At 41.5% G+C, this 144179-nt stretch overlaps 2 protein-coding genes across 2 annotated transcripts; one reads left to right on the forward strand and one right to left on the reverse strand.

Annotated features, from left to right (window-relative positions):
* The first annotated feature begins 9569 nt into the window (after positions 1-9569).
* On the forward strand, positions 9570-106297 carry SRFBP1 (serum response factor binding protein 1). The gene is made up of 8 exons (XM_068422995.1): positions 9570-9640; positions 39376-39464; positions 40383-40455; positions 76313-76384; positions 99207-99288; positions 101159-101900; positions 102309-102346; positions 103077-106297. Exons 1-8 carry the CDS (start codon positions 9611-9613, stop codon positions 103262-103264), a joined length of 1314 nt encoding a protein of 437 aa, XP_068279096.1. The 5' UTR covers positions 9570-9610; the 3' UTR covers positions 103265-106297.
* Positions 106298-125250: 18953 nt separating this feature from the next.
* Positions 125251-133534, reverse strand: LOX (lysyl oxidase). The gene is made up of 6 exons (XM_068422879.1): positions 132543-133534; positions 131965-132073; positions 130538-130675; positions 128083-128239; positions 125528-125623; positions 125251-125370 (listed from the first exon to the last, which is right to left on the reverse strand). Exons 1-6 carry the CDS (start codon positions 133258-133260, stop codon positions 125251-125253), a joined length of 1338 nt encoding a protein of 445 aa, XP_068278980.1. The 5' UTR covers positions 133261-133534.
* Between the last annotated feature and the right edge of the window lie 10645 nt (positions 133535-144179).

The raw sequence follows: 144179 nt of genomic DNA on the forward strand, positions 1-144179 counted from the left end.
GTGTCAAAAGATTTACTGAAGTAAACAACCAGTGTTCACGTCGCCCATCAAGCTAGTCACCTCACTGTAGAGGCTATGAGGTTAGTCATATGTCATTTCCCCATTGTAAATCTATACTGACCATGCCCAATCAGCTGCTTGTCCCTCATATTTTTGTAAATAGTTTTCAGTATTATTTGCTCCGTTCACCACCTCAGCAACTGGGGAGAGGCTGCCTGGCCAACAGTACCCCTGATTTTCCATCTTGCCTTTCCTGAAGAGAGGACTGACACTTGCTGCTTCCCAGCTGTCAGGAATCTTCCCCCCACACCTGACCCAAGTTGGTCTCATCAGGACCTTTCAAAAATGACTGAGACTGCTGACAATGGCCAGCTTCCTCATCAACTATGGGTGCATTCCAACAGGACCCATGGAATTGTGTATGTCCACTTTGTTTAAATGTTCCCTGATCCTCCTCCACCAAGAGTAAGTCTTCCTCGTTCTGGACTTTCCCACTGGCTTCAGGGACCCAGGATTCCTCAAGGCTGCTCTTACCAGTAAAGACTGCAATGAAGAATGACTGATTACCTTGGTCTTTTAAATGTCCTTTATCAGAAATCTCCTGTCCACGCGTCAGTGGGCTCACATTTTCCCTAGTCTTCCTTTGGCTGCTGACATTCCTGTAGAAGCCCTTCATGTCCCTTGCCATGTTCAACTACAGGTGCACACGTAGATAGTGTCTCTAAGTTCCTCCCAGGCCATCTGCCTCTGTTTCCACCTTGTGTGCTTCCATTTGACATTTCAGTTGGTCATGAGTTCTTTATTCACCCTGCAGGCCTCCTGCTGCCTTTGCCTGACTTCCTTTGTGTTGGAACGGTTCATTCTTGGGATTGGAGGTGGTGATACCTGAAAAATCAGACTCTCCTGGACTTCCCTACAGGACTGTATCCCCATGGGATACTTCCAAGTAGCTGCCAGAGAAGGCCAACTTCGGCTCTCCTCAAGGCCAGGGTTGTGATCCCGCTTAATTTTTTTTGTTCCCTTCTCTCAGGATCCCAAATTCCACCATCTTGGGGTCACTGCAACCGATGCTGCTCCTGACCTTCATACTGGTGACTAGTTCTTCCTTCTTTGAATAGATCAGGTCCAACAAAGCATCTTCCATCATCGGCTCCTCAATCACTTGTGTTACAGAGTTATCATCAGCACTCTCCAAAAAATCTCCTGCACTGCTTGACAGCTACAGTTTATATCGCTGCAGCAGATAGTGGGGTGATGCAAGTCTGCAAGAGGCTGTGGACATGAGGCTTCTTTTAGCTGTCTGAAGGAGACCTCACCCCTACCCCCGGGAGGGTGTGCGTGGTCATGGGGGAAAGCTGGTGGTGTGGAAAGTGGGGCAGGGGTGGGGTGGGGCAGCATAGGTCAGCTCTGGCACCAGTGTGGCAGGGGACAGTGTGTGCAGCCACACTACCCTTAATGTGTCCAGCATCTCCACTCTTGTAAGCTAAGCAGGGCCGGCCCAGTTAGTACTGGGATGGCAGATTGCCTGGGGACACCCTTTTGCCTCTGCCCCTTTCCATTCTGGGTTTTCCCCCTTCCTCTCTTGCCCTGAATTTTGTTGTTCTCCTTCCAACGCCTCCTCGCACACAATGTGGAACTTGGCCAGCTGGGTGCTAACAGGTGTAGGGCCATCTCCCACCTCCTTTTTGACCTGCTGGCATCGCTGTCTGCAGCATCAGCACCTCTAGTGCTGGCCTGTAGGCTGGGAGATGCATCTTCCACCTCTGTAGGGTGGGGTGGGTGGAGGTCCTTCTCCCCAGCCAAGGTGATGGGGAGGGGACCCTTCTTCATCTCCTCTGAGCGGCCAGGGCAAGTCACCGCGCCTGCGTTGGATGGAGCGTGTGTGATGCAGCGCAGGGCATGCACACGCCGCTGTGGGCAGCCTTTGCATGGCGAGAGCTGTGTAATGTGGGGAAGTTGTGCTTTGCAGAAAGAATGGGGTGTGTGAAGTCAACTGGAATGGGGCCTTCAACTTTGTATCAGAAATAGTGTGGCCAGCAGGACTAGGGAAGTGATTGTCCCTCTGTACTTGGTACTGGTGAGGCCACACCTCGAATACTGTGTTCAGTTTTGGGCCCCTCACTACAAGAAAGACACTGAGGTGCTGGAGCGAGTCCAAAGAAGGGCAACAAAGCTGGTGAAGGGTCTGGAGAACGAGTCTTATGAGGAGCGGCTGAGGGAACTGGGGTTGTTTAGTCTGGAGAAAAGGAGGCTGAGGGGAGACCTTATTGCTCTCTACAGCTACCTGAAAGGAGGCTGTAGTGAGGTGTATGTCAGTCTCTTCTCCCAGGTAACAAATGATAGGACAAGAAGAAAGGGCCTCAAGTTGTGCCAGGGGAGGTTTAGATTGGGTATTGGGAAAAATTTCTTTGCCGAAGGGGCTGTCAAGCATTGGAACAGGCTGTCCATGGAAGCAGTGGAGTCACCATCCCTGGAGGTACTTAAAAGACATGACGATGTGGCACTTAGAGACATGGTTTAGTGGTGGACTTGGCAGTGTTATGTTTATGGTTGGACTTGATGATCCTACAAGCTCACACAGCTTCTGTTCATGGGATCTCTTTAGAGTGCTTCTGCAGCTTAATTTTCAAGTGATCCTCCTGCAAGGGATTGGAGAGATCTTGGTCTTTTGTACTTTTCTCCCCCTGAATCTTTGAGTAATTGTTTCTGCTATCACAAATTCAGCAGTCATGTCTGGACTGAAACATACAGATGTAGCTTTCTACTCCAAACTTGCCCATCAGTCAAACTCATGTTTCAGCCTGTCTTCCTGCTATCTTGTCAGGTCTAATCATCAACTAGGCTACGACACTAATTTTACCCTCTGGTCATTTCTCCCTTGTCCTTCCTGAATCGACAATGACAGCAGTGTCATCCTCTCAATAGACATATACTGGGCATCCGAGCCCATATCCTGAGCCTTGAATATTGAGAGAACTTCATTGTCTAAGGCATAATGATTTTGCCTCCAACATATGGTTTTTCCTGTCCATTCATGGAGCAGATACTCTCATCCAGGTTTCTGTTACCACTGTTGTATTATTGCCACATTGTAGTATGTGGCCTTCACTAATACAGTTCTGTGCCTTTGCATAGATCATCTTCCTAGAAAGTAATTTTCACCTTACCACCCTTCTCTTTGCAGCCTTCCTTATGCATTAAATACAAGCTTCTTATCTTCACTTTCAAGATCTTAGAATCATACAATCAATCAGAATCGTTTTGGTTGGAAAGCACCTTTAAGATCAAGTCCAACCATTAACCTAGCACTGCCAAGTCCACCACTAAACAATCTTCAGCCAGACACTACTGGAATCAACAGAAAACTGTGTATAGACAGTTATCATGGTGAGGTGAAGGAGCAAACAGTGTCAAACCTGAGGTCTGCCTCTCAGTGCTGCTCACTTATACAAGCAAATAACAGTGCCATAAAGGTCACATTCACATGGCTTCTGGACAACTCAGAGCAAAACAACCTTGAGTCTGCTTCAAATATGAGCAAACAGTATTTGAAACAGGAGAAGAGCACTTTCATGTCTGTTCCCAATGTATTATCTATTTACAAGGTAGTATGAAAAGAAGGACAAAGATACACTAAAACGGTATTAAACTAGGAAATGCAAGATGGCAATAATTCTTTGCAGAAAAGCAACTATTATATGTTCTTTCTTCTCTGTCAAATGTCAAACTACTTTTATACTTTGAAGAATCTTGATTTCTTTGTATTATTTGAAAAAGCATGCTTAATACATTTTGAAATAGGCTTTTTATTCTCTTAGAAACATTATTAAAACACTGGCTCCTTTCTCTCAAGAAGTTCTGCTCTATGCTTTTGTGATTACTGCCACTGTCCTGGGATACCTTTTAATAGCAGCTTCAGTCGGAGATATTGACAGAATCCACCGCTTCCAAAGCAGCTGCAAAAACTGCTATACCAGACAATGTTATGCTTCTGGTGGAGTGTTTCTAGACTCTCGTGTATTTAATATTTTAAATTTTTACAAAGTCTTAGCCCATCATATATATAAAAAAAAAATATTATGTTTAACATGTGAAATGCTTTCCATTTAAATTTCTTGTATTATATTCTCAACACACAGAATCTACTATGCCATATGTCTATGTATGAGCCCAGTTATAGCTGGATCTTATTCCAGTCAAGCCAACATGCCACAAAATGCTACTGTCACTATTTCTGTAAGGGTGTGTTTTGTGAATGCCATGTAGTTGCTATAATATGGATAATTTAGTGATATTAATTCACACCAAAAATCCAGTGAATATGCTTTTTAGAAAAAGATTAGTCAGAAAATGCAACCAACCTCGTTTTTAACACATGAACAAGCCATATATGAATATACAGTGAATTTGGTTAATAATTTAATTATCGTATTGAAATGTGAATTCCTATTTACGTAAGAAAAAGATTGAAAAATATATATTAAAAGATTCCTTAGTAGTCTATTGTGGAGGCTTGGTTAAGTGAGAAGGGGCATGATTTCATGCCACTGAGCAGTCTGAGCAATCCAGGCTCTGAGCAAGAGTTAGGCCCAGAGCGAGTCACCTTGGACTCTCCTTGAACACTGCAAAAATGCAACAAAACAAGAACTTGGCAGTTGTAACAAACAGATAAGAGAAACAGGAAAAGGGGAGGGGGTGCTCATCGCTCTGTGTATCTAAATATATAGACCAATCATATATGCTAATAGGACGCGTGGACAGTAAGGCTTTACCAATGGAAACGGGGGCTTTGGTGCGTGATCAGCGTGCCCTCTGCTTAGAGTCTATATATGTCCTGTACGTGTAATCATTAAACGGAGAACTTCCATACTCATATTGGGATTGTGTCGTTACTCCGGAACCGTCGCCCAGCACCCGGGAGCCGCGCCCTCGACTTTCCCCTTTTCTTCAGTCTATAAAATTTTTTTATGAAATTAGCTATTTTGACTTTTAGGACAGAATAGAAAAATTGGCTCTTGATATTGCAGACTTAATTTCCTTATTACTTTCTTCACTTCTAAAAGATTTTGTATCTTCATGCACACTTACCGGCTACTGCCCTTGTTATGTACACACTAGAACATGCCCCTCAGTGAAATTCAATGTATTTCAATCCTAAGTGATCACATCCTTCCTTTATTAAAGAAGCAGAATTAAATTTGAGATTGCTTCCTACTTAGAATCTGTTCAATGTTCAGCCACACTGTGAGCCCTTAAATTTCAAAAATATTTCTGAATTTAATTAATATTTTAATGTATATGAAAAACAGAGCCTGGGAAGATGACCTCGTGGTGAACTCCAACTCGGAACATAAAGTTTAAATGTGTAATGCACACTGTTTTCTTCTGCAATCCATCATAAATCGCTTAATAATTCCTATATCCCATATTTTCCTTTTATAAGAAGTAGTTGCAGTAGTTCATCTGGCTATTTCAGTTGCTTGTTGTGTGATGCTGAAATTTCTCTTACTACACATATGTACAGAGCTAAGCAAAAAAAAACATCCTAGTGTCAGCTAGATCCTTTAAGTTTTATTATAATTTCAAAAAAATAATATAATTTCCAATACAAGAAAGGGAGCAAGCCCAGAACAGATGCCTTGGTATGAGTAAAAAGATACTCCAGGAAAAAGTCAGAGCACAAGCTGCTACACAGGAAGCTACAAGTCGCAGAACACCTCCTGGTTTTGTGACTCGCAATGTCTAGTTAATATTATTGGCTATTTCATTCTGTGAAACTTCTTAAATTCTTAAATTTGGTTCACAAAACATGAACAATTCATTGAAATGGCTAAAACTTACTTATCATAATTTTCCATACAAAACACACTTAATGCATATTTCATTATGTCTGTACTGTGCATATGAGTGCAAGTGTCTGCAACAATCACAAATTTCAGTAAGTACTCCAAAAATATGACTTATAAGCATGGCCTCTGGGATCAAGGCCAGATGTAGCCACAAGATGGTCTGCACAGCTGCTACCACATAAGCCTGGAGAGTGCCAAGATAAAGGGGACCCAGTCAAAAGGGGACCCCACCCCCTTTTCCTTAAATAGCTTACCACTCCGACTCCCCTGTATTGTTCTGCAACATATACATGCTGCTCTGCCACCTGCACACACAGGCAGCTGTTCTCAAAGTAGAGAAGATGGTCCAGAAAAACGTGTTCGAACACTGAGAAACCATGCCAAAATATCTGAGCAAAATACTGACACAAAAGGAAGAGAGGTCGGAACAAAGCATCAAAGCATGGAAGTGTTATATGGGGCAATGCCTGAAAGCATCCTGACTGTGACAAGCTGACATGAAAATCTTGACTCAGAATGAATATAAGTCAAAAAATAGTATGACAAAGAGCCAATGAACCAGCTGTGAGGCACAGCGATTCTAAACTCTGGAAGGCCACTTTGGTTTAAAAAGATGAAAGCAATAAAAATACATATTTCCATCAGTGACTGACTGAGTAACAAGAAAACAAAATTGTTGGATGAAGAAGGGCCAGAAGTATGTCATCAGGGTCTATGAGAAATTCCAAAGCAAGTTATTTCTGTGTCCAGAGGAAATGGAAAGGAAAATTGAAGTTATAACCCAGTAGGCTACACAGACAGGGAACAGCTCTAACTGATGTGAGGCCAGGCTGGCACTGCTTGGAGTCACAGAACCATAGCTGGCTCCCTGGTCCCATGTTTGTCCTTCTCTTTGCTAAGGTGCACAACGGAATTTAAGACTGACATATTTGGGAATTAGTTTTGCATGAAAGATCAAGACAAAGGGAAGCATCTCTTTATTTTCCTTGGAAAATCTTTCCTTACTGAGTTTCTGATTCCAGTTTTATGTTCAGTGCACACAAATCCAATCTAGAGATGAGATCATATTCTTTAATTTTTAAAAATATATTGATGGCATTAAGTGCATGACATCCAAGGCTGCTTTATATGCAGACATAATCAAATGCAGCTACTTCTCACATAGACTGCTATAGCTTCTTGCCATCAGTGGTACTAAAAAGCAAAGAACACTATATGAAGGTTGGCCGACGTTAGGCAGGCTGGATGTAACTGCCCAAGTCAGAATTTTTCCAAAACAGCAGCTGTGGTAAATACCCCTCACCTGCAGTTCGATCCAAAGCATTCTCAGCAGCTCTATGTTTAACCTGAAATTCAGCTCTTATTGGAACAAAACACCTCTATTATATTATTAAGGGATTGGTTCAAAGTAGTTTCAGTTGGCTTTTTATTGATCCAAATGAAACCTAGACTGCTACCGAACAACCAGTACCACTTTCTGAAATCTCCTAAATGGAACTTGAAAGTTTTACTTTGAAGGACTAGCCTGGCCTGATCCCACTTGCATGTAAGACTTGATAAAAACCAGAGCCAAAGGTGATACAGCTGCATTTCACTTACAGGAGAGTCCTGAGCACCAGTTAGAAATCAAACATTAAAATATAACAAGATCTAAATGCTAGAACCTGCAGACAAAATGCATTACAGAGACAGCTGACAAGAGCTGTATTTATTTAAAAATTCAGACTTCAAAGCAGAAGAATTCCCCGCACAACAGTGCCATCCAGGGGCCAGCTAATTGCTGGTGAACGTCCAAAGAATTTCATGAAACTGATTTGATTAATATAAACAAAAAGGTTTTGTATTTAAAACAATTTCCCCAAATATTTTCAAATATGATCTCAGTTCTTTTGAACACTGCAACAGATAAACAGTAATGTGAAACAATAACTGATTCATTCTCTAGACATGCTCAGACTTGCTTACATTTAGGCATGAGCTGAGTAAAAGCCACATTTCAGTAAAACAGAAAAATATTTGTAACTATTTAAATCAACAATTCTTTCTAGCACAATAAACTGGAAATAATGAGGAAAAGTTCTGATGAAACTTTGCCAAGCTTTTCAGACTGAGATCTTGCAAAGTTAGAAACACACTCTCGGCCCCACTTCACTACAGCTACTTAAAATTAATTGTGTATAGAGAATTTTACAGAGCTAAAGCTTCATTTCTGTAAATCCATACACTTGCCTTCTGTACGAATGGAAAAATCAATCTGAAAAATTTAAAGCAGTTTGAAGATGTTTTTGTGTCATAAGGAAAAGGAGTGGGGGAGGGAGGATAAAGTAATGTTTTGAAATATGGCACTGTTCACCGTTCACACATGTAACCCTTTTTAGGCTAGTTCCGTAATGGCAGTATGGTGGTTTGGACTAGGACAGAAACAATTTTCCTTTCAGTGATTTTTCCTTTTAAGTTTCTTCTAAGTAACTGCACTTTCTGAAGCTAATTACATGTTTTTCAGACAGTGTCCACTTCTAGGATTGATAATGCTTGAAGTCCGTAGTATGATAGGTAGGAATATTAAGGTAAGTTTATATTAAGGTAACGGTAGGAATTGTATGCAGAAAGGCTCTTGCTTATACTTATTCCTAGAGAAACCAAGGTCACTGCTAAATTTCTTATGATTCACAAGTGAAAAGTTGTGAAAGAGTTGCACCTGTGGGGAAGAGTGGACAGGAGAGGTCACCCAAAATTGACCAACGCAGTATTCCATCCCAAACACATCATTCTCAGTTTAAAGCTGAGGGATCATGAGGGTCGCCCTCTCTTGGTCTATGGCCAGCGTCCGAAGAGGACTCTGTTAGTTTTTCTCCTGCCCTCGATCCCAATCCGTGCCTTCCTGAATCCAGCTCCCATCTGCCCTGAGTCCAGTCCAGCACTGCCCGGAGCTGCCCTGCAGCACCAGTGGTGATGTGACCGTCGTTGGGGGAGCTCCATCTTGGTTTTGTCTATATTTAATTATTTCCATTATTATTATTATACTCTTTTTCATAGTTATTGTTTATTAAAACTATTTTAACTTTCCAACCCGCAAGTCTCTCTCCCTTTTCTCTTTTCCTCCCCCCTTCTGGGGAAAGCAAGGGTTAATAGAGAGCATCTGCCATCCGTTTCATAGCCAGCCCAGCTTTAAACCGTGTCAGGCAGTAACAAGGCGAGAAAAGCAAGAATACCAGATTATTTCTAAGATTACAAATTATTCGGGGGGGCAGATGACTCTTTAGTTTCAGGTTTAACCTCGCGCGAGGCAAGCTCTTTCCAAAGAGCTGCCCCTGACGCGCCTCAGAGCAGCCCCGGGCTCCTCCCGCGCCGCTTATCACCCGCGAGAACCAGAACACAACCCTCTTTACCCCCATTTCTAAAGGAAACGGGACTACGAGCTGAGGGGGAGAAGGAGCCTGAGCGGTCGGAGCTGCTGGGACCCCCGGTACCCCCTGCACCAGCCCCCTCCGCCCCGCGCCCCGTGCAGGTCCGCCAAGCACGACGCGCACGCGCCACCCGGAAGCCGCGCGGCTAGGGCAGAGCTGGAGGACCAAGGCCTTCGAGAGCTGGCCTAGAGAGGCGCTACCCATAGAGCGTCAACCTGGAGCGGGCCTGCCGCGGCATGCGCGGCGCATGCGCGCAGTTTCGCTTCGCGCCGCCGGTGAAACGGCGTGGAGAGAGCTCGGAGGGGAGGCGGCGGCGGTGGTGGCGGAGGGGCTCGGCGGGGAGGGGCTGGCGCCATGGCCCCCGTGCTGAACCTTAACAACGAGGTTAGCTACCCGCGTCCGCTGGGGCGGCGTTTGGAGCAGGCCGGCACGGGCGGTTGGGGAGGCTTGGGACGTGGAGGGCGTGGTGGGGCAGGTGGAGGCAGTGGCCCTTGTAGAGGGCCGGGGCACCGGGAGGGGAGGGAAATGGCAGAGCTTGGGCGGCGGCGTGTCACCCTGCGAGCGAGCCGGGCTGGACCTGACCCTCCCTGGGGCCGGCGTGGCTGCATGCGGCGGTGGGGAAGGCCCCGGCGCGGTGGGGAATGCCCCGGGGCGGCCCCAGCCGCGGCTGTCGCCGTGTGGCCTCAGACGGCTGCCTCCATCGTCCTGGGAAGCGCTGCGCACGGTGCTGCACTGAGCCAAAGGCTGCGCAGTTGTCCACGTGTGCCTCCGTTCAGCGTCCTGTCATTGAGTGTCATTTCATCATCGTGTCATGTCGTGTCTTACTCTGTGTTTGCACTGAAGTTTTGCAGGTGATTCTAGCGGACCTACCGAAGTCTAAGGTGCCTCTGTCCTAAATAGCAAAGATAGGATGTTGCCCTATTTTCTTGGAGGTGGAGAGGCTGAGAACGGGAAATTAATGGGTTAGAGATAACTTTTTTCTCTTCTGTAAGAAGTATGGTGTTTCATATTTCTTGCAGATTTTTTTTTTCTGCTCTATAGTGTGAATTAAATTAGTTCGGTGTGTTTCACTTGTGATGGGGTTTGACTACACGTTTGCAAATAATTTTGTGTAATAAACCTGACAGAACTAAACCAGCCTCTTTAAACTGTTGCTGCATCACCTAAAGAGTAGCTGACAGTTCTGCTGAGCATGTGTTATATCACCTTCTGCAGGTGGCATTGTGCAGTTCCTGGATTCCTAGGTTATTAATAGTGTTGTAAAAGTTACTATTTGTCATCAGCAGGACCAAAATGACAGATTATACAAGCATTCTTAGATTATACTTGTATGTAAAGTTAAGTTTTATGTTCTAGGCATATAGTAGCTCTGAGAGAGGTTGATTTGCAAGTGAAGAATTTAGTGAGAGGTAACCTGTTTGTCAGAAAATATGTACTTGGATATTACATAAAATATAGATACTCGGGATTTATTACAAGCTTTGGGTCCTTGCTGTTACCAAATGTAAGGTCAAATGTGAGTGATTTCACATTGAAATATGCCAGTGAATGACCTAAGAAAGAAGAGAGTATTTCATTAATTGTTGAAGCAGGGATTTTTTTTATTGATCAAGTTCAGGTGGTGATTCATCGCCTTTCACCAAAGAGATATTTGTATAACAAGGGATTGAAAAAAGAAGCATTATTTGACTGAGGAATGACCAAACAGTTCTTCAGAAAAAGATAGAATACAATGTGTTTCTGTACAAAAGATTGAAAAATTTCATTAAGGACACTTGGGATGCCGTTCCTGCTTATAGTTCAAACATCACCCTATCCTAAGAGGAAACTGAAAGTAAGTTCCTAGATTTTCTGGAGGTGGGAACTTTCATCAGAGCTTGGACAAAAAGTAGGCACTCTCTAATAACAGGTCCATCCAAGATGTAAGGTTGTACAGAGACTGAAATCCTGGATTCCATCTCAGCAAGAGGGACAGAAGGTCAGGCTGGCTAAGAGTAGTACAGGGACCTCGTGTAAATAGGTTAAACAATTTTTTCCCTTTCTACACCCATGCCTTTTCATAAGGATCAGAGCTGTATTAATTACTGTGGTGATTACTCATAAAATCTGAAATATTTTCTTTACAAATATTTGGATATCCTCTGTGTATTTATTAAGCTTACTGAGATGCTCTTGTAAGAACGCTTTTTACTGGTAAGAATCAATCAATCAGTCAAGTTGGAAGAGACCTCTGGGATCATCGAGTCCCAACCATTGCCCTGACACCACCACATCAACTAGACCATGGCACTAAGTGCCATGTCCAGTCTTTTCTTAAACACATCCAGAGATGGTGACTCCACCACCTCCCTGGGCAGCCCGTTCCAATATCTAATGACCCTTTCTGAGAAGAAATGCTTCCTAATGTCCAACCTGAACCTCCCCTGGCGAAGCTTGAGGCTGTGTCCTCTTGTCCTATCGCTAGTTGCCTGGGAGAAGAGGCCAACTCCCACTCCGCTACAACCTCCCTTCAGGTAGTTGTAGACTGCAATAAGGTCACCTCTGAGCCTCCTCCAGGCTCCCTCAGCCGTTCCTCATAGGTCATACCCTCCAGACCCTTCATCAGCTTGGTCGCCCTCCTCTGGACTCGCTCCAACACCTCAACATCTTTCTTGAAGTGCAGGGCCCACAACTGGACACAGGATTCAAGGTGCAGCCTCACTAGTGCCGAGTACAGAGGGACGATCACTTCCCTAGACCGGCTGGCTACACTATTCTTAATAGAGGCCAAGATGCCATTGGCCTTCTTGACCACCTGGGCACACTGGTGGCTCATGTTTAGCCGGCTGTCGATCAGCAGCCCCAGGTCTCTTTCTGCCAGGCCACTTTCTAACCACTCTTCCCCCAGCCTGTAGCGCTGCATGGGGTTGTTGTGGCCGAAGTGTAAGACCTGACACTTGTTCTTGTTGAACTTCATGCCGTTGATCTTGGCCCATTTATCTAACCTGTCCAGATCCCTCTGTAGGGCCTTCCTACCCTCCAGCAGATCAACACTCCCACACAGCTTGGTGTCATCTGCAAATTTGCTGAGGGTGCACTCAATCCCTACATCTAGATCATCTATAAAGATATTGAACATCACCGGCCCCAAAACTGAGCCCTGGGGAACACCGCTAGTGACTGGCCGCCAGTTGGACTTTGCCCCATTCACCACCGCTCTCTGGGCTCGGCCATCCAGCCAGTTTTTAACCCATCAAAGAGTCCACCCATCCAAGCCCCGGGCAGCCAGTTTGTCTAGGAGGATGCGCTGGAAGACAGTGTCGAATGCCTTACTGAAGTCTAGATAGACTACATCCACAGCCCTGCCCTCATCTACTAAGCGGGTCACTTGGTCATAGAAGGAGACCAGGTTGGTCAAGCAGGACCTGCCTTTCATGAATCCATGTTGGCTGGCCCCGATGCCCCGATTGTCCTGCATGTGCCGTGTAATGGCATATTTATCTTCCTCTAATAAAGGTGAAATGGTGTAATTTGAGCATGAATAAAGTAAAGATTTTCAGAAGTCTAATGTTTTAAACAAACTATTGAATTTTTCTTGTGTAGTTCCAGTTTGCTAAGGGAAAGATTTATTGTTGTTACAAAGCAGCTTTATACCCATGCTAGGGATCATACAAATTTCTTCCCCCATTAGGCTATATCAAATAGGCATCATGGTAGTTGTTGCAGAAAGAGCTCTGTGACCCCCATATAGCTGATAAACCTGTTGGTCTTAGCTGGATTTACAGGAGTTCTGTGTAAGGCCTTGTAAATTCAGCTGTGTTATATTTACGTATTCCAGGTTTTAATTCTGGCAAAGGCAGACTTCTGCTATTAATTAATATCATAAACTGTCATGGCCTACTAGATGATGGAATCTTAAGAAATTCTAGGATGATAGGTTTCAAACTTTTTTTACCAATTCATGCTTTGTTTACAAGAAGAACAGTCTAAGAACAGTGTTTCTCAGTAACATAAATTGGCACCTTCCTTAATGTTAATTGACCTTTAGCTTCATTACTTTCTGTTATATGTTTGATAGTAGTAACTAACAAAACCAAATAGATATCAATGTCCAAAAAGTTCGTTGTTCTGGAGTGTGTACAGCATTCCTATAAACTGTATTGTCAAAGGTGAAAGTTGCAGAGCATCTGCTTTGTACAGATAAGATGTACTTGTTTAGCTTATTTCTGAATGGGAAGGATAATTACTTACCACATGAGTAGGTTGCTTCAGATCCATGTAACTCAATGGCAGGACTCCTGCTAGTATTACTGTCCTGGTAAAAACAAAAAAAACCCCTCACACTCTTAATGGAAAGTTTTGTTAGTCCAGTGTAAAAATCAAGCCTTTTGTTCCAATATTATAATGAAGTAAAGTGTATATGTTTTGAAATTAAAGGACATTTAATTGGGTGATGATTTAACTTCTTATGAACAAAGAAACTTGAAAATTGAGTATTATTATTATGGAAATCTGATCTTCCAAGGAAATGAGACAAATAAAGGATTGCGATGTGTGTCTTCTGACAGCTTTTGAATTCGTTGGCTAATTTCAGAGAATTTGGGAAGGACTAGAGACGTCAAAAGGTTGTTTGTTGTTTTTTTTAAAAAAAATTAGTGTTTCAGTAAATTATTGCCTCTGTGAAGCAACATGCTCCCAACTGTTCTGATCTAATAGGGAACAAAGAATGAATATGTCGTACTGTTCAGGTGGCTGTATGAATAGGATCTGAAGTTGCTATTCAGAGGTAAGGATCCTGGGTGAAAATAAGAGGGAATTGCCATTGTTGTGATGAGGTGAAATAAGACAGAAAAATATAAGAAATCAGTCATAATTATTCAGCTATTCACAGAATAATTATTTAGATACTCTGTTCATAATTTATTTTATTTTTTCATGTAAAGTTGTTTATATCAATGTAACAGCTTCAGAAACTCACATTATTTCCATGTTAAGATTGAGTATTGTGCCGAAAGTACATAAATGTTCTTTTTCTTTTTCTCTAATTACATATATACTTAGATAATCACAGCAAAAAGCGAGGTATTGGCAGAACCCACAGTTAGCAAGGTCCAGTGATTTTAAGAAGCCACCAGCTTGCTGCTGGCAAATAATGTGGTACAGCTTCAGTGTGATTGCATGACTGAAAAATTTAAGATTGAAAAGAGTTAAAAAACACAAATGTATTTGTAATTCAAACATCCCATTTCTTTATGGCATTATTGGGTTTTGATTTCTGTGGCCAAGGAAGAGTTGGAGGGAGGAAGTAAAGACTGCAGAAAGTTAGAAAAAAAGTGAAACAGTGAAGACTGGAGTTTTTGAGAAGGAAGAGGAAAATGCAGTATTTCTTACCATTTTTTACTCATCACGTTCTTTTGTACGAGGGAAAACATAACTTGTAGAACGAAAAGGTTCAGTTTTGCAGTTATTATGTATCGACTGCATATGATCATGCTTTTGCAGGGTTTGTCTGTATTAAGCCTAATTGTATTCTCATCTCATGTTTAATTTTATAGGCGTTCAGGCTGAAGGAATCTTTTTTAAAAACTACTGCTGTCTTGTATATGTTTGCTATTTTAAAAAGCTTTCTAAGAATTTTCAGGTGTCTTGTCACAGAATAGCTTCCAAAGTTAAACTTTTCTGGAAACATTTGCTAGATGGCAGCACATAATCATCAACTGCCACGGACTACGGCAAGTTTGAAGGGAGATAACTCATGTTTAATGTGAAAAATGATTGCTATTGATCAGCAATATACAAGAGTATGAAACTGAAGCTTTTGAATGGGAACCAACCCTGATTTGTGTTTTTTTCAGAACCTGTGATTCTTAAATTATGTTTTTCTGTTTTTACAGTTGTACTGTGCTACCAATATCATATGATTACAACAAATACAGTTATCTCTCTGCCCCCCTTTTTGCTTTTCTGGAATTAAATTCTGCTTACAACTACCTTAAGGAATTAAGCTGCAGAAAGCCCATGGAACTAATGCAAATGATGTCTGTAGGAATTGTTTTAAAAATATGTGTTCTAATGTGTATCTACACAAGTGATGTTATGGCTGAAGTTGAATATTAGTGAGGCATCATATTATGTAAAGTGAATTTGTGTCTTCTCGGAGTTCAGAGTTGTTTCTGTCCATGGGACATATGAAACAAATTTGCCAAACTTGTTTGAGTATGGAAACTTTGGTATCAGGTGAATATTTCTCTTAAATTTGTATTTAATAATCAATTGCATGCATCCAAAATAATTTCTTTCAGTGAAAATGTTATGAACCTCTTACTGAATTAGAAAAGTGTGAGTTTTATTTACAAAGCTGTGTTTTTTAGATAATAGAAGCTGATATCTACATAATGCTTGTCATCCATGATTGAAGTGTTCTTTTTTTTTCCTAAAAGGTAGAGTCAAGATAAAAGTATACCTTCAGAAGCAATACGTGTGCGCACACATTTTTCAGTCTGCTAAACGAATTCCAGGTTTAAAAAAATGTTATATAGGGAGCTTAGTAATGAAGCTCAAGGTGGTGGATTCCATTCAGTAGTGGTCTGGGTCTGAACACTTTGTATTGTGATACTCAACGTGGCAATACTCAGACCCTTTTACTCTTTAGACTTAGGACTGACGTCCTGACCTCTTGAGTTACCTGGGCTGCAATTTAGATGAATGACATGTTTAGAAAGCAATCTGGACATGTGGCTAAGGATTTAGACTGGTGTACAGCAAAATCAAAGATGGATAGCATGGCTGATTATGAAGAAAATCAGACAAAAAGCCATGGGAAAATACCTTAACTTATGAAGAAAGACTGACATACAGTCTATGAAAGTCTGTAACTGCAGTCTGAGTTGTATCTGCAATTCTGTGAAACTTGCATCTTTTATCACAGTGCAACTAGAAGTGAATGTGTGTTTGGAGATGCTTATATAAAGGCTGGGTTGGCCTGATGTAGCATGGATAAGTGTCGTGTTTGTCATTAGATGGTCAGACATAGCTAAGATAACAAACATAAACAGAAAATCAGTTACTGAAATTGCATTTATACTTGCCTTCACTGACAAATTGCTGAACTGCCAAGTACATGCTTTTGAAAGTAAATCATTTTTTGTGATCGGAGTTTCTGTATAGCAGTGAAAAAAACAGTCTGACTGGGATACCAGGTGGAATTATTAAAGCATGGGAATGGGGGAATTTGAGAGGGTCATGCATTCCTCCTGAAGCTGAATTGACTTGTATAGCCAGGAACTGCATCATGATTTTTGTGAGGTGTGTTAAATGTGAAAAACTTGGTTACTTATGCATGCTAGTCCTAGTGCATTATGTATTTCTGTTATTGATACAGTAGGTTCAGCATGCTTATATAAATGACAATTTTGGATTGATCTGAATTGAAGTTAACTTAAGGTTTTTTGTCATTGAATGATCACCATTTTTGAAGAGAAACATTCCATACGAAGTGAGTTTAAGACTTCTTCATGGTATTTATTTGCAGTTACCTATGATCTTATTTTCAGCCTTCTTCAGCATTATTGCCACATCACTCAGGTGTGATACACCTCTCTGTGTTTTCATTGACTTGAGATGACAATTTAGACCTATAATTCAAGATTTTATTAATGACTTCTTTTCCCCTCCCTGCATTTTAGACTGTACAAGGTGGGACAGTTTTTAACATTGAAAGCCCTTTCCTATAAGGCTTTTTGTGAAGAATTGCTTTGCTGTTCACAGTGTGTGGTGTCTCAGACGTGTGGTTTCACAGGCAGCTGGACTCACTGCTTCTGAAGGTGGGGCTTCTCACTCTCCTTCCTCCTCACCCATTCCAGCCCATTGGTCCTGCTCCTCTCTTCTGTGAGCAGGATACATTTTTTGCTAGGGTAGTTTTCTGCTACTGATTTAAGGTAGCAGGGTCTTAGAGGGAGTGAGAGCAGCAGGAACATGGGACCAGGGACATGTGGGAGGGGAGTGGAGGAGGGATGAAGATGAACTGTCCCCCTTCCACCACAGCAAGCTGTTCAGTTGGTTTGAGGGGCTGGTAGAACTGTGCTGTTCTTCATCTCAGTTAAGTGTTTATCTTTAGGCAGTGGCATTTCTGTGAAATAAGCATAAGATTTGAGGAAGGTGTTCAACCAGCAAAACGTAAAATAGTCAGGATGATTATATGATGTGCAGTTATGTTGTCTGGCAGGTGTTTATGTTAGGGAAGTTAGCTAGTGGTCAAGGCTATAAGGGCAGGAGAAGTAGCAGGTTCACAAAGGAAGCCAAAGGAGCCCTTATATTTGTCTGATCTTGATACTGTTACATAATGAGTTCATCGGACAGTACTTACAAACCAGCTTGAAAGAAGAAACTTACAATTTTGCTGTTATACTTAAATAAGTTTATATTTGGTTTTGGAAAATGTGACCAAGGGTTTAGCAAGGGGAAAAAAAAAACCCTGATCTCTTACCTGTTGAAAAAGAACTCTTAAAACAAGTTGCAGTCCAATAGTAAGTAAAGCAAAATATAATTTTCAAGAGTTGTATTTCCCACAGAAATCAGAGAAATGAACATTTAGGCCTTCTTTCTTGCTCTGATGTGAGCATTCAGTTTTTTAGTGTATTATATCCAAATGACTAGTGTTACCTAAGGAGTGTTGTAATACTTGTAAGTGCATTCCTGGAGCTTCTTTACCGGTGATAAAAGAGAATTCTAGATGTAAACTTTCAAAATAACAGTGACTGAGTACTGTAGGCATTATGGTGTTTAAAGCAGTCTGAAACACTGGGCAGCCAGCCCAGTGCGGTGTCCCAGGATTCTCTTTGAAATAAAGTAGCCGCGCCCAAAGATCTGTTTCGTGTGCAATCCCCTGGGCTATGTGGGAATCTAGGAGTTCCTTTAGGGCAATTTAATATTCCTGTGTGCTAACTTTATAGCTGTCTAGAGGGGAGGTGAGGCATGAGGTAAGGTCTCTGAGCAGTTATCCGGTATTGGACTGAGCTGTGAGATGACTTACTGCTCATAATTCAAAATGTCATGCCTTTTTTCAAGGCATGCCTCTGTCTGATGGGGGAAATGCTGCATTTTTTTGTTCAGTGGCTTAGTTGTTAGAAAACTTTCCAGTAGTTGAGAAAGCTGGTGTGTAAGTTCCCTCAGTCGGAGATGAGTTGAATCCTGTGATCTCAATGACCAGCAGAGTGCACTAATCACAAATACTAACAAATACTAATGCTGGGCTACTGTTGGGCAAAGAAGGTAGATTTTATGGGGTGAGGGGAGCCTAATCATGTATTTCACCAGTGGGGGCATTTCCATAGGAAAAGTCTTTGGCAATGCTCCAAAGGCTGCTTATCCAACAATTAACATAAAATACGTGAGCTCCCTCAAAGGAAATACTGGAATTCAGAACTCTCTGCTGCTGAGGAAATTCTTCTTGCTGGTTTACAGATGAGTACCCTTTTCCTATTTTGTCTCTGGCTATGAGCCTTCTTTGTTCCAGAACCTATCCAGCATTCTGGCCAAGCTACTCTCTTAAGTAGAAGCATTTGTCCTACACTCCCTCACACTGAAGAAGGTCTGTAATTTTAGGCTTTTCCGTTCTGGTAAGTGCCCCAACATCTAGACTGTTCTTCAGATGGTGGACACCACTTCTGGTGCTGTTCTGAGCTATCTGCCAGTATGGTTAAGCTATATCAGAGAGACTGTCTCTTGGGCAGCTTAAGTCAGCTTTAGGTTCATCTGTGACCAGTTCAAAATTATGCTTAAGGTAAAGTGGTTAGCACTTAGATACTTTTGAAAAAGTACAAGTGCCTAGGATGCTCTGTGGTCAAAACTGAAGCTGTGGCTGAATTCTGTCACTGCCAAGATCTGCATATCCCTGGCTTGCATGTGGTCTTAAATACTTCCGTGAAGCTGGACATACAGTCTCTTATATGTCACTGAAATCGGTCTAAAGTTTTGGAAATATATATAAACAAGTTATGAGAACTGAGGGAAAAAAAACTTCTACACAATTGAAAACCAAATAGCTAATCTATTCCATGAGTTTATTTCTCAGTATACTGGCAAATCCCTACTTTTTGCTGTAAATTACAAGTCTGTGCAAAGTTAGAAAGCAAACAGGACTTTCTCTTTAAACTCTGGAATACTTGGCAGCAGTTGTTTTAGCTCTATGGAAATACATGTAAAAATTCTTGCATTACTTGAGTTACTACTAAATAATTCTAAGCACAACAGTTTCTTGAAGGAGAAGAAAAATGTGCTAGTTTGGGCTTGAATTCTGCTTAAAACAGTTCAAGTGCTAAATTACTGACATTCCTTTACAGACCATGTAAATGTCCTAAGGCAAAGGTCTTTTGAAATCTTATGAAATTTCCAAACTTATACTCTGTGAGATAGAATTCTGAGGAATTGTGGCGGTTTTTTTTCCTAGGAACTGTTCCAGCAGCTGTTTCTAAAGTTTCTAGAGTTGCCACATCATCAGTTGTACTAATATTAACAGCAAATTCTGATCTGCTATTCACACAGATTTTGTTTCAGCAGATTACTGAAGCAATTAAACATGACAAACGATGCAGTTCTTTGCTTCTGAAAATAATGTATACAGCCGTTATCGAACTACTGTACTTCAGGACAGAAATGAAAACTTTTCCTTAGCTCAAGTGGTTTATATAAAGTGTGTGTGGTAGGCCACGTAGACTAGTAAGATGCTCTTATAAAACAAAACATCTGTGGTTCCTTGGTGTGGTAGTGTACAATAATGAAAAAAACATGCAAACATGGTCATGGGAAACTTTGTAACTTTTATTTTTAAGGAACTGTGAGATACTTGCAGTACACAGTATATCAGATGTAATTTGTGGGTACATATGCATGCATAAAACAGTTTAAAAAATGATTCTATTACAGTAAATGTGCTTAATTGCTTACTGCTGTCATTGCAGACGTCTTTATTCAACCTTTTCATTGCTGGGCCTGAAGCTTGCTGCCAAATGAAGAAGGAAGCAAGGCTGAAATGGGTGTAGAAGAGAAGGGGTGGTGTTGGATTTTTTCGTAATAGAATTTGGGGGCTTGGGGGTGGGGGTGTTCCTACAAGGAGAACAGTAATCAATTGCGAGTTCATTGCAAACTGGAAATTGGTAAGGCAGTGGTAAAATTCCTTTCAGTTTCTCTTATGCTCTGGAGGTCGGTAGTGAAGAGCAATTAAGGGAAAAGATTTTTAGTTAGAGTTTTCATCACAAAAGTAGCCAGCTACTAAATTCAGTGCCTTTTTTTGATTGTCCTTTAAGTCATATAAGAGAAAGGGATTTTAAATTCTTGTACTGATTTTATACGAAAAAAGAATATCATTACATTATTTCCATGGCAAAGATGGGTCACAATGATACATGTTTATTCATATGGTATTTAATACCAAATTAAGTCTGTGTGTGTATATATATATTCAAAACTAACTATTTGGAATGTAAATCAATTATCATTTTTTTAGAATGCAAGTATTCTGTTCATTTTTATTCCGGTGTATTTTCTGTTCTGTAGTCATGTGACTCAGACAGGCTTTTCTGTTCTGTAGTTTTTCTGTTGAGTAAACAGGTCAAAATAGGGTCTAGCAGAGTATTTGTGTGATGGCTCTTAGAGAACTTCCATTTAAATCATCAGTAAGCTTGATACTGAGATCTCCATGACACCAAAAATAAGCTAGGGGTTCTAATTCGCAAATTTAAATTTGAGTGTACTATCTAGAGATCTGGTTGGATTCATTCAGTTGTGTTGGAAGCTAGTTATCGTATGTTTGTAGACTTGTTGAAATTCTTTTTATCTGTCATCAAGCAAACATTGGATATAAAGTGTCAGCAGTTGAATTGGGCAATTGTCAATTTAAGATACTATTGTATAGCAACTTGATAGGTTGTGAAGTTAGATTGAAAGATCTTTAACATTGATACAGTGTGAAAGAGTTCAATCTCAAAAATTCGTTACCATGACTAGGAGCAGAAATGAGTAATATTCCAGTAGGAGCAGGAGCTCAGAGTGAGGAATAAAATGTGAGGGACTTTTTGTCTCCTGGTTTTAGTGAGTCAAATGTTGGGATTAGTGCTTGTCTTTCTCCTGAAAGATACTGTGTGTTAAGGTAAGGTGCAAATGTAAGCAGTGAGTCTGGAATAGCTCTTTGTTTGGAAGCTATTAGAAAAAGAGTGCCATCTTATGATTTGGCTTACTCAGTTTCTAAGTAACTATAATAATGAGAATAAGCCAGTTTCAAGCATGCTTTAAAATGGCTATGAAATTGTGTTTATTCCTTTCTTATTTCTGTTCTCTTTTTTTCATCTGCAGTTCAGGAGTTCTTAAGTCATTTCCCTAGATTTTGACCTTGATAATTTCAGTAGAGAATGAAAACTAGCCAGCAAAATAAAATTGCCCAATGGAAAATGAAACTTATTCCTCAGGGTATAACTCTTAGTACTTTTTAAACTAAAAATATTGAAATAACGTATATTTTGTCTTGAAAGAGGGTGTTCACAAGGAAGCCCACCCCTTTTAAAAAAAAAAAAAACCCAACAAATTATTTAAAGCAAATGATGGAGCAGGGCAAAGAGAAATGAGATTTTATAAGTGCAATACATACAGTGTATCACTGGCATAGAGCCACCAGTAAATGCTGAGTATGGATATCTGAATCTCTTAGGTGGTTAGGGGAATATTTTCCATTAAATTTGTAGGCATTATGATGTGTCTGGTAGATGGCATCTCAGAATTTTTTACTGTGATAACAGGCTATCTTCATTATTTTCAGAATCAGCTATACTCTTGGGATCCACCCAAGGGTACTGAGGGAGCTGGCAGAAGTGCCCACCAAGCCGCTTTCCATCATTTATCAGCAGTCTCAGCTAACCGGGGAGGTGTCAGTTGACTAGAAGTCAGCAAATGTGACACCCATCTACACGGAGGGCCGAAAGGAGGATCTGGGGAACTACAGGCCTGTCAGTCAGACCTCGGTGCCAGGAAAGGTTATGGAGCAGATCCAGCAGAGTGCTATCATGCACCATGTACAGGACAACCAGGCGATCAGGCCCAGTCAACATGGGTTTATGAAAGGCAGGTCCTGCTTGACTAACTTCATCTCCTTCTATGACAAGGTGTCCTGCTTAGTGGATGAGGGAAAGGCTGTGGATGTTGTTTACTCAGACTTTAGTAAAGCCTTTGACACAGTCTCCCCCAGCATTCTCCTGGAGAAACTGGCTGCCCATGGCTTGGATGGGCGTACGCTTCGCTGGGTAAAAAACTGGCTGGATGGCTGAGCCCAAAGAGTTGTGAATGGAGTTAACTCCAGTTGGCGGCTGGTCACAAGTGGTGTTCCCCAGGGCTCAGTGTTTGGCCCAGTTCTCTTTAATGTCTTTTATCAATCATCTGGACGAGGGGATCGAGTGCACCTTCAATAAGTTCGCAGGTGACACCAAGTTGAGCAGGAGTGTTGATCTGCTTGAGGCTAGGAAGGCTCTGCAGAGGGATCTGGACAGGCTGAATCAAAGGGCCAAGGCCAACTGTATGAGGTTCAACAAGGCCAAGTGTGGGGTCCTGCACTTGGGGCACAACAACCCCATGCAGCGCTACAGGCTTGGGGAAGAGTGGCTGGAAAGCTGCCTGGTGGAAAAGGACCTGGGGGTGTTGGTTAACAGCCAGCTGAATATGAGCCATCAGTGTCCCCCGGTGGCCAAGAAGGCCAACAGGATCCTGGTTTGTATCAGGAATAGTGTGGCCAGCAGGACTAGGGAAGTGATTGTCCCTCTGTACTCGGTACTGGTGAGGCCGCGCCTCGAATACTGCATTCAGTTTTGGGCCCCTCACTACAAGAAAGACACTGAGGTGCTGGAGCGAGTCCAAAGAAGGGCAACAAAGCTGGTGAAGGGTCTGGAGAACAAGTCTTATGAGGAGCGGCTGAGGGAACTGGGGTTGTTTAGTCTGGAGAAAAGGAGGCTGAGGGGAGACCTTATTGCTCTCTACAGCTACCTGAAAGGAGGCTGTAGCGAGGTGGATGTCAGTCTCAACACCCAGGTAACAAGTGATAGGACGAGAGGAAATGGTCTCAAGTTACACCAGGGGAGGTTGAGATTGGGTATCAGGAAATGTTTCTTCACAGAAAGGGTTGTTAAGCAGCTGCCCAGGGAAGTGGTGGAGTCACCATCCCTGGAGTTATTTAAAAGCTGTGGCACTAGGGGACATAGTTTAGTGGTGGACTTGGCAGTGCTAGGTTAACAGTTGGACTCAATGATCTTAAGGGTCTTTTCCAACCTGAATTATTCTATGATTCCTCTTCGCTGTTTTATGAGAGAGCACATTACAAAAAGTCTGAGGTCATGTGTAGATAGGCTAATATAGGAAGGGATGAGTGAATAGGGACTGGTTGCATGGAAGGCTGGTAAGAATTGTTTTGAATAGCAGCTGGTTCAAATGAATGAATAAGGGATTTCATCCAGAAGCAAAAATCACTGGGGGACTGCTGCAAAGGAAATGAGTAGCATAGGAGCAGGAGAGCATAACTTACACTTAGTTGCATGATAAAATAGGAATTCCAGGCGATATAAAGCAAGAGAACAGTTAAGAAATACAGTGGAGCAGTTTAGAAATAATGAGAATGATGAAGGGAAGAGAGAGATAGCTGGTAATTCTTTAAATATTGCAGCAGTCAAAAATGGTAGGTGGGTAATGAGGTGTGTTGGACAAGTGCGAATAGGATGAGGGATGAGTAGAGCTCATAAGGAAGGGAAACATGTTTGTTATGGAAAAGCTGGATACTTGAAGGAGAAATTAACAAGCTTCAGAAGAAGGGAATCCCTGAACAGAATGAGCACTTGGTGTGGAAGATGAGTTCTGAATGTCTGGACAGGAAACATACCATACGTAAAATAGATGGGTAATGTGACAGCACTTGTTCTATTCTAACGAAGAAGATTTTGCAGGAACCTTTGAGCACTGCTTTAAGTTATTAGCAACTAGTACTGAAATAGTTACACAACCTCTTGTAGATCTGGTGTCTAGGCAACTGTCTGACAGAGAGCTAATTGCTTGAAGGTATAGTTTTTAAACACAAGAATAGTGTATGTCAGATATCTGGCAGGGATATTTTAAGCTCTTTATTTCTTCTGCTTTTCATACTTGTCCTTTTCCCCACTTTTTATTTTACGTCATGCACAAACTTCCAGGAAGAATGCCGATTATTAGATTTTTCTATTTTTTTCTTTCAAACACTGACTTTCCCCTGTGTTTGTGTTCATGAAGAATTCTCATCATGAAATCAGTTGGGTTTTTTTAATACTGTTCTCAGGTGTTAAAGAACACTAACTGATCTAGCAAGGTAACTCTTCATTCCCACTAGAAAGAATTCTTCCTGTCCTTCCAAAAAGACTGAAAAGTAAGTTATATGGTAGTGCTGTTAAAATACTTCACTTAAGATTTTTTTTTTCTTTTTTTTTTTCCTAATCTATAACTGCTGTGTGAGAGAAAAGAGTTCCCACAAAAAAGATAAGTCTCAAAGGCACAATAGCAGAAGTCACCTTAACGGAAGAGCAGGTTTTTTGTGGTAAGTGGTATATTGTTTCAGAGTCTGGCAGGCCAATAATATTGAAGCATGTTTGAAGCCAAAAGAAGCTCACCTCATATTCTGGTGATTTTAGGTGTTCTTGACATAGGGAGAATATTCATCATGTGTGAAGTAAGTCAGAAAAATCTGTAATGCAAATCTGGATTTCCCTTATATCAGCGGTTATCAGAGTGTGGTCCCTGAGGCCATGGCTTTTGTCAGTCACCGGAGCACCCTAGGACTGAACAGGAGTTGTACTCATTGGATGTGTTGTGATATGTGTATTTTATATGCATGCTAGGGGCAGCATGGGGCACTTCAAGAGCCTTATGCTAGACTTTATAGTCCGTTAGTAGAAGTCTGAAATCTACTTTTGTTAGCATTTTTTAAATAAGGAGAAGACAGCTTTTGTAAGAAGGTGTACAAAGATACTAAGTATTTTGAAAGTGTAAAACTATATACACATTTTCTGTTCTTTCCCTGTTTTCTTGTTCTCTCTTTTCTTAATACAGGATTTCTTACTTTGAAAACATGAATGTTAAATCTTTATTATGTGTTTATCACCAAAGCTGTTTTTTCCAGGCATAAAAAAAAAGTGCTTATGATTTTTTTTCTCCCCCCCACCCCCTAAAACTTCACTCACTGTAACTTTTATTTGGTCATTTTATTGGACTAGACATCATTCCTTACTTTCCTTATGCTCCCCCTTCTATGACGTACCTCTCTATCTCATGTGTGATGGTTTTTGTTACGATATTGTGATGCTAGTGATAGACATCTTTTTTTTCTGTCTAAACTTTAGAAGTGTCATATTTGAGCATCAGACAAGAAAGTAGACACTCTCGGGAGTTAGAGATTAGAGAGAGGAGAAAATTTTATCATTAGTTTAAAGTATACTTGCACGACGGAAATTCCTTCAGCTTACGAGGCGAGTGTAGTACAGGGAGAGCTGCTTATTCCTCCAAAATGCATTGGTACTGATGATACTTACTAATATGATGAAAATTAGGTTTAACAGTTGCAACATTTAACTTGAGGTGTGGTTTGCTTCTGTCCAAAAGTAAATTAAACTTAATATTGAGTTTCACTTTAGCAGCAGGAGTTGATAGTTGATACCTTCCTCTTTTTTGATGGGAGTTTTCACATACCTAAAGAACCTTCCTGCCTTTTGGCTTCCTAGAATTTATTCCTCTTCTAACATGTAGTGACAAGGACAAACTTCACTGAGGAGGAGTTTGAAGAAAAGTGGTTTAGATTTTAAAACAAAAAGTTTCTTTTTCTTATCATAGTAAAATTAGTTACTTTTATTTTCAGTTTTCACAAAAACAGGTTTTACATATACTTTATAGACAATCTAAAAATTGTGGTATTAGTTCATTTTTTTATCCTTCAGATTTATAGAGAAATGGAGAAAAGATTCAATAGGTATTTCTCCAACTTGATCACTCCTCAGCTGATGCTGAGTTTTGTTTGGTTTGTTTAATAAACTTGAAATCATTTTTCCTTTAGGATTCCTTTATGCCCGCATAATAACAACTATATAGTGACATTGAAATAGAAATTTTGAAGTGGATGAGTTTTCGTAAAAAATGAGTGGTTGTGTTGAATGACAGATTCACAAAAATAATTAATGCACTTTCTGGTAATACTAAGATACGAATATTTGGCAAATGACGTGCTGTTATAACGTTGCACAGGCTTCTCATTCTTTTCCTGACTTCTCAGCATTTGATACTAGTGTAAGCTGAAGGTAATTGGAGTAACTATAAAAATGTCTCTTTTTACATGAAGCATCTCTCACAGAAGAACCTGTCTTCTATCCAGTTCAGCAGGCTATCAGTGTTCTAATTTCCCTTGAAACTTCCGTCACCAGATTAAAAACATCAGTCCGATGAATGTGGTAAGAATAAAACGTATTGTATATTCAAGTCGCAGAACCAATGATGCCTGGCATCTGACAGCTTTGAGTCCAATATTACTTAAAACTTCATACCAGTATCCTCAGTTACTCTTCTGTCTCTACAGCGTTTTAGTGTATTATCCCTGGAGTTGCTCTATTTGAGCGCTAATCAGTAACTGTAGTTATGGCCCATGTTTCCCACCTGTTTGGCCGATCAGATGTGACTGGTGTTCTGTGGCTGTTTCAGAGCCAGACATGCTGGCGAGTGATTATCCATGTACTAATTGCAGCCAAAATGGAGAAGATTATAATTCTGCTTATGTATTTCTTCCATGCTAGGCATGCTAATTTTAGTCCTTATGTCTTATTTCGCTACCAGTTTTCACAAAATCTGTAGGAGCCTTGGCCTGTGCTGATTTGTCAAACTTAATTTCTGTTTAGTAAGCTCGGAAGTTACTGGGGAGGAATGCTGACAGGCAAACAATGTGATGACAAAATTAATTTCCTCAGAAACCAGGTTAACAAATTTAATTCCAGAATATGCAAAGTTTTAATGTCCCACTCTCTCAGGATTGCTGAGAAAAGTTGTAATATATTGGCTTTCAGGACTCTGAGGTTTTTCTTTGGTGACTTGGGAGGCCAGTATCACCATCTCTTAGCAAAACTGATCATTAATTAAACTCAGTTGGAAATGCTGAGCATCAAACAAATTCTGAAAATCTAAATTTTGAAACAAAGTTGAGAAAGTGGGACTTTTAAGGTGACATGGACACAATATGTTTTAAATGTAGGATAGGATATATTTTCCTTCATTCTTTTGAGCATGTAAGTAAAGTAATTTATCATAACATCAGTGTTACATAAAGGTAGTTACACAAATTGATGTAATGTTTAAAGAACTTCAAGTCTAAATAAACTATTAAAAAGCAAAATTATGCATAGAAGAATCAGCTTGGCTGGCAGTCTTCAGAATTTCCATCTTAAGCTTTGAGTCAGCTCAGGCGCTGATTCTCTGCTTGCTTTTAAAGCCCGTTATAACCTGTGCCACCTTTCTGGATGCAAATAATTGCTTTCAGTGCATGTTGTCCAGAGCACTTGCAAAACAAATGAATACGTGAATAATAGGAGATCAGTTCTACCAGTGCAAAAAAGAAGGGACAGCGTGCATTCTTGTAGGGCTATTTGGCCATAGGATATTGGAGGCCTGTTGGTAAGGGATGGATGAGTCACAGATGACGAAGTCATGTAATTCCTTGAAAGTGAACTGTAGCATGCAAAGAACAACTGGTTGGCCAGAAGAATGGTATGAAGATTCTTGAAATGCACATTTAATCAAGTGCAATTTACTAGCCTGTTACTTTGAACCTCATGAGATTCAACAAGGCCAAGTGCAAGGTCCTGCACCGGTATTGGGGTAACCCCAGTATCAATATAGGCTGGGGGATGAAGGGATTAAGAGCAGCCCTGTGGAGAAGGACTTGGGGGTATTGGTGGATGGAAAGTGGGACATGAGCCAGCAATGTGTGCTCGCAGCCCAGAAAGCCAACTATATTCTGGGCTGCATCAAAAGAAGGGTGGCCAGCAGGTCGGGATGATGATTCTCCCCCTCTACTCTGCTATCCTGAGACCCCACCTGGAGTACTGCGTCCAGCTCCGGGGTCCCCAGTACAAGATGGACGTGGACCTGTTGGGTCAAGTCCAGAGGAGGGCCACAAAAATGATCAGAGGGATGGAACACCTCCTATGAGGACAGGCTGAGAGAGTTGGGGTTGTTCAGCCTGGAGAAGAGAAAGCTCCAGGGAGACCTTATTGTGGCCTTTCAGTACTTAAAGGGGGCTTATAAGAAAGATGGGGACAGACTTTTTAGTAGGGCCTATAGGGATAGGACAGGGGGTAATGGCTTTAGTCTAAAAGAGGGTAGATTCAGCCTAGATATGAGGAAGAAATTTTTTACAGTGAGGGTGGTGAGACACTGGAACAGGTTGCCCAGAGAGGTTGTAGATGCCCCATCCCTGGCAACATTCAAGGTCAGGTTGGATGGGGCTCTGAGCAACATGATCGAGTTGAAGGTGTCCCTGCTTAATGCAGGGGGGCTGGACTAGATGGGCTTTAACGGTCCCTTCCAACCCAAACTATTCTATGATTCTGTGAATATTCAGCAGTCAAGTGCTATGTGGAAGTAAAGCGGCATGTAAGTGAGGGAAGGTAGAGAAGGGAAACAGCGCTGCATTTACAGTTTGCCAAAGTTTATTCACTCTCTTACCATTCCCCTCTTGTAAACATTTCTACAGTGCACTTTTTCAAGTGACTAATACCCCATGACTGAGGCAATCAAACTGAGGTAGAATAAGGGAAAAGGATCTGATGCACTGGTTTGTCCTTTCAGCTGAGCTGCCAACTGGTTGTTCTGCTGCTGCTTTTCTTGCAGGATGGAGTGATATCTGTTCAGATGCTTGTTTTACATTCTGTTGCTAAGGTCTTGGTACTTAATAGACCTCTTGCTGGCTTATCTAGCAAGGAGTCATGCATCTCTTAGTTCTTCCAGACAAACCCATCCCTTGATGTTTTGGAGCTTCGACAGATGGACTGAATTTAACTTGCATTTAAAGCACTGGCTGATCTGGTACCATGAAGTTAGAAGAGAGAGTTCTAGCTCCTTGCTGGTGGTTAGGCTAATACTGTGATTTGTGAATTCTGGTAAGTGAAGGGGTGGCGAGTGCTCAACAGTACTACTCAGGCTCATTTTTAGATAAAGGGAGGTTAATCTTTAAAAGCTATACATTAACCTGAGTCGTGTTATATTTTTAAAATATCCTCAGAGCAGGGGCATAAGTTTGTAAACATCTTTTGACTGTCTCTTTTTTTTTTTTAAACAACTGTGCAATTTCTACAGAAAGGTGCCTATCTTATTTGAAGGGGAAGAAAGGGGAGTAGCAACATGACAGTGGATCTTCAAAGGAAAAAGAAGAGAATGACAATCCCAAGCCAAAGCAATCACACTACTTGCCCCCCCTAAATTAATATTGGAAACACTGTTTTTGCATTTCTGACTTTGTTTTGTGAAAGGTGTCATACCCAGTTTTGCCACAATTTTATTTTCATTGTAGTAGTTCGACTCTATAGGTTTGGATAATGTTTGCGATTTGTATAATTAATGCAAAAAATTACACGGATTGTTTGTGAGTCAGTATAGTCAAGGTATGGTGTTATGCTTCATATTATGCAAGTAATGTAGAGGTTCATAGTGTTGTCATGGGAGCAGTGCTCTCTTTTTCATCTGCGTTTAAAAAGTTCACCATTTGAAGAGAAGAAGGGAAAAAACCCTCACCGCTCATTATTTATTCACCTGTGTTCATCCTGATAATTCTTGTGTCACTATTGTAGCTTCTGCTATTACTGTCTTCATGACAAATCAAAGCATAAGGGGGTGTGAAATTCACATACGGCTTCTAGCTAGAGCTCTCGTCTAATTAAGAAATCCCAGATGTAGAAATCCATTGATTTGAGCTTGGCTATGTTGACTGCCTTGATCACATCCCCCTGCAACATTCCATGGAAATATTTTTAGCAGAGTGCTAGCTGGGCATTTTCAAACTCATGTCCAGCTGATCAATTAAATACAGGGTTAGAAATGGCCTTCAGGTAGTCCTCTGTTTTGAGGACTCATGTAATTTTTATTTGCATGTGGTGGCCTATGCGCTGATTTAATTAAACTAGCCCAACGATGCTTTATTATCACAGTTATTTCTTACCTGGACGTTTACAACTACTGCGGTTTTTTTAGGGTTTAGAAATGTGTCTAGCCAGCTCATGATCCTGGTTTGGACTTCAGAGCTCAAATGCTTTCTGAAGTACTACATAGAGCCTGACTCCATGCAGTAAGCTACCGACTTTGAAGCAGTAAATCCATTAAATTTTGGTCTTTGGCAACGAGCAAGTAATTCTAGACTAGCCTTACTCCTTCCCAACTATCTGAGATATTTGGAATTGCTTTTCAAAAACTTTAGATGAAAATTATCTTTGCTAGCAGTCCGAGTGCTCATTGTGGTTTCCACTTGGAGAAATTATGGTAGAAATGACAACTGTTACTCCGTGCAGGAGGAAATAGGGGCTATGTTGAAAAAAGAAACTCTCATTTCAGTGCTTCAGTTGAGAAAGTACAAAGAAAGCAGCATGGACAGACTGTAGAGGAAGAGTTTGATGGTAACTCACAGGGAGTGTGTATATGACTTTTCCCATGAGAAAGGTGGAAACGTGCCCAAGTGGGCAGTGTGCTTTTTCCCATTCATTTTTAGCAACCCTCCTTGGGAACTTGACAGGGTGAGCACCCAGAGGCCTAAGTGGCTGCAGATGTTTTGCTTTACGGGTGCCTCCGGCTGGTGATGGTGCTCCTGCCTGCTTTGGGAAGCAGGGTGCTATATTTTAATCCAGAAAAAGTTGCATCGCGTTTCACAAACTTGTCTACATTTTGTTAGATGTATTGTGATACAGTTCAGTCTACTTGGTTTGAACCTGTTTGCCACGTGGCTGAAGATGGCAGAGGCAAGATTAACGCTGCAGTGGTACAGCACAGACGCTAGATGAAGAAACTGTGTGTTCCTTAGCACTCTCTATGCTGGGATTTGATGTTATTTTAAATGAGGGGATAGCTCATTGATCATAGTCTGGTTTGTTGTAGCCTCCTATATGTTCTCATCTCACTTTGGTCTTTTGCTCTAGAACTAGCTAGTGCTCACGTGACCATGAGGGGAAACAGTTCAGGAAACCGATCTGGCTGAAAACTCACTTTGTATTGTCTTTAGTAGAGTTAGGATATGTGTTTTTTTCTTTTTTTTGTGGATATATGTTTGTGTAAAACTGTCCTGGAACTGAACAACTGAACCCTGATATGCCACAGGTGCATTTACGTTGCTCTTTCTGCCTGTACCTTCCTACTTATATATGTTTCTACAATGCAAATATATGAAGCTGTAATAAGTCTAAGACTGGCTATTTCCAGATATTTTGACATGTGTAAAATATATACTGTAATATAGTGATTCTTCTTCTAAAAAAGAAAAAAAAAAAGTAAACTTGGCAATTGCTAACTTTTCCTAAGAATCTAAAAATCGTTAGATCTTTCAAACTGACATTCCAGATAATAGAGAGAAATATTTGTAATGAAGTTCCAGAAACATTTTTTCACTTAAAAATTATTCACTCAAAAGATTATGTACTATTGTTAGTTCTGGCTAACATGTGATCCAGCTGCAGGTGTTTTGAATTTTAAAATACTCTGTTGCCAAATAGCACCAAAAATTAAGGTTTAGAATATTCTGTTGCCATGGTAATTTCTTGGTTAGAAGACTGCCAAGTAACTATAAAATGAAACTGGTGCTTTTGGTGTGCCCTTAAATGAGGAAAGGAAAGAAGATCAGTGAGAACTGAAACATTACTTAGTTCCATTTTTTTCTTGTAGGTATTGGAGAGACCTTGAATACTCAATTTAAATACATTTCACTTTATTTTTTTTTTAAGCGGAATTTCTTGCTTTAACCTTAGTTGATGCATAATTTAAGCAACATACACAACTGGTTTTGGTGTGTATTTAATTAATTTTTCACTTTCTACTTCATCAGTGCTGTTTAAACTTGATGTTTAGATGGTGTTTAGAAGCAAATTTCTTAATACAGTAAAATCAAGAAGCTATTGTATACCTTTTGGCACATGTAAATATTTTTTTCCTTTGAGCATTTTGATGTTATGGATCAGACTCTTATTTCAACCTGCTAGGATTCTCTTGGCATGGAAGGACTCCACTAGGACTGAGGTATAGCTTGCACCTACGATTTCCTTTATCGCTATCATTCATTCACTAGACCCAGTTTGTGCAGGTACGTGGTAATTTGTTGATACCAATATGATCAAGTATATTTAAAATAGATTTTTTCCTGAGGCAGAATTTACAAGGTAGATTCTTGATGTTTTCTTATTGTCATCCCACTCTCAGGTGTGACCTTCATGTCAGATAAAGCCTGTTAGCCTTGAGAGCACAAGAAGAAACTGAAGCAGAAAAGCAAACTCAGAACTGCCCTTTTTTTTTCAGGCATCAAGGGATAGAAAAGACAGAAGAGACCTTATATTGCAAAGTGGATTTGGACATGTCCGTGTAAAATTACAGAACATGGCTTAGGAGCAATATCTTCAAACAGTAAATGAAATTTTTTTGCAATTGTGTCTGAACCTTGAAGACAGTCTTCATATAGGAGAGACTTCACCATGCTGGGCGAGAGGAGGGAGGCCTCTGTTTAGTGGGTGTGTGTTTGTATAACATTATGGATATTTCAGAATGCTATAAACTCTTACAATGAGTCTTTTCACTGAATGAGGTTAGGTATAGTGTCCTTCCTTGAGGAGAACAGTGATTTGTCTTTTCTGGTTACTTGCAGAAGAACTAGGATTAGACTGTGTGCTGGCATAAAGCAAAAGTGGATGAAGAAACTCCAGTCTGTCTAGTGCTGGTTGTTTAAGGATTTAATAATTTGTTTAAGTGCATTATTGGGTCAGGACCAAAATGGTCAGCACCTCATGGGCTGAAGCCCAAGGGGAACAGTTGTATGTGCTTCAGGCTTCTCAGAGGAAAAAGACATGGCCATCAGTTTATTGGCTTTCATGCATTTTGGATAGCTGGGGCTGACTACATAAATAAACTTTTATTAGCTTTGAGTTAAGGCAATTGAAGACATTCTGGGTCTTTCACATATTTTCATATACAGTACTAGCTTTTTTACATGGTGACATGAAAAAAACACTTTTCATATTGTAAACCTACACAGTTGTTCTAGTATCTCAGTGTTTTTGAATAGAATATATTAAACAAGTCATGGGCAGAAATATTATTGGGTTTTTTTTCTCTTAATCCATTGGATTAATGTTTTTTGAAGAATGGTTTGGTTTTGGAGGTTTTTTTAGTCAAATATAGTTGATACTATAGTTCAGAGTAGACACATACCTTTCTTGATACATCTACAAATCTTTAGTCACACTTTATTTTTTTCTAATTGGCTGAACACTAGCTTGGTTTGGAGGCATGTTGCCTGTACAGGTCTCAAAACAAGTTTCGGAAGTGGCCAAGTGTAACATTGTATTCTAACGTAGTGTTCCTTTGAGAACTTTGCTGCTGTTGTCTTAAAAATGTGAAGGCAAATACCTGATTAGTCATCTGCATTTGGATGTAGTGTTGCGCTTATACTGTAGTTTTGTCCACATTGCTTGGTGTGGTTTTGTTGCCATCACCAATATGAGGACTGTTCCATAGTGATTCAGGTTTTTGGAACCTAAAACAGACATTTTTTTGGTTCTTTCAATCTAAAAATACCTTAGGTTTCTCTTCAAGACACTTGAAAATTTTCATAAAAGATTTTTTGCAACAGCTTAATTGTGTGGGAGTCTCTTAACTTTCTGTCTATTACACATGTGTTTTGTCTTGTATTATATACAATAACCATGTCCCATTAATTTAAAGGGGCTATTGTATGTCATCAGAAGCCCTTTCTAGTAAGTCAAACTGATTCAGGCACTGATCCAGCCCTTCCAAGATTTTTGTTAGTTGAAATTAAGTAATTTGTAACTATGACTGAAACGTCAGTATTCAAACCAAGCTATTTTCTTAGGGTGGGGAGCGGTGGGGAGAAACGTAGAATGAAACTTAGAGATCAGAGGTACAACTAAGCAATCCTGTGTCAGTTTCTCTACCTTTCTTCCTTGGGCATGAGAAAGTGCTTGGACATGCTGAGGATTGGGAAAGGCTTGATTGGACTGCCACACAAGAGAACAATCTCTGGGAATGGTAATTCACCCTTCAGAGGCAGGAGCAACCTGGAATAAGAGGCAAAGTGGCTGAAGCTGTTGATTTCTCCCTTCCTCAGCTATCAATTCTGAGTTAAATATAGTGGTTGAGATGCCTTTAAACACACACTTGTTAGATGCATTGTTTGCTGGAAATCACTCTCTTGGTTTGACATATACCCTCTGGTTCCTTTGTACCATGCCAAGTGTACCCATCCATCCAAATCAGGGCTACTCAGTGAGTACTGGGAGCTATCACATTAGTGTAGGTTGTGCTGAAGTCAGCAATTCCAGTTATAGTCTCCCTCAGTAATGTGTGCTCCTTGGGCAAAGGTAAGTTGCAGGAGAGGGTTTCTAGTTCTTGTCTGGCTAGTGATCTGCTGATCCTGTGCTGTGCTCTTTGTTTGCCCTTTCTCTCTTGAAGCAGCAGTAGCTACTGTCTGCCTATGGCTTAAAATGGCTTGTGTGCAGTTGTCTGGTACATGTCATGTTTTGTGGCTGTGCTTACTGTAGGTTGCAAGTTGTTGGGGTGATTGAAACCCCTCAGTGGAATACCTGCAGCCATGGAATTTTTTTGCATTTCATCTTTGGTTAGGATCTGTAGTAATATGAAGACTTATAGTATACTGTGGAAGGCAGTGCAGAATGGATGTGATTTTTATTGCTAACCAGAGTTTTGAAACATGCTCATGTGCTTTCAGGCTAGTATGTTTTACTACCTAGGCTTTAAAGTGAATATTTTTAAAGTGAGTTCATTTCCCCTATGATTTCTTGTAGATTTAATAATTTATATATTATCTATATCTATTCTTTTATATTATCTACTGTTACTTATGTATTATCTATTCTTACTTACTATTTAAGAATTGTAATTAATAAATATGTATTAATCATTAATAAACACAGATATTTGTTAGTATTAATAAATAGTAATGGCTTAATTGCCTTGTAGATAATGTTTTCCTACAGAATAAAGAAATGTCTTCAACAAAGGAAAGCATCTCATGTTCTTTGTTGCAAAGAATCCTTGGAGTGGTTATTTCCACTTAGAATTGCAGGCTTCCTGAATTTCCAGGAATCCTAGAATGTGTTCCTATTGACAGAAGAAATTGCTTGCTTTGAGATTTGCCTGTGGTTATAATTGTTCTTTTGCATTTACTGCCACCTCTAAGTAGATTAAAAATCGCTGTTGCCCCATCTTAAAGCATTGGTAAGTCTGACCCTGACTTATATTGCAGCCTTTCTGAATTTCAGTGCAAAGACTTCTTTTCTTCGTGTTTTTTCTTAACCTATTTGTAAAAAAATACTATCTTACTTATTATGAGTAGATGCTTGTTATTATTTTTCAAAATGCACTGGTTTTTGTGGGGGGTTTTTTGTTCTGGTTTTTTTTTTTTTTTTTTTTACTCAAGAGGAAGTTGCCAATCCCACTTTGTAACAGATAGTTCAGAGAGGCAGATAGTTCAGTGAGACCTAGGAGCCACCCTGGTGGTCTAAGTCCCATTGTTTCAGGCACACTGTAAAAGCAAAACTTTTTTGATTTCTGTCCCAAAGAGCTCACTGCTTTCTTCAGAACTTTATGAGTACTTCCAAGAACACAGTTGATGCATACTGCCCCATGTGAAAGAAGTGACTGTGGATTACATAAATTGATATTCCTAGTCTGTCAAAGAGCGGATACCTTCCCTCATTCCTGCTGTCATGTGTCTATACAGCCTTCATTGGCTGGCAGCGGGGGAGGCTGAGTTTTGGCTCTCGTAGGCCCCGGAAACGTGCTATGTCTGCATTAATATTTCTACTAAAAAATACATTACAAAGTACTTTTTGAGAAAAAGTTAAATATACTTTGTGTTTGGATACACAGTAACTAATATGTGAAGTATAAGTTATTTAAATTCAAATATGTTTGTAGCTTGTGGATGTTTTTAGAGGTTATTTTTAAAAAAAACAACAAAACCAAACCAAAACAAACAACCTCCCCTCCCCAAACTTTCTGAGAAGGCATACCCAGTTTGCATCTGAAGCGCCAAACTCTTTGAACCTACGTAGTAGCTAAGAGAGATTCAACCAGAAGATGCTTTATTTTCTTTCTTCCATTTAGAAGATGTAATATAGAGAGCTGTGATAATTCCATTCAATACCTTATAAAAAGATATGTTTACATACTCAAATGGCAAATGGTAATGTTAAGGATTTCTTCCTTAGCACATGGAGACTTGAGCAGTGCTGCTGTCTATCAGAGACTTGGTACACATGCTCTTTGGCACGTGGTTTCTGCTGTTAACTGAAGACAAATGCTTGTAGGTAGACACGTGTGCACAGTTGTTTTCAGTAGGGTAACCGAGGTAAGTACTGACCTTTGCTGTACAAATTTGAGAACAGAAGACCAATTTTAAGTCAGCCATTCTTGTCCCAAAAACCTTCTTTGCCGTTTCCCTTCTCTCTGTGCAAGTGTGGGTAACGCTGCCCTACTTTTTGGGGAAACGTGGCTCCACACGTTCCTCCTCTGCCCTGGCAGAGGTGGGGCCAGCAATCAGCATATGCCCCTCTCTAGAAATTGTTTTGCTCTGACCGATTCAGCCTTCAGTAGAGTCACTGCTGAGCACAGTTCAAGGCTTAACCGCTTGCGTGAGTCAGTAACCTAGCTACAAGCATAATCAGGTGTGCAAAATATGTGGGGGTTTGTTTGTTTGTTTTCAGTAAATTACATAGTCTCACCTTTATGGTCTCCGCAGAGGGGATATATACTAGCCAGGCTTCTCATCATAGGTGTGAAATGTTCCTCTTTGTGAGCTTTGAAGATTTTTTTTTTTTTCCTCTTTTTTGGTCAAGCATGATGCAGGTTTATCATACTAATATTCCTGATGGAACTGATTTGATGGTGCAATCACCATCAAGCAATCATTTTGATGTTTTCTCTGAGAAATTAGAAGATAAAATAGAAATCTGAGGTAAAGAACTTCCTTGAGAAAGAGGTGCCAACTTATTTTGAAACTTATCCCACTGGATAAATTTAGGAGAAATTTGGCTTTTTGTCAGGAAGACTGATTTTTTCATTTGTTATAATATTTCATGTTTTCTAAGTTTAGCTGTTAAATACAAAATCTTAATAGTGATAGTAAGATATATCTGAATAAATGAGGGGGTTTTTTGAGTTGTAAAAAAGCAGGTTTTAAGTTACTGTTGACTCCCTGTATCTCCAAAATGTGCATGATTGACAAGACAATGTCTAGGCCTAAGTTTTCCTGTGACTGAAGTTAACAGCAAAACATTCCAAAGACTTGTCTGTTTGTACCATCTGTCTAATAATAATTAGAATGCTGTTCCTTTTATTTTGGGGCGAGAAATAAGACCAAATTATCACTGTCAAGTGTTATGACCTGATCGCAACTAGTTCATAAATCCCTTGGAGTAAATGCAGGTGAAACGACACCAAATAACTGGTGTGAAATTAAGAACAATTTATTAATACAGGGAAAGTAGCATGGTTGTAAGTGTCTTGGGTTTGTAGAGGCACTGAAAAAAGAAAGAAAAGGGAAAGGAGAAAGAGGATAGAGAATATGAGAGAGAGGAAAAGAGATATCACCACCCTTGGATCCAGCGATGTAAGTTGTTTGTAGAGTTGGTAAATTGCTTGCAGAGTTGCTCCTCCGATAAATCGCTTGCAGGATCGGTCCTTAGGTGTCCAGCGGGAGCACGCACCAGCATCCCAAGCAAGAAGTTCTAAATACTTTAGGTCATTTGCATGTGAGACAGGAGAGGGTGGTAACATCCCGCTTGTCTCCCCCCTCCTCTCGCCTCTCATGCTAATTGGGACACCTGCGCATTTGTAGTCTTAGTTTGTTCTCGAAATGTGTGGGTGGTCTCCCAAGGGGTGTCTGGTGGTCATGATCACCCCCTAGTTGTGGTGTCCACTGTATGACCCCGCTTCTGCGCAAGCGTGGTTGATGCCTGCATGTTACAAAGATGTAGGTTGGTCCCAAGGAAAAGACACCATCCTGCCTCGGCAGGACTTATCTCTTCCTCCAGCCAGAGTTGTAAATCACATCAGTTAAGGCACAGCAAAGGTATTGTTCTGCTCCCAAGTCTTGACAGACTTGCAGGCCTCTGTAGCACCCATCCCCTCCTCCAGCCAGAGTTGTCAAACAAGTTGTTTAAGGCATACAAACTGTCACATCAAGTTTCCTTTAGTACTGTCTACTTTGAAATACATTTTGGGAACAGAATACTGTGTAGGATAGCAAGTTGAAAGAGACTGTGGTGGGTTGGAAATGACTTTGATTTTATTTTCAACAAAAATCAATTCAAATACATAAAAAGATTTTAATATCTCAAATTCTGCTCTATAATAAATTATGTTTAGTTTGGAAGTCTTTCCTTAATCTTTCAAAATATTTCGTAATGAAAATGCTTTTACATATGATGTACTAATGGAAAAGTACTGGTGCTGTTTGACCGGGACAAAAATAAACAAAGTGAAGGCAAAAGGTGAGTCTTTTCAAATCTCTAGCTCAGTCTAGCTCTAAGAATAATATTAAAGTATGGCTAGTTAGGAATGTCTTGTTTTATGTTTAGACCTCAGACACATTTTTAGACTGTTGGTTGTTCTTCCTCTGATGTTTATGGAAGCCATTTGATTTTAAATGAAATCTGAATTCATTCGAACTGGGATTTGGTTAGCAGGGGAATGCACTCTGTTTTCAAAAATGGTTCTTTTTGAAAGAACTAATTTCTAAACTTTAAGTCAATGTAAAGAATGTATTGTATATGGAAACTAATCAAGGAAAACAAGCTTTATAATGTCTTCCATCTTTCTGACAGGTTGTGAAGATGAGAAAAGATGTGAAGAAGGCCAGAGTCCTGACTATTCGCAGACTAACCAGACACATTGGGAAATTAAAGTTGAAAAAGTCAGTTTTAAATATCAGTGTTCTTGTTTGTGTGTTTATAAATGAGACAGTATCTTAATTGTTTTCCCAAGAATGGAGAAGTGGGAGAAACATGTATTACATTTAAAACTTAAGGCACTATGATGCATAAATTCTGTTTGTCTTATTTTTACGTCACTTTAGATAGACTAAAAATACTAACTAAAAAGCAGTTTCATAAAGCAGAATTGGGATAACATTTTTTTAAAGGGATTTAGTGTATTGGAAGCTAATCCAAATCACTTACAGAACCTTTTACAGCACTTTTAAAGGTGTCAGACTTTGTGTTTTAGGTTATTCTGCTGTTGAACGTAAGTTATGCAACATTTTCTCACTGCAGTTGTCTGCAAGGTTCTATAGCAAAAAATATTGTTCAGTTTGCAGAGATATACAGGTCATACTTGATTTTTAATAATTAGTATTAATTACTATTAAAGTAAATAGTTAAAACAACATTTTGTAGATGATATTTTTAAAGATAACTTACGATGTGTCATTGGAGACAGTATAAGGTACGTCTGTTACTGTATTCAAAGTGTAAATTGAGCGTACTCTTCTATCACAATTTTAGCAAATTGTGCAAAATAAGAAGCAAGCCCAATGGTCTTTCATATTTAAATATTACAGATCTTAAAATGTAATTATATGTGAGATATCAAGTGTCTCCTATGTATTGTTGATAGGAATTGTAGTTACTATTTTCTAATGAAGCAACATTTGTCTTTCTTATTAAGCACTAGATTATGTTCAACTCTGCTAAAACATTCATTTAACAAGGGAATGTATTTATGCTCACTCTTGTGATATTTTTATTTTGCTACTTAATATTAGCACTTCATTTTAGGGAAATAAAGTGAACAAAATCAGGTTTTTTTTAATAAAGACAGACTTCATTTGCAGGGGTTCGGAAGACTTGAAATTAAAGAACCAAAAGCGAGCTGAGAGATTAGTAGAAGAAATCCATGCCATGAAGGTAATACCATGTTTAGATATTTAAATATTAGAGGCAATTAATTTTAGTAACAAAAAGTTTTGTCTGTTTTCTGTGACTGCATTACTGAAACTTAACTGAAGTATTTCCAGAGTCAGCTTGGTCATTACTGTAACACAGATGGAAAAATATGAATATTTGCTTATTTCCATGTTTGTTTGCTGCATCTGTCAAGGTGTTGCACAATTTGAGTCTTAAGCTTGCCAGGCTAAACGTGAATTTGTTTAGAAATGCATGGTGCTTTAAGTTTTAACTGTGACAGTTAAAGCACAGAAATTAAAGTTCTTATGCCACTCAGGAGTATGGAAGGCGTGTGCCTGACAATACAGTGTCCTCATTGTCAGTTCTCTTAGCCTAAGTGTGATGCTACTTGCATTTTACTTTCAATTTCGAAGTTCTGTAGTCGCTTGAAATTTTAGCTGCAAGGGACTGGGAATGCTTGAGTCGGACCTTTTTTTATCTTCAGCCTTGTTGTCAATTGATACACTTTTTGTATCTTACACATTGTGACATATCAGCAAATGCTTCAGAAATTTTATAACTTCGTAATGTTTTGTACTAGTCATGTCTCAATTTTAACCAATACTGCTTGAAATTGCGTGTGTTGAAATCAGATACAAATTCCAGTCATAAAGCTTGAGCACAAGAGACCTGTATAGGCCAAGAAAACTGTTTTCACATAAAATGAGTGTTTTGTTTGTTTTTCCTTGATGACTGTAGTGATTAAATCACCCTTAACTTTTTTTTTTAACCTTTCTCTATCGGGTTTTTTTTTTGGTTTTTTTTTTTTTTTTTTTTTTTACCCTCACCTGATCCTTGCACAGATCTTGGTCATCAAAAAAGCTGGTAACTGGAAAGGCTTCATTGACCCATTTAGATGTGCTTTGTGCCAGGTACTTCAGGTGGAATCGCAGGGGTTTTTAGCACAATACTTAGAAAACAAGAGTCCTCACAAATCAGTAAAGGAGAAAAGAAAATAGGCACCACTGTATTAAAGGGTAAAGGACTGGCCAAGTAACATGACAGTCATATTGAGGCATTCTGCTTTTCTGGCATGCTATCAGTCTTAAAATTGGTCTTGTGGTTGTTGGGTTGGTTTTTTTTTTTGATGACACATTTATGTGTCTGTTGGAGCATGATGAAGGTTCTGGAAACATCTCTCAATTTGTAAGTGTATGTATCAAATGATGAGGTATGGTGTAGCCCTGAGCTCACACACCCATATTTTTTATAGAGCTTCTTTGAGAGTTTCATTGCAAGATCCATTCTGCACACATCTCCCAGAAGTGTTCGCTTTGTCCACAGGGTGCTTTTCCTTCCAGGATTGGCTCATGCAGACATCTTAAAACCTGCCTGCACTCAGGACTGTATTGGCCAAGTACATTCATGCTGTTTCTTCAGTTGATGTTAATGAGTGCAGGACTTGTAATTATTAACTTTAAGAGTGACTGTCAAGGGAGGGTAGATTTGTAACCTGGAGAGCTGAAGGCAAACAAATTTTGCTTTGAAATAGTTCATAGAAAGGGAGGAGTCTTCAAAGGGAGCAGCTAAGAAAGAGGAAAAGCTCTCGCACTTCTCAGGCAAATAGCTAATAAATGCACTCAGTTATCTGAAATTGTGCTGTAAGTGGTCTTTATTGTTAAAAGAAAATCACCCTTATATTAATAATATTTTTATAGCAAAAAGGTTGATTTTCTTGGGGTTTTTTAGTTTTTAAAAAATAAAAAATAGACACTTACTAGCTTTACAGTGTATTTGTTTCTTAGACGAAAGAAAAGTTCCTGTTTCTTATGAATCACAGCCCAAAAGGCTCTAGTTGTTTACATTTTTTTCGCCACTGTTGATTTCTAGACTAAGAGAGCTTTTTAGAGTTGGCATAGAAATATTCCTCATTCGGCGTGGAAGAGTAACAAGACAGCTTTCACAGAAATCATTCATGTTATTTGAGATAGTGGGAGATTTTATATTGGTGAAACATCACTCCCAGCAATCTCTGTCTTAAGTTACTGATGATAGGATTCCATAAAGAACGCTTTGCATAATCTGAATAGATACTTTAGAATTTTTAGGAAAGAATGGGTAGGATAGAAATGGTTAATAAGGTAAATTGTTAAGCGGTCTACAAAGTTGCAACTTAGAGCAGGCTTGTATTATCCAGACTATTCTAGCAGTTGCAGTGTGTGAGTCCCAAACACTTGTCAGAGGAGATGCAAATCCTTTCAAAACCAATGGACTGTCTGTGTGCAGAATATAGGAATCGGTCACTCTCCATATAACATGCAGAAATAGTCCATAAACTTCTACTTACAAGTTTTATGTAAGACAAAATGTCTGCCTGGACTCTTACTGAATGTTTAGGCTTGAGGACTATAGCAAGTTGCAAAGAGAAGTTCAGTTGAAAAGACAAAAATAAAAAATAATTACACCCCCTGAAGTGGTTTGGATCCAGAAAGTGGATGTTACAGCAGAGTCTGACAGCACGTGTATTTTCAGATTAAAAGATTTCTTAAGATGGCTACTTACAACTTCTAGAACTTCTTTATTGGTTGGACAAAGACACGAAGGTTTGCTGTAGATTGAAGAAAATACATCTTTAAAAGAAAAGGAAATTAATACAGTTTTTTTCTGAGTTTTTCCCAGTTGCTGAAGACAGCACACCTCTTTCTAAATACGCATTTTTCTTCCATCAGACCACCATCTTCCCAGACCACTTTCCCTTACCACATATCCAGGAAAAAAAAAACCCTTCTGGGGGCTGCTGGCATGAACAGGATGTTTTGTGAAGGACTTCATGTATCCTGATGACCTCAGAAGGCACGAGAGCAGGATACTATTTCATGGGGAATTTTTTGCAAGATCAGGGAAGAGAGACTGAAATTCTGAGACCTTGACACAGTTGTCTGTCTTACTGAAGTTTTTAATGCAGTGGCTAAGTTTCTCTTACTCAGAAAAAAAACCTGAGGGATTGAAATCTCAATAAGGTAGAATTCCGTGCCTTCTTAACAATTACATTTCTGCATTCAGCTGCCTGTAAACCCACAAATCTTTTTCACTAGTTCATTTACTTGGGGAAACTGTTTCTTGGTCAGCACAGTGTTTCAATATGGCTGCTGCCACTTCATGGAACAACTGTTATCTTTTATCCAGACTGTAACAAACAAACAAAAAAATCAATTGCTTGATGGTGCATCTGTTGTTAGAGGCTCGGCTGCCTGCAGCTCAGCAGGACTTGTAAGAGCTGCTGTTGTTCTGAATGAGAGAAACGTGAACTTTCAGTTACAAGATCTTCTCTTTTTAGTGTGGATCTTTAGTAATTACAACCTTATATTATACGAAGGAGAAAATGCTTGCTATTATTTGATAACTCTTCTCTTATCAGTAACTGTTGGGGATGCTTTTTTCCTGTCTTCAAGTATGCTCTAAATAGACACTGCTGACATAATTTCACTGTAAATATGCTGTTTCCTAGGAACAGGACGTAATGAGATGCTCACTTTTCAGGTTAAATACTGTGTCTGTGTCTACTTTTTTTAATAATCTATACATACTCACACATGCCGAGTTCTGCATATATTGAAAACCTAAGAAGTATTGGTGCTGGGCTATATTAAGCTTTTAGTTATTTGAATTTGCAAATAGCACATATTTTTGTGTTATTGTTGGAATGACATTTAAATATTGATTCTATATGTTTTCATTGTTAGAACTGGAGATTAAAAATAACTTAATTGGCAGATACAATTAGTAATGTCTCAAGCACAACAATCAGAAGTAAACATTGTGGGAAATGAGAGCAGTTAAAAATTCCAGCTATGTGGATGCAGGAACTGAGTTAATTGTTTGCGGGAGTTCTCAAAGCTGTTGGGATAGTACACTGGTTTTTGAGTTCTTCAGATTTTGTTTTGCCAAAACTATATAAAATATTTATTTAACAATTCATGAAAGATGGGAAAAAAGAACAGTGTGATCCTTTCTATTCCTTCTCCTATGATACAGATTTTTTAAAATATAAAATTGTATATACTTCCAGGAATTTTTTTACTAGTTTGTCAAGCTTGATGATACTGTCAAAAACAACTATCCATTGTAGAGTGCTTTTTAACCTCTTAGGAAGCTATGATATTTTAAAAAGTTTCTTTACACAAAAATGACTGATTGTCTAGTGATTTCTTAGCAACGTGTAGCTTATCTTGAATTGTTTAAATTTCTTGGCTGAAATTAGATCTTAATACAACTTCATATAGTTGCTTTACTGTGTATTTAGGAGTAGTTTTTGCCTTTATCTTACAATAAAAACCTTGGTGTTACAGCAGGTGTTGCTATAGAGTAGCGTGTTTGGAGGATGCCCATTAATGAGATATGGAAGAAAGGCTATTTGCAATGCTTGAAGGGAAAATGGCTTGTAGTTGCTAGGAATTAGCAGAGTTTGTTACAAGCATTATTACATGGCTTGGAAAGTTATGTTCTCTATCCTGAAAATTATCACTGGAGAAAGAGATAAGTCAATAAAATGTTTTTGGTTTAATACTCTTAAAACACTATTTATTGAAGAATAATGAGTATAGTGCAAGACATACAGAAAAAAAAATAATGCTTTACTCTAAATTAGAGAAAATTCTCTCAACTTTATATTTTAGCAAGCTATGAACAGAAATAGAGTTAGGTATGAACTCCAGTATCACTGTCAAGCTTTTGAAAGCCAAATAATTTTGTAAAGGTAGAGCTTCAGTCTGAAGGATGTTTTTACAGTCTTTGGCCTTGGAACAAAAATCATCCAGTTTCATGAAAGTAAGAGTGATATAGGTGAGAAAGGGCTTTTGCTGAGGACTGGGTAACTGATGATTTTAGGTCAGCCTAAGGAGCTTGATAGATCTTTCTTTTAGTAGGGTCCTTTTGCATAGAATTTTTGTATCCTGAAATACCGTTTTTTTTCCTAAAAGCCATATAATTTTCCTCTAGCAGTAGTGGGTTCGTTTTTGGTTAATACTTTCATCTTCTGTAGCCTTGGTTTCACTTAACATCTCGCTGTAGAATTGTCTTAAGTAAGAGTTAAGGACTAATGCACTTCTTTGCAGTTTTGTTTTTTCTTCTAGCATGTTTCCAACAACGATCTTGCGTATTTTTTTCATAATAGATAGCAGACTTTCACGTTAATGGTATAGAATATTTAACCTTGAAAGGTTTTTGAAATAGTAATGGGAAGCTCTTAAACTCTAGTGTAATCAGCTTAGGAAGGGTCCTTGGTGCTTCTCAACAAAAGGCAGAGGTGGTCCAGCTTTCACAACGGTATGAGCCAGGTACTACGTATAGAGCATTTCAGGGAAGGAAGAAGGGGTAGAACTTGAAGTCATTCAGCCCTCCTTCAATGAAGCAGTGCAGATCCTTGCTTTGGCAAGTGTCTGACTTATTATCCATTCATGATGCATTTGTCTGCAGTACTGCAGGAAACCTGGTGCTTTGAATGGTGGATAGATCCATGTGTGCATTACTCAGGCATACATGTGTAAGTAATTAATGTTCAGAAACACTGGATTTTGCTGCTTGTGTTCTCAACAGCACGTTCTACTTTGTCAGTGGCATTATGTGGCCCTTCTAGGTAACGTATGCCCTAGTAAGGCAGATGATCTTTGTTATACAAACTCTGAATATTCATTTAATGGACATCTCAAATTCTGTCAGGGCTGAAGTAGAAAGCTCTTCCAAGTAGGAAACACAATCTAAAGAGCACCTAATGTCACTCAGAAGAAGACGGCACAGCTAAACAGTGTGTTCCTGAGCCCAGGCACAAAAAGGAAGCCCACCAATGGTGGAAGCAAGAACAGACTACTGGGAGGAATGTAGAGACACTGCCTGAATGCACACAGTGTTAGAAAATACAAAACTCGGATGGATTTCCAACTAGTAAGGAATGTGAAGGTCTGTAGGAGTGGCTTCCATGAGTACACTGGGAGCAAAAGTAAAGCTAAAGGAAAATAAGGGTCCACAGCTCAGTGAGAGGATATGGAAAAGGGTGAGATATTCAGTGCTTTTTTTCCCCTGTTGGTTTTACTGGTCAGTTCTGCCCTTTGAATTCGCATTTTCCAGAGCCTACAAGCAGGGTCTGTGGGATTGACGTGTTACCCACAGCAGAAAGCAATACCGTTAAGGAATGCATAAGTCAATAGGGCATATACAAGTCCATGGGACCAGGTACCTTGTACTTGGGGTGCAGAAGGAGCTGACTGTCATGGTGGGGCTGCTGTCATTGGGTTTGAAAGGTCACAATAATAGAAAAAGGTTACTGACATTTGGAAATAGCCCAGCATCATGCTTAACTTCAAGAAGGAGGATCTGAGCAAACACAGGCTGGTCAGTCTCAATCTCTGAGAAGGTTGTGGAGCAAGTCTTTCTGGAATCTTCATTACAGGAACAGGAAGGACAGGAAGATGACTGGGAATAGCCAGAATGGATATACCAAGGGTGAATTGTGCCTGACTGACCCAATAACCTTCTCTGATGAGATGACTGTTTGTATGGACAAGAAGAAAGCAGCAGGTGTTGTATACCTTAAATTCAGCAAAACCTGTGACACAATCAACCATAATCTCCTTATAGCCAAACTAGGACCAGGAAGACAAGGAAGGGAGGATTGCCCTTTGTGTGAGAGAACAACATGAATTCATGGAACTCTGCCTTGGGATGGATAATGAGCCAGTTAAGAGCATAAAGGTCAGCACTACCAGACAGAACAACATGGGCAATATTATTGTATCTGCTACACGATGCCTGAGCAGAAACAGATAATAGAATCATAGAGTCATTTAGGTTGGAAAACACCTGTAGAATCAAGTCCAACTGTAAACATAACACTGCCAAGTCCACCACTAAACCATGTCCCTAAGCACCACATCATCATGTCTTTTAAGTACCTCCAGGGATGGTGACTCCACTGCTTCTGTGGGCAGCCTGTTCCAATGCTTGACAGCCCCTTTGGTGAAGAAATTTTTCCTGATACCCAATCTAAACCTCCCCTGGCACAACTTGAGGCCCTTTCCTCTCGTCCTATCATTTGTTACCTGGGAGAAGAGACTGACATACACCTCACTACAGCCTCCTTTCAGGTAGTTGTAGAGAGCAATAAGGTCTCCCCTCAGCCTCCTTTTCTCCAGACTAAACAACCCCAGTTCCCTCAGCCGCTCCTCATAAGACTCGTTCTCCAGACCCTTCACCAGCTTTGTTGCCTTTCTTTGGACTCGCTCCAGCACCTCAGTGTCTTTCTTGTAGTGAGGGGCCCAAAACTGAACACAGTATTCGAGGTGTGGCCTCACCAGTACCAAGTACAGAGGGACGATCACTTCCCTAGTCCTGCTGGCCACACTATTTCTGATACAAAGTTGAAGGCCCCATTCCAGTTGACTTCACACACCCCATTCTTTCTGCAAAGCACAACTTCCCCACATTACACAGCTCTCGCCATGCAAAGGCTGCCCACAGCGATGCGCGCATGCCCTGCGCTGCGGGTCAAAGCACCGTGGCATTCTGCCCTCTCAGGGTGCCGTGTACCAGCAAGGCCCAGCCTTGGTTAGTGTGTGATTTCCCTCATGCTCCCCACCTGCACCCAGAGCATTGGTGCTCTGCCATCAGTGCCCTGCCTGCCTCCTCCTGCCCTTGCCTCCCACCACTTCCCAGGACACCACACGCTCCATCCAACGCAGGCGCGGTGACTTGCCCTGGCCGCTCAGAGGAGATGAAGAAGGGTCCCCTCCCCATCACCTTGGCTGGGGAGAAGGACCTCCACCCACCCCACCCTACAGAGGTGGAAGATGCATCTCCCAGCCTACAGGCCAGCACTAGAGGTGCTGATGCTGCAGACAGCGATGCCAGCAGGTCAAAAAGGAGGTGGGAGATGGCCCTACACCTGTTAGCACCCAGCTGACCAAGTTCCACATTGTGTGCGAGGAGGCGTTGGAAGGAGAACAACAAAATCCAGGGCAAGAGAGGAAGGGGGAAAACCCGGAATGGAAAGGGGCAGAGGCAAAAGGGTGTCCCCAGGCAATCTGCCATCCCAGTACTAACTGGGCCGGCCCTGCTTAGCTTACAAGAGTGGAGATGCTGGACACATTAAGGGTAGCGTGGCTGCACACACTGTCCCCTGCCACACTGATGCCAGAGCTGACCTATGCTGCCCCACCCCACCCCTGCCCCACTTTCCACACCACCAGCTTTCCCCCATGACCACGCACACCCTCCCGGGGGTAGGGGTGAGGTCTTCTTCAGACAGCTAAAAGAAGCCTCATGTCCACAGCCTCTTGCAGACTTGCATCACCCCACTATCTGCTGCAGCGATATAAACTGTAGCTGTCAAGCAGTGCAGGAGATTTTTTGGAGAGTGCTGATGATAACTCTGTAACACAAGTGACTGAGGAGCCGATGATGGAAGATGCTTTGTTGGACCTGATCTATTCAAAGAAGGAAGAACTAGTCACCGGTATGAAGGTCAGGAGCAGCATCGGTTGCAGTGACCCCAAGATGGTGGAATTTGGGATCCTGAGAGAAGGGAACAAAAAAAATTAAGCGGGATCACAACCCTGGCCTTGAGGAGAGCCGAAGTTGGCCTTCTCTGGCAGCTACTTGGAAGTATCCCATGGGGATACAGTCCTGTAGGGAAGTCCAGGAGAGTCTGATTTTTCAGGTATCACCACCTCCAATCCCAAGAATGAACCGTTCCAACACAAAGGAAGTCAGGCAAAGGCAGCAGGAGGCCTGCAGGGTGAATAAAGAACTCATGACCAACTGAAATGTCAAATGGAAGCACACAAGGTGGAAACAGAGGCAGATGGCCTGGGAGGAACTTAGAGACACTATCTACGTGTGCACCTGTAGTTGAACATGGCAAGGGACATGAAGGGCTTCTACAGGAATGTCAGCAGCCAAAGGAAGACTAGGGAAAATGTGAGCCCACTGACGCGTGGACAGGAGATTTCTGATAAAGGACATTTAAAAGACCAAGGTAATCAGTCATTCTTCATTGCAGTCTTTACTGGTAAGAGCAGCCTTGAGGAATCCTGGGTCCCTGAAGCCAGTGGGAAAGTCCAGAACGAGGAAGACTTAACTCTTGGTGGAGGAGGATCAGGGAACATTTAAACAAAGTGGACATACACAATTCCATGGGTCCTGTTGGAATGCACCCATAGTTGATGAGGAAGCTGGCCATTGTCAGCAGTCTCAGTCATTTTTGAAAGGTCCTGATGAGACCAACTTGGGTCAGGTGTGGGGGGAAGATTCCTGACAGCTGGGAAGCAGCAAGTGTCAGTCCTCTCTTCAGGAAAGGCAAGATGGAAAATCAGGGGTACTGTTGGCCAGGCAGCCTCTCCCCAGTTGCTGAGGTGGTGAACGGAGCAAATAATACTGAAAACTATTTACAAAAATATGAGGGACAAGCAGCTGATTGGGCATGGTCAGTATAGATTTACAATGGGGAAATGACATATGACTAACCTCATAGCCTCTACAGTGAGGTGACTAGCTTGATGGGCGACGTGAACACTGGTTGTTTACTTCAGTAAATCTTTTGACACCACATCCCATAACATCCTCACAGAGAAACTGAAGTAGTTGGGACTAGGTAAAGGGACAGTGAAGTGGATTAAAAACTGGCTGGACTATTGAGCAAGAAGGGTTTTGATAACAGCACGAAGACCACCTAACTGGAGGCCAGTAGCTGGTGGTACACTGCAGAGTTCTGTACTGGGGTCAACAGTATTTAACGTCTTCCCTAAGAATAGGACTGAGCGTGTGCTGACCAAGTTTGCAGAAGATAGAAAGTTGGGAAGAGTACACCAGATAGTTGTACTGCCATTCAGGGGGATGTGGACAGGGTGGAGAAATGGACAGAGAGGAAACGTCATATGTCAAGTCCTGCCCTTGGTTAGCAGTAAACCCTTGCCCCCATCTGTGCTGGAGGCTGACAGGCTGGAAAGCAACTTTACAGGAAAGGACCTTGGTGTCCTGGTGGACACTGGCTGACCATGAGCAAGCAATGCACCCTCATGGCAAAGAAGGCCAGCACGCTCCTGGGTTGCATTAGGAAGACAGTACCAGTAGGTTGAGGGAGGTAATCCTTCCCCTCTACTCAGACGTGGTGAGAGACGTCTGAAGTGCTCGGTCCAGTTCTGGGCTCCCTAGTGCAAGAGTGATATGGAAATCCTGGATCAAGTCAAGTGAAGAGTCATGAGGCTGACTACGGGACGAGAGCATCAAGGAGCAGGTGAGAGAGCTGGGACTGTTCAGCCTTGAGAAGGCTCGGGGGATCTTATCATTGTGTGTAAAAACCTAATGGAAGTAGTGGTGCCCACTGATGGGACAGGAGGCAGTGGGCACAAACTGAAATACAAGAAACTCCGTTTAAACTTAAAGAGGAAACTTTTTCACTGTAAGGGTGATCAATCACTAGAACAGGTTGCCCAAAGAGTTTGTGAAGTCTGCATTCCTGGTAATACTCAAAACCTGTCTGGACTTAGCGCCAAGGAATGTTTTGTAGTTGACTTGCTTGAGCAGGAGGGTTGGACTAGAGATGCAAGCTTTAGCTGGAGTAGTACTCCAGAGGTTCCCTTCCAAGCTCTACAGTTCTGTGATTCGGTGGAGAGAGATGAAGGGGACAACTGGGCAATAAGAGTGCATTAAAAACTATCAGGTCTTTCAGGTTCAAAGGGTTATAATCAGTGGTAGAGCATCCAACTGGTTGCTGGTTACAAGTGGTGTCCCTTAGGGGTCTCGTACTAGTACCAGTCCTGTTTAGTGTGTTAGTAATGCCATAAATGATGATATGGGGTGCATTCTCTGCAGGTTTATGGATGATACAAAATGGGGCGACGTGGATCATATGCCTGAGTGCAGGGCTGCTCTTCAGAGTGTTTTATACAGAGTAGAAAAATGAGCTGAGAGCAACTACATGTAGTTCAAGAAAAGGAAATGCATAGTCTTCTATCTGGGATGGAGTAGCGCCATGCAACAGTCCAGGCTGGGGAACAGTTGTCTAGAAAGCAGCTTTCTGGAAAAGGGCCTGGGTGTCCTGGTGGACAAGACGTTGAACATAAGGCAAAAAAGTGCCCCTGTGGAAAGGAACACCAACTGTATTGTAGGCTGCATTAGTGTAGCTGGTAAGTCCAGTGGTCCTTCCCCTCTGATTGTGATAGGACTGCAAGCAGAGTGCTGTGTCCAAGGAAAGACATGGACATACTGGAGCAAGTTCAGCGGAGGGACACCAAGCTGGTTAGGGGCTGGCACATATGATGTACATGGTAAGAAAACTGTGTTTGTTCACTCTTAATAAAAAAAGGGCAGCAAACCTTATTACTGTCTGTAGCTACCTAGGATGACCTAGTAAGATGGAGCCATTCTTTCTTCAGAGTTGTCCAGTGGAAGGATGGTAGGCAATAGGCATGAGTTGTATCCTGGAGAACTCTGAATTGCTGTGTGGGGTGGAGGGGAGGAATTCACCATTGGGGTGACAAAATGCTACAACAGGTAGCAAAAAGAGGGTATGGGATCTCCATCCTTGGAGATGTTCAAATTTCAAAGGCCCTGAACAGCCTTCTCTGTCTAGAGCTGCTTTGGGCAGAAGGTTGCACTACATCTGGAGGTCTCTTCCAGCCTACGTGTCGATGTTTACACAATCGTAAGTAGGAGGGATTTTCACGTTAGGAATAGTAAAACTGTAGATGTACAATAAAATAATTTATCTTTAGTTAAGAATGAAAACCGTACTATTCAGTCCGTTGTTATTTTTTGTCTTTAAGAAATAGAAATAGCTTTGGGAATAAGTCATTAAGAGTTGTGTGCCTGGGTTTTGATAGACATTAATAACACAGAATCACAGAATGTTAGGGATTGGAAGGGACCTCGAAAGATCATCTAGTCCAATCCCCCTGCCGGGGCAGGATTGCCTAGACCATATCACACAGGAACGCGTCCAGGCGGATTTTGAATGTCTCCAGAGAAGGAGACTCCACAACCTCTCTGGGCAGCCTGTTCCAGTGTTCAGTCACCCTCACCGTAAAGAAGTTTTTCCTCAAATTTAAGTGGAACCTCCTGTGCTCCAGCTTGCAGCCATTGCCCCTTGTCCTGTCAAGGGATGTCACTGAGAAGAGCCTGGCTCCATCCTCTTGACACTTGCCCTTTACATATTTATAAACATTAATGAGGTCACCCCTCAGTCTCCTCTTCTCTAAGCTAAAGAGACCCAGCTCCCTCAGCCTCTCCTCATAAGGGAGATGTTCTACTCCCTTAATCATCTTCGTGGCTCTGCGCTGGACTCTCTCTAGCAGTTCCCTGTCCTTCTTGAACTGAGGGGCCCAGAACTGGACACAATACTCCAGATGCGGCCTCAGCAGGGCAGAGTAGAGGGGGAGGAGAACCTCTCTTGACCTGCTGACCACACCCCTTCTAATACACCCCAGGATGCCATTGGCCTTCTTGGTCACAAGGGCACACTGCTGGCTCATGGTCATCCTGTTGTCCACTAGGAGCCCCAGGTCCCTTTCCCCTACGCTGCTCTCCAACAGGTCTGCCCCCAACTTGTACTGGTACATGGGGTTGTTCTTGCCCAGATGCAGGACTCTACACTTGCCCTTGTTATATTTCATTAAATTTCTCCCCGCCCAACTCTCCAGCCTGTCCAGGTCTCTCTGAATGGCTGCGCAGCCTTCCGGCATCTCAGCCACTCCTCCCAGTTTTGTGTCATCAGCGAACTTGCTGACAGCGCACTCTAATCCCTCATCCAAGTCATTAATGAATATATTGAATAGAACTGGTCCCAGAACCGACCCTTGCGGGACTCCGCTAGACACAGACCTCCAACTGGACTCTGTCCCGCTGACCACTACTCTCTGGCTTCTTTCCTTCAGCCAGTTTACAATCCACCTCACTACCCGATCATCCAGACCACACTTCCCCAGTTTAGCTGCGAGGATGCTGTGGGAGACCGTGTCAAACGCTTTACTGATATCGAGATAGACCACATCCACAGCTTTACCATCATCTATCCACCAGGTAACATCCTCATAAAAGGCTATCAAGTTGGTTGAGCAAGACTTCCCGTTGGTGAAGCCATGCTGAGTGCCCCTAATGATCCCCCTATCCTTGATGTGCCTAGAGACAGCACCAAGAACAAGTTGCTCCATCACCTTTCCAGGGATGGAGGTGAGGCTGACTGGTCTATAGTTACCCGGGTCCTCCTTCCTGCCCTTTTTGAAGACTGGAGTGACATTCGCTTTCCTCCAGTCCTCAGGCACCTCTCCCGTTGCCCACGACTTAGCAAAGATGATGGAGAGTGGCCTAGCAATGACTTCCGCCAGCTCCCTCAGCACCCGCGGGTGCATCCCATCAGGGCCCATGGATTTATGGACGTCCAGGTTGCTTAATTGGTCCCTGACCCAGCCCTCATCAACCAAGACAGGTTCCTCCTCTATCCTGACTTCTTCTGAGGCCGCAGGGGTCCAGGGCTCCTCAGGACAGCCTCCAGCAGTATAGACTGAGGCAAAGAAGGCATTCAGTAACTCCGCCTTCTTTTTATCCTCTGTCTCCAGGGCCCCCACCTCATTCATCAGTGGGCCTACATTGCCTCTAGTGTTGGCTTTACCTGCAATGTATTTGAAGAAGCCCTTTCTGTTGTCCTTGACCTCTCTTGCAAGGTTTAATTCCAAGGAGGCCTTAGCTTTCCTAGTTGCCTCCCTACATCCTCTGACAACAGACTTATATTCCTCCCAAGTGGCCAGCCCCTCCTTCCACGATCTGTACACCTTCTTCTTCCACTTGAGTTTGCCCAGCAGTTCCCTGTTCAACCATGCAGGTCTCCTGGTACCCTTCCTTGACTTCCTACCTGTTGGGATGCTCTGATCTTGAGCTCGGAAGAAGCAGTCCTTGAACGCTAACCAACTATCTTGGGCCCCCTTACCTTCTAGTACCCTGTCCCATGGGATTTCCCCTAGCAATTGCTTGAAAAGGCCAAAGTTGGCCCTCCTGAAGTTCAGGGTTGTGATTCTGCTAGCTATTCTGTTCCTGCCACATGAGATCCTGAACTCTACCATCTCATGGTCGCTACAACCAAGGCTGCCCTCAACCTTCACCTCTTCAACCAGACCCTCCTTGTTAGTGAGGATCAGATCCAGCAGCGCTCCTCTCCTAGTTGGCTCATCCACCATTTGCATCAGAAAGTTATCATCAATGCACTGGAGGAACCTCCTGGACTGAGGATGGCTGGCTGAGTAGGCCTCCCAGCAAATATCAGGGTAGTTGAAATCCCCCACAACAACCAGACCCTGTAATTGCGAGACTGCTCTCAGCTGCCTGTAGAAGGCCTCATCACCCTCCTCATCCTGATCCGGTGGCCTGTAATAGACACCCACAACAGTATCACCCCTGCCAGCCTGCCCCTTAATTCGCACCCACAAACTCTCAACTCGCTCCTGATCTGCCTCTGGACAGAACTCAATACATTCTAGCTGCTCACTCACATAAAGAGCAACTCCACCACCTCTCCTTAGCGGCCTGTCTTTCCTGAACAGGACATAGCCATCCATGACCGCATTCCGGTCATGCGAGGTGTCCCACCAAGTCTCTGTAATTGCCACTAGATCATAGCCCCCCGACCGAACACGTATTTCTAACTCCTCCTGCTTATTCCCCATGCTGCGTGCATTGGTGTACAGGCATTTCAGGGAGCAAGCTGGGCACACCGATTTCATCCCAGATTCACCCCCTGATTTCACCCCAGGGGGATGGGGGGCCTCCTGGTCTACCTCAACACTAGAGCATTGCCCCAGTGGTGCAAGCCCAGCTACCACCCCATCCCCCTTCGAATCTAGTTTAAAGCTCTCCGAATGAGCCCTGCTAATTCCTGTCCCAGAACCCTTTTGCCCCTACGACATAAACCTTTCCCATGTATCACTGTCACGCCTGTTGTCTTATAAAACCAGCCATTATCAAAGAACCCAAAGCCCTGCCTGTAGCACCAGTCTCGTAGCCAGGCGTTAATAGAGAGAATCCTACTATTCCATCCCACGTCATCACCTGAAAACGGAAGAAGGGAGGAGAAAACAACTTGTGCCCCAGACTCTTTCACCAACCGTCCTAGGGCCTTGTAGTCTTTCTTCATCCCCCTCAGACTACGGGATGCAGCTTCTTCCCCACCTGTCTGGAAGATCAGCAGGGGGTAGTAGTCTGTGGCCTTCACCAGGTTGGGGAGTTGCCTGGTGATATCCCTGATTCAGGCTCCAGGCAGGCTGCAGACCTCCCTGTGATGGGGGTCAGCTCTGCATATTGGGCCCTCAGATCCCTTTAGGAAGGAGTCTCCAACCACTAAAACTCTTCTCCTCTTCCTTGTGGAGGAGGTAGCTATACGCCCGTCAGGTTTTTCTGACTGTGGTGGGACCTCTGATATAGGTTGCCTCTCCACCACATCCCCATTGGACCGGCTGTATTCCACTAGGGCTTCATATCTATTGCTCAGAGGCACCTGTGGAGGCAAGGTAGGCAAGGAGGACACTCGCCTTTTGCCACGGCCATAGACTTGTCTCCACTCACTCTTCTCCTCTAGGTTATTGTTTTCCACCTGAGAGGGGCAGAGTACAGGGGTCCCTCGATCCTGGGAGCTCTCCGGCAGGTGCTCCCATTTTTGTTGCAGGGAGGGCAGAGCCTGGCTCCACCAGTCTATCTCCATTTCAGCCTCCCGAATGCTCCTAAGCCTTTCTACTTCGGCTTGAAGCCTTTCAACCTGGCTTTGCAGCTGTGCCGCTCGGCCGAGCAGATCATCTACTTGCTCACAGCGCACACAGTCCCCTGACACCACAGAGACGCTGTAGCATTCCCTGCAGCCGGCAACCTGCACCATCGCCTCCTTCCGTGGGAGCTCTGTCTGGGTTCCCACATCCATTTTGGTCTTCTTCCACCGGGTAGATACCATTGTTCTTTCACTGAACTGGGAAATACCTGTTGGTGGCACCCCTGGTTCACAGCTCCTTGGCACCTTCCTCGCCTTGTGCACTGGGAGGGAGTCAGTGCCCTCCCCAAGGAGTTGCAAACAACTGCAGCCTCTCCTGCCCTGGGACACACCCAGTCACTGCTGACTCACCCAGGCACTGCTGAGTCTCTCCTCTCTGGCCAGGGACTAGTCCCTGCCCTCCAGGAGGCTCTTTATCAACGATAATAGGGGGTGGAGCATTTAAATCGCCCGCGGTGCCTCCGGCTACGCCCCCTCCTCTCCTGATTCGTTGCCGGGAACCTCCGGGTCCGGGTCCGGGGTCAGAGGGAAGCAGCTCGGGGCTGATGCTTGCGGGGGGCTCAGGGAGGGCCCAGAGTACGAAAAACCGCCCAGTTAAGCCCGATGTCGCCCTCGCCCCCGCACTAACCTCAAGTCGCTGCCGCCGCTTTCGCTGCTGCCGCCGCTTTCGCTGCTGCCGCCGCTTTTCGCTGCTGCCGCCGCTGTCCTAACTGTGCTATACTGTAGATTTACCTTCCAAAGAGTGTGTGGAAGAGCATCATAAATAGTATTAAATATAGGCAGCTAGATCAAGTGCTTGAGAATATATTGTGTGGAGTAGTACTATACTTCCACTTGTCTGGACAGTGGAATTTAATACTACTTTAATTGATAAACTTATGGATATTCTGTTCTATGCTAGTTTTTATTATTGAACTGGTACTACCAGTAAATAGACCTGTGTCACAGAAGACGTAAACAAGTGGCCCTTAGTATATTTTCCATGGAAAAATGGCATAGATATTTGTATGACAGTCAATATCTCATGACTAAAGGTGGGGAAGAAAGCATCATATATTTCTGTATTTAATTGTTTGCAGCATAGTGTTTTATCATCCTTTCCGTATGAATATTAAAGCATCTTGGGCATTGGATTAGAGGAGAAAAAGGGTTGGTTGCTGTAACTTCAAAGTCAGGGTTTTGTCTCTTTCACTTTTACAATATGCTCTCTCTCCAGCTCGTCTATCAGACTATCACAATAGGTGGCTGGATGTGCTCACTGATACCTTTCACTTTTTACTAATCATGAAGTTCCATGGAATTCCTCTTCTGTGATATCCTTGTAGGAGGTAATTCCTCAGTATTTCATGAGCATTTTTTTTCAGTATTATGACTTTTTGATACTGAACAAATTCTTACGTGAAAAAACTTCTTTCCTTCTGTTTCTGAAATTAAAACCACTACATTGAAGTAATGAGCAAGGACATAACATTTCCATAGAGAAGTAAGAGAGTCTGAACAAATATAAATTATTCCTGGAGCAAATGCTGGTGTATGTGATTGCTCTCCAGTCAAGACAGTAAGGATGTTGTTTCCAAATGGGATTTACTTCATGGAAATTTCACTTATGCTTGTCTACCAATATATATATGTGCACTTATCCTTAGAAGCGAATGATGGCACCTTTTTTTTATCAAAACACAAATATTTTGGTCTTTGTAGCTGAGGTAGAGTAGAAGTATACAGAGGAGGTGATAAGCTGAATGGATGTCTCTTGGGATGCCTTTCTCGGTGTTTATGAGGTCTGAGGCTTGGCTCTTTATATTCTTGATTAATAAGAATGAGGGAGGTATGTCTTGTCAGGAGACTACATAACTGTGTCTCCTCAGTGTACCCACTTTCCTGGAATATTCCTACATACCACCTTTTTCTGACGTGACATGGGCAATGGGCACAAGCTGAAACATGGGAAGTTCCATCTGAATATGAGGAAAAACTTCTTTACTTTGAGGGTGGCAGAGCACTGGAACAGGCTGCCCAGGGAGATTGAGGAATCTCCTTCTCTGGAGATATTCAAAACCTGCCTGGACGTGACCCTGTGCAACATGCTCTAGGTGAACCTGCTTTGGCAGGGGGTTGGACTAGATGATCTCCAGAGGTCCCTTCCAACCCTAACCATTCTGTGATTCTGTGACTCTTACAATAGTGAGAAGGCAGGTTGGTGTACTCACAGACTGAGTTCTGTTCTGTTCTTAATCTTCACAGCATTTCACATTGCTTTCGCTGATACTTTGCTTCCATTCATGTTTATGCTAAAATGAGAAACCCCATGGTTTTAATATAACCGTTTTCCCAAGTCAGTCTCCTATTTGCTCCTCTTGCGGGGTCAAAATATCTTAACTGAGCAAGCTTAACAATCTCAGCATGAGAAAGCTGGAGAATATGATACATTTTTTCAAGATAGCAAGCATAAAGGAATACTTAGAATTGTAAGGAAAACTGAGAGAAAAATGTGAGGGGGAAATCTTGTACTGTACAATCGTACTGGAATGAGAAAGCAACTGACAGCATTCCTACTGTTCTATTTCATTATGATAACAGAAGTAATGATTTTTTTTATACCAAATACTGCTTTGGATTGCATAAAAAAAGATGGGCTGCATTTATTAAATATAAAGGTCAGTAAAAATATCACCAGCTTCATTTTCAAGACTTCATTGTTGACAAGGTGCTTAAATAGAAGCAGTCATCATGTGCTTTTTTCTTACGCGCTACATTCTTAGTTACAAAGTGAAAACCGATCACAAAAGCAGCTTTTTGTTGGATTTGAGACGACTTAAGGAAAGTATTAAAGTAGGTTCTAAGTAAAGGTTGTCAACTATCTTAAAAATATGGCTTGCAGATGAAACGTTTTCCTCTTGAGTCTTGCATAAGAATTTTACTATCATTTTTTTGTAAGGATGCAAAATGAGCTATTTTCACTTTTTAAAAAAATATGGCTTGCAGATGAGACTTCATCTCCTTTCTGAATTCTGCATAAGTATTTTTATTGTTTATTTTAATAAAGAGGCAACCTTTGCAGTAGTACAAAAAACAAATTAATGCAACCCATATGCCTTAATTTGTTTGAAAATTGAGCAGTGACAGCAAACCAAAACACTTACTATTATTCAAAATAATGACAGAAGTGTCAGCATGTTTCTGCGCTCATTTTGAAAATATTTATGTATATTCCAAACAGATTTTTTTGTTGTTGTTGACTTCTTTCATCATCCCAGCATGTATTTCACTTTAGTCCATCAGCTTGGGTCTCTTCATTAACTTTCTCCATAATTCATCATCCCAGCATGTATTTCACTTTAGTCCATCAGCTTGGGTCTCTTCATTAACTTTCTCCATAATTCATCTGAACCTGAGATAGAAAAGAGTGTTTCTGTAAGCACTGCATACCTTTTCTTTACATTTTGGCCATCCCATTCTGAGGTATATTAATAGCTGCCAAATAAGATGGTCCTTGTGAGATCTCTGAGGCAGTTCTGGTTAATTTCCTGCTGTATACTAGCTGGTCTTTGTACTTAGTTTATTCTAGAGAAACAAAGAAGAATATCTCCACTAAATAGTGAATCTGCTTAGTATTGTGGATCAATATTAAACTGTCTCAATATCCTTAATCAACTGTTCTTTTTGGGACTCTTTCTTCTGAAGAAATTTCCCAACAGAAATTAAGTCTTTTGTTCTTCACAGCTGTAAAAGAAATTATTTTTTAATAATATAGTAAAGGTTTTATTCTTATTTCTTGTAATTGGAGGGGTTGGGGGGGGGAAGAAATTGGAGACCTACGGTAAATATCTTTATAGTCACTTGGAAACTAATTAATTCAGAATGGTGACTGCAGCTGCTATGACTCCTTATTGCAGTTGATGCTTTTGTGTGTAAAATCTTATTTCCCCCATGGTTGCCTCCTGCTTACAAAAAAAAATATATATAAAGTCTGTTCTGGGAATGTAATACTAATGTAAATATGACTTCAGTGCTGGACAGACTCATTGGCACTTTTATTAAAGAACGGATTTAGTGAACATGTGGATGAATGGGATGAGGCAGAATAATTGTACCTTTAGGAGATGAAAGTCATGCCTTGCAAATCAGTGGGAGTTCTTCGGAGGAATAAATACATACAGTGGATGTTGCTGATTGAGTCTGTATATTGTTTCAAATTATCAAAAAGCTGTTGTCCAGCTTTTACCAAAGCCTCTGGTATTTTTTTGTGCTTTTGGGTTGGTTTTTTTTAAAAAAAAAAAAAAAAAGCTGTTCATGGATATGAATTTTCTTCTTTTAGTCACAGAGTTAAACATCGTAAGTGGAAGAGAGGAATAGATGGTTAGCTTTCATAGTGTTGAAAAGGTAACTGTGGAGTTCTGTGGGGATCGGTGCTAGAAATGGTTCAGAAAAAGAGAGGGAATGATGTAGCTTTATGATCCAAAATTTCAGGATAGTGAAGATGCTAACACTAACACTGCGGAATATTACAAAACTGACTAACTAGGCCATAAAATGACTAAAGAAATTCAGTAGTGATAAATGCAAAGTAATACATGTGGTAGTGGTGAGAATTAAGTTTCCAGTGGTTTATTTTCACTGGATCAAAATTAGCTATTACGAGTGAGGAGGTAGATATTGGAGTTACCATAGATATCTGTGTGAAAATGCTATATTGCTATTTGGTGTCTTCAGACAGAAGACAGTCTGTTCCTATTTAAATTAATTGTTTTAGCATATACTGCATAAGTTGTCTTACTATATTTAAAAAAAAAAAGAAAACTAGTAAAAATATAAAGAAAAGAGTCAAGGATGATCAGAGACATGGCATAGCATCTGCAGAAGATGTAATAAAACTGGAGTTGGATTCCCCAGGGTACAAGGTAAACTACTGATGTTGGAGGTTTACACAATTCATGTATTTGTCCTGGGTAGTTCTTTTGTACTTTATATACCAATATTCTGCTCAGAAGCTTTTAGTAGCCAATTTGGAAATCTGCTAGTACTGAAAAAAATTGTATTTTTTGTGTTTTGTTGCCAGATATCTTCTTTCCACCTTTACCACTCACCTTGGCAAAAAGAAATGGCAGGTTTGTCTTGCACAAGTTTCAGGATCTCTAGGGAAGTAATTTATTTTCTTCCCCATGGCGCTTTAAGAAAAGACTGGAGGAGGACTTGCTGAATGAGGAGCGTAGTGCAGTGTCAGGGGATGAGGAATAGGCAGAGGTGCTCAATGCCTTCTTTGCCTCGGTCTTTAATGTCAAGACCGGTTGTCCTCAGGAGACTCGGCCCCCAGAGCCTGAAGTTAGGGACGGGGGGCTCTGTGAACCTCCCATGATCCAGGAGGAGACGGTTAGTGACCTGCTGTGCCAGTTGGACACCCACAAGGCTATGGGCCCGGATGGGATTCACCCCAGAGTAATGAAGGAACTGGCAAATGAACTTGCCAAACCACCCTCGATTATCTACCGGCAGTCCTGGTTAAGTGGAGAAGTTCCAGCTGACTGGAAATTAGCAAACGTAAAGCCCATCTACAAGAAGGGTCGGAAGGACGATCCAGGGAACTATAGGCCTGTCAGCCTGACCTTGGTGCCAGGCAAGGTGATGGAACAGATCATCCTGGGTGCCATTACATGGCACATGCAGGACAATCGGGGCATCGGGGCCAGCCAACATGGATTCATGAAAGGCAGGTCCTGCTTGACCAACCTGGTCTCCTTCTATGACCAAGTGACCCGCTTAGTAGATGAGGGCAGGGCTGTGGATGTTGTCTATCTAGACTTCAGTAAGGCATTCGACACTGTCTCCCACAGCATCCTCCTGGACAAACTGGCTGCCCGGGGCTTGGATGGGTGGACTCTTCGATGGGTTAAAAACTGGCTGGATGGCCGAGCCCAGAGAGTGGTGGTGAATGGGGCGAAGTCCAGCTGGCGGCCGGTCACTAGCCGTGTTCCCCAGGGCTCAGTTCTGGGGCTGGTGCTGTTCAATATCTTTATAGATGATCTAGACGTAGGGACTGAGTGCACCCTCAGTAAATTTGCAGATGACACCAAGCTGGGTGGGAGTGTCAATCTGCTGGAGGGTAGGAAGGCCCTACAGAGGGGTTTGGACAGGTTAGATAGATGGACCGAGACCAACGGCATGAGGTTCAACAAGAATAAGTGCCGGGTCTTACACTTCGACCACAACAACCCCATGCAGCTCTACAGGCTGGGGGAAGAGTGGTTAGAAAGCGGCCCGGTGGAAAGAGACCTGGGGGTGCTGATCGACAGCCGGCTAAACATGAGCCAGCAGTGTGCCCAGGTGGCCAAGAAGGCCAATGGCATCTTGGCCTCTATTAAGAATAGTGTAGCCAGCCAGTCTAGGGAAGTGATCATCCCTCTGTACTCAGCACTGGTGAGGCCGCATCTTGAATCCTGTGTCCAGTTGTGGGCCCCGCACTTCAAGAAAGATGTTGAGGTGTTGGAGCGAGTCCAGAGGAGGGCGACCAAGCTGATGAAGGGTCTGGAGGGTCTGACCTACGAGGAACGGCTGAGGGAGCTGGGGTTGTTTAGCCTGGAGAAGAGGAGGCTCCGAGGTGACCTTATTGCAGTCTACAACTACCTGAAGGGAGGTTGTAGTGAAGTGGGAGTTGGCCTCTTCTCCCAGGCAACTAGCGACAGGACAAGAGGACACAGCCTCAAGCTTCACCAGGGGAGGTTCAGGTTGGACATTAGGAAGAATTTCTTTACAGAAAGGGTTATTAGCCATTGGAATGGGCTGCCCAGGGAGGTGGTGGAGTCACCATCTCTGGATGTGTTTAAGAAAAGACTGGACATGGCACTTAGTGCCATGGTCTAGTTGACAGGGTGGTGTAGGGGCAGCGGTTGGACTCGATGATCCCAGAGGTCTCTTCCAACCTGCTTGATTCTGTGATTCTGTGATTCCTGGAGGTAGTGCATGGTGGGAAATGAAATGGAAAAAAAGGAAACTCTTTCTGTCTCCATTGAATCTAATCTTTGAACCCTTTTTTTTTTATGTCCTCTGGAAACAGGCAAAGGGGCTGTGTATGTGGCTTTGTGTATTCACACTCTTCTGCCTCTTTCTGCATCTCTCCAAGTTCTTCTGTCTTCATTATTAATTTCTGTTTCCGTATCTATTTCAAACCAGAACCTAGTGAGTAGGGATTAGTAGCTGGATTGCACCCATTTGTCAGTCACTGTCTTCATCGGGAACATCGAGAGAATATAGGACATCCTTTTCCTGGCTGCTTTGGTGGCAGTCTTGCTGGGTCAAGCTCCTGCTGGGAGAAAAGAGGCTAAACAGAGAAAGAGATGGCTTTCTGCTAGTTGTGCATAGCGTCCCCTTCTGGCAGGTAACACTGTTTTTCTTTAATTTTTACAAAAACAGTTCATCTGGCAACCAGTGATACTGGCAACAGTTGTGAATACCGAGGATAGTAATTCAAAACCGAAGATAGTTCCAGCCAACACAGGACTGCTTGGAAATATGTTAACCCTGAAATTGCATGTGGTTGTTATTTTAATATTAGAAAAGCAGTGTGGAACAAATTGCCAGTACAGAGTGAAATTACAGATTGTACCAGTCCAAGTGAACACTGACATTCAGAACTAAAAGATGTTGGAAGAAAAAAGAATGTTCAAATAACAATCATTTGGCATCATCATGCTTGCTGTAGTGAATAATCCAGTGAGCTTGTTTTTTTCCTTTTTTGTAACTTTTCTTTTGAATGCTTGTAATTGTAGTTTACTTTCATAATACCTTCTACTTCTGAAATTGTCACAAGATTACAGACTTTCTAACTTTTTTTTTGTATCCTATGGTAAAAACAGTGATTGTTGCTCCCTGAATGTGGCTACTGAATCAGATGGGAACCTCCAAAATTAAACAATTCATTTAATCTAATTGACTAAATAAAATGCCAAGTTCACAGTGTTCATCTCAGTAGACTGATGTAATTGCTGGCATTGGACTTGCATACCTTTTGAAATATTAAATTAGTTTATAAACGTGGCAGAAAAGAGCAGCCTATACTTGCCAAATAAATTTTGGGTGTTTTACAACAGCTTAAACAAACTAGCCATGTTAACTCTTGTTTTAGGGAGTTGTTTCTTCATTTTGTTTTGTTATTAAACTGCATGAATAAGTAGTCTTTGCCTCAGCTGCGTGCTCTGCCTTTAAAAGAGCTTGCACAGCATAGCAGAATAAGGATATTTAGCTAGAGGAAGATAACCATCTGCACAAAACCATGTTTACAGGAATATTGTGTAGTTTTGTTTGATAAGTGTTTTAATAACTTTAATTTTCCAGAGAACAATAAAACCAGAAAACGATAAAATTTTGGAGTGTGAAACTTAGTAGATGAAAACTCACAGATTGACATTGAATTTCACTTGGATCTAAACTGAGACAGCAATACTGTAGACATTTAGTAATGTTTAAAATTGGTGCCAGTAAAAACCTGACACCAGTGTAGTTTACAAAAAGAAGAATTGCTAGACAAGTTCCACTTGAAATACATTCTTGCATTCCCAATGATTAACTGTAATTTTGGAGTGCCTTTTTTTTTTTTAACAGGTTAGGAATAGTTAATACCTATCAAAATCAAATGCCATATATTCATCTAAAGTGAGGTGGTTGTACAAGTTTTGATTTTTTGGGACATTCTATTCTGATAATTTTCCTCTAGTGACTTATTTGGTTGTGTTATTTTAAAATGGGAATTAAGTTTTCGTATTTTTTCTTAGTCTGTTCTGTAGGATTCCTGCCCAAGTTGTTACTAATCCAACAAGGCTGATAATTAATGATTTCAAGGATGTTTATTTTTTATTTTGATAAGTCCTACATTAAAATAAAAGGCAAGTTAAAACAACATTCAATTCTATAAAGCTTTTGAAAATGTAAGGCAATCGATGAAACATGCAAAGTCATTAAAAAATACATTGAAATTTCTTTAGCATATACTTTAGGAAAATTAGCAACTGTAGAACCCTTTCTTTCTATGCGTTCCTTCCTCTTTGTAATACAGAATCTAGTTTGATAAGTGAAAAATACTACAATTACTGTGGGACATAATAATAATCTTGAACTCTAATGACACAGGGGACTGTATTTAAATTATAATTCACTTAATTTGTCTGCAATTAGAGAGAAAATGTCTTCATTTCTGCTGGATAAAACCTCTGGTTTCAGTATGTGATGATACAGAATCAAGTCATCCAGTCAGGTTGCCAGGAAAAGCTTTGTTGGCTAGACTGGTGGAACAAAAAAAAGACCTATGGAATCTTTTTTTGTTGTGGTTTTGCTTTCCTGTAGTTTTCTGTTCTTTATGACACAGGTATTTACAGTAAAACTTGACTGCTGTGGAAAGCTAATTCTGTACATCCGCATACTTGGAACTTTTATCAGACTTACTAAATTGGCTGTAAGCTTAGCAATAGTTTAACTTCTTGAAATCATTTATTAGAAGAAGATGTCATTCCTGAAAACGTGCAAACTTCTGAAATAGTATTTATTCAAACAATATATAGTATATATTTGTAAGACTGATGGTATGAAAACAGTTTAATAGTGAGAAGTTCCCACAACATGCGGAGCATTGCTAATTGAAAAGACATTTCTACCCCCATTGTAATGTGGCATGTCATTTTCCCTTAGAAAACAGAACACATCAGTAATATGCTGATTTGTCTTGTTTATATATGCCTCAACATGCAGTCTCTACTTTGTCAGTATATTACATTATACTAGATTAAAAGATTGGGAATCCATCTTCCCAAACACATTCACCCCACAGTGGTTAATTGTTGTCTTTTATGGTCTCTCTTAGCACCCAGTAGAGTATTGTGTATTTTTATAAGCTTTGTATGTTTGCACCACTTATATTTTGTGTCCATCTGTAATTTAAAAAGCTAGGGTTTATGCCAGTGAGGTGCCAGTGAGTCACTAAAGAAACCAAGACAGTAGCTCCCAAATAGACTCCCTCACTTTCTCTGTCTGAAAGGTGCAGGCTGTGCCATAAATATGCACAACCATTGAAAATCCTGAGTGTTGCCTTACCAGGAAGAACGGCGACTCAACCTGAGCAAGGCAGAGAGATCTTTAACCTTAGTGTGAGTAGATTAAGCATATCTTGTCTTTCATTTGTTTACCTAAGCGTTTTATAGATGTTTCTATGTCTGTTTCAAAAATTACAAATAAATGTTTTTAATTGCATTTTATTTAAATCTAGCATGAACTGAGTGTGGCTTGGGAGGCATAGTGAGGCCCTTCTCTGTGTAGTATGGGGGCATTCTGTAAACTGGGGGAGCTGAAGTACTGAAGCTTCCCAGCACATCCTCTGCCCCAGGCCCCAAGTGTGATTCACCCAAGAACCCCAAGAATAAATCCCCATTTCAGCTGCATGGGCCAGCGGGTGAGCTGACACTTCCAGGATTGGTGGGTGCAGGTTTTTTCCAAATGACTGTTTAAAAAACAACAAAAAAAGTCAGGAAAGCTTTTAGCACAGAGATAACTAGATACTTACTTGACTCATGAAGGGCAATAATATTCTGAACAAGTGACTTGGGAGTCTGTATACCTTCTTAATTTTCTGGGCATCAGTCAAATGCAGACCTGTGACAGGGATGTCCCTAACAGCACCATCCTAGACTCCCTGTGAATCAATCTACCTCTGATGGGGCTGTTATCGACCGTCACTGGATTCTCACCTGTGGGTTGAAAACCTCAGTCCTCCTCAGCAGTAATTTGAAACTCTTGGTTAACTGTGGTATAATGCTTTCACATCCAGGATGAGAAGCATTATGTAAAGGGTCTGTTTGCAGGCTACTGCAGGTCTTCTTAGAATTGAAATGCTGGAATTCTGGATTGAATTCCTCATGAAAAAAATCTGATTTTTGCTTGCCACACTTTCAGATTATGCTATATTTTTAGTAGAAATATATGGGTGCAAAGGCTGGAGATATCTAGGGGCTGCTAGCAACAGAATTTTTAGTATCAAAGTAGTGCTACTATATCCATTTAAATTAATGTATCAGCTTATATTTTTGTTAAGTAGGAATGAAACTTTTTAATGATTATCCAGTCTATTTCTTAGCACCAAGTAAAATAAATGGTACGGTCGCATCATTTGGGCATTCTTATGTTGTCGTTCAGCCAGAGGAGATAAATGGGTTTTCAGAATTTCTTGTCACAGTCAACAAAGCAGGAAATCATTAAAATAAAAGTCTGAGTCTTTAGGTTTCAAAAGCTTTACTGCAGAAGTTGCAGTCACAACCAAGTACCAAATACAGTGTTCTGCGTTTACCTAACATCAGCTTACAGTTAGGGAAGTTTGAGACAAATCAGTAGACCTCTCTGGAAGGATTTTGTGTAATTTAAAGGTGATGGATAAAGATGAGAGTGACCTGGATTACCTGGATTCCATTGAGGAAAAAAGTAAAGCCAAATGGAAGATTAAATTTCCAGGAGTAAGGAAGGCTATGGGCTCCTTGTCTAGAATGAAAGTTCTCTCCTGTACGATATTACCAAGACAGATACTGCATCCCATTTTATTCCAATTTTAAAAATTGTTGTCAAAAAATGAGAGCAAATGCAGAAAAGACTTACAGAGGTTACATATGGGCCTATTTTCCTTCTGTGGTAGATGAAGTTCGGTTTTAATTACTCAAAAAGGGGCTTGAGAGGTGACTTGCTAATAGTTTATAAGTACTGGCAGGATAGCAGACAGCTACTCAAAAGTGCTTAATTTAAAAGCTTAAAATTGGTAAAAATTACATGGTGATTTTATAATAAAGCAGATATCTCAGTGTAGCACTGATGTGTTTTAATAAACTTATTAATTAGTTTAAGCCACACTTAACTAGACAATATCAGATTTTTACTTATCAATTTAAATTTTCTGTCCTGTGGTTTTCGTTATTAATTTTATCCAAATTCCTCTCCTGACAATACTATTCATCTTGGCTTCACATCTAGTAAAATTTGGGCTTGAGGGGATATGGCTCAGGGGATCGATTTATTTTATTTTTTTACGTAGGCAAAGTGCCATTTAGTTTGTTATGGTGGTCCACTAATGAGACTTACATCTGTAGAAATTCTCAGTTCTCTGTGTGTGTGTGTTATATATTTGGGTCACAATTACTGACAAAGGATTTGGATTTGTAAACTGTCAGGGGAAAAAAGTGTCACTTTTTATTCATAATCAGTTGGGTATAACCAATTAGAGTACTGCATTTCTCAAATACAGGCCTTCATAGCTGAAACAACTTGTATTTTTATAATGGATTTAGTTTCTTTTTGAAAAGCATCTAAACTTTCAGGTGAACCATGGCTGATTTATTTCACTACTTCAAAGATATCCTGCTTGTAAGTGCATGATCCTGTTTTTGTGTACTTTCACAATGGTATTAATTATGCTAAGAGTCAAAGACAGCTTTTACTCTGAATGAGTAAAACACTGAACTTTTACAGACTTAGGTGAATGAATTGCTTATGACAGGAAGCCATACAGGTATTAAACTATAGAAAAAAGCTGAAGACCTGTTCTGAAATGAGGTTTGTTTTTTTTCTTATCGCTTTTTCCTCTCTAAGGAACCTAGAAAAATGACAGGAAACAGCAAAATGAGACTGAATGCAGTGGAAAAATATAAGAAACTTTGCGAGAAAGTAGTCTCAAACACTTGTTCAAGGGTAAAAATTATTATAATGTTTTTAAAAGGTGTAAGTGCAGTAATGGGTAACAAACTACAGTTGAGATTTCACCAGAAATATTTGATTTTTGGTACCGGTGTTCTGTTATCTACTTGTATGTACCCTGATTTTATCACCTTTTTTTTAAATAGAAATTCCTCCATTTTAAGACAAAAATCATCTTATAAAGATGGTGTATATGGAGTGATTTCATAAGGAAAGGCTTAACACTTGCACAGGTAAGAAAATGTGAAAAAATAATCAGGAAAATTAATGAATTGCATGATAAAGGTAAAAGGAAAATACTAGTCAAAACAAAATTGACAGTGGGTAGTTTTTAAATAGTGTGAGGACTCCTAAATTGCTTCCACAGGCCGCTACTGGCAAACCTTTTTTTTCCCCCAAGTCATCTAAAACTGTCTTAGACAGCGTAGCTGGGAATACATTTTATGTGAATAATCTTGCATTTATGAGATGTGTCAAAGCCTCATCCGACAGGGTGTTTTTGTGTCTTTCCAGTCATCCGAAGGCTTTCAATAAATTACATTTCCATGCCTGTTAAGTTAGAAACTGTATCTTCCTCGATGTTATTTGGATAAAGTACCATCTGAGCAACCACAATCAATGTTGGCATGAAATTGTATTTTCAGATGCCATTTATGTTTGACATACTTCTGTTCAATATAGTCTTATCTTTCTGTGTAAGACAGATATGGTTTCTTTAAACAAGTTTGTCATTTAAAAAACAAAAAAAAACCAAACTTTGCTGTTCTAAGTTTCTGTAAGTAGTGGTGTGAGCTCTTTGCCTCTGGTACTGGGACTCAGTTCAGCAGAGCTGTATGGCTGCCCCACAGCTAGCCCCGCTGCCTGCTGCCATATCCCTTCCTGTGCCCCAGCACTCCCTTTTCCCAGCCCAGGCCAGTGTTTGCCCACCCATAGTTACTTTTCCCCCAAATTTGGTATTTCAGTGTGGCTTTGTAGGTGGTCTTGGCTTCCTGTTTTTTTAACCGTACGCTTAGCTTGGTACTGTCAGCCTTGCAAGATGTCCTTGACAAAAGCTGCCCCATACTCCAGCTTTCTGTGGAGCTTGTCTGTTTTTCACGTAACTCTCCGTTAACGATCTGTAAAATCCAGCCTCTCTGTCAGCTTCTCGCATTATCTGTCACATCCAGCAGTTTTCTTATGTCATGTCCAGTAGTTTTTCATATCCTGTTTATTCAGCTTAATCTCAGGCCAAGGCCTAGTCATCTGCCTGCAGCCGTGACGAGGTCCAACTGGCTGACGGGTCGGTTCGCCTCACATCCGCCCGTGGGAGTGCAGAGCAGCTGCTCGAGCAGTGAATGCCTGGAGGAGCCTCGATCCCCACACTGTGAAAATGGTTGAAAAAAATTGTGCAAATCCCACCTCTGAGAGTCAGGCTGGTCCTGCTGCTGCCGCTGTGTCGCCTTCACCACCTCCTTCCAGTCTCATCGTGGTTGCTCCTGTGGCAGTTGTTGGCTCAGCACAGGCACTAGGGCAAAGAGAGCTACGCCGTTGTGCTTCGTGTCGTGTACATGAGCCTGCAGAGAGTCTTCCCTTGCTTATGTCCCTATCTCTTGAAGGGTTGCATGATAGAAGTTGACATAGGGTTACAGTCTGTAATTAAACGAAAAGGATCTGTTCCACTTGTTGCTTACTACCCATTACCTATCAGTGTGCCAGCATTTGCCAGCTAGGGCGCTGGTGCCATCGGTGCTGGCAGTGTATCTGAAAGTCAGTAGCTCTTGTTGTAATTCTAGTGTCTTTCCCACAAGAGAAAACATGGTCAGCGTGCAGGGGAGAAGGATCTGTTGATCCCAACAGTTGCTCTTCATCATCCCTCAAGAGGCAGTCAGTACTTGAACACCTTATTTTTAAGGCTGGTTTTTCAGGTATTTGAGTGTTGTTTAAAAAGTTCATCAGAGATAATTTGCAAGGAGAGAAGGAGAGTGTGTGTGTTGGCTGGCTGGGGGGCTTTGTCTGTATTTGCCTAATCTGGGATTATTGTGGACCAGATACTTCATAAAGTAGCATATTTATTTGATTCCCTCATAACTTTTGTATTCCCTCTTCACTTAGAACATAACACCTCATTAATCTTGGAAACTTACTGACACAGGATGTTATGATACCTAGTATTGACATGATTTCAAAAAGCAGCTATAATCTGTGAGGACATGTGGAAGCTGGTGAGAGCATTCTACATTACAAGCCTCCGGTTGTGGACCTTTTCAATACTACATGGATAATAAGTGAAGGGGGAAAGGGTGAACAAAAACACAGAGAGGAAAAGAGCTGGTGGACAAGGGGTAGCGGAGATAGTGGCAAAGACAAAAAGTCTCTACTCTCTAATAACGGACCATTAAGAAACTACTGGTATTGCTTTGTAGAAGGCCAGCCTGGACTTTGTAACTGATAAAAAGGGGAAATGAGATGAACATGCGGATTTTGGGATATGTGGGGACCTGTGGACTATGTGAAATTTAGTAAACAATGCTTAGGGGGCATAGGTGGGAATAGGTATCATAGAATCATAGAATGGTTTGGGCTGGAAGGGACCTTAAAGATCATCTAGTTCCAACCCCTCTGCCACGGGCAGTGACACCTTTCCACTAGACCGGGTTGCTCAAAGCCTCATCCAGCCTGGCCTTAAAACACTGCCAGGGAGAGGGCATCCACAGCTTCTCTGTTCCAGTGTCTCACTACCCTCATAGTAAAGAATTTCTTCCTAATATCTAATCTAAATCTACCCTCTTTCAGTTTAAAACCATTCCCCGTCGTCCTGTCGCTACTTGCCCTTGTAAAAAGCCCCTCTCCCGCTTTCCTGTAGACCCCCTTCAGATACTGGAAGGCTGCTAGAAGGTCTCCCCAGAGCCTTCTCTTCTCCAGGCTGAAGAGCCCCAACTCTCTCAGTTTTTCATCATAGGAGAGATGCTCCAGCCCTCTGATCATCTTTGTGGCCCTCCTCTGGACTCATTCCAACAGCTCCATGTCCTTCTTATGTTGGGGGCCCCAGAGCTGAACACAGTACTCCAGGTGGGGTCTCATGAGAGCAGAGTAAAGGGTCAGAATTACCTCCCCTGACCCGCTGGCCACACTTCTTGTGATGCAGCCCAGGATATGGTTGGCCTTCTGGGCTGCAAGCGCACATTGCCAGCTCATGTTGAGCTTCTCATCAACCATCACCCCCAAGTCGTCCTCCTCAGGGCTGCTCTCAATCCATTCTCCACCCAGCCTGTATTTGTGCTTGAGATTGTCCTGACCCACATGCAGGACTTCGCACTTGGCTATGTTGAATTTCATGTGGTTCACACGGGCCCGGATCTCAAGCCTGTCAAGGTCCCTCTCAGTGGCATCCCTTCCCTCCAGCGTGTCAACCACACCACACAGCTTGGTGTCATCGGCAAACTTGCTGAGGGCGCACTCAATCACACTGTCCATGTCGCCGACAAAGATGTTGAACAGGACTGGTCCCAATACCCAACCCCTGAGGAATGCCACTCGTCACTGGTGTCCACTTGGACATTGAGCCGTTGACCATAACTGTTTGAGTGCAACCATCAGAGGGACCAGTCCCAACCGGTGCCAGTCAGTACACTTATCTGGCCACACCATGTGCCTCATCCCCACCATCTATCATCTTCTTATAAATCTTTTCTTAACTTTCCATGTAATCTCACTTTTTTACCCTTTGTGTGTGAGTGCTGTAAGGACTAGGTGCCAGCTACTGCGAGGACCAGCATGAGTGGATATGGGGCAAGCAACTTGAGTCACACCAAAGGTGTAGGTGCCCCGAGCCTGTGCTGTCAACAGCAGGAGTGGGTAAGGGTCTCAGCTACAGCCACGGGGGCAGGAGCAGCACATGTCCCAGCTGGGAGGGCAGGAACAGTGTGTGTCCTGGGCACAGCTAAGGGTGAGACTGGGGCAAGTGAAGCAAGTGAGTCTCTCGGCGCAGTGTCTGGACTGGGACCGCAGGTCGCAGCCTGGGTGCATGATGCGTGCTGCTGACAGGGGCAGGCAGAGTGTATTTTCACTATACCTGATGGTGTGGGTTGACCCCATGTGTGTGTCTCTTTGGCATGTGTAATTCACTAGCAAACTTCAAGCTGGTCTAGCAGTGAGTGGGAGGCACTGGGTCCAGGCAAGGGTATCGAGTGAGTAGAGGGCCTGTGCTGATGTTTGGGTGGGAACTGTGAGCGTGGGGTGCCTATAAGACAAGAGTGTGAGTGCATGCTTCTGCCTGCTAGTGACTTGCTGCCAGTCAGCAAGTAGGAGGCCCATGAGATGGATAAAGAGGCTCTGGACCCAGGCAGAGGTGTATTAGGTGGACAGAGGGATATGCTATGCTGATATTTGGGGGATCCATGAATGTGCGTGTGCTCACGAATCTAGAGAGGGTGGGAGGGGGCATGCTGTCAATAGTGATCTTCAATCCTGACCAGGCAAAAAGGAGGAAGAGGTCTTGGCCGACTGTACTTAAGTTCATGTGAGTCCCGGAAGTGTTACATGGTGCATGCTGTCGAAGGCAGTGCCTTGTCTGTGGCAGGTGGCTGCATAGCTGAGCTTCACTACTGGTTGAACCTGCTGATGAGAAAGCAATTGCCACTTCATAGCTATGGACCTGGGATGGACACCTCTAGGTCTCTGAACAGGCTCCAGCAGCAGGGCAGGAGGAACTCCTGGACTGGTCCTAGAGATGCTGGAGGTGGCAGCCACTTATAACATCCCTTAACATAATTGGTGAAAGAAGATTTCATAGGAGATATTCAACACAAAGGTTCTCTTTGTGAGTCAGGAGTTCCTGAGCTATGTGCATCTCAAAGAAAACTGTGCTGAGAAAAATACCACTATGTCCTTTTTTCTATTTTCCTGTCTGCTGCTGACCATCAATAGACACACAAGAAAAGTCTATTTATTCCAATAACTTGACTTACATGGCTGCTTTTACAAAACCAGGGTGCTGCCGAAGACTATATAAGTCAAAAATGCTTGTTTTGCCTTAAATCTAAGAGAAGTGAAGGAGATGCTTTATAAATTTGGGGTTTTAAGCCTCAACAGGAGGTTCTTGGCCTCGTTCTGTATACTAAGCATTTCAGTGAACCTCCATTCGTGACCTCACATTGCAAAATGTAATTCTTTCTCCATCATTGCACATGATTCTGCAATGTTAAGGGAATTCTACAGTATTGTCATATACAAATTAAACCTTTGACATTCTAGTGTAGGGATTGCTGAAGTTTACCTGCCTCTTCTCTGAACCAGTTTGCTGTGTTTAATTCCTAAAGAGACAGGAAATAGGCATTTTTATTTGCGATGAAGATCATATGAATTATCTTTTTTTTAACAAAGCAACAGCTTCATTTAAGGAACAGTATATTGGGTTCCAGAGCTTCACTCATAGCCCCCAACCAACTATGTAACAGTAAGCATGTCACTTAACCACCGTGTCCTACTTTCACCATCTGTGAAATGCTTTGGAAAGTCATGGAAAACTGAATCATAGGTCTTTTCCATCTCCAGATTCTATTAGGTCATCCAACTGTCCACCTGCCAGTAGAAGATTGTTTCCTACATCCACCAGTGTTTTTCCAGTCTGGATTCTGTCCTCCAAGTGATTGGGCTTCCACCGTTACCTTTGGGAGATGATTTTGCAGCCTTCTAGTCCTCATTGTCAGGAAGCTCTTCTTACATTCACAAAAAGAAATGTTGTTGTTGTTGTTGTTAATTTAATTTTGTTTTGTTACTTTATTCCCATTATTATATGCTTGCTTTTAGTTTTAAGACATATGCAATTTATGCAACATCTTAAAGATCTAGGTAAGATGCAAATGCTCTGTAAGGTAGCTAATATATAGAAGGAATGACAACATAAGGTTTTGAAATGCAAGGTATGACCCTCTATAAGCATAAAGTAAGTTACTTGGTTCTTCCTGAAATTACATTTAAGTTAAGTGCTCAGACTGCTCCAGATTTGGGATAGAAACTGGGTAGAATATGGAGAATTAACAGTGGAGCAGGATGTTAAATGAAGGTGTTGGAACACTTATCAAGGATGGTTAAGTAGGGAAACAGAGAGAAAGGAACAAATATAATTTAGTTGTTTAACATGAAAGTCTTTCCGTATTATATAGTACATTTTTTCTAGACACTTGTAGATTATCATGTCTCCTATAATTGACTTGCATTTGACTCTTTGCTAATATATTAATTATTCTGAGCCAATAGTCGCAGTAGTTGTTTTTAAGGGTTTTCAGTTAGCATCTTGTCCAGATCTGAGCATAATGTTAACTGTAGGTGCAGCTTAAGCACCTGGACATGTCTCGTTTTCTCAAAATATAATACTTTGCATGGGCGCTTCCATTTAGGTTTTCTTCTTTATTGACCACAAATGTTGCAAAATTACTCTATTTTATATTTAAGTCATCCACTTTCCCAGAGTTTTAGACATTCAGCAAACAGATTCAGGTGTTGACGCCACCAGCATTGTGATATACACTAGATCTAGATGAAAGCTATCAGAATAATGGTTTCTTTGTAGAAAGTTTTTCATTTTTCTATGAATGTGTGGAAGTTATTTGGGGTCTGTGTAACAGTAGTTAAACTGCTTTTAAAAAGGCCATCTGGCAAACAACTGGTATGTAACATGATTTATTTGACTCAATGCCTTAGGAGGAAAAAGCCGATATTCAGTGCATTCAATTGATAAGCTTATTAGGGCATTTTGTAATGCAGCATATACAAAATACGTATTTTAAAATAACGAGAAATCTGTCATGACGGCATGTTTCATAAAATATTCAACTTTTAACAAAATCCACTTGTCCAGGATTTTCATTCCTCTATTTCAGCTGCCAATGGAAATGCTTAAGTCCAGGAATGAAAACTGCATGTGTAGTCAGTCTTTTCAGAAGAGAGAATTTTTTTTTTTCTCAACTTCATTTTTATTGTCTTAAACTTATATATTCACATACGTTGATAAATTCTGATGTAACTTCAGAGTCTAAGATAAGTGGGGCATTTCAGACCTTCCAAAGTTTATGTGTAGCACAACAATACTGGTAATTTAAACGTTTCTGTAAATAAAATCACCCTTCTGCATACTTTGCTGTTGACAATCTCTGTTGCCCTCAGTAGTAGTAGATACAGTCAGATTAGGTTTTGGAAGTAATGTTTTGGAAGTCAGTAAACGTGGTATTTACATACACACAAGAAAAATCTTTATATAACAAATTGATTTTTTCTTCAGGAGATCAGTGGGAGATGCCATGAAGTTAGAATGTTTATTAGGAAGGTAAACCTTAGAAGGATTTTGTAATGTCTGATCATAAGAAGAATTAATGTATCTTTCATCCACAGGAAGTAAAGCCAGATGAAGTTACCAGACTTGCTCTTAGGACAGAACTGAATTTTGAAAGTGTCTGCAAAAAGGTAAGGCTTGTTTTTTGGTTTTTTTCCCCGCTTCTGTGACTGTGAGTGCTCTTAGGAAAAAGTGCGTATGTGGGTGGGAGTACGTGCATGTGCACAATGTGTTCTGTATGTTACATTGCACCTCCATTGTGGACCTTACTTTTTTTTCTAAGGCAATTTATCCACTAGGACATATCTACAAAAAAATTGTGTATCTGTTTAGTACAAGTGGCGTGTCATCTAGGCTGGTGAGTTAATCCCTAGTAAATGGAATAGAATACCAGAAAGCATAGTAGTGGTTTTTCAGTCTTCATAAATAGATTTGTTTTGTTTCTATAGTACATATACATGGTTCAGTTAGAGTAAATAATCTAAGCTTTCAACAACAGTTGGGAAAAGGCTCTAAATACTTTTAGATGCAGAGAGAAGTTTCCCCATGTGAACAAAACGTGACAAACTTTAGCCTGAAATAAAGATGGTATTGTAACACCCCTGTGGCTCATTGATTTCAGTGCAGTGTTTCTCCTGAAGCGCACTGATGGTACATTATTAAATATTAGCTGTCTAACTAGTGATGTCTGTGAGAGATGAAATGAAGGCATACAAGTGGGAATATACTTGCTGAAATAACCAGTTGAGATTGAGAGCAGACAGGACACTCTAAAAGAAGACTGAAAAAGAACAGAAATGAGTACTGTTTTAAGGGACGTGCGGCAGAAGTGATGCCAGAAAGCAGTTCTGAATCAAAAAATATCAGTACATGATATTGTATATTTTCCTCCACTTTATCCTAAATTCCTATGGGTGGTCCACTGAGGGAGTCTGAAATCTGAAATAGGTACAGTCCATAGGCTAAGTTTTAATGTAGAATTTGGTCATTTCCTCGTCGAATGGCATCGTTAGTTTGCAATGTAACTATGCTGTTGCAAAGCACAGTCATGTGTGATGTAGTTCAGCTATTAGCATAGTGTGCAGCAGGATTTCCATGCTTCATGTGAACAAAATCAAGTTAATAGCAAAATATCATAGGAATTTGGTATTTCTGGAGCAATGCTTGGATGGAAGCGTCTTACTGCTTTTCCTTCTCTTAATGATAGAAGAGAGTAAGGAAAAGGTCACAGATATACTGACATGGAGCTAAAAAGCAACATTCTTCTTTTAAATTTATTTGACCAAGATTTTCCAGTCTGAAGGTGACCTAGTCAGAAACTGGTTACTGTAATGTGAGAAACTAACTGCTCATGGCTTGGATGGGTGTACGCTTCACTGGGTAAAAAACTGGCTGGATGGCTGAGCCCAAAGAGTTGTGGTGAATGGAGTTAAATCCAGTTGACAGCCGATCACAAGTGGTATTCCCCAGGGCTCAGTATTGGGGCCAGTTCTCTTTGATATCTTTATCAATCATCTGGACTAGGGGATCGAGTGCACCCTCAGTAAGTTCGCAGGTGACACCAAGTTGAGCAGGAGTGTTGATCTGCTTGAGGCTAGGAAGGCTCTGCAGAGGGATCTGGAAAGGCTGGATCAATGGGCCAAGGCCAACTGTATGAGGTTCAACAAGGCTAAGTGTCAGGTCCTGCACTTGGGGCACAACCACCCCATGCACCGCTACAGGCTTGGGGAAGAGTGGCTGGAAAGCTGCCTGGTGGAAAAGGACCTGGGGGTGTTGATCGATAGGTGGCTGAATATGAGCCAGAAGTGTGCCCAGGTGGCCAAGAAGGCCATCAGGATCCTGGCTTGTATCAGAAATAGTGTGGCCAGCAGGACTAGGGCAGTGATCGTCCCCCTGTACTCGGCACTGGTGAGGCTGCACCTTGAATACTGTGTTCAGTATTCACTACAAGAAAAACATTGAGGTGCTGGAGCAAGTCCAAAGAAGGGCAATGGTGAAGGATCTGGAGCACTAGTCTTATGAGGAGCAGCTGAGGGAACTGGGGTTGTTTAGTCTGGAGAAAAGGAGATTCAGGGGAAACCTTATTGCTCTCTACAAGTACTTGAAAGGAGGTTGTAGCGAGGTGTTAGCCTCTTCTCCCAGGTAACAAGCGATAGGATGAGAGGAAATGGTCTCAAGTTGTGCCAGGGGAGGTTTAGATTGGATATCAGGAAAAATTTCTTCACCAAAAGGGTTATCAACCAGCTGCCCAGGGAACAGGCTGCCCAGGGAAGTGGTGGAGTCACCATCCCTGGAGTTATTTAAAAGACAAGTAGATGTGGTGCTTAGGGACGTGGTTTAGTGGTGGACTTGGCAGTGCTAGGTTAATAGTTGGACTTAATGACCTTAAAGATCTTTTCCAACCAAAGATTCTGTGATTCTATAAATGGTGTGGAAGTGAAGATTCTGGATGTGTGAGGACACATGGAGAGCGATTTCGTGCTTGAAGAGGGGTGCTAAATTCAAACAGTAAGACGTTTTGTCACTTCCTGTAGGAGATTCTTCTGCCGGGAATTCAAATACATCCAGCTTATGCTGGTTGCATAAACTATAGGAGCCTCAAAATGAAATAGTTGATGCTATTGTTTTAAAGGAGTTTACAGTTGGAATTTTATTTCCTAAGAGGACAATTTTATTGCCAAGAATACAAAAGGAATATTATTAATCTTGCAAGTTTATTTTGTCCCATTATTTTTGATGAATTCATAGTCATGGCTGACTGTTTGCTTTCTATATTTACTTAAAATAGGCTTTCATTTAGCTGTAATCATTGAAAACAGATAATACAGGTATCTTCATGGAACTGTTTTGGTTTTTAGAACTTGTTATTTCTGTTACTTTCTGCTGCTGGTCCTGTTTTTCAGTGATATGAAAGTCTGTTAATCTCACACCTTGCAGTGAATGGGTTCATGTTACAAACCGAGTTTATGGATGGGTGCTGATGCTTTTTTAAACGCATAGAGGGTTTTTAACCTCACTGCAGTAGAAGAACATGTACAATTAATTATTGCAGTACTGTTTACAAGTGGTGGCTAAGCCATCATAATTTTATTGGTTGCTATTGGTTGGCCATTGCATATCTCCAACTAAAGAAGGCATCCCTTCTGTGTTTTAACAAAAGTCTATTTTCCAGTATATTATTTCTTTTCCCACAGTTAGTTATGAAACATACAATAAAAAAAAATCATCCATTTTCTATCCCTAGCAATATTCTGTAGGTCACATGAAATGCAGACCACTGTTTACCTTTTCATTAACTTGAGTTTCAAAATATTTGAAGGAAAACATCCTGTGGCTGTTTTCATTTTCAGCATAGGTTTGTTTTCATTGATAAAAGGCAATCTGCTTTTAATTCACTGTGGAATGCTGAATATTAGTTTTGCATAGTGGACATGTAGTCAAGATACTTGTTTAATTCCTTCTGCCCACTAAGATTTTATGTTCCATTACTATGTTTCCCCATATATTTTTCAGAATAAGATAAGCATACTTCTCTATTTAAAAAATGTTTGCATAGATTTCAGTCAAGTGCAATGAAATTGGGCTAAGTGTTTAGCCAGTGACACTCTAACTTGAGTTCTTATGATTTAGCTGTCAATGTTGCTATACTGATGGTTGCTAATAAGCAAATCAAATTTATTATAGTTTCAGAGTGAGTTGGCAAGAGTCACCAGACACATTACACAAGACTTCTTCCTTTTGTAATTTATAAAAATGTTATAGGGCTTACCATGTTACTGTAAGCCAAGAAGCAGTAGATGAACAGTTCTTCTTTGTGCACCTCTGCTGAAATATTTTTAATCCATTTTAGTGTTTCTGCAGCTGGCACCATTGCTATCAACAGGTGATAAATTCTATTGTAAAAATTGTAATGAATTTTGCCATGCAATTTTAACTAGACTTTATATGGTTGGTGCTTAGTTACAGCCATTGAAAAATGGGACCTATATTTTCTAGGTTTTGACTAAGTTTTTGTGCACTTTCTGTACACAGTTGTGTACTGTCTGCGTATTTGCCAGCCATTAATAAAATTAAAAAACATGTGGCAGATCTGTTGTCTAGTGGTTTTTTTTAAGCTGGTGTTTACAGCTGTGATTGCATTTTGAAGTGTTCCTTACAGCATATGTACATGAACTGGTAGGGGAGTCTTGGTTCATTAGTGTTGTGCTCCAGCACACCGAAGTTATAAATCAGAAGCTAGTGCTAAAAATGCTGTTCATTACAAGCAGGAAACTGACTTGGGCACTGACAAAGATCTTAACTGTTACCTTCAATTTACTGATAACATAGGCCTAAGGTAACTTAGGTTAAGATAGGCAGGACAGATAGGTTCATATGGATTAATATTTTTATGGTATTAGAAAAATTATATGTATCATGTGCTGTTTCTCCAGAAAACGGGACATTGGTCCACATCTGAGCACCTCCGTCATAATTGCAGTTAGTTTTGTTGCCTGTGCACTAGTACTGACAGATATTGACTAACTTACTGTAGCATCTCATTTAGTTTTTCTTCCAGTAAGTCTTTGATATATAGGACATGACAAAAAGTACTCTGTGTTTTAAACACTGAGAATGACAGAATTCTGCTCCAGCATAATGGAACTCTCTACTACAAGCAACGATCTGGAGTGCCATGTTCCCTTAAGTCAAAATACTTCATATTTTTTTCTAAATAATAAAGTCTATGCACTTCAAAATTCAGCGACTTCTGTATTTGGGGGGCGCGGGGGGGGAATGAAATTGAAACTGAAACTGCAAAGAACTATAGTATTTTTGTTTGAGTGAAAAATAGACTACCAGTATACATTATTGTCAGAGCTTGAATTGACCACATGCTTCTGACTCACAGAAAAGCCAACAAATATTCACAGATGATAAATACATCCTCTATTTTTTGCTTCCAGATACAATCTTCACATAACCTTTGTTGCATAGTTTTCCTGTTTTTTGCACTGAGCTCTAATCTGTGACCCTTGAGAAGACCACCACCTTTTCCTACTAAGTCCTGTATTTTCACCTGTTACTCCAATTCTGTTGTGTTTGAATCGTGCAGATGCTTGTCTGCAAACAGGATTCTGCACAGCAAGTTCTGAGTGTATTGTGATCTTCACAGTTTGTTGGGGCCATGCCACATTCCTCTGAGTCTCAAGATTATTGAAAAGCTTGCCACAATTTCTAACTGTCTTTGGAAAGTTCTTCTAGACCAGAAATGTAAGCCATTACTAGCTCTTAGAAGCATTTTTTTGCTCATGTAAGACCTGGTGAGCTTATTTTGGATTGCTTCATGTTCAGGAACCAGCTTTGTCGTGTTTGGAATTTAAAAGGAATTCGAAGGCTTTAGAAACAGGATCTCGGGCAGCTCATGCACGGCCACAGAGAGATGTGCCAGGATGTGACTGAGCAGCCTGGTGCACTGTGTGATTTTGATCAGTAAAAGTCTAAGCTGCCTGATGAGGATAGCTGTACTTAACATGATTTTGGAGGGATGACATTAGTGCTGTCTAGCTTCAGTTCTAGGTATTTTTAACAGATGCCCAAACGCTGTTATGCCACAGTTAAAGTTCTGGAGATTATTTCAGGGGTGAGTGAATTTATTTTCTATGGCTATTTACCTGTGTGGCTCAAATGAATTTGGAATTGGGGAACCAGCTAAAATACTAACAGTAATAAGAAAAGGTTTTCTGTGATTTATCAAATGAGACTGCCTCATACGTGAGAAGACCCTGTTTCACCTCCCAAACTCCTCCGTGAATTCACTGGACCTCTGGTACGTGGGACTAAGGAAGTCCTTGGCCAAGAAGGACATGAGAAAGAGGTAGAAAGGTATTTCTGCCCAGGACTGACCTGAACAAAAAGGATGAAGTTACAGGACTGATTATGTATTACCTTTATTTCTTTCAAAAGAGAGTTTAAATCATATTGTCAAAATAGAATGATGCATATCACCTTTTTTTAAACTATGCAGGTGATGGCCTGAGATTATTAGTCTGTTTACCAGTCCACAACCTCTCTTTCATCAGTAAACAAAAAAGAGCAAGAATAGGGTACTCACAGTGCTTGTGTTGTTTTATGTTCTTCTTTGTAGATTTACACTGAAAACATGTTTCACACCAACAATCTGTGAAAGGCAATTTATGAAAGGCTACTAACAGAGCATCAGGTTCCCTAGAGTATATCACTAGATGGTAATCTTTGGTTACAAGACAATAACACATACAAGACATGGTTACACAGCCAGTAAATGCTTAACATTTATTCTAATGAATACACTTATTTATTAAGGAAATTTTAAACTTGATACTGCTAGTACTTTTTAACTGTGTGACAGGGAAAGAAAGGAAGACGTGATTTGTGAATTGAGCAGAACTTTTGATTAAACACATCTGCATCCGAGGAGGAACAGTAATATCTGTATTTTCTGACTTTGAAAAATATAAGTTTCCATTTTAGCTGACAATCCTGAATGTACACTTGTGATCTTTGCATTAATTTATTTTTAAAATGTACTTTATAGTGGAAAATGTATAAAAACAAAACCTCTGTATTCTCTGTGGATTTAATCTGAGGAAATGCACTAAATCATGAAAGGGGCATGACGCAAAGTCTATAGCAGTTTAACTGACGACTTTCCGTTAACTTCAAAGGCTTTGGATCAAGCACAGAGTAGTTGCTGTCTTTCGTTTGGGCTTTGGGGGATTTTTCCACAACTTTCTTCCTTCTCTCTGCCCCCAAAAGCCCCCTTGAAGAATTCTACTCACTACAAAAACATTCTGATTAGGGTAGATGTTATTATTGATATAAAACTTCTGTTTCTGTTGTTAGTGCCTTTAATAGCAGCATAACTAGATAATTACTTATGTGGATTTTTAACATTCTTTGCTTATGAAAATATTTTGCTTTCAATCCATAAACCATGGGGAGAAGACTACTGTATGAATCAAATCTTTTGTGTAATACTGATAGTCCTTCGGCTTTGTATAATATGCTTATCGTTAGTTCTTCGCTGTGTTGTGTTTTGATTTTGGCAATGTAGGGGCGAATGGCTGGTGTTTTTGAGGGACCCATGAAAAACTTCATTCTTTTTTTTTAATCTGATTTCAGGTTGTTGCACTCTTCTTAAATTAGAAATTGTGTATAGACAATCAGAGCATAGTTATAAGAAGAATATGTGATAATTTAATAGCTTAATGATCACCTACCCGGACTCTTAAATCTCCATTTTACCCTGCCCCACATTCTTTCTAAGTATCGATTATTGGAAACATTGTTATCAACTTTACTTACTTTTGCTTCAGAATGGATGCAATGCCTTGTACATACAAAGATCTTTCCATTCTCCAACAATGTGTTTTCGCCGAGAACAGTAAAATAATACTCCATTTATTTTCCTACATGTTAAAATGTTATGTTCCTTTCTTATTTCAGTATTTAAAGAAAGATATTCATTTGCATGTCAGATACCAGGTATATTTTTCTCTATATAATAGTTGCATCTGTCAACATCTTATGTTTTTGGAAATGTGTTGCATTGATTTAATAGCGCAGTTTCCTGCAACACAGGCTAAAATAATTGGCTTGATGTTGGGAATCAGTGTTGCAGAGTTGAATTTCTTTTGTCCTGAGTATTTTGACTCTGAATGGAAGTTACGCTGAATGTATGAAGCCACTGTTTCCTGAGAATTTTCCATGTTAAACACCAGATGTTAACGTTAAACAGGAATGTCTGTGGTCTTTCTAAGACTACTGATGAAGTGAAGAATTTTGCATTCAGTGCTGAATATCACATTCGGGCGTAAATACTTTCTCTGTGTGACTGATTGTTTTTTTTTTTCTTTTCCTGAACATTCCTTATCTTCCAAACTTGATCACTTCAACTGTGAGCTGTTTAGCATGTCTTTTATGTATACTCCTCTGTATTTTAGAGCCTAGAATCCATGGCCATGGCTGCAACTGAAGTTTTATGTCAGTATAAAACTAAGTCTGTCAATTTTTGACAAATCTTTCTCCACCCTTCTCCCACCTACTTCTCTACCCAATTGTCCATCTGTCTGTTAGCGCAGCCAGTATCAATCCCTTCCCAGGCTTCCAGTGGGAGAGATCAGGCTCTGTCTATGCTATGTTCTGTCTACTGCTGTGCCACCTTTGATTAGCCATTCCTTTCTCCCCAACACTCTTTCTCTTACTTTCTCTGGGCCAATTTGTAGCTCTCTTCTCCATTAGCCCCTTTGCATTCAAACTAGGCTGCCACACATGTGCCTCAGTGGGGTCACCGTTTGAGAGCAAGGAGATAAACTAGACCAAAGTTACCATCATCTTCAACAGCAGAGTAGCAATTGCAGCGATGTCAGTTTAATCACAGCTTGGATTTTGTCCATTCTGGAAAGAATCTTTTTAAAGTTCAGTATTCAAATAAACTGCCAGTAACTTTGGCAGTTTTTCACAGAGATACTATGCTTATCTCTGACAGAAGACAGCCTTTTTGTGTCAAATTTTAAATTACTAGTCCAGGGATCTTTCTATCATTCATTTACATTCCTGTGAAACTGTATTACTTAATTTTGTTGCCTGGTTGAACTGATTGTTCAAGAGTATTGAAGTGTATTCCTGTCCTTCGAGAAGGTTCAGTCTCAAAAGTGATGTGATTGCTTTTTATTTGAATATGCTTATTTCACTTATTTGGTGTGTCAGACCAGAATGTGGGCAGGCATATTGTCAATAAAGCCCCAAGGAAGTCAATTTACATTTTTGTAAGTGATATTTGGCTTGGATTATCTAGGTACAGGTGCAGCCACAATAAACACACTTGCAAGAGCATAAATGGGAAAAAAGGTGGCTGGGGAAAAGCACCATTTTTAAGCTCAGATATGCCTGTGGTGGTGATGTTGTGATGCATAGTGCTGCACATGCACATGGCTGTATTTTTTCAGTCCTAGAAAGATTTCTGTCTCAGCAGTCATGAAAGACAAGTGACTCTCAACTTTCATTCCTATTTTAAATGAGTATCTAAGTGATGTGTTTAAATATCTTACTGGATATGAGCAGTCATGGGAACAACAGAAGAAAATGTTAGAAGTAGTCTTGTTTTTATGCTTTCCGTGAAGAAAATGCAGGAAAAAAAAAAAAGTAGCGTAACAAAAAGGTTCTCAAGGTATGGTACTTGGTTTGGCTCTTTTTTTTTTTTTTTAATAAAGGAAGGCCAAGTTTCTGATGTCCATAATCTCCTTAGTATCCTTCTCCGAAATATTGTTTGAACTTGCATACAATGCCCAAGAGGCAGGCAGAGGTCCAGAATTTCAGTGCATGGATGAGAATATGGTATAGAAAGGAGAGATTTAGGTGTTTGGGGAACCTTTGGGGCAAGAGGAAGCTGGACAGGAAAGATGACCTGCGTGATAATCAAAATTGTGCCAGGCTGCTGGCACTTAACATTTTAAAGGTCATAAAGGAATACTTAAACTAAAAGTAGGGGGAGGTCGGTATGCATGGAGGAACATCTGTTTCACAATGACATGACCAACAGAGGGCATGTGGCTACTTTTCAGGATATGTCTTAAAGGCAAGGGAGGGAACAGCTTAGTCCAATAATTAATGAAGCTAAATCAGACTGTATACAGTGCCAGCTGATTGGCACCTCAAATGCTAGGCTACAGAGAAAGGGTGTAAATTATGAATGCTTCCATTCCGATCGTTGAACCGAATAAATTAATGGGTGGAAACTAGAATGCCTGACATACAACGTCATCACAGATATAATAGATATCCTCCTTCCACCAGGTCTTCAAGATCATTAATGAAAGATACCATTTTTACAGGGATAATGGGGTAGGATGTATGTGCATGAAAGTGGTGCTGTGTTGTGAAGCACTGTATTTTAAGTCTTAACAGCACAAGTGTACTACAGGAAAGGAGAAGCACTAAGAAGCCTGTTGAATGGAAGTTCCAACTGTCATGAAAGTTTGGTACTAGTAATGTGCTACAGCCTTCAGTCAAAATGATGATGGTGAACAGAAAACATTAAATGAGATTAGAGAAGACACAAATTTAGGACAGATATTAATAGTGAGAGTTTTCAGTTGCCCTTAATTCATTTGGGTACTAAAGACAGAATCTTTGAATTGCATCCTTTATGTATCCATAGGGAAAGTAACCAGGTTATAAAGTTGATCCACATGAAGGGGCAGGGAGAAGGACATGCTCAATCAAATGAGAAAGCAAAACGTTTTTCCTGTCTCGCTATCTATCCTTCTGCTAATCCTCTAAGTACTGGTACCAATTGAGCAATTTCAACCAAGGTTACCGGCGGTGTTTTTAAAAGCATTAACTTCCAACAGTTGTAGGGTTTTTTTGTGTGAGAAACCAAGATCAGTGTACCATTGAGGGAAAGGTGGCCATAGTTCGTTACATCATGATCTTGTATTGAGAAGCACCATAGAGTTGGCACAGAAGATAAGTGCAAGGCGAGAGAATGTAAGGTAGAACATAAAAGAGTTGGAATCTGTCATAATTTTGGTTGCTTAGAGAACTTAAAGTGTTAAGAAGACTTTAGTGTTATATAAACAATTGTAAACACTTATGTTAAAGACTGACAGATACTCACAGGTTACTAACTGGAAAAGCTCTCTATATATGCTTTGTAGTGTGACTCAAAATTGCATTACAAAATCAGAAAAAAATAAATCTGACATTCCTAGTATTTCTAAAAATGAAAAACTGCTGCTGCTGTCTTTTGATCTTTTTATTTTTACAAATTAAACTCTTATCAGTTTTTCACTATATATCATATAAAAATAATGATTTTTAATCATTCCGATTTCTTCCCCCCTTTCCTATCCAGATCAGGTTTTAAAGTGCTGCAACTCAGAATTAAGAAATTGAGATTTATAAAAACAAAAACTAAAACAAAGAAGTTTTGGAATTAGGAGGGCTCTTTCAAGTCAATATAAAGATCAGCCTGTTAACACTGGAAAATTAGATGAAAGGTGCAGGAGGCGCTATGGTTTGAACTTTTTAAAATGTAACTGTAGAAGGAGAGAAACTAGATATTCTTGAATTATTTGATTTCTTTTTAAAGAAAAATCTCATCTATTGGGATGTCAGTGAACATAGCTGCTAAGAATAGCTGCATTAAAAAGTTACAGCTTGGTAAAATGAGAGCATAAGTTTACAGGATATTACCCCTCTATGGCAAGATTACTAGGTAAGAGAAATTATGGCAAATGTGAGGTAACTAGTCACTTAGCGAAAGTATAACACCATTAAATTTAAAGCATGATGGTCTAATTTTCCTTGGGTTTGGAATACAAATAACTGCATGATGATTCAAATGGTTGAGTGATTACACATTAGGAAAATTCTGCCTGCCAGAGTTAAGTAATAATAGTGTAATGAGGAGGAATAGATAGAGGAGGAATCTGTCTTGGTAGATGAGGGCTGGGTCAGGGACCAATTAAGCAACCTGGACGTCCATAAATCCATGGGCCCTGATGGGATGCACCCGCGGGTGCTGAGGGAGCTGGCGGAAGTCATTGCTAGGCCACTCTCCATCATCTTTGCTAAGTCGTGGGCAACGGGAGAGGTGCCTGAGGACTGGAGGAAAGCGAATGTCACTCTAGTCTTCAAAAAGGGCAAGAAGGAGGACCCGGGTAACTATAGACCAGTCAGCCTCACCTCCATCCCCGGAAAGGTGATGGAACAACTTGTCCTTGGTGCTGTCTCTAGGCACATCAAGGATAGGGGGATCATTAGGGGCACTCAGCATGGCTTCACCAACGGGAAGTCATGCTCAACCAACTTGATAGCCTTTTATGAGGACGTAACCCGGTGGATAGATGATGGTAAAGCTGTGGATGTGGTCTATCTCGATTTCAGTAAAGCGTTTGACACGGTCTCCCACAGCATCCTCGCAGCTAAACTGAGGAAGTGTGGTCTGGATGATCGGGTAGTGAGGTGGATTGTGAACTGGCTGAAGGAAAGAAGCCAGAGAGTGGTCGTCAGTGGGACAGAGTCCAGTTGGAGGCCTGTGTCTAGCGGAGTCCCTCAAGAGTTGGTACTGGGACCAGTACTATTCAATATATTCATTAATGACTTGGATGAGGGAATAGAGTGCACTGTCAGCAAGTTCGCTGATGACACAAAACTGGGAGGAGTGGCTGACACAACGGAAGGCTGCGCAGCCATTCAGAGAGACCTGGACAGGCTGGAGAGTTGGGCGGGGAGTAATTTAATGAAATATAACAAGGGCAAGTGTCGAGTCCTGCATCTGGGCAAGAACAACCCCATGTACCAGTACAAGTTGGGGGCAGACCTGTTTGAGAGCAGCGTAGGGGAAAGGGACCTGGGGGTCCTAGTGGACAGCAGGATGACCATGAGCCAGCAGTGTGCCCTTGTGGCCAAGAAGGCCAATGGCATCCTGGGGTGTATTAGAAGGGGTGTGGTTAGCAGATCACGAGAGGTTCTCCTCCCCCTCTACTCTGCCCTGCTGAGGCCGCATCTGGAGTATTGTGTCCAGTTCTGGGCCCCTCAGTTCAAGAAGGACAGGGAACTGCTAGAGAGAGTCCAGCACAGAGCCACGAAGATGATTAAGGGGGTGGAACATCTCCCTTATGAGGAGAGGCTGAGGGAGCTGGGTCTCTTTAGCTTGGAGAAGAGGAGACTGAGGGGTGACCTCATGAATGTTTATAAATATGTAAAGGGCAAGTGTCAAGAGGATGGAGCCAGGCTCTTCTCAGTGACATCCCTTGACAGGACAAGGGGCAATGGGTGCAAGCTGGAACACAGGAGGTTCCACATAAATATGAGGAAAAACTTCTTTACAGTGAGGGTGACTGAACACTGGAACAGGCTGCCCAGAGAGGTTGTGGAGTCTCCTTCTCTGGAGACATTCAAAACCCGCCTGGACGCGTTCCTGTGTGACATGATCTAGGGAATCCTGCTCCGGCAGGGGGATTGGACTAGATGATCTTTCGAGGTCCCTTCCAATCCCTAACATTCTGTGATTCTGTGATTCTGTGTAATGGCCTAGAAGATGCCTGAGAGCTTCTAAGCATCAAGGTGACTGTTCTGTGTGCCACAAGGTGAAATACCTGCTATAGAAAGTGAACATCCAGGATTTCCATTATTTTACATCCATCATCTGCTGATATGCTCAAGTAATATCACGGCTTCCATCTATATCTGACATGTGTTTATCATTAGAGTACATTTCAAATGCATATAATCCCTCAATAGACTTAATGATGGAAAATCTACATTTTGTTGCCAAAGAACTGGTATGTTTATCTCAGATGTTTTAATAGTTTTTCAGTGAACTGAATTTGTATTTCCATTGTCTTTTTCAGAAAGTGGCTGAAAAAATATAGGTTAAAAGAAATCTGTTTTCAGTTGTGCACGAAAATTGCAATGTGATGTGCCAAGAAATTCTGTCTTGTTTTGAATAGCATATTATAAAATGGCCTACCTCTGGTTAGCGTGTGCAGCATTCGTGAAGTCTTTAAGTCATCTGTGCCTCAAAATCTTTGGCTCTCATATTTAGTTCCTTCAGCAGTGCTCTGAACATAAATATGTCTCTCCCGAGAGTTTTATCTGAAGACACTGACCTGACAAGACTCTAGATTTATATAGATGTGTTCCCTGGTTGTAACACTTGTGAAGGTCTGAGCAAGACAGGGTTTGTTGGCAGGGATAAATATTTTGCTTTTCTGTTATGAATTATCTGAAATACACCTGATTCAATTGGAGCTTGTTTTTCAAATGTTAGCTAGTTTTGAAACTTTGCATCTGTTTTAAATTTGAAGATCTGAACTATGTCTACTTTCTCTGTTATAAACTGTCTTTCATATGTGCTTATACATATGGTGCTGTATTGGACTGCATCTGACAAGTGATGATTTGAGGTTTGAGCATCTGTTTTACAGTGGTGTCTCAAGATTACATCCCTGAAAGTTCAGTATAGAGTTTTGTCAGCAAATTGACTTCATAAGGAGACTGGTGGATATCTCAATTCTGAAACTTCTCAGGTTCATCCAAGGCAGAATACGGTTATCTTCTTGGCCCATTAGTTTTAATAATATGGAGCTCATCCCTATATCTCACCAATTTCTTTGCTACCATCTGCTTCCACTCAGTCTTTGCACATGCCCGTGGTGCACAGCTGGATCTTGGGAGCTCAGATGCATTCAGGTTTTAGTGAACTCTGAGAAATCTGTTTCCTGCTCAGCTTGCAGCACTGCCTGATTGTTGTTGGTCTACTTTGAGTTTATGTTCTCTTTTCTATAACAAATAAGTGATCAATTTTTTAAATTTTGTTTTCCCAAATAGGGGTTGTTTCAGACTTCATTTTGAGATTGGTCAGCTTAACTCCCTGTTCAGAGTTAATAAAAACTGCCTATTTTGAGTCTCCAGACCCTCATTCTAGGTGGCCGGTTACAAGCAAATGATCTGTCAACTTCACTTTTCTGCAAAAGTCTGTGGTTTCAGACCTGATATGTAGTGGTTGTCAAACTAATTTATATATGAACTTTCCTCCAAATTTCATTATGTTCTCTGGAGACGTCTGTGTGAACTTGTTGCAAAGACCTTTCTCTTTGTATTGTTCACAGCTACTGCCTGTTATCCAAGATGCATTTTATTTCTATTCCCCGTGAAGTACATTTTTTGCCTCAGGGTTTCTATTTCATCATATTTTGCTTTCCAGTTTACTTTCTGAATATGATTGTCTTTTGCCTGATTTGGGTTGGGGGGAGCAGGGGGTTCGCTTGGGGATTTTTTTAATTGTTGGGGTTTTTTTTAGTGGCATGTATTTTACTGTGCTGTGTGCCAGGTTTTTTTATTCAGTTTGGCAAGATGCATATATTTTATAGTGATATAGTGCCTCAACTGTTCAAATGTCAAAATACATGAAATGCATATGTTTTATACAAAGCTATATATAAAAAGCAAACAACATGTAGCCTTTATACTGTTCTGTTTTATGTATTTGATTTTACATTGCTGTTAGTCAGAACTGTACATATCTTATACTGGTTAATTGTACTGCATGTACAATTTAAATTATGTAGTATTTTTACATTACAGATACTTCTTACTATTTTTGTAGAATCTAATATGGGAAGTACTCTCTTCACAACTGCTTTCCACTGGGAATTTGTCCACATCATAGACACATTTGTCCATAGCATAAAGTAATTTTCAACGTGCTTCCAGGTTTTCTCAAAGGCCAGCAGAGGTTTCAGAGTTGGTAGTCACAGTGAGTTAGACCATCACAACTGTGTGGGGGAGTTGGCACGGTGCTCACTTTATGTCCTCTTTCATAACCTTAAGCAGTTAACATTTTTTTTCTTAAAAAATGTGTGCATTGTTTGTGTGGGATGCCAGACTGAAAGGACTATAGACACATATTCTTACTAGCCCTGGAAGAAGTGAGAAGAGTTAACATTTGAGTTTTCCCACAATCTTGCTGTTTCAGCTTATACCTAGAGTTGACTGTGTTCTCCCTGAGGAGATAGTTAAGCACCCCCGCCTGCTTTATTCTGTTTTTTTTTTTTGCTCTGACTTTTCTTTATTGAAATAATAATAGGAATTATTTTATACATAAAGAGAAGAAGGAAGGAATTAGTAGATTAAGTACTTAATTTGTTCTTGGGTAGGTCTAGGGTTTATGCCAAGCTCTGCTGTAGATAACTGTGGTGGTTTGGGATTAAACACTCAATTTCTCTTTGACCATTTCCCAATTTAAAAAATAAGCATTTACCTCATGCTTGTATGATTGGCTAAATTAGTTGTGACAGGTTAATCCAGAGAAACTCTATTGACTCTTTTATACTCCAATTAAATATGGTCTTCCAAGACTTTTAAAGTGCTAGGCTTCTTAAAGGGCCTTTAAACTTTTTCATATGCTTGGATGGTAGGGTTTTTTTTATCATGCATGCAGCAAAGAAGAGCAAGAAATCTATTTTTGTTTGAATTTATGGCCTGTTTTGAAATTCTTATTTTAAAAGGAGACAATGATATAAACAAGTTTATACTTCATAATCCTTTTGATAAAAGACAAGCCAAACTGGATCTAGGAGTGAAGGTAAATCTAAGTGAACAAATTATGGGGAAAAGAATAGCTTTGGTCCAGACATAAAAATGAAGTTAGGGCAGTGTAAGCACCTTGATAGTATTCAGAAGAATGTCATGCTTCTCCCTGATGCTGGATTCAAGAGTCTGTGGAAGTCAGTGATGAGTTGACAGTCCGTGCTACTGCCATCAATGCAAGATCAGCTAGATTCTCCAGGCCTCTGCCTTCTATTGTGTGCAGGTCTGCAGATGAGCAAAAAGATTGTCCAGATTACCCCACATTGCCATGGGTCTTCAGCTTCCATAATGCTTGTGTATTGGGTTTGCGTGGCAAGGTTTTGGTAGCAGAGGGGCTCCTAGAGGGGTTTCTGTGAGAAGCTGCTAGAAGCTTCCCCCATGTCCGATACAGCCAATGTCAGACAACTCTAAGACGGACCTGCCGCGGGCCAAGGCTGAGCCCATCAGCGATGGTGGTAGCACCTCTGGGATAACATACTTAAGAAGGGGGGAAAAAAGCCTGTGCAACAGCAGCTGAAGAGAGGAGTGAGAATATGTGAGAGAAAGAACTCTGCAAACACTAAGGTCAGTCAAGAAGGAGGGGGAGGAGGTGCTCCAGGCGCCAGAGCAGAGATTCCTCTGCAGCCCATGGTGAGGCAGGCCCCTGGCAGGACCTGTGGCCCCATGGGGAGAGGAGCCCATACTGGAGCCGGTTTGCTGGCAGGACTTGTGACCCCGTGGGGGACCCACACTGGAACAGTCTGTTCCCGAAGGATGGCACCCCATGGAAGGGACCCACGCTGGAGCAGTTTGTGAAGAACTGCAGCCCTTGGGAAGGACTTACACTGGAGAAGTTTGTGGAGGACTGTCTCCCGTGGGAGGGACCCCACACTGGAGCAGGGGAAGAGTGTGAGGAGTCCTCCCCCTGAGGAGGAAGGAGCAGCAAAGACAACGCATGATGAACTGACTGCAACCCCCATTCCCTGTCCCCCTGTGCTGCTGGGGTGAGGAGGAGGTAGAGAAGTTGGGAGTGAAGTTGAGCCTGGGAAAAAGGGAGGGGTGGAGGGGCAGGTGTTTTAAGATTTTATTTTTATTTCTCATTACCTTACTCTGACTTGATTGGCAATAAACTTAATTAATTTCCCCAAGCTGAGTCTGTTTTGCCTGTGACAGTAACTGGTGAGCGATCTCTCCCTGTCCTTAACTCAACCCATGAGCCTTTCATTATATTTTCTCTCCTCTGTCCAGCTGAGGAGAGGAGTGATAGAGCAGCTTTGGTGGGCACCTGGCATCCAGTCAGGGTCAACCCACTACAGCTTGCAAGATAAATAAAGTAAATATCCAAATATTTTCACGGTTGAATTACCATGATAACAGAAAACAATGTAAACAAATATAAACTGTGGCAAGCATTGAAAAGAATAATAAACAAGAAGCCAAGGGGGCTTCAGGTTTACTTGTGTATCTTGATGTTTTGTAAAAAATTGTTCAGTTTTTCTTCTATTCTTCTATTACAAGACATTACCCAGCTGAGTTTTTTTCCAAAGGCTTTAGATCTGTTAGGACGTACGTGTTAGCTTCAATTGGAAATTTTTCATCAGTCTTTTATAAAAATTGCATATAGTCCAATAAAAAAAAAAGTTGAAACTTGCATGATTTCCTGAGATCCAGGAATACAGAATTAATTGCCGTAAGAACTTCTCACCTGTCTTGATATTAAGCTTGTATAGCTCTTCTTTATAACACTTCTACCGTTATTCGATGTTAGGTGGAAAATTGGGAAAGCTTGAGTCAAAACTGAGTAAAAGTTGATTATAAATCTGGCAGGTTTTGGCTATCTGTTTCCAGTACAGAGTCTGAAGCATTTAGTGCTGATGTTTCTCTCCTTTGAATACTATGGGATTGTTATTTCTGTATTTGGGAGAACCACTCTCTTTTAAACTCTTGCCACATCTAACAGAGACCTGTTTACTGCAATCCTGTAGTTGATCCGTCCTTCTGTTATCAAGGTGAGACACAGTCAACAACATTTCTTGCTGTCAGGAGCTGAGAGAAAGCAATGCTCCCATGAGTGATACCATTAACCAATTGCCTGTCATACGGAAATCTTCACTGTCTCTGATGGCCACAAATCCCATACTGTATGTCTTACAGACATAAAGGAAGAGGGAGAACTAGCAGCATTTCACAGTCAGAAAGTAACTTTTCTCTAGGTTCTTATTCCAAAGCAGTATGAGGTCATGGGATGGAGTTGGGTGGCAGCCATGATTTGGCACCTTCAGCCACCCTGTGACTCCACATTAACCACATCTGCTATTATGAAGGACAGCTGTAACTAGTTAGAACTCTGGGAAGAACGTGTGGATTAACAGGTTTTCTGGATTTTTTTTTTTTTTTTTAGTAGAGAGACAACTCTTCTCCTTAGCTGCTACAAAGGGTATTGCGATGACATCTTGTTTTGGCCCTGAATTGGGGAAATTTTTTTATGCTTACCCTGGTTAGTATTATCTCTGCCATTTTTTTTGCTTAAAATCAGGCTGTTGTTACACTCTACATTAAACTGCACTTCCAGGTAGTTTAGAAACTTGAGTATTATATACTCCAATGTTACTTTTTGTGTCATGGCTTTTGCTATGTACTGCATACTTGTCAGTGGAGTTCCTGACTGTCTCCATTTGAATGTCATTATTTTAAATAACTGAGAGATGATCTAAAGTGGCAGATGCAGGGCCACCAAACATTACCAGTTTGGTAGCACTGTCCTTTGACAAAGTTGAAATTCTGGTAGTAGTCTTTGTAGTAGTATACTCTTCTAGTAGCAGTCTTGTTTCTGGTGAGACCTGTAACAAGGCAATCCCCTTTTTTACAAAAGTCAATTGAAGAATAGAAGTATGACCTCTTTCTTTCTTATTATTGATTGTAATTATAGCAGAGAGGGTATGAACAAAAGTAGGCTTGAAGAGGAAGAGTAATCAGAATGAAGCGACGGTCAGAAGTCTCTATTTCATGTTCCTGAGTTAATCCCATGTTTCTGCCCTTTAATTCTTCCTGAAGCTCTACTATCTCAAGCATGCTAACAAAGTATCCCTTTCAACTCCTGCAATCCCCTCTGCCCCAAGGTCCTGAGACACTCAGTTTCTCATTCTGGCTTTATCACCTGTGTTGTATGGAGCAGGTGCTACCCACACAACTTCTGCCTGACATGTCCATCATGCTGGTTTGTTTTTTTACCTGGTGCTGCTAGCTCTCAGACCCATTCCATACTTCTTCTGACCCCTATTCTGGCATGTCTCACAACTTGCAAGGTGAATCTGTTTTTATCTTAGCAAGCTTGTAACGTCCATTCTCTTCCCAATCATTGCCACATTGTACAAAGTTTGTCTCCCTTATGTGAGGCATGCATGTGTGTTTGTACATGTGTAAATTATACTACTACTGCTTTATTATGCTGTAACTGACAAGTTACGTTTTGAGGTTTGTGCATCTGTGTGCACATCTGCCATTCAGGATGAAGAATGCTTGTTTATGCAGTTTGAGTGTCTTTTAATTTTAAGAGATTTTAAAATGCAGAGATCAGTGCGGTTAATTCAGCTAAATGTCCACATGGAGTTTAATGCAACATGACAGTGATGATAGATAGACATCTTTAATACTATATACAGAAATAATGCATTGCTTACCGAGATGAAGTTTGAGGAGACTCTGACTTCCACGTGGTTCTGTATGTAGCTTACAACTTCTCACTGAAAAGTGTGACTATACACTGCTCAGTTGCTTTGTTCACTTTGCAGCACCTCAGTTTCACACTGAATGAGGGCAAGTGTTCTATGGAAAGTACTAGGATATTCTTGTATGAAAAAATGGATAGTGAAAAATAATAAAAAAAGTAGCAAGAACACATGAGAATAAATGTGTACAATTCCAGTATCTGCACAATTAAACATACTAGGGGCAGGGGGAGGGGGAAGCGGTGTTCTTGCTGTAAATACAGTTGACATTTTTCTGTTAAGTTTTATTTTCTGCCAAGGTTTTATATACTGGAAAATACTTAAGGAAAAATAAATTGAGCCATTGGATGTGCCAAAAAAAGACAGAAAAATGGGAAATTTTAAAGAATGTGAATGTCATATTGTATGTTTGTTAGTTACTGTCTATCAGTGTGAGTAGTGTTTGTGAAGTGTTTTGGTGTAAGGAAAAAATGTGGTTATTCCATATGGATTGGCATATATATGCTTAAACCGTTTCTATAAACATTTGAATTAAAGGACACCAGATGTTGCACAGAAGCTGCTGCTGCTTTCTGAACTTCATGGTATATTCTTTCAAAACCCACAGGAAGTAGCTGAGGGAAAAAGTGTATTAATTAAGTTCAGAAATAGATTTTCCAGCTATAGAAAAATCCCCAAAGAAAATAGCGTTTGATCTTCAGAAATGTGAGCTTTCTGTCCCAGGAATCTGGTGGCAGTGTGCAGCACTGTCACATAGGGATCAAAATTCAGATTTCAAGTTCTCAGAGCTAGGCTAGCGTGAAAGTAAGCCAGTCTGTAGCCCTTGGAAATGGACCCATCTTTTGACCCATCTCCTCTGGCCAGTGTTCATAGTTCTGTAGACAGTCTACAGAGAAAACATTTTTCCAGTTTTTCTTGACCTGAAGAAATAACATTGTAATAGCAGAGAACTGAGGAGAAAGGAAAGTACTAGAATATCCAGATGCTCTGCGCTTCAAACGTGAAATGTAAACGGACATACCCAGAGTATCTTTTGTAAGCTCTAGAGCTATGGCAAAAGAAATACAAATGGGATTTGCTTTGCATTGATTGAGGATCAAGATTTACATTTTGTAAACCAATTACATGTTTCTGCATTTAGAAGTACTGGCTCTACTGTAGCTGTAGTGTTGTCTTCTACTCTGTTTCCGTCGGACCAAAGCACTGAAAGTGACTCTCCTGCACTAGTAGTTGACATGAAGTGTCCGTCTATCTTTAAGCAATGAACACATAACCATTTATACTAAGTGGCATAATTCTGCTGGAAGAAAATGTACATACAAACAAGTAAGACTCCCCACTGAGCAGTCTTATGTCAAGCAGATCAGGTAGTTTAAATGTGTGTTGCTGATGTATTAGGTAGTGTTTGTGGCATGGTTTGACCTCAGACAACAACTAAGCACCCAGCAGCTGCTCTCTGCCCTGGACCTGCAGGATGGGGATAGCATCAAAATAGCAAAAGTGAGAAAAACTCCGGGCTTGAGATAAAGACAGTTCAGTAAGTGAAGCAAAGCTGTGTGTGCAAGCAAAGGAGAATAAGGAATTTATTCACTACTTCCCATCGGCAGGCAGATGTTTAGCCATGTCCCGGAAAGCAGGGCTTCATTTCACATAACAGATAACTTGGGAAGACAAATGCCATATCCACAAACGTCTTCCCCCTTCAGCTTTTATTGCTGAGCACGACTTGATATGGAATGGAATATCCTTTTGGTCAATTTGGATCAGCTGTCCCAGGTGTGCTTCCTTCACAACCTCTTGCCCACCCCTGGCCTGCTTGTTGGGAGGGCAGAGAAGAGTGAGAAACAGAGAAGGCCTTGATGCTGTGCAAGCACTGCTCAGCAATAACTAAAACAGTGGTGTTTTACCAACTCTGAAATGTTTTAGTCACAAATCCAAAGCACAGCACCATCTTGGCTGCTATGGAGAAAGTTAACTCCAGCCCAGGGCAGAGCCAGTACAGTGTCCACCCCTTATTCCCTACCATTTACATACCTGTGAGTTGGGCTTCATCTGTTGTGGTGGTTGCTGAGGACAGGAGAGGCAGCGTGTTGTGTTGAGTTGTTAGGCACCAAAACCAGCTCAGGTTGAGTCACAGGGCACTTGCCCGGTTCTGTATGAGGCTCCTCATGTGTTGGTTTCAGTGGCTTCTTCTGTAGCACTTGCTGTAGCATATAGCTCAGATCACAGGTAGCAACAATTTAAACATATATCCTTTACAGTACCACAAGGAGCAAGGGAGGAAGGTGTGTTTTTTCTCCTTTGTCCCAAAGAATTCCACTGCAGGCTTTAAGAAATCTTCCTGCTAAAATTATGTTTTAAAAGCCTGTTACACTCCCTTTCCCTCCCTACAAAAAAAAAAAAAAAAAAAAAAAAGAAGACAAAGCTGTCTTTGGAAAAGTCTTAGATGCCTCTCATTTTGTTCTTCCCGTAGAGTAATGAGAAGAACCTGAAAATGAGATAACTTTTACAATGTGTCGTACTTGCGACTTCTAATATATAAAAGAGGAAGTCAGGAATAGAAGCAATTCCTACTTTTCTCCTTTTTCTTCAAATTGAAGCATGGACATCATATTTGTTCTTTGAATCAGTCTACAGACTTCCAGTATTCTACCACATCAAATTCAAGGTTTTTTGTCTTTAAGATCAAGTTAGACCTTGCCTTTCAACCACATTTAATGTATAATTCCTTCAATACCTGCTATGTCATTTTGACCACTTTTATGGCATCCATACTGCACTTCTTGCAAGCTGCTGTATTCCTTCATGCAGGATGACTTCTACCAATATGACATTCTTTATTCCAGGGGTTCATGAATTTGCTTTGCAGGTGTAGGAAATAGTGAATGTAAAATCAGCGTGTTAGCTCTGAAAGATGTGTCTGGTGTGCTTTTAAAATCATGTTATCCTTATTCAGTAGCTGAGAAATAGCAGATTAAATATTCAAATTTACAGTGTTACAAGCTTTTCCTCTTGTTCAGTTAGTAGTTCAGAATCACATTAGTATGCATTGTAGCATAACTGATCCAGACCTGTATAGGTATTCACCATTCTATTGACTTTATGCCTTTGAATTTATTTTATGTAGCCTAATTGTACTGCAACTGAGCGAGCCGTTGCAAGACTTGCAACACACCCCATCTTGAAACCCAGATTTGTTGAACTTAAAGGTATGAAATCTTGTATTAATGTGTTTATGACTTCAGTAGCTTACTGGTGCATTGCCTTGTTCCTTCCTGTATGAACAACCAGTATAAAAAGAAAAGTAAAAAGCAAAAAAGCTCCTATAATTGCCTTAACTAGCTGCAGTGAAGCAAGTGTCACAAGCTTGCAGTCATTTATATTTGTTGAAATGGGCATATATATGACAGTATGCTATATTGGCATGAGGGAATGACTTGGATGAGGGAATAGAGTGCACTGTCAGCAAGTTTGCTGATGACACCAAACTGGGAGGAGTGGCTGACACACCGGAAGGCTGTGCTGCCCTTCAGAGAGACCTAGACAGGCTGGAGAGTTGGGCGGGGAGAAATTTAATGAAATATAACAAGGGCAAGTGTAGAGTCCTGCATCTGGGCAAGAACAACCCCATGTACCAGTACAAGTTGGGGACAGAGCTGTTGGAGACCAGTGTAGGGGAAAGGGACCTGGGGGTCCTAGTGGACAGCAGGATGACCATGAGCCAGCAAAGTGCCCTTGTGGCCAAGAAGGCCAATGGCATCCTGGGGTGTATTAGAAGGGGTGTGGTTAGCAGGTCTAGAGAGGTTCTCCTCCCCCTCTACTCTGCCCTGCTGAGGCTGCATCTGGAATATTGTGTCCAGTTCTGGGCCCCTCAGTTCAAGAAGGACAGGGAACTGCTAGAGAGAGTCCAGCGCAGAGCCACGAAGATGATTAAGGGAGTGGGACATCTCCCTTATGAGGAGAGGCTGAGGGAGCTGGGTCTCTTTAGCTTAGAGAAGAGGAGACTGAGGGGTGACCTCATTAATGTTTATAAATATGTAAAGGGCAAGTGTCATGAGGATGGAGCCAGGCTCTTCTCAGTGACATCCCTTGACAGGACAAGGGGCAATGGGTGCAAGCTGGAACACAGGAGGTTCCACATAAATATGAGAAAAAACTTCTTTATGGTGAGGGTAACTGAACACTGGAACAGGCTGAGAGGTTGTGGAGTCTCCTTCTCTGGAGACATTCAAAACCCACCTGGACGCGTTCCTGTGTGATATGATCTAGGGAATCCTGCTCCGGCAGGGTGATAGGACTAGATGATCTTTTGAGGTCCCTTCCAATCCCTAACATTCTGTGATTCTGTGATATGACACTTAAGATATAAAGTGTAGCACAAACAGGGCTCATAATGGGAACTGTAAAAATCAAATGGATATAATGGAGTGTCTCTAAATTAAATAGGACTGAAGTGGCAATGAACACAATAACATGCAGATACAAAGGTAAGAGGAGCATTACAACTGGCTTTCCAAAGGCAGCTAAAAGGTTTTGCAAATGACTTCCTTAAACTTCCCTGGAAACTGTCCCAGAATTCTTAGGGAATCTTTCCTGATTCTTTAGGTTATCTCCTGTTCCCTTTAAACTGAAATTTTCCAACTAAAATTGATTTTAAGAAAGGTCAAGTCCCAGTAATAATGTCAGAAAGTTATTTTGTTAATAACAGAGCATGTCAAATACCCATTTAATTATATCTGAGCAATTTACTATTTGTTTGCAGTTTTTACACATAAAATAATACCCTAAATGAACATGATTATGAGCTGCACATTATTTGCTGAAAGAAAAGTTCACAGTTAAACCCAAGTTTAACAGTGTATTCAGTTGATAATAATTTCAAGTTCTTTTCCTCACTTTGTTGATACTGTGCTCTAAGGTATTTCTTGCCCTGTGTGTTCAGTAAATGATAAGGACATTCAAAATATGCTTACTCAATAAAACATATTTAACTTGCAGAAATGTTTCATTACATTAAAGTAACTTATGTAAACTCATGTGTAGCTGCAACAAAAGAGTTTTCCTCTGCCCCTTGTATAGCTGCTGTAAAAGCTTTTAAGGATGCAAGAAAGAACACAGCCACAGCCACTCCTTCAAAAAAGGCTAAGTCAGAAGAACAGCCTAAATCAGCGCAACATTTCAGTAGCAATTTGGATGATCAAGCTCTTAAACTAGCTCAAAAACAGCAAAGATGTGAACACAAAACAAAAGTGAGTATGAAAATAGAAACTGACAGGGTGGCTGAAGAGCTTTGTGAGAGTAAATCTGAGCAGAAAACTGTGGAAGTGGAGAGAGCACATGCTCCAGAAGACTCTTCATTTCAGGCAGTGGAAATGCAAGCAGTGGCTCAGAATAAAACAGAAAAGAAACTTGGCTATCAAAAAAGGAAAGAAAATATGAGCATGAACAAATTAAATGCAATTAAAAAAATAATTAATGAAGATAGTGACCAGGAACAACATAATGAAGAGGAGTACTTTGATGATAGTACCGAAGAGAGATTTCATAACCAGTCATCAGATTCTGACAGTGACAGCAATGATGATTTCTTCATTGGCAAAGTGAAAAGAAAGAAAAAGATAGCAGCAGTTACTGATCTTTCTTCAGCAAAAGAAAAGGATAGACTTCAGAAAAACATAGTGAAGAAAGAAAAGAACACAGTGCCTGGGACAGCACAAGATTTGATCATGGAAGAAGGAAAGCCACATGCAAAAGCAAGCAAGCTAGAATCAATGTTCTGCAGTTCTTTGTCTACCTCTAATCAGAAATCTCAAAACAGAAGGTAAACCTTTTCCCTTTGTTATGTTCTCCATTCCCTCCCTCTTTCCCAATAATGGAAATTGTGATTTTTAGTAGCCTGTACCAAACTAGGAGAATTACAGCTAATTATAGCTTAGAACATTTTCACATAAACTGCTCTGCAGTCTTCTTGTGCTTTCTTGACACTTAGGTATTTTTCGTATTCACATTTGCACTGACATATACATAGAATTCCTAACTAGACCTGCATCCAAATTAAATAATTACTGAATACTTCCATTTTTACTTCTTTATTAACAAATAGGAAACAATATATAAGGCTTTTGCATGTTCATTGCACAGGTGTTTTGGTGATGATGATTCTTTACTCATGGGTGTTTGTCATCTTACAAGTCTCTTGAAAAGTCCTAAATTCTCTTTTTATTTTTAGAAATACTAAAGACCAGCCTTTCAAAAATGGAAGAACAGGTATGTATTACTTAACCTGGTAAAGTTGTAAAAGTAAAAATACCTTGAGATTTTGTTGCCTCTGCAGTCTAATCATGATAGGCTGGTTTTTGTTTCATTTCAATTTAGTGGCACATATGTTAACATTTGTTGTTTAAATGTTCAAATTCTTGAGTTTTCATTTTAATCTGTGGATATTGTTTGCTATTTCCTATTTTTGAATATTAGAAATACTTAAAGTAGGGTTTACACAAGAAAGTGCTTTTCCATCTGTCTTCATGTTGAGCAGTTAGTGTTACCTGTGCACAGGTAAAGTGTCAGATTATTTAACAAGTAGTTTATCTCATGAGTAATTCCTTCAATAGCTTCTTCAATATTTTATTCCATTTTTAGTATATGGTTCCATTTTGGAATTCATTGGATCAAGGATACCATTTCAGTCATATTGAGTTACATTTTGTAATATCTCATTGGTTTATTGGGAAGAAAAAAATTGAGATTGTGCTGAACATTTGTCTACACAAATTTTGAACATGGTGAGTAATAATAAATGTTAACTATCTGCAGTCTACCAAGTGACAATTTACTGGGCTGCAAGATGAGGAAATTTTGCTGTGAACATTCAGATGAATGTGTTCCCTATGGCTCATTAAGAAATTCTTGAAAATATCTTCAATCCCAAGGTATTTTTAGCATATTTTTATGAAAGTGCATGATGTAGTTAACATTTTATTTTGTACTTCTTGCACAGCTCTTCTTAAAAAGGAACCACAGCTCAAGAAGCAACCATTTGCAAAAGCTGCAGGTATTAAATGTGACAATAAGAAAGCAGATTTGGAGCAGCCTCTTCATCCTTCATGGGAAGCAAGCAAGAGACGCCGGGAACAAATGTCTCAAATTACAGCATTCCAAGGGAAAAAGATTAAATTTGATGACTAGACTGTATGTAAATTGAGATTTTAAAAAAAAGATTCTTGTAGATTTACATCCCATGGTATTTTCTCATGAAGTAACAACTGCTGTTTGAACATTTTTGTTATATTCTCCTTATCCTTTGCAACCTATAAAACAGGAACTGCTAGAACTTACCATCTGTTAATAATGAAGATTGCTTCATTTATTCAATGTGCTGTCTGTTAGTTAATGTGTGGTCATGTGGTGTTGGTTCATAAGTCGCATTATGTAGCACCACCATTTATAAAATACACCCTAACATGAATGAATGGTTTTTAGGAATATCATTTCTGCCCTGTAGGAATCATATAGGTTCTTTGGAGCTTTTCTTTTGTATAAAAGTGTACTTTAAGCTATATGAGGACTTGGATGTCAAGAGAGAGAGAAGAGTACAAAATACTGAGGTGATGATCCTAGGACTGTATTATCAAATACATCTTAAATAAGACAGAGGTCCTTAAACTTGAACAGACTTCACAAATTCATGAGTATTATCAGGTAGCTGGAAAAGCTCATTAGAATGAATGATATGAAAATTTCTGGAGAGCAATAAAATATTGGCCTGCTCAGTTGTGATCTCTGTCATTTCATTATACTGTCGATTTGAAGAACTAAAAAAGAATGTCTTTAATACTACTGTCCTGGTGGATATCATGGAATCATAGAATGGTTTGGGTTTGAAGGGACCTTAAAGATCACCTAGTTTGAACATGGCAGGGACACCTTCCACTCGACCAGGTCGCTCAAAGCCCCATCCAACCTGGCCTTAAACACTGCCAGGGAGGGGGCATCCACAGCTTCTCTGGGCAACCTGTTCCAGTGTCTCACCACCCTCACAGGAAATAATTTCTTCCTAATATCTAATATAAATCTACCCTCTTTCAGTTTAAAACCATTCCCCCCTCGTCCTATCACTACATGCCCTTGTAAAAAGCCCCTCTCCAGCTTTCCTGTAGGACCCCTTCAGGTACTGGAAGGCTGCTAGAAGGTCTCCCCAGAGCATTCTCTTCTCCAGGCTGAACAAACCCTACTCTCTCAGCCTGTCTTCACAGGAGAGGTGCTCCAGCCCTCTGATCATCTTCATGGCCCTCCTCTGGACTCGCTCCAGCAGGACCATGTCCTTCTTATGTTGGGGGCCCCAGAGCTGGACGCAGTACTCCAGATGGGGTCTCGCGAGAGCAGAGTAAAGGGGCAGAATCACCTCCCTCGACCTGCTGGCCATGCTGCTTTTGATGCAGCCCAGAATACGGTTGGCTTTCTGGGCTGCAAGTGCACGTTGCCAGCTCATGTTGAGCTTCTTGTCAACCATCACCCCCAAGTCCTTCTCCTCAGGGCTGCTGTCAGTCCATTCTCCGCCCAGCCTGTATTTGTACTTGGGATTGCCCCGATCCACATGCAGGACCTTGCACTTGGCCTTGTTGAACTTCATGCGGTTCGCACGGGCCCATCTCTCAAGCTTGTCAAGGTCCCTCTGGATGGCATCCCTTTCCTCTAGCGTGTTGACCGCGCCACACAGCTCAGTGTCATCAGCAAACTTGCTGAGGGTGCACTACATTCCACTGTCCATGTTGCCGACAAAGATGTTAAACAGTGTGGGTCCCAATACAGACCCCTGAGGAACACCACTCATCACTGGTCTCCACTTGGACATCAAGCCGTTGACCGTAACTCTTTGAGTGTGACCATCCAGCCAATTCCTTATCCACCGAGTGGTCCATCCGTCAAGTCCATGTCTCTCCAATTTAGAGACAAGGATGTTATGTGGGACAGTGCCAAATGCTTTGGACAAGTCCAGGTAGATGACATCAGTTGCTCTTCCCCTATCCACCAGTGCTGTAACCCCCTCGTAGAAGGCCACCAAATTTGTCGGGCATGATTTGCCCTTGGTGAAGCCATGTTGGCTGTCACCAATCACCAGTCATAATATATCTGGGTGCTCCAACGTGTCTGTCTTGCACTTTCTGAAAGAATACTGAAAAACTGAAAAGTCTTAGTACACTAAGAAACATCTGACTTTTAAGTGCCATCCTGAGTTTGGGAGTTCATTTGATTGGGAAATGAGTTAAAATCTTCATTGTATTTTTCTTCAGCAGCTTTTCCTACTGATTAATTGAAACAAGTTCTGAACTAGTAATTAATCTTTAACCGTGTTGTTTATTTAAATATATTTAGCTTTCATAATCTTATATCTTTCATAATCAAATTAATTCAGAAACTTGGTAAATGACTGCAATGAGTGTAAGATAATACACTGTACAATTCATGTAGCATTTTATAATGCCTAAGAATAGCCCTGCATCAGACCAAGGTCCATCTAGCCTAATATCTTCAACAATGGTCAAAAAGGGATGCTTTAAGCATAGGGATAAAGGAAGCACACGGTGATATATCATCCAACTTCCAACTCATCGAGCTTCCAGCTTTATAGCTCAGGGACATCTTGTGATATTGTAGCTTATTGTACTTAATATTCCTCAATGGATTTCTTTTCTGCAAATTTGTCTGCTCTTAAATCCATGTAAATTTATGGAATCTGTAATCCCTTAAGGTCTAGAAGTCCCTCCTACCTATTACACTCTAATGAAAAACAATCATTTTCTGTGTCTCAGCAAAGGCGGCCAGCAGCCTCCTGGGCTGCATTAGAAAGAGTGTTGCCAGCAGGATGAGGGAGGTGATCCTTGCCCTGTGCTGAGCACTGGTGAGGCCACATCTGAAGTGCTGGGTCCAATTCTGGGCTCCCCAGTACACAAGGGACATGGACAGACTGGAATGAGTTCAGCAAAGGGTGGCCAAGATGACTGAGGGCTTGAAGTATATGACATATAAGTAGAGACTGAGAGACCTGGGACTGTTCAGGAGAAGAGAAAGCTCAGGGGGGATCTTATCAATGTGTATAACTACAGAGGAGTTGTAGGTAGATTAGGGTACGGCGACCGAAAAATCTCGGGCTGTAACGGAAAGATAGACGTGGCAAAGGAACAGGATATGTAAGTATCGCGTGAGTTCATACGAGACAAGACGACTACATAATGCTGTTGCGCAGCTGAATAAACGCTATTTGCTGCATCCTCACATTGGTGTCTGTGCTCAATGGCCCTGGGGTGCGGATAGCCTCAGGCCAGCCAGCAATCGAACGGAGCTTGCCGAAGACAAACGGCAACAAGTGGTGACCCCGACGTGATTGCTGGACTGGCAGACCGCAGGCGGTCGGAGTGGGTTCGCGAACCATGGAAGCCTTGATAAAGGTGATTTCGTTACTGGGCGGGGAATTTAAGATTTCTGTGAAATCAAAAGATGTGGCCCAGTGTGTGGACCGTCTCATTAAAGAGGGGGCGGTGGCAGGGACGGCTGATTGTCTGCAGCCGAGCGCCTGGGAGCGATGCTCGATGAAGCTCGCTGAGAGAGCTATGGCAATGGGTTCTGCCAAAGAATTGAGAACATGGGGAGTTATCTTGAGGCTGTTACGGGCTGCTCGGGAGGACCGGTCGACATGGGATGCGGCTCGGGCGTGTTTGCATGGGGAACCAGGGTTGGACGCACGTTTGCGGGACGTGAGTGATCGCGACACGCAAACGGAGCCCTTACCTCAGGAGAAAGGGAGTGATGAATTCGGACTGGTGGGTAGAAGTGAAGAGTGGGACCAGCGTCCCAAGCCCCAGGCCCTCCTGGAGGACTGTGTACAGGCGTGGCCGGTAAATAGACCGACACCGTGGTATCCATGGGGTGAGGTGAAAGCTCAGGACCCCCCTGTACAATCTCCTCAGTACACACCACCAGCATGTAACCCACCCGCAGAACCAGTGATAGTTACTGACCCACTCGACTGGCTCCCCGGGACATACATAAAGATGGCGCCGGAGGAAGCGGGGGAGGACCGGTCGCAAGCCTCAGGGGCACGGCCTAAGACTCGCCCCAACTTACCTCCTGACCATAAAAGGCAACAAAATTCAGCAACCCTGCCCCTCCCGGCAATACCGGAAGAAGGGGAGGAGCAGGATGTAGATGAGATCACTTCCCGCTTGCAGCAGGTGTGGAACCCTGCCACGGTACAGTGGAAACACAAGGGGACGGGGGAACAGCCACAAGCGACGGTAGTTGACCAACTTGTGGAGGCGTTAGAGGAAATAAAGAAGTCCTGCAACAGAAACAATTATTGCAGCAAGTAGGGAAAGCAGAAGACAGAAAAGAGACCGGGGAGGCACCAAAGATCCCATTGACTAATTGGAAAATCATTGCAGAAAACTGTGCTTTGGAGGGGATCCAGCTACAGCGCATGCCCACTGTTTTTCCTATCCGTGTGCAGGCAGGGGGCGTCGTCGAATGGGTTCCTTTGGAGCCCAAGGTAGTGCAGTCGCTGTTGCAAGCCGTAAAAGAACATGGGCTGAAACATCCCTCCACGCGGATACTGTTAAGATAGCATACATGCACAGGGCCTGTTGCCAACAGATATACGACAGCTAGCACAATCTGTGCTGACCCCAAGCTCATGGGTGATCTGGAAGGAGGCCTGGCAGACAAGGTGTTATCAATTGGCTGCCGCTGCAGCAGCCGATGCAAACCATCCGCTTGCAGGAACCACTTATGACAGGCTTGTGGGAAAGGCCGCGAACACCGCAACAGCAGTCAGGAGGCTTGAGGCCCAGAGAAATAACCGCTACAACAGAGGCCTCGAGAGTTGCCTATGAGGAAGTGGCGAGGGTGGTAAAGTAGGAGCCTCCTTGGACAAAGATCAAGCAGACAAACGCAGAGCAATTTGAGGTGTTTTGCGATCGATTACAAAAGGCAATAGAGGACTCTGATCTGCCAGAGGAGGCTCGCATTGCCGTAATGATAGAGTGCATAAAGCAACAGAGTAATGATGCCGTAAAAGACATATTACAGCATTTACCTAAGGGATCCAATTTGGCACAAATAATTAAGTTTGTATTAGAACGTCAATCACGAGTTTCTGATACTACTGTCCAGACATTATTACAAGTAGCCGCAGCTTTCCCCCGAGGCAACCAACCCAGGGGTGGATGTTATGAATGTGGAGGGAAGGGTCATATAAAGATGCACTGCCCGACTAGAAAGGGTCAAGAGATGAGAAAGGCTCCTGGACCGTGTTGGGCATGTGGAAGAACAGGACATATGGCCCGAGACTGCAGAAAAAAACAGGGAAACGGGAGATGGGGAGGCAAGACTCGGGGGCCAGCCTTCCTGCAGAACCCAGTTTTTGCCCCCGGAATCCCTCCATACAGCCCTCAGGGCAAGCAGGACCAGGTAGGGGGCCATCAGTGGCCCTGGCACTAGATTTCAAACAATGACCTATCACCCGAGTCTGCATGGAAATAGTCGAACACCCCGAGGCAGGATTTATGGCTTTGAATATGTTGCTTGATTCCGGAGCGGATGTTTCTGTAGTATCCTTCCACATGTGGCCACCCCAGTGGCCTTTGGAAGATGCCGGATACATAGCCGAGGTGGGAGGCACCACCTCCACGTATAAAAGTAAGGAACTCATTCGATTCACCCTATATGAAACTGATGAGCGCAGGCTACAGGCCATTTCACAACCATATGTTACTGATCTTTCTGAGTCCCTGATAGGGCGTGACGTGCTATCTGCATTGGGAATGAGAATGACAAATTTATCCTAAGGGCCACTGCCTCAGCAGTTTCACCGATACCGCTGCAATGGAAAAACAATGATCCTGTCTGGGTGGAGCAGTGGTCATTGGATAAAGAGAAACTTATAGCCGCAAAGCAAATAATACAAAGAGAATTAGAACAAGGTCGCCTTGAGGAGAGCTTTAGCCCTTGGAACACACCCATATTTGTTATAAAAAAGAAGTCTGGTAAATTTCGTCTCTTGCATGACCTACGAGCAGTGAATCAACAAATGTGTGACATGGGGGCACTGCAACCTGGCCTACCCCTTTCTTCAGCAATCCCTAAGGGATGGCCAGTCGTGGTAATGGATATTCAAGATTGCTTCTTCTCTATCCCACTACATCATAAGGACCATCATAGGTTTGCATTTTCTGTTCCAACTACGAATTTGGAAGAAGCTGCTAAACGCTATCAATGGAAGGTCCTTCCTCAAGGCATGAAGAATTCACCAACCATCTGCCAATATGTGGTGGCCCAAGTGCTTTCGCCAGTGCGCACACACTTTCCTGAAGCAGTGATTATTCACTACATGGACGACATCCTGCTGGCGGCCCCAGAAAAACCCCAAGTGGAAAAAATGGAGGAAGAAGTAAAAGCATCGCTCCAGAGTGTAGGCCTTTTCATCGCAGACGCAAAAACCCAAAGAGGAGATGACGTTTCCTACCTGGGCACCCGCATAACAGGGAACACAGTGCGTCCTATGGACATCCAGTTAAATCCAAAAATCTCCACCCTGCACGATGTGCAGAAGTTAGTAGGAGCCCTGCAATGGATGCAACCGATCATCGGGATCCCTCCAGAGGTCATGGCACCGTTTTATGATTTGTTAAAAGGGAAACACCTATGGGAGCCAAGAACAATGTCAAAAGCGGGAGAAGAGAGCCTGAGACAAATTGAGAAGCTCTTGGCTACGGCAAGCCTCAGCAGATGGGACCCCAAAGAACCTATTGTTGCTCTGGTCATGCTGGGTTCAGAAGGGGCAACAGGAGCCCTCACACAGCAGCCAGGACGATGTCCTCAAATCTTATTGTGGCTTTTCTCTAGCCAAATGGCAACCGCATACATGACATACATTAGAGCCACAGCTTTGCTACTCCAAAAAATTAGAATGGCTGCTGTTCGACACTTTGGACGTGACCCAGATGAAATTCATGTACCGTTCAAAAGAAAGGTGTGGGATACCCTAGCTGCAACTGATGACGAAATTATGCTAGCTCTGCACACGTACCATGGAAGGATAATCCCTGGCCAATCACACCCCTTGCTCCAGCATCTTCAGACCTGCCAACCCATGATTAAGATTCGAGTTCTATCAACCCCAAAGCCTGGAACCACTTATTTGACCGATGCATCTTCACGTACTAATACGGCCGCTGTGGTATGGGCCTCAGGAAAACAATGGAGGAAGGTCACCTACACGGACAACAACTCAAACGTGCAATACCTGGAAGCTAAAGCAGTTTCGTTAGCAATGCAGATGGAACTTAATCAGCACATTAATATCGTCACAGACTCCATTTTCGTTTGGAAATTGGCACAAAAAATGACTACTGCAGGATACACTGGCTCAGCAATAGCCTGTATGTTAGAAGATGCGCTGCAGCAGCGCCAACAAACATGTTCAATCATCCACGTTAACGGGCATCAAAGCTATCCAGGTCCTTTTGCGGAGGGTAACACGATGGCGGACAAAGCAGTGAATAAGATATGGACGCTATCTGAAGCCAAAGATCTTCATAGCTTTCTACATATCGGAGCACGAGCGCTCGCGAAACGCTGTGGCATCCCTCTCACACAAGCTAGAGAAGTTGTTGCGACTTGCCCGTACTGTCAGCGTTCACCGTTATGGAGTGCTGGGGTCAACCCCCGTGGACTAAAACCTAACGGCATATGGCAATCAGATTTCACTCTATGTCCTCAGCTGAAACCCCAACCATGGCTAGCAGTCACAGTAGACACTTATAGTATGATGATTGTTGCTACCCCGCATCGGAAGCAAACAGCACGCTCCATTCAGCTACATTGGAATCTTGCAATTGCCTGGCTAGGCCTACCTGTCGAGATCAAAACAGATAATGGCCCCTGTTTCATTGCCCATAACACACGTCAATGGTGTCAGCGGTGGGGTATCACACTTAAACACAGCATCCCATATAACTCCACCGGACAGGCCATTGTAGAGCGAGCTAATCAGACGCTAAAACAGAGAATTAAGGTTCTTGGGGAGGGGGAAGGATTCCCAGATATAATTCCTGTTAACTACCAATCTCAAATTTTACATCGCGCTCTTTATTCTTTAAACCACTTTGCCCGGGGAGACCAAGATCGTGCCCCAGTTGAGCGACATTGGGGTCCAGGGGTGCCAGAAGTGGGCCCCCCAGTCAAGGTTCGGTTCCCTGGGGCGGCGGAGTGGGAAACAGGTTGGGAGCTGTTACATTACAGGAGAGGGTATGCAGCCATCAAACGGGATGATGTTATACAGTGGGTCCCTATGCGCTGTTTGCGCCCTGATTTAAAACAAAACATCAACCTGAAGTGATATGTATGCTATCTGAGCTTTATATTTTGCAGAAGTACCTGTGGGGGAAACCGAAACAGCACCAGCCTCTACCTTCAGAAATGAGGAGTCACGGCAGTACAGAGGGTCTGGTGAAGAGGCGGGGCGCCAGGAACAATGAGGAACGGCGACCCTTGCTGAGAGAAACAAAAGCTTTGAGCAATACGCTTATGATTAGCTTGCTTTTGCTTTGCGTTTCAGGGGCTGCAGGGGAGTCGTACTGGGGAACTTGGGCTCGGGTACATAACCAGACACGATATTGTCTCCCTTTATCTGTAGATACACCATCACAACCTTGTTATATGTTTGTTGCCCTAACTGCGAATAACACAAGTCCTCGGTGTCCTTTGGTACCGAAAGATCTCAGTCTCAAAGACCTTGGCAATGGTAATGCTGACAAGGGGAAAAGTACAGTTACCTATACGGACCAATTAATCTCAATGACATGCACCTGGCTGTATAACCAGTTTGATAGGGCAGAGCAGCCACGGGTAAGGTGTAATAATAGCCAACACATGTGGGACAATAAATTTAACCCGTCGGGAGAAGAACAAGTGGCAAGTCAAACGGATACCACAAAATGATGCTACGTTTCCAAATAAGACTGGAGGTCTTTGTCTTCTCTTCTATTCTTTTTTTTTACAGAGCCAAATCTCAGCTACTTATTTTCAGTATTAAAAGTCATTTGAACCAACGATGATCCTTATCCATAATGACGGAGAGGAGTTGATAGATATTATCCTGAACCCCTCAGCTTCGGGTTTTTCCGTCCCAGGTCAATGGGGGAATAGGATCTAGATAGAACGTTTTCAAACAGGGCAAAACGTTACTGTAAATAGTTCTCTTACGGTTGACATGTTGGAAATATGGGGTAGCCCCTTTTGCCTGCGGCACCTGTGAGTGTTACTATGTAATGGTACTGTCCATAAGTGTTTTTACCCAAGAGAATTGTATGGGTGGTGCATATTTGGCACCCTAGAACCCATGGGCATCTTTCTGAAACCTGAGAGACGAGGCAGTCGACTGTCTCGGCAGAGGAAGAGGGACTTAGGAGCATTGAGAGCTGAACTAGAAGATGGGGAGGTAATAACCAGTGAAAACTGTTATGCAAGGGAGTTTCTGTCTTTCCCCATCTGGAGAGGTCACAGAATCACAGAATCACAGAATCACAGAATGTTAGGGATTGGAAGGGACCTCGAAAGATCATCTAGTCCAATTCCCCTGCCGGGGCAGGATTGCCTAGACCATATCACACAGGAACGCGTCCAGGCGGGTTTTGAATGTCTCCAGAGAAGGAGACTCCACAACCTCTCTGGGCAGCCTGTTCCAGTGTTCAGTCACCCTCACCGTAAAGAAGTTTTTCCTCATATTTATGTGGAACCTCCTGTGTTCCAGCTTGCACCCATTGCCCCTTGTCCTGTCAAGGGATGTCACTGAGAAGAGCCTGGCTCCATCCTCTTGACACTTGCCCTTTACATATTTATAAACATTCATGAGGTCATCCCTCAGTCTCCTCTTCTCTAAGCTAAAGAGACCCAGCTCCCTCAGCCTCTCCTCATAAGGGAGATGTTCCACTCCCTTAATCATCTTCGTGGCTCTGCGCTGGACTCTCTCTAGCAGTTCCCTGTCCTTCTTGAACTGAGGGGCCCAGAACTGGACACAATATTCCAGATGCAGCCTCAGCAGGGCAGAGTAGAGGGGGAGGAGAACCTCTCTAGACCTGCTAACCACACCCCTTCTAATACACCCCAGGATGCCATTGGCCTTCTTGGCCACAAGGGCACACTGCTGGCTCATGGTCATCCTGCTGTCCACTAGGACCCCCAGGTCCCTTTCCCCTACACTGCTCTCCAACAGGTCTGCCCCCAACTTGTACTGGTACATGGGGTTGTTCTTGCCCAGATGCAGGACTCGACACTTGCCCTTGTTATATTTCATTAAATTTCTCCCCGCCCAACTCTCCAGCCTGTTCAGGTCTCTCTGAATGGCTGCGCAGCCTTCCGGTGTGTCAGCCACTCCTCCCAGTTTTGTGTCATCAGCGAACTTGCTGACAGCGCACTCTAATCCCTCATCCAAGTCATTAATGAATATATTGAATAGTACTGGTCCCAGTACCGACCCTTGCAGGACTCCGCTAGACACAGGCCTCCAACTGGACTCTGTCCCATTGACCACCACTCTCTGGCTTCTTTCCTTTAGCCAGTTCACAATCCACCTCACTACCCGATCATCCAGACCACACTTCCCCAGTTTAGCTGCGAGGATGCTGTGGGAGACCGTGTCAAACGCTTTACTGAAATCGAGATAGACCACATCCACAGCTTTACCATCATCTATCCACCGGGTAACATCCTCATAAAAGGCTATCAAGTTGGTTGAGCATGACTTCCCCTTGGTGAAGCCATGCTGAGTGCCCCTAATGATCCCCCTATCCTTGATGTGCCTAGAGACAGCACCAAGAACAAGTTGTTCCATTACCTTTCTGGGGATGGAGGTGAGGCTGACCGGTCTATAGTTACCCGGGTCCTCCTTCTTGCCCTTTTTGAAGACTGGAGTGACATTCGCTTTCCTCCAGTCCTCAGGCACCTCTCCCGTTGCCCACGACTTAGCAAAGATGATGGAGAGTGGCCTAGCAATGACTTCCGCCAGCTCCCTCAGCACCCGCGGGTGCATCCCATCAGGGCCCATGGATTTATGGACGTCCAGGTTGCTTAATTGGTCCCTGACCCAGCCCTCATCAACCAAGACAGATTCCTCCTCTATCCTGCTGCAGTACTCTTTACATTAGCCTTTGCTCCGGGTATAGGAGTACAGCGTAATTCAGCCGCTCTAGAGAAAGTTGTTTGCCATCTTCTTCGAAACAACAAGGCAGTCAAATCAGTGATACAAGTGATGCAAGACAAATCTGAGCAAACTTCAAAGATTTTAAAGGCTCACCATGAGGCAATCGATGTTCTTTTTGATATCCTTATCCAAGGAGGGTGTAGAAGTGCCCGTTTTGCAAATCTTTCCTTTTGTTTTCTCTCTGCGGACGATTATGAAAGGATCCAAGAACGTAATGTAATTCTCCAAAAGGCAGCAGATAGCTTGGCAGAGATAGCTAAGGAAGATCCAGTCACGTGGCAATGGTTAGCTGATATCGGAGCTAGTGTCTGGGGATGGCTGATGTCTTGGCTCTCTTGGGACAAATTGATAGTAATAGTTGCTGTTGTTGCTGGAGTTATTCTCTTGACATGTTGTGGCTTTCCTATTGTAGGATTTTGTATCCACCAGTTACGCCTGCGCTTTGACGCAAGGCATCAGAACCAACGATACGCTTTGCTTCGCATGAGTTAAAGCATGGGGAGGGGGAAATGTAGGTAGATTAGGGTACGGCGACCGGAAAATCTCGGGCTGTAACGGAAAGATAGACGTGGCAAAGGAACAGGATATGTAAGTATCTCGTGAGTTCATACGAGACAAGACGACTATATAAGGCTGTTGCGCAGTTGAATAAACGCCATTTGCTGCATCCTCACATTGGTGTCTGTGCTCGATGGCCCTGGGGTGCGGACAGCCTCAGGCCAGTCAGCAACTGAATGGAGCTTGCCGAAGACAAATGGCAACAAGGAGTGGGGAGAAGTGTAAAGAAGATCGAGACAGACTCTTCTCAGTGCTGTCAAGTACCACGACAAGAGGCAATGGGCACAAACTGAAATACAAGAGATTCTGCTTAAACAAGAAAAAACTTTTTCACTGTGAGAGTGATGGAGCAATGGCACAGGAGCCCAGAAAGATTGTGGCATCTCCATCCTTGGAGATACTCAGAACCTGACTGGACACAGTCCTGGGTAACCATCTCGAGGTGACCCTGGTTGGACAGTGGGTTTGAACTAAATGATATCCAGATGTCTTTCCTTACCTCATCTACTCCTTGTGATTTTGTCTACTTAGGACTGGGTCAAGCAGTGACTCCCTAACCATCAGCAGAGCCATAGGGGAGTTAGAGAATGTGTCTAAAACGTGTAGTCACTGCGTAATACCTGAGTGTATTCTGCTTGGCATCACGTTAAGAGTCAAATCGCAGGAACGGGTTTAGGTTTTTTAATGTAGTGTTACTCTGTTGCTGGTATGCCCACCTCTCTCTCCTGCAGACTTTGTATCTGAATATATATAGCCCAGCAATCTCTGCCCGTTCTCCCATCCTGTGTTAAGTTCTTGAAGGCTAAGTGTTCTGGTTGGTCCATTTTGTGTTATTATCTAGACATGTCTTTGCCCCACTCGGTTAGGCTTTCTTTTCTGTATCCTAAACGAATGTCAGTATATGTGGTATTATCTTCCTGAATGGCATTGCCACTCAGAGGAATTAGAAATTCAAATAACCTTCCATTTCACAATGTTTTTTATTGTTATTTTTACAGTACCATACAGAACAATATTTAAGGCCAGAAGCAAATAAAACATGGAAACATGTTTACTGTGGGTTTGTAGGGAAGGATCTTATTTTGTGCAAAAAGCCATGCGTTTACCTGCTACATACAAACTCCTCAAGTTTTCTAGATGCAAATACTAATCCTTAATGTTTTAAATAAATAAGTAAATAAATCCTAGCCGAAGGCTACGCTAAACAAATATTTGCTATCTGACTTCTCTGGTTCCAATAAAAGGTGAGAAAAAATTCTTTTGGTAGATGTCATCAGCTATAGTACAGTTTTTCATGGACATCTTATCTTTCTTTTAGCAGATGAGCACCCTATTTTAAGACTTGATTCACATTAAAGACCAAAAAGTTAAAAATTGTAAATAGTTTTGGGGAAAAAAAAAACTCTTTAAGGACCATATGTTCTAAAGTGCTTTTCTGTGTGTGCTTAGAGATCTAGGAGCATTGGTTTATCCTGGCATTTGAGCAAGTTTCTTACTCCATTCTTACAGCCGTAATTTGTGGCCATAGAGTTCTTCCTGAAGGAAGCCTGACTTATCAAAACATCTTTTTTTTTTCGGCTTCAAAAACACTTCTGAGCTCTTACTTTAAAGAAAAGAAAAAAGATAACATACACTGAACATGAATGAGAGAAGAGAGATTAGGTTACTGGCATTGCTTCATATTTTAATGGATTACTACCACTTTTAGCTGGTGCCTAGTGACTCACCTGATCACAGCCTTAATGAACTGTACAAACCAGTAGTGGTGGTTGAGACTTGATAATATTTTTTATGTGCAACTGGGCATTTTTTTGTGAACTGATAAACCCAATAAACTTGCCTGGAGGTTGTTGATAAAGTTCAGAACACTTTCTCCTCATTATAACAACATTTTCAGTATATACATGATTTTAACATAACTTGTATCTGTAATACTGTTTAGACAGAGACCTCTCACAAAGTACTACCAATTTATTTTTATAGTGATATGGAAAGTTATTTCGTTCTGTGATGATTAGATTTAAAAAACCTTGAGAGCCATGCTTTCCAGTTCAGTACCATACCATAGAAGAAATGTTCTCAGTCATGGTATATTCTGTCAGATACTACTAGACTGCTTCAAGTGCACAATTTCTTCACTTCAGACTTACTGACAAAACAATCTGAGATTTTTCAGTATCTAAGAGAGTCAATATTAGTTTAAATGTGATTTTTTTTTTTAAAGAAAGACAGGTGTGCTATTGATAGCACTAATTTGAAGATTTGCAAATAGGCATAAATATTTCTCTAATCAGTTTTTATGGACTGATTAGATCAGGAGAAACAGGGCTTGAATGAAAATTCAGTTACAGCAATACTTTCTTAACTGAAAGCGTTGGGCTGCTTTCTAATTGTAGACTGGTGATAGATCATTTTGCAATACTAGGCAGTGATCTAATGTGAAAATGAGATATTAGAATAGCAGGTAGAAGATACTTGGAAACTAGGAGATACTTTATTTTCAGTAAATTTGAATATACTTTCTGCAATAATTGTGTTCATTTTTTAGTGCATTTTTGTATTTGCATGGATTCTGATCCACACCCAGTTCTGTGCTCTAGAGATAGCACTTGCAGGAATTCTCAGTTTGAAGCTCTTAGCTCTTACATGTAGTAGTATAGGAATAATTTGGTTAAATAAACTATAGAAATATCATCATAACATTGTTTATATGTGAAATCATTCTACATTTCTTTTATGAATTTTAAAAGATATTACATTGGGTTTGTCTCCATTTACTCAAAGCCAAGACTGCCATTAGTTGATACTTAAGTGTTTTACAACCTCTACTAGAGTGAACATTCCAAAGTTTTTAACCGTGCTCTTCTGTATTAATCCCTCAGTGAAGGGACAAGAGATGCTTCACAATACAGCCTATTTCATCAATTTAGCATACAGATTAAAGAGGCAGCAGGATGTTGGTTTGTACTCAGAGAATGTAAATAACAAAGGATAAAATGTTTTTGGAGTAACTGAGTGTTAAATGTGTTAGTCCATTTTCTAGAGTACGTAGACTTTCTACCATGGACTGCTCAAATGTTCTTTCCAGGAAAGTAAAGTTTTTGGAGCAGAAATTCTGAAGGTGGTTTCTAAGTTCCTGTTCCTACAGAGACAGCTGATATGATAAGGAAATCTTGTATCCAGATGAACCATATGTCATCCTGTTAGGCCTTCACGTGTTAAGCCTTTGTGTAGTGTGAGAGGTAATTTATCATGCCTTGCAACTTTTTCTTTCTTCTTTCTAACTTGTGACATTTTTTCTGAGACCATGTCAGTGTGACAGAATCATAGTATCATAGAATGGTTTGGGTTGGAAGGGACCTTAAAGACCTTCTAGTTCCAAGCCCCCCTGCCACAGGCAGGGACACCTTCCACTAGACCAGGTCACTCAAAGCCCCATCCAACCTGGCCTTAAACACTGCCAGGGAGGGGGCATCCACAGCTTCTCTGGGCAACCTCTTCCAGTGTCTCACCGCCCTCACAGGAAAGAATTGCTTCCTAATATCTAAATCTACCCTTTTTCAGTTTAAAACCATTCCCCCCTCGTCTTATCACTACATGCCCTTGTAAAAAGTCCCTCTACAGCTTTCTGGTAGGACCCCTTCAGGTACTGGAAGGTTGCTAGAAGGTCTCCCCAGAGCCTTCTCTTCTCCAGGCTGAACAAGCCCAACTCTCTCAGCCTGTCTTCACAGGAGAGGTGCTCCAGCCCTTAGAACCCATGGATGCACCTCATCCGGTCCCATGGACTTGTGCAATTTCAGGTTCCTTAGATGGTCTTGAACCTAATCTTCTCCTACAGTGGGTGGTTCTTCATCCTCCCAGTCCCTGTCTTTGCCTTCTGCGACTTGGTTGGTGAGGCTAGAGCTCTTGCCGGTGAAGACTGAGGCAAAAAAGTCATTGAGTACCTCAGCCTTCTCCATATCCCAGGGAAGCAGGCCTCCTGTTTCCTTCCAGAGAGGGCCCACATTTTCCCTAATCTTCCTTTTATCACCAGTGTATCTATAGAAGCTTTTCTTGTTGCCCTTGACGTCCCTGGCTAGATTTAATTCTATCAGAGCTTCAGCTTTCCTAACCTGATTCCTGGCTGCTTGGACAATTTCCCTGTATTCCTCACAGGCTATCTGCCTTTGCTTCCACTCTCTGTAAGCTTCCTTTTTGTGTCTGAGTTTGTCCAGGAGCTCCTTGTTCATCCATGCAGGCCTTCTGGCATTTTTGCCTGCCTTCCTCTTTGTTGGGATGCATTGCTCCTGAGCCTGGAGGAAGTGATTCTTGAACATGAACCAGCTTTCTTGGGCCCCTCTTCCCTCCAGGGCTTTATCCCATGGGACTCTACCAAGCAGGTCCCTGAGAAGGACAAAGTCTGCTCTCCTGAAGTGCAGGGTAGTGAGCTTGCTGTGCACCCTCCTTGCTGCCCTATGGATCTTGAACTCCACCATTTCATGGTTGCTGCAGCCAAGGCTGCCCTTGAGCTTCACATCCCCCACCAGCCACTCCTTGTTAGAACAAGGTCGAGCATGGCACCTCTCCTCGTTGGCTCCTCTATCATTTGGAGAAAGAAGTTAGCATCCACGCATTCCAGGAACCTCCTGGATTGCTTGTGCCCTGCTGTGTTGTCCCTCCAACAGATATCTGGGTGGTTGAAGTCCCCATGAGGACCAGGGCTTATGAACGTGAGGCTACACCTACCTGTAGAGGGCCTCATGCGCTCCATCTTCCTGGTCAGGTGGCCTCTAGCAGACTCCTACTATAATGTCACCTGTCCCTGCCCTCCCTTTAATCCTGACCCATAAGCTCTTGGTCAGCTCCTCCTCCATCCCCAGACACAGCTCCATGCACACCAGCTGGTAAACGAGGAATCTTCCTCATTTTCATATAGATAGAACAACTTTAACTGAAGTTTTCTCATTGAGAGATGGATCTGGCCTATGCAATAACTATAATACTTTGACAAGTAGAACGCTTGAAACATTTTATTCAAGTCATTTTCACATAAACTTGCAACCATAATACGGGCATGTAACACAAGAATATGAAAGTGCAATGAAGAATACAAAGCTAGTGCCTGAATATTATAAATTAGAGCTCTTGAGATAAAGATGCAAAGTTATTGAAATTAAGACTCTTGGAAGAAAAGTGAAGGAAATAATGAAAAACCTTCAAAAAAAGTTGCAAAAACAAGTGGCATTTCACTGTATCTATCTGTAGCATTTAGTTGCATAATAAAAACCTCCCAATAACATACTCTTTGGTTTGAATTCAAGTTAAAATCTTTCAGCACCTTTTAGGATTTGGAGAAAGTGAAAATGCCTTATCGGCATAAATGTGAGACACAGGATAAACCACCTTTCAATGTCTCATTTATGAAATTCACCCTGCTGGTTTTGAATGAGTACACTGCAAACAATGCGTGAATGACTATAGGAAGGTATGTCTGGTGTTTGCACTCATTCGACGCTGCATAGTAAACTTTGGAGCAGAGAGAAAACAAGTAGACTAACACAAAAACATCATCTACACAATATGTTGGTTCCATTGGTGACCAGTCTGTCATTTCTGTTACACTTTTGTCTAGAAATATGCAAATACCAAATGTATTTCAGGATTAAAAAAAATACATAACAAACCCCTCCTGTAATGAGCCTGACATACAATGTGTTCCTTATGTGCAATTTTTATCTAAAGATCTGAAATGTGGGAGGTAATTGCTTCACACACATTTTTATGATTTGGCTTTTCAAAGGAAATTTGAGACTGCAAGACAGCAAATTCATACTAGAATTCTCACAAAATTTAAATCTGATTTTGCTCCCACTGAGACCAATGGCAAGATGCCTTTCAAAGATGATGGGAATAAGCCCAATGTCTGGTAAAAAGGATTCCAAAATATAATTTGCTGTATAAAATAAGCTTTTATCAAAACAGTTTTTATAAATGTTTTTCAACAAAAATGCATGTAATCCCATAAATATATTCCAGTATGAAAAAAGTAAGTTAAGGTGTCTGGGTCAAAACTGCAGAGCCAAGATACTGAAAATACTGGTTGGCACTCCCCTATTTTGAACTACTTCTACACATGCTATATAATAGACTCTTCTACTGCATTGTGGTTTACTATAGTTAAACAGGGGAAGTTAAAGTCACATCCTTCATTTTTTTTAATCCTAAAATCCCTTGTTTTTCTACATAGACTGTTCATGTTATCTTAGGCAATTTTTGTGCTATTGTACATCACTGTCATGTTGCTTAACACACATTTCAAAACAAATACAATGTTTTGCTACGGAAAAAAAAAAAGCTACATTTTTGTAGCTATAATATCCCCAATATTCAAAGTTATGGCGTTCAACACCTTTCCGAACCAGGCCATTCCCACTGAAAGGACTAAGTCAGTATTATAACTTGCTCCACCTACACAGATGCTCACGGTCCTCTGGCTCCTTGCCGACTTCAGTGGAGCTCTGCAAGTAGTTTGGGTATAGACATGTGAGCAGGTTACTGCCTCGTAAGCCGAGGGATAAACTCAGTTTCTGTGGCTGCTCTGTGTCCAGTTAGTGCTCTCTTATCCCACATTCAGCATCAGGCACAATGAGGTACGAGCTCACAACCTCTTACCAGGAAGCAGCCCGTGCCCACAGCCTATCTTTCATTACAGTAGCTTTTGTGTCCATTGCCCAAGCTGCTATCAGGACTTTCACCCCAATTTTGACCTAAGTCTATAGAAAGGTGTATGCACTTGCATCCCTTAACACCTTTTAATCTTAAAAACTCTTTGGGCTGAGATTTCAGAAGCCCAGACTTTAAACAGACCCTCATTTTTGCAGACATAGGTAATAAATGGCTTTCCAATAAATCTAATTTACAAATTTTGCTTCTGATCGTTGCCCTTACTGGTGACTGATTGCTAAAATGGATCTCTCAGCAAACAAAAAAGGACCTGCAGGTATAAATGGTATTCATTCTGCACCCACTCCCAATGTTGAGTAATCACTGGGTTGCTGGTTCTTAGATTTGTTTTAAGTATACATACTAGTTGTGCAAATTTGTAACCAAGTTATGGTTAAGGTGGAAATACTTTATAATCATGAAATAAGCTTAAATATATGTAGTAAAGAACAAGTTGATCCTTAAAGGATATTACAATAATTCATAAAACTTCCAAATTAAATCCATAGGGTTCTATTGTGTAAAATACTTCCAAATACTGCCTGAGGTATTCTCAATAGTGATAATAAAACCTCTCCATACTCCTCAGATTTCTCATTTTTTAACTATACTGAATAGCACATGTATTTTTCAATTATTTTTAAAGAGACGTTGAACTTTCCATGTTTCATTAGGTGTTCTGAACTGCTGATTAAACTTAACCAATACCAATCAGTATTTCTAGGTCCCTTTGTTTCAAAAGTAGATCCTTCATTTTACATGATCAGAAATCTTCTGAAAAAAAACGCCAGATCCCCTTGTGATATGTTATTTCACAGTTTAAAAGCAAAATCACAGCTACTGTAGCTTACAGCAGGGTGCACTGCGAAAGCAAAATAATTTGGGGATGGGAGGAGGAGTGGTGTACCCAGCACCAGTTAAGCAGTTCAGCAAAAACTTAAATTTGGGCTGGAAGTTTTTCCCCTTAACAATGTTCTGTTTGGTTCCTGAACAGCCTAAAGTAGGATGTTAAATACATTGACTTTTGTTCTCCCTCTATGTATAGTACATTTTCAGCTTCATTGTTTGAATACTGAGATAAACATTTTATAAGTCAAATACAGTACTTAAGGGGGAAGCAGGTAGTAGGCTTTTTCACAATAAAAATACTTTGTTAGAGATTCTGACCTACTTCTGTTTGTGGTGTCACCTGAGTTAATTGCCTGTATTATTTTGATGGTTAACCTGTTCAAGTTGGATGTTTTTCACAGATGACTACATCAGGGACTCTTCATCATCTCCAAGAGCCCTTTTCTTGACAGGTATTTATTTTTATCCACATTAAGTTTGCAGATGTCTTTTAAAAGCCCCACCTTGAAAAATCTCTTGAACATAGAAAGGTGGATAAGTTCTTTAATTCATTTCCACAGATGAAAGGTTTCTTTCAAAACCCCATCTGTTTTTTTACTTCAGAAAATGGAAAAACTTCTCATGTATTAAAAATGTAAACATAACTTTTCTTGCAGGGGTATAACTGATATATATATATATATATATGTACTTCTCTGCTATATGTTAATATTCCTTGAAAACTGAACATACTTTTATCATTCATATCAAGGTGTCCTAGCAAGTTTTATTTTAATGGTACTGTAGCATTACTCTTAAGCTGTTTTTCATTCTGGTATTTTCTGAGATAGCTGACATTAGGACTTTCTATTGCATTTTATTTCATTCGTTTTACATAAATTTTTTATACCTTTTAAAATATGTTCAACTCATTCACCAATAATATTCCCACTGAAGTCTATTATCACCTAAACTCTAAATTTTGAGGAGTTAAGAAATGCTCATGTTTTGAATGAGTTAGATTTTCAAAATTTAAAGCATCTGTGCATGAATCACCAGTTCCACACATTTCAATAGTAATAAAAGTAATACCAATTTAAATGCTTAAAATCCAGTTACAGATTTGGTTGAGAAGCAGCTGAAGTGCTTCAAAATCACATAAGGTGTGTGGGTGTATGTGTGTATGTTCTGTAGTTTTGTTTCTATAGTGTTTACATCCTATTGAAGTTTATATAATGATACTTCAGTTCAAAACATTTGGCACCATCTCATCCATTTTCTTGCATCTTTCTCAGTATCTGTCGAAAGAAAAGAAACAATGTTAAGCAGATGACCAAGCAAATACAAAAAGAGTATCTGCTAAACCCCTTTCTGTCAGCTTGAAGGCGCCAGTCAGCAAACAGTAACAGAGGTTTTGTTTCCTCACCGTGCATGCATCTATTTACTTGATAACATTTACACAGGTAAGATGGGGAGACTAAAAGTTAAAGGCATGAAGCATAAACTTCACTTCCACATGAATGTGAGCAGAAACGGTGTTCCTAAAAGTACCAATTAGTCAGCCCTGTTACAGAGAAATGCTTTAAAAGCTCCTGCCACAGGTCCACCAAAAATAATCACTCATGACCTGCGGGACACCTGTTGTTCTCTTTTCCCCTGACCACCGCACGGCGAGAACAAATTCAACTTGTCGCATTTATGACCAAAGTGTGATTATAAATACAATCTCCACGCTGTTGTGAAAAAATATTTCTCATTTTAGCCTCATTTAACTACTGGTTTCCTAATACAAAGTAAGGAATTAATATTTTAAAGGCTAATTAAGCAACAGTCACATTAATTCAGTACGTTTGTTTCACTGATGCTGTTATAGCAGACTATACTGGTCATCTATTTTACTTTTCATTCACTGCTCTGGAATTTAACGTGAACCTCTATACAATGTTAATACGCACTCCCCATGCAATCCAAATGAAAACACTTGCTAAATATTTTGTATGAGCAACTAATATATTATCCTGAGAACTGCTTACCTCTGTGTTACAGAAGACATTGCTTTTTGTGTGTGTGTTTCACAGATACAAAGCTACAGTAGGTCTACCATGAGAACGCTACTTAAATGAATTTGCCTTTTTGGAGAAAAAAAAAAAAGCATAATTGTGCATTGTTTAAACTTCTAAAGAACTAAACTGTAAATGGAGTGTGTCTGGAAGAACTGTTTCGGGGAGGATGGCTGCTGTGTCAGCAGCAGCAGTAAAATAACATACATGTGTGGGATTTTGCAGAATGTTTTAAGAGCTCTGTAACTGCTCAATAGTTCTGTGTGGATGCTATAAAAGGGTATTGAATGAGCACAGAAGGGTTTTAGTGCAAATACAAAGGCGTGAGCCAGAGGTAGTTATCATCTAGCAGCCCAGACAGTAGCAGCAGTTTTGAAAGTGCTATATATTCTTGGTGGCACAATTGCAAAAGCAAAATTCTCACTTATTATTGTTTTTCAAGGCTAAATAATTTTTAAAAATCAGTGCTAGCCTTACAGAAATAGTTTAATTACTGGAGGTCAGGATTTTAAAGCTATGTAGTTATCAACAGCAAAGCAACTGTTCCCATCATTCCTGCCAAAAAAGCCCTTTGAAAAGTACCATCTGAATTTTGAGTTAACACACTAGATCCTGAAACCCAACAAACAACATACTGAAGAAATTGGTATCACTAGAATTAATGGTGGGAGTTATTTTTTCAATATAAAGTAAATCTCTAAGCTTTATAAATCTGTTTGTCAACTTTAGTACTATGAATGTTAAACAGTTGCAAAGACAAGGAAATGTACTTACGGTGAAATTGTACAGCCAGAGGCATATGCATGGTGGCCTGTATAGCGTATATCACAGCGTACTATATTGTTGGAGTAATCGGATTCAGGCACCAAATAGCTGGGGTTTACACTCACCTTAAGGGGAGAAAGCACAGTGTTGTCTGCTTCCAGGTTTGAGTTGATGATAACTTACATTCAAAAGGACATAGGCATATGATACTTTTCTTTAAAAAAAGAACAAAAAAAAAACACAAAAAAAACCACCAAAACTCCCCACTCATAATGCCCTTACCTTCAGAATGTAATTTCCAGGTTTTACATCTGTAATATCAATCCACTGGCAATCTATATCAGCATTATAAGTGTCGTAGCAGCCAGGACTCAGTCCCTTAAAAATGAAGTTAAGATGGATGTCAAAAAAACATTAGGAATAGTAACATTCTAGACATTAGGGACACTCAGACTGACGTTCACTTAACCATCACATTTCACTAAGAAGATTACCTGAGGAAATGAGGCTTATTTTTTCTTGGCATTTTATTTGAATATCTAAACTAGAACACGTAAAGTCTAACATATCACTTTTATAGACGGCACTGTATTACTATTGCATAAGAAACATCTATACTATTGATAGTTGTTCATCTGTGAGATACCTGTATTTTATCCATAGTTTATTATCACTTGTTACAGTACTCCTTTTATGTAAATATGGTTGATGCTATTACTCACTGTTCTTTACAAAAGGTGAGAATAAAATCAAAACTGACCAAAGATTGGACCTAAATATCTCAAGTCAATCTCAAGTAAATAGCTTCTGAGGTCCTTGAGTACAAACTTGATCACTGTGTTGGAACCTGTCTCTACCCTTAGGAATGATGCAACATTTTGCTACAGATGCACTCTGCCAAAGTGCCATCTTTGAATAGTAGAGTTTAGAGACATTTTCACATTGCGTTTTGTAAGGAAATGGCGTCTCCAGGCAAATAGTAACAAAAGAGCCTGAGAGAACTGAAAATGTAGCCTTTCTTCCAGATGAATCTTTTCTGAAAACTTCTTTGCTGTTAGGAACATTAGTAAGACTCTCCATATATGAATGTATCAGGGGCTCAAATCTGATGTCTTTAACCGTGGCCAATACGGATTGCTCTAGGCAAAGCTGATCTGTTCCGGCAACACAGAGAGTGCACGAAACCCAGATCCTGCAGGAATTCCCTCTTGAGTCAGCTGGTGATCAGCTCAGACTCTCACACATGTGTGCCAAGTCTGAGGCTAGGGGAAAGTTTTACAGGCCAATTACAAACCCCTGAAATATGGGCTTCCAGTGGAAATGCTGACACAGCCATGATTCTAGTGACACAAATACTCCAGCTGTAAAATATGTATGTTGCTTAGTTAGATGTCATTTTCTACAGAAGGAGAAAAGATATTTATAAAACCTCTTCAAAGCCCTTATGGATTGCAGATCATTCATTATATTTAAAATTCAAATGTGGACACGTCAGCCAGTGAAGCACAGCTGTCATTTCTCTGTGATAAAATAACTACCTCCTAGATTAAAAACTGCAGAATAAGGGATACAAGTTTATGTATAGGTATGGCCACACTGAGTTAAACCACAGATCCATCAAGCTCAGTGTCATATCTCTGGCAGTGGTCAGCAGCAGATGCTTGAGGAGAAAAGAACATAAGAAACGGGGTGTGTAATGTCCTTTACCCAGGCAAATTCCTTCCACCAGGCATTGAACTGTATTTAAGACATGGGGTACCATCAGATTTTTGTGTTTCATAGCCTCCATTACTTTGTCTAATTTTTTTTTGAACCCACGTAGATATTTTTGGTCTCTGCAGCATCCTATGGCAAGGAATTTAATACTTTATTCGTGTGTCAAAGAGCACTCCTCTCTGTTTTAAAGCTGTTGTCTGACAGTTCTTTTGGATATCCTTAAAATCTTGGAGTCAGAGAAACAGTGAATATCAACAATTTCCTCTTTCCATCCAAGACTACTACCAAGATTGGTATTATTTCGGGTTTTCCAAATGGAATAATCTATGAAATCTCTTAGTGGGGTAGCCATATTACACTGCAGATTATCCTTGTTCTCCTGGCATTGGTTGGTTTGTTTTTTTAAGCTTTTCTGTAGCAGTTTTGAGAGGTGGTGACCAGAACTCCATGCAATATTCAAGGTAGGAGTCTATCATGGATTTGTATAATATCATAATGGCACATTCCATTTTTTATCTATTCCCTTAATAAGCCCTAACACCTTGCTTTTACATTTGTGTATGACCCATCATAACGTTCACATGGCTGCCATTCTCTTTAACAGCCTTCTATACATGCATAAAACTATGCTGTAAGTTTTCTGTGTTGTACTGCCATCCGGTAGCTACAGGTATTAAGGGAATTCAGTACCTTGCAGCCTCATGCTCTGCAAGGGAGCAAATACTAGCTATGAACTCTGGGACCAGCCAAGGACATCACTGAGCAGTTTTGGGGGGATGAACACTGGAAATGACTTCTTTACTGACTCTGTCTTGAGTTCGCTTTAGCTTGCCTGACCAGTCCTATAATAACCACAAGAACTGGTGGTGTTTTTAATATAGTTTAGTTACCAGTGATGCTAGGCTAATGGGTGTCCCTGCACTTTAATGAGACACCCACATTTAGCATGCACCTGGGTAAATTGTAGGTCTCCAAGTTGCTATCCTGGCCTCTGTGATGGAGAATTTCAGAGCTAGTTAGGGCATCAGATAACTTAGGGCATCAGACGATTGGTAGAAAAAATATCCAAAGATAAATTAGAGGAGGAAAAGAAAATTGATTGTCGCCAAACCAACTCTTACCTGCGTATGCGCTGTACATGCGTACCGTCTATAATATCCATAATCACAGGAGGTATCTTCAAGACAGAAACTTGCTTTGTGTCCTTCAGCAACTTTTCTGTGTGAGCCTGCATCCAACAAGTCATAGTGGCTGAATTCATCCATGCTGTGATAATGTCTGTTAAACCATAGATGGATTATTAAATATGGATCAGATCTTGTCAATAACATTTTAAAATATTCCTATTTGATCTACCTTCTGTTAGATCTGGCCACATTTTATTTATTACACAGAACTTGTGTGTTAGTATACTTCCCTATTACTGGCCATGCAATTAAGTTTTATTTTCATTCTAATTTTCAATGACTATAAAAATGCCATCTTCTATAAATAAACAATAGATTTTAATTTGTGAAGGGAAAGACTCCATAGCAGCACTGTTTTTCTAAAACTTCCTGTTTCAGCTCTTTTCCAATAACAGTAGCAAGTATTAAGTAGTTCATATTTGAATTGTACATCTTCTAACTGCCTTTAGCCAGAGTTTCACTAGGAATGCTTACCTTACATACTATAAATTCCAGGGAAGTTTGCTACTTGCTAGCAAAAACCCAACAATTTACTTTCACGTTTCCATGGCCCTCCATCAATGTAACACATTTGTAACATTACTGAAAACAAAATCTGCATAAAGAAATCAGCTTCTGTGTACTAGCAATGCAGATCTCATCCAATGTCAACAATTTTTGTAGTCTATACTTAATGTAGTCTCTATTTCAAAAGTGTGTATGGTTTTGATCTGGGCACAGTGATGCATTTTTCTTGCTCTCACACAAAGTGAGTTCTAGCTCTTACTGTGGACTTGAACACCTATTACTCTTGTAGTTTCACTTTTTCCAAACACATGGAAAACTAAACTTGTGCTATCTACCTGCATTTTGTCTGTGCAGCATTTGGCTGCTGTTACTTATGAGTGCTTTCAGCTCAAGAGGTATATGAAAAAGATATAATTAAACAGAATTCAAACGTATTGTTAAAACGAAGAGGAGCATACAAGTTTCACAAGCGTGCCTGTCATGAACAATAAAACCGGTCCACAGATGGTGATGACTAACACCAAAGTCTGATGGCTAGCCAGACTAATTGGCAGTTATACTTCATTTCCAAATGAGCTTGTTTCACTGTCATGGAAATGATCACGAGAAATGCATTTTTTTTTCAGTCAGCAATGTATTTTCTGTCCAAGAACTGAATCAACATCAGAGATGATACTTTGCATCTGGATAGCCATAGCTGGGCTATCATGGCAGAGTAAGAAACTGCTTTTCTACAAATGGAAGATTTCAATTGCTTTCTATCCATTTCATCTGTCTACCACCTTTGTAAGCACCAGGGTTGGATTTTTTTTTAGTGGTGGTGGTGTTTTTTTTCAGGGGTGGGGGTTAACTAAAGCATATATGGAGGCTTTTTTTGTTTGATTTGATTTAGTTTTAGCTTTTTGATCCTTACAAAATTTATGAACTAGTAATACCAGTCTTTTTTTTAAATAATTTGTTCTAATGATACTAGTTTTTCATTTAAAGCTTAAAGCCTCTGAAGCTAGAGAGAAATAATCCCATTGACTCCAGGGGCCTTTAGATCAAGCCCATATTACCTATTTTTAATATAATAACATTAAGTTATCACTTATGTACCCAAAACAGCACAATTGTATTTTAAGTAAGGTGGAAGTAAAGTGAGCTTTCTAGTATTTTACAATTGGTCCCACTATGAAATAGTGAAAATTGGAACAAACCTGTGAACTGTTGCATGTGAATTTTCTGAAAAGGTACAAGTTTGCAGTGTTACCTGCTCCCAAAATGTTGAAAATGTTCTACTATATTTGCCTTGCCATGTTTCCAGCAGTTTTGCTATTTCTAGAGCAATACTGCTATGTGAAAGTATCCATATCATATATGATAAGGATATTGATAATGGGATCAGTCCCCTTTTCCATATTGACCAGACCATTCCTTGTCAAGAACCAACTCATGAAATTCAGGTCAAGAAGTATGGGTCAATGTTTACAATGACATATTCTAGAGAACACGCTAGTAAATGTACATTTTAGGATTTCCACAGTTATTTTAACGATTGGGACTTTTATTTACTGGTTGCACTTAAATGTAACTCGACTATATGTAAAATATACTTAAAGGGAGAAGGTGCCACTGTCAAAACTGATTTGAGACTTGTATTTATAATGAATTTATACACGTAAGAGTTTTATACTTCTAGATAAGCTTCATATCCATTTACTTTCATGTGGCTATATAAAGACTAATTACCACTACCATAAAATTAATCAGACAGTAAAAGGCTGAAGTTTCCCCATGGCTTCCCCTGCTTCGCTGCAGTTTTAGAAAATGTCACCTTATAAGTGACAATTTGTTAGTGAAAAAGATAATTAGAAGGTACCATACTGAGCACTTCACTCACTGGTGACAGCTGTGCCACTCCCATGAATAACGGGGTCTGCTGGGCAGAAAATCTGATGTGCCTTGATTTTTCACTCTTTGGGGGAATCTCAGGAGCACCCGATTGTCATAGTCTCTAACATCTGCTCGATAAGCTGAACTGTAATAATGCAAAAAAGAGCCATAAGTATACGCAATAAACACTTTAAAAAACACTTTATATTGTCTCAGAAGTAACTGATAGCACGGATCTTTTCAGCCCCCTTAAAGCTCATGCATTGGAGACACAAAAATTCCACACGGTGTGCTCTGAAGTGGCTGGTGTCAGACCAAGACCTGAGTATGATTCAGATCTGCTTCTAAAAATATAAACAGGAGTTTGACCACTGACTCTCTGCCTCTGTCTCTAAAGCAGAACACTGCTTAGCTGTAAAATTACTCTGGTACCAAAACCACAATTTCATTAGTTGCTGTTAACAAAAATAACTCACTGTGTATGTAAGATCACACAACAGATGTTTGTTTCTGTTGTAAAAAAAAAAATGAATAATATATGCCTCAGGCTATATTTTCCTATTTCACATAGCTATTATCTACAGTCTTTTAAATACTGGAATATTTTAATCAATTGATAGCCAGCAAGAAGATTTCAATTAGTCTTCACTGTAAATTTAGCATAAAAAATACTGCTTCTTATCTCATGTTTTCATTTTCCAGCAAGTGAACAAAGAGCATGACCCTGGAAACAGTCTGACATCAATTAATGATGCTAGTAAATAAATAAATCTGTTTTGCATGATAAGGTATCAAACAAGTTAAAATGGTTAAAAAGCAGCCATGTTGATTTCTTTCCAAACAAAACAGGAAAAGTGCCTCTTTGCCAACTGGACAGGACCTAACTTCATAGCAAAGCTGTTTTTTCAACCCATTAGAAGACTTTGAAACACTTTTCAGGGAGATTTTAGTCTTAAGAGACATTACAAGGCATAGGCCTAGAAACAATTAGCATGTTATAATTTTAATAGTAACTTGTGCTGGTTAAGAATAGGGTTTTTTATTTTTAAATGGAGTAGAATATGATCTGGTTGGCTTAGAGGAGGAAGATTAAAATCACCAGATTCAAGAAGGTTTTTTAGGTGCCTCCATTTTGCAAAATTCAGGTATGTTCAAATGAGCCTGATAATAGAAATGTGCAATACAGCTTTTCACAAAATGTAGGTTCTTCAAAGCATCTGTAGTTTTGTCTCTCTAATATGGCGGTACTGTTTTCTTATGTGCACACCCTACCCTCTGCCACAGGCTTAGAAGGTGGTCACAAACTGGGCTATGTTTGCTCAGGCCCTCCAGCCTCACTTCTCTCCACTCTTCACAGTGTCCTCAGGTACTCTGTTGTGGGTGCAGGAGCACAAGAACCCATAGTGAGCCCACAAAAGCCAGGGCTACGCCTACCTTGCCAGGCAGTTCTCCTCAGCAGCACATCTCAAGTTATACATGGACATCCTCTGGACATATGTGGACGCCTGGATGTAATAGGGATCCGGGACTAAGTCAGGGAGACCTGCAGTTCATCAGACACGTAACAGCAAGATCAACCCAGGACACGTCTGCAAATACTTGGCTTCCATCCCAGTCGTTAGGAGCCGACGTTTTGCTACGCACCTCTACCCCCCATTAAGCTCGCTCTCCCTTTTGCTCAAGCCCTTCGGCCTTTCCCAAAGACTGCATCACAAGCACAACGCCCGGACCCCCGTGATGGGCTTCCCGCCGTGCGCCCCGCTGCTCGACGCCCCCGCCCCAGCCGCGGGGACTGCCTCCCACCGGGCTTCCCGCGGGCCGGGAGCCGTGCAAACGCCTGCCCAGCCAGGTCTTGCCCCGAGCGACGGGCAGGCAGGGCCGCCGACCCCCCGCACCGCATCCCGTCGGGACGCGCCGCGCCGGCACCGGCGTGCGGGGGAGGGAGAGGAGTGGGGCGTCGCGGCGCCGCCGGAGCCGGCGGGAGGGACGGGACGGGAAAGGAGGGCTCTTACCATACTGGAAGTAGCCGGTGCCATAGCCGGGTCTGTACCTGCTGCCCTGCCGGGGCCGCTCGTAGGTGTCGTAGTAGTTGTAGTAGGGGTTATCGTCCGTGTACTTGTAAGGGTTGTAGGGGTCGTCTCCTACCATGACATCTTCCCGCCCGGCTCTGAAGCTGCTGAGGGGCGGCAGGCTGCCGGCCCCGGTGCTGCTCCGGTCGCCGTCGGTCCCGGTGCCGCCGGCGGGGCTGGTGGGGGCGCTGGGTCCCGAGGAGGGGCTCCTGGCGGCCCCGGCGGCCGCGGGGGTGGCAGCACCCTGGCTCCGCTGCCCGGCGGCGGCGCGACCGCCGGAGGGAGCCTGGTAGCCGGCCTGGAACCAGTGCCGTGCGCCGGAGCTCCCCCGGCTGCCGGCGGCGGGCTGGGGCTGCGCGGCGGCGGCTCGGGCCGCGGTTCCCCGCGGCAGCGTGCCGTTGTTCCGCAGCAGCAGGATGGGGCTGCCCGCCGCCTCCGCCGCCTGCCTGCGCCGGGGGGGCTGGTACTGGGAGCCGAGGCTGAGCAGGCTGTACACCTGCCCGTTGTTCTCCCACTGGATCCGCTGCCTCCAGGCGGCGGGGGGCGGCGGGGGGTCGCGGCGCGGCGGCGGCGGCTGCTGGCAGCCGACGGGCCACAGACAGCTCCAGTAGATGCACGCGTGGAGCTGGGCGAGCAGGAGCCCCGGCGGCGCGAAATGCATCTTCTCCTCTTTTCCTGGGTACCGGCGGGGAACAGAGAAACAGGCGAAACCGGGGGTCGAGCGGAGAGCGAGGGGCGCCTTCCTGCCCGGGATGGGGCGGGGCGGTGTGTGGGGAGGTCGGGGGGTGCGGGCTGCGCCTCTGGAAGGGTTAGGCGGGCAGCGAGGTCTCAGGCGCGATGGCACCCGGGCGGTGCCATCGGGCAGGTCGGGCCGTCGGGAAGGAAACCCGGCCCGTGGGAGGCGGCGGGAGCGGCTTTTCTTCTCCCCGGTATTTATAGGCGAGGGGGATGCGAATGAGAGCCGGAGCAAACAATCAGCCTCTCATCGTCCTCCGGACCGCGCTGGTGTCTGGAGCGAGGGAAGGAGGAGGAGGAGGAGAGACCAGGGACTTTAAACTTGCTGGCACGCTCGCAAAGTTACACAAGCCCCGTTGGATGGGCTGGCTGCGCTCCCGCCATTTGTTCACGTAATGCGGCTGGAAACGTGCGGCCCTGACAGTTCCCCCACGGCCGCCCCCCGCCCGACGCCAACGCCGCCCGCCCCGCGCGGGGGCGGTCGGGGGGGGACGGCGGACGGGGCGGCGAGGGCCGGCGCGGCGGACGGCGGCGGGGGCTGCCCATCCTCCCTGCCTCCCTCCCTGCCTGGCTCCCCCCGCACCCCGCGCCGCGCCGAGCCGCGCCGAGCCGAGCCTGCGGCGGGCGGGCGCGCTGAGACACACGTAGGCTGCCAGAGTATGCCGTGGGGCAGCGCCAAAGTATGCAAAGGAAAAATGCTATTAGCTCATCAGCGCTGGAGAGACTAGAAACGGGGTGGCGGGGAGCGGGAAGGGGCCGCTAGCGAGAGAGGAAACATGTTTCTGGAAAATGTGCTGGCCGGCACATCTCCCGGGCTGGAGCAGCTGCTGGGGACCTTCGTCTCAGCGCTGAGTAACAGTCGGATCCCTTTAATGACCTCTTAATTAAGAGAAAACCTCCATCAAATAAACTCTTGGCTATTGACTTGGCTATTGGGTTTTCTGTGTATGAGTCACACGAGAAATATACTGGCGGTGCTCCTCCCGGAGTAAGTTTTCATTGAAAAGTGAAATTTCACATGGGAGAGACTTAGCCCTGTCACCAGAACAAATAAACCTGGCTCGGGCAGTGTCTCCCCAAAACCATGCTGGGAGAAGAGTAGCAGGTGGTGACCCGAAAGCCTCTCCCTCCCTTCCTGCTATTATAAGAGTTCATCAACGCTATGTTTTGTAAGTCCAGTCACCCAGTGAGGCAAATGAATTAAGGTCCGTGGATTTCAGCCAAAACTCTTTTTGGGTGTATTTTTCCAAGGGCTGTTTGCTTATGAATCCTTGCAAAGGAATGGAGGAGAATACACAAAACTTCTCCTTCACCAAAAGTTTGGTGGTGAGGATATTTTTTAAGTGATTCCTGTCAAGGAAGGCGATCAGCCCAGGCTGGAAGTTTTTACCCTACTGAGATAGATGCAAGGCACCTTCCTGCTGCTGCTGGCTTCCCCAGGTCAAGCCAACAGTCCACACACCATTGGCCGGGCAGATATTTGCCACTGTATTTTGATGTCCTTGATATGGTTCTCCCATAATTTTTGTACTGTACTTTATTTTAATTGTATATTACTTCAAATGGTTCACAACCAAATCCTGCAAGACACGGTCCTGCATTGTGGCTGTGATGGATTGTGAATGCTGATTTACACTGCTATCCAATTACGGGTAGTAGTACTTAGCTTATAAGTAGCTCTTTATAGCCTCTGAAATCAGCAGTGCCATCCTGGGCTTCAAAGTTATTTCTGTGGACAGGTGGGTCAGAGGCTGTGACTGGTGCCTGCCAAGCCAGGCTTGCTTGCTCCACTCTTGACCTTGGGAGGCCTGTGCTGCAGACAAGAGTGCAGCTGAGTGGGTGTGGTTAGGCACAGGGGAAGTTCGCTTCCCTGCAGTCACCCAAACAACCTGGAGGGCTACAATCACTGGGAAAACAGCAGTAGACTGTAAAAATTCCCAGTCTGGAGAACACCGAGGAGCACAGGGCAGGTTTGCATCAAAGAGAGCAAAGTCTTCTTACTTGGGAATACCCCCAATAGCAAAATTGGCATTTTTTTTTTATCACAGCTCTCCAGCACCAGGATGGCGGGGAGCATCTGCTGGAGTGAGCCCCCAACCAGAACCAGTAACTGGTGTCTTTCCACAAGTGGGTTGTGCGTGACACTCCAGTTAGTACTAGTCTGGGCAGCCTGCTACAGAGGTGGTTGGGTCTCGGTTCTCTCACTCGTCGTATTTACAGACTGCTCATCCCCTCTGATCTTTCCCATTGTGGCTTTGAAAATATTGTTCTCCATTTAAGGGTTTGCCTGGAACAATCAGTGACTAAGACTGAGTAAAATGGAAAGGTTGAAGACGGAGAAAATACAACACTGAAGGAATGAGGTTTCTGTCTTTTTAATCTTCCTCTAAATCTTACTAGTGTTACAAAGAGCAGGTTGTTGCCCAATGTGTGATATTAGACAATGTTTCCACACGGAGGGATTCTGGCCATATTTTTTTTTGGCCTGATTAAGTAAGTATTTTTCATGAAACTGGAGAAAGCATAGTGGAGGCTAGTCCTGACCATTTATCATCCATTCATGTTGTTTGCCATTTTTTCCATAGCACAATTTTTATTTGTTAATGAATTTTGGTTTCATAAAGCATGAAAAGCACTACCAGCATCCCTAGAGAGTCATGTCCTTCACTTATCATTAGGTGCCTACATCCATTCAACTACTGTATTCTCCTCACAGGTTGCCTAATTGTACCCAGCTTTTATACCTTGGGTCTGTCTAGACCATCAAAAAGCCCACCAGTATTTGTGACCACAGGTATGGAGGTGAAAATCTCTGCAATACCTCGAAAGTCTTATAAGCAAGCCAGGTACTGTGATTGCTTTAAAAATGCCCTAAAAACTGTCGAGTACTCTGGTATTAAGCTTTCTCATGAGGTTAACACAGCTTCTTTGTAAAGCCCAGTTAATTTCGTTATTTAAGCATTTGCCTACCTCTTTCTTTTTTGGCTGGAGTGACTGGTATACCTGGGTACTTTTTGCACTGGGGATTTTGATTTCTGCCACCTACAGAAATAAATACAGTCTATCTCAACTGAGAAATTAAATTTTCCCTCACCAGAAAATGACACTAACTAATCTGAGATCAGGAAGTATTTTATATTTAAATTTAATTGGTAGATTGTTGCAGGCCTCATTCAGAGGTTACAAATGGAAAAATGTCTTCAATGGCGTGTATAGCGTTTGGAGTCCTCCTTACGTGTACACCACTATTAGACAGCAGTTGTGAATCTCGTAAATGGAAAAAATATTAACCTGTTCTTCAAAGAACACAACAACAAAAAAACCCCAAACAGAATCAAAGCTATCAGAATTTGACATGTCTTAGCACACGGCCTAAGACAGACATTTTAAGGTTCTCTAAGTTTACTGCTTGGTGAGTGGATGAAAAAAGTGTGATAGTGTAAAAAAGGGTTATTATTTTAAATGTCAGTTTATAGTAATGACATTATTTATTACTTTTAATGTTATTTTTAAAAAAATCATTAGTTCTGTTGTTACAGGATGGCTAACTTGTGTTCTTGTTTAGTGTTAAATTAGGATGCTTAGCTAGAGTCACATATGTGAAGCAAAAAATAGAAATAATTTTGTAAAATCCTAACACGAGACTAGACAAAGTTAATGTGTTAAGTATATTTCTTTGAAGCAGGTATTTATTTGTTTGGGATCAAAGGGCTAGGTATTGAGGAGTCATTATGAGAAGAGTCTTGAAGAGTAGTGGTTGCTTTCAGGTTTCTGTATCTGAGAAAAATTTAGTTTACTCATCCAAGTTATGCTTGAGTAGACAAAGAACTTTGATTTTTCTGAACACATAAATGCTGAGTTGCAACTAGCTTATTAAAATTTGTTTGTTTTGCAGGTCTTACTTATACTATTTTTTATAACTTGTTAGGTTTTGCATTTAAATATTCAAAATTAGGTAATTTTTTTGCACACTACAGCACTGGATTTTTCTGAAGCACATTTTATAGCTGGTCCAGTTACCTTTTTTAGAAACTCACTTGACAGTGGATTGGATTAAAAGGTTCCTAATTATAATGAATTCCCCTTAATAGTTGGAATTAAGATGTTAAGATACTCTTTAGAGTATATGAGCTTCACTAGAAATTAAGAACACTGAGTATTTTCAGATTCAGGTCTGTAATGAGGGTTTTTTTTTAACAAACCAACTTAATTAGAGACCAGGATTATAGACTTTTTCTGACATCAGTAGTCTTTGGAGCAGACTGTAAGTATTTATTTTCACAAAAGCTAATCTTCTAGTTAAATTTAGCTACCATTTGTAGGTCTGATTTTGAAGTCTCTAATCAGGCAGCTTCCTTTGACCATAAGTAAAGTGAAAAAGTAAACTTTCAGAGTTTTTTCTGCTCTGAATTTATAAAGGAACACATAGATTTTTGTTGCCTCAATGAACTTGTCAACTTGTTGAAGAAAGAAAACGGTTGGAATTTTATTAGTAGGTACTCTCCTCAATTCAAAATTATCATCCAATACGCCACCTGGCCTCTATCTAATATTTTGGGTTTATCTGTCTGCATTACAAAACTAGTTTGTAGTTACTTTGTTTTATACATTCTGGGTAGAGCTACTGAATTGCACATATCTACGCCCAATGAAGGAAATTAAGCTCACTCGTCTGTCTCTGCAGGATCTGACAGCATTATCAAGAAAAGCAGCTACAGGACCTGAGATAGCCATTGTTCTTTTATTGCGTGGGACCTGAAGGCAAAAGTCTTCTGATGTCAGTGGATTTTTTGTCAAGTCAGGGGTTTGCAATGAGGTTTTAATAGCAGCAATTTTAAAGTGTAGACTGTTGATGTGTTGATAAAGCTGAATGTGAATGGTTTCACAGCATGCAGTTACATGGTTTCTTACCTGAACCTAGATTTTAAGAGAATAGTGAAAATGAAACAAAATGCCTCTCCCTTCTTGAATTTATAGTCTGTTTCATCTCTGAATATTGTTTGCTAATTTTTTGTATTTATTTTCTATTGGTCTCCCAAAGGTTTCTATAACAAGTGAGATTTCTAAAAAAGTGACATAAATAGATAAATAGGCAGCTACTGCAAATTCAATCAGATTTGAAAATCCACCAAAGTTATTTCTTTTCTTACATGTCAGCATCTGCAATGAAAGCTTCCCCAACTATTGTCTTTGAAGTATTCATTGCAATGTCATGCAAAACTTACCATCAGTGATATAACCAGGTATGTTTGTTTTGATTACAGTAAGTTGTATGATGACATGTATAAAGGAATAGAAATCCAGGACACTCAAATACAAGAGCCCACTATCTATGCATTAATGCTTGTTATAGGTACCAGTTAGTTTCATTTAGCAAGGTTAATAAAATTAAAAGTAGAATTGTACAGTGCAACTGTACATGGTACTTTTGTTTAGGGAGTTCAGTCCCGAATTGTTTTCATAAGCAGAGCATGTGCTCAAGAACTGCCTACCACCTCAGACACAACTACCTAATTTTATTGAAGTTTTTGAATACTGAGAAGAGGTTATAATGATAAACCTGAAAAGCCGAAGGAAATTCAGAAAAAGCAAGTGTTTGACTGAAAATTTCTGTGTACAGGTATGTCTTTGTTGTGGCAGGGCTCCAAAATGAGTCTTCCTTCTGCATATTTTGCACAAAAGCAAAAAAAAAAACCCAACATCTAGTAAGTCCAAGCTGAGGAAAACTTGAAAAAACAATTAGTTTTTGAGGTATTCATCAGACTGTTCTGAGATTAAGAACATTATGTATGAAGGGAGAGGAAGGGATAACATTTCAAATCTGTCATTTTCCTTTCCACTTCAGCAGGGGAGAAGTCCTTGTAAATCTTTCACAAAGTGGAACACTGTCCAACACAATGTAAGAGCAGAACAGATTGGCAGAAATTTTGGAACACAATTTTACCATGCATTTCATCAAAGATAGTGCAGCAGTGATATCTCTAAAACAAAGCTAACTTCGTAGAAATAGCATAAGGGAGTTCCAGATTCTTTGTGTCGCTTTCATCATATCTAGGTTGCTTAGTTTACAAGTAGATATAATTTCTAACTCTCCTGGAGTATACCTGGATCTGATAGTTCTTTTCTATCTAGTGTATAGCATCTTCATCTTCATAACCCTCCCTGAATTTGCACAGCTGTCACAGAGAGAGGTAATTTTCTTTGTGGAACTTCAATGTCTGATGGAAAAATACCAGAGAAGAGCCCACTTTCAAATCCCTAGCTGAGTTTTCATAACTAACATTGGAAAAGAATTCCGTGTTATACTGATAGCATACCAAGGCTCAATTAAAATAGCAGTCAGTAATGCCATTCATAATGCAAATGTGAATGCATAAAATGATGAAGGTAATAAAGAACTGGCAGAGGAACTCCTGTATCCGTATGAATAGGATTTTAATTGTCTGCTGCTTTGTTTTTCCTGAAGAATATGTACACAGTAAACAACAAACAAAAAACCCCACATCTTTGCATCAGAGAGAATGTTTCAGAGGTGAATATCAAGGACATTAGAAATACAGTTTGCAGTTTGTATTCAAAAAGAAAAGAGGGAAGAAAAGAAATGGATGGGCCACTTCTCCACAGCAAGATCTACTACTAGCAGGACAGAGAAACCTACCTCACAAAAGGTCTTCGGATAGACATCCAGGTTCAGACTTATAAGACACCTTACAATAGCCAAGGTCCCATAGAAAACCAGTATAATTTAGGCATCTGTCAGCCCTTAATCCCTCCTAGATGTCTGCAGCAGTGTTTTGCTGTGTCTGACGTCAAAATGTAAATGTCTGATCAGGGGACAGGATGTTTCTAAAGTAAATACCATCACATTTGCAACTCAGTCTTGGTTCCTAGCTTGATATTGGCAGGGAAATGTTTGATATTATTAAGACACATTGGCTCTATTTTGTTTATCAGACAGTTATGTGTAGGAAGTTTCATCTGTAAACCCTGAAAAAGGGTTTCTATGTGGATTAAGTAAACAGATGTGGTGAATCCTCCTGGAAGCTATGTCAAGGAATACTGATGACAGAGAGGTAATTAGAGACAGCCAACATGGCTTTACCGAGGGCAAAATCCAAAGATTTGCACTCAACTGCTCAATGTCCAAATGGAGATCAGTAACAAGGAGTGTCCCTCAGGGGTCCGTATTGGGACCACGTTCCGTATTGGGACAAGTACTGCTCAATAGCTTTATTAATGGCATAGTGGGATTGAGTGCACCCTCAGAAAGTTTGAGGATGGATGACACCAAACAGGTTGGTGGTTGATTTGCTTGAGGGAAGGGATGTCATCCAGAGGGACCGTGACAGGCTGGAGGAATGGGCCCATGTGAACCTCATGAAGTTCAACAAGGCCAAGTACAAGGGTTGAGGCGATCCCCAGTACCTGTACAAACTGGGGGACGAATGGATTGAGAGCAGCCCTAAGGAGAAGGACTTGGGGACTGTGGTAGGTGAAAAATTGGACATGATTCGGCAATGTGTGCTCGCAGCCCAGAAAGCCAATCAAATCTTGGGTTGCATAAAAAGAAGTATGGCCAGCAGGGCAAGTGAGGAGATTCTAGCCCTCTACTCTGCTCTTGTGAGATCCCACCTGGAGTACTGCATCCAGTTCTGGAGTCCCCAGTACAAGAAAGACACACACCTGTTGGATTGAGTCCAGAGGAGGGCCACGAAGATGATCAGAGGGGTGGAACACCTCTCCTATGGAGAAAGGCTGAGAGAGTTGGAGTTGTTCAGTCTGGAGAAGATAAGGTTCTGGGGAGACCTTATTGCAGCCTTTCAGTATATAAAGGGGGCTCATAAGAAAGATGTTGAGAGACTTTTTACCAGGGCCTGTAGTGACAGGACAAGGGGCAACGGTTTTAAACTGAAAACAGGTAGATTTAGATTAGATATAAGGAAGAAATTTTTTACAATGAGGGTGGTGAGACACTGGAGCAGGTTGCCCAGAGAAGTTGCGGATGCCCCCTCCCTGGAAATGTTCAAGGTCGGGTTGGATCGGGCTTTGAGCAACCACGTCTCGTGGAAGGTGTCCCTGCCTATGGCAGGGGGGTTGGAACTAGATAACCTTTGAAGGTCTCTTCCAACCAAAACCATTCTATGATTCTATGAAAATAGGTGCATTTTGAGTCCTGAAACAAATCAGCTTACATACAACAGTGGAGATATGCCAGTCTGCCTAAATTGATGGTCTGGACTGGTGAGCATTTCTTGACCACTGAGCATTTCTTTCTCTAGGCATAACTAAGTATAACTATTCTAGGAAGACTGAAAAAATTGGTGTCTAATTGAATGAGTCTTGGGAAGAACTGACTTTATTTATTTACCTTACTTATAAGATGAAGAGAACACTAAACCTATTGAGAAATTGTTTGCTGTTCATATTCTCATCCTATCCAAGTACCTGATCTTGGTCCTGTTATCTTTCCTCCTTACTACACTCCTGTTTTTTTTCCAATTGTTATGTCCTTTCTCAAGCCAGATTGTAAGCTCTCCAGGTCAGGGACCATGGCTTCCTATATATAGGCTCAGCGATGCTCACAGTAGGGCACTGAGTCTGACTATTACTTTTGGCCACCACTGCAATATGAGGAGCAGCACTGAATATAGAATGCTGTATTGAACAGATGCAACATTTAGAACATGTTAAAGCCCTCATGCAGCTGTGTGTATTATTGAACAAAGCTGACACTCAGCAATTCTGACTCAAATAAAACACCCATGGTGGTTTTCCCTTTGGTCTAAATTTCATCATAATATTTTGTCTTACATACCAATATTATGAACTCTTTTACTATTCTGCTCTGTAGCAGCATAGTAGATCTTTTTTTGAAATACATTCCTAATCTAATTCCTACTTTCATCCACAGGTCATTATTAGATTTCACTGTAGGTCTTCTCATTGCTCAGATGTTTGGAGAAATTATTTCAAGTAAAACATTAAGTCATGCAGTTAGATTGAAAGGAATGTTTATAAAAAGATTTTGAAGGTATATCAGGGCAATGACTGTAATATTTACCAACTAGAAGTAGAAGAAAAGAGATATACTTAGAAAATGCTTGTTTGGCTTTAATGAGCTGAAATAAAAATTGATGATAAATACTATTTTCTCCTCACAGTCAACAGACTCAAGCAGCTACTAATTGAAGACTAATCTTTGAAGGTAAGCTCGGAAACTGTCATGGTATGCTAGGTTGATTTCATTGGGTTTTTTCTATCTGAGTTGAAGCCTAACACAGTAATTGGTTTAAACTGCACTGCGTGTGTGTCATTTCAAGGCATTCAAAATTATCTCAACATTTGATGTCATGTAGCCAAACAGAAACTTCCATGAAAATAGATTATTCAGAAATTTATACACTCAGTTGTGCTAATTTCAGTTGAACACTGTAGTGATGGAGGTGGCCGCTGCCTTTATCTGAGAAAGTGGAGCCCCTTCCCCACCTTTCCAGCTGACTCGTGTTGTCCCCTGTGATATATATGCCTGAGCTGTGTGACTGCATTAGATCAGGCAATGGGGTGATGCTGCCAATATGGTCTACAAGAGAACAGGCAATGGGATGAGAGAGACAACAGATGACATACAGTCTTGACGCTGGTGCAACACTGACCTCTCTGTAGCTTTGGAGGCACTAGGGAAAAGCTGTGGTTTCACACAGTGGCTGGGTTTGTATGAGTTATCTGTGTGGTGGCATGGGAGCAGGACATGAGGACATGAGATGGGGAAAAACAGGAACAATTAAACCCCCAGTAAATCTACAGCTAAGCCCACAGTATTTTTTTTTAGTCTAGTTCTACCATGTAATTTTCTTTCTGTACATGTTCTTGTTTAGCAAAACTTCACATATGTATCTATCGATATAATATAATATTTTATCTAGGTACAAGTACCATTTCCCTGCATAGCTTGAACAAAATCAAACTCTTGCATCTATACAAGTACACAGAGCATCGTAAACAAATACATACAGTCCTAAGCTTTAGGAGATTTTATATTTCTGGTCACTCTCCATGCTTTGTTATAGGGAACTCAATAGGGCGGGTAGCTGTTTTGCAGAATGGCATGTCTCACCGGTCATAGTATGACAGATTACACCTTCTAGTGCAACAATCTGAAAGGACTGTAGGGAGGCATGTCTGCTCCTAGGTTTTCTGCTTTTCCTAGTCGGAGGTTATTGTGACTGCTCCATTGAAGTCAAGCTTCGTAGAGAAAGCCAGAAAGAGTTTCTCAAAGAGCCATGAGAAATCAATAACGAATAAGAAAGTCTTGACTTGGTGGCTTTGTTTTATTCACTCACTGTCATGGACCTCTTGAGGAATAAAGAGCACAGCCTATAGAAGCTTCTATAGAGCTTCTGTAGGAATCATATCAGCAGAAGAAACCCTGTAGGAAGAGAGAACCTGAATAAGCATTGGCAAGTTTAAGCAGCAAAGATGCTGCTTGAGGAGGATGAAGCTTACTGAATGTCTGGCTCCAGAAGCAGGTGTTTCCCCCACAGACATGCAGGGAATACAGTGTTTCTGGATTCCCCTTTAAAGTTTTGTGGACAATACTCAATTCTAGTGAACAACTCCCATGGAAGTCAGCTGAGTTACACCAGGGTGGGACTTTGCAGTTGAGAGTAGAGCATTTAACGTGTTTGAATAAGTCCTGTGATGTATTTTTTAAAGAATGAAAATTCCTCTAGATTACTGTATTTTTCACATTTTTATTGTAGCTCTGGCTCTGCATTTTACTTTGCATTAAAATTAGAATGGTTTCCAGCACAACTCTCCTGTTGTGTAACTTTGTTTAATTAAAGT

This window comes from Nyctibius grandis, chromosome Z, assembly GCF_013368605.1.
Source record: "Nyctibius grandis isolate bNycGra1 chromosome Z, bNycGra1.pri, whole genome shotgun sequence".
Taxonomy (NCBI): Eukaryota; Metazoa; Chordata; class Aves; order Nyctibiiformes; family Nyctibiidae; genus Nyctibius; species Nyctibius grandis.

Bases quoted from the DNA above. Each gene is read 5' to 3' on its own strand.
- SRFBP1 (XM_068422995.1), top strand. From the start codon at position 9,611: ATGGCCCCCGTGCTGAACCTTAACAACGAG. The intron at 40,456-76,312 runs GTAATACCATGT...TTTCATCCACAG, and splicing joins AAGAAATCCATGCCATGAAG to GAAGTAAAGCCAGATGAAGT. The intron at 99,289-101,158 runs GTATGAAATCTT...CCCCTTGTATAG, and splicing joins CAGATTTGTTGAACTTAAAG to CTGCTGTAAAAGCTTTTAAG.
- LOX (XM_068422879.1), bottom strand. From the start codon at position 133,260: ATGCATTTCGCGCCGCCGGGGCTCCTGCTCGCCCAGCTCCACGCGTGC. The intron at 132,074-132,542 runs GTAAGAGCCCTC...GATGAACTGCAG, and splicing joins CACCGGCTACTTCCAGTATG to GTCTCCCTGACTTAGTCCCG. The intron at 130,676-131,964 runs GTAGGCGTAGCC...GCATTATTACAG, and splicing joins GAGGAGAACTGCCTGGCAAG to TTCAGCTTATCGAGCAGATG.